The following is a 144179-nucleotide window of genomic DNA, read 5'->3' as shown; positions in this document are numbered from 1 at the left end:
GGCTACTAGACTATGTTAGTGCGAAGATTTGGCTACTAGACTATGTTAGTGCAAAGATTTGGCTACTAGACTATGCTAGTTTTAAGACAAAGATACTGAGTTTTTAAAGTGCAAGTGTACATTTTTTATTTCACAGTGGGTGACAATTTCAATAAAACTTTTTTCTAAAAGTCAAAACGCCAGGACTGGACAAAAACAGTATATAATAGTATATGTATAAGACAAAGTCTCCCGAGATTCACAAGGCACATGTGTAAATTAATGGTACATAATCACAGTATCTGGGAGCAGACTGACAGAACAAACCTACAGGTTATTATGACAAATTTAGTGCAGGTAACACATAAGCACATATGCATTAAAGGACAGTCAAAGGTACATTTTTAGCCAAAGTAAGTGAAAATTATTGGTCCAAGATGCAAAGGGTCCTGAAAGATCCACTACATGGAGTGGTTTAAGCTCCACAGGATTGTATTAGTTGCGTGCCTAATAGCAAGCCCCAAGGAGACCCGTGAGATAGAAGATACATGAGACAATCCAGGCGTTTGGGAAGGCCCCCATTACGCCCTACGTACGTTTCAATTCTTTAGTTTGTGTAGAGTCTTCATCAGGGGTCAAGGTGCCTTGACCCCTGATGAAGACTCTACACAAACTAAAGAATTGAAACGTACGTAGGGCGTAATGGGGGCCTTCCCAAACGCCTGGATTGTCTCATGTATCTTCTATCTCACGGGTCTCCTTGGGGCTTGCTATTAGGCACGCAACTAATACAATCCTGTGGAGCTTAAACCACTCCATGTAGTGGATCTTTCAGGACCCTTTGCATCTTGGACCAATAATTTTCACTTACTTTGGCTAAAAATGTACCTTTGACTGTCCTTTAATGCATATGTGCTTATGTGTTACCTGCACTAAATTTGTCATAATAACCTGTAGGTTTGTTCTGTCAGTCTGCTCCCAGATACTGTGATTATGTACCATTAATTTACACATGTGCCTTGTGAATCTCGGGAGACTTTGTCTTATACATATACTATTATATACTGTTTTTGTCCAGTCCTGGCGTTTTGACTTTTAGAAAAAAGTTTTATTGAAATTGTCACCCACTGTGAAATAAAAAATGTACACTTGCACTTTAAAAACTCAGTATCTTTGTCTTAAATCATTATGTTTATGAGTTTGTGCCACCCGAGGGATTTCTGTGGGTACAGAACCCAGGGGAATTGTTTGAGTATGGTTTTATGGAATCTTCTTCTAATATAGACTATGCTAGTGTGGAGATTTGGCTACTAGACTATGTTAGGGCTGAGATTTGGTTACTAGACTATGTTAGTGCGAAGATTTGGCTACTAGACTATGTTAGTGCGAAGATTTGGCTACTAGACTATGTTAGTGCAAAGATTTGGCTACTAGACTATGTTAGTGCAGAAATTTGACATATCTCCTATGGATGATGAGTCCAATATTCTTGGATGAAGACGTGAACACAGTTGGGCACATGGACGTCTTCTAGCATCTCTAGGTACCAGTTTATCACTGATAAGCTTGTTTCATTCAGCAACACACATGGTTCTGCATTCATAGCCCACCCTATATATTAAAGGGGTAGTCCACTTCCACAATCTTCCACATTGGAGATGAGCTAGACAGCGGACCTCACATCTGCATATATCTGTCAGGTATGACAGGTATTGTGCACCTCTCCTATGTCAGAAGACTGTTACAAGAGCAACATATTACAAATGACCATTTTCCATAATAACAGAAAATCTCAATTCAACTTTGCTTTATCCACCCATTGTCCTATTTTGGGATTTGTGTTTTAAAAGTAAATGTCCCAAATTAAATAAAGCTTTAGCTTCTGACTTTGTAGGTCCCTATTCATGACCCTCATCTATTGACCAGTGCTCCAAAAATCATCTTTTCCTTTGGAGGACCAGAATGTTGTAATACATCATTTGACCTGTGGGGTTGCTGCTGTGATAGAACACCAGTCTTAGGGCGGCTTTGCACACTACGACATCGCAGGTGCGATGTCAGTAGGGTCAAATTGAAAGTGACGCACATCCGGCATCGCATGCGACATCGTAGTGTGTAAAGCCTTGATGATACGATTAACGAGCGCAAAATCGTCGGAATCGTATCATCGGTGCAGCGTCGGCGTAATCCATAATTACGCTGACGCGACGGTCCAATGTTGTTCCTCGTTCCTGCGGCAGCACACATCGCTGTGTGTGAAGCCGCAGGAGCGAGGAACATCTCCTACCGGCGTCACCGCGGCTTCCGTAGGATATGCGGAAGGAAGGAGGTGGGCGGGATGTTTACATCCTGCTCATCTCCGCCCCTCCGCCGCTATTGGCCGCCTGCCGTGTGACGTCGCTATGACGCCGCACGACCCGCCCCCTTAGGAAGGAGGCGGGTCGCCGGCCAGAGCGACGGTCGCAGGGCGGGTGAGTGCGTGTGAAGCTGGCGTAGCGATAATTTTCGCTACGCCAGCTATCACACAATATCGTACCTGCGACAGGGGCGGGGACTATCGCGTGCGACATCGCAGCATCGGCTTGCGATGTTGCAACGTGCAAAGCCTGCCTTAAGCCACAAATTACACATTTTAACTGAGCATAATACAACCCCCCCCATAAAATGTCAGAAATGGCAAACTAAGGTGCCAATCTAGTCCTCCATGTGGTTTACAGCTGTTGTTGCTTTGGGCCCCACGCCCATTTAGGATAAATACTGACCCTGCTGCTGTTAGAATCATTTCAACTTTGGCCAGCTTGGTGGAAGGATCTGCTGAGGTTTTCTCCTGTGCCATTCACCTGATACTATTGAGTTTCTCTGTTACGGTGAAGTTTGGTGTTTTACGGTCAAGTTTGGTGTTTTGTATCCTTCTGTTTATTCCCTCCATCTGTCTTTTCTTTCCCTCCATGTTTATTAGTTTAGTGGCGAGTCTAGTGTACTCACCATCCTACTCACTAGCCAGGGTAAGTTTAGGGCCAACTGAGGGACCCAGGTATCCTGCTCACCGACAGGTTGAAAGACCCTGTATAGGGATACTAGGGAGCTCAGGAGTCAGCTTGAGGTGAGTGCAGGAGGTGCCCCTTCACTCCACTCCCTAGCGGCAGGGACCTCTGTTGTATCGTGTCCCCGGTGTTTCCCCCTTTTTTTGTGGTGTTGACCACCGTTGGTCTGATCACGTGTGTCACGCATTATATACGGACATGTTCTACTCTGTGCGTGACAGCACGTGACTGTCTATTTTAGCTCCATCTTCAGGTTGTCAGAAGAGCTGACACTCTGACATACATACATGTATCACCTTGTCCTATAAATACCGCAGCTGACAGAAGCTATAATTGTCGCCGCTGATATTTCCGTTTCCATGGAAATCGCTTAAAAACCCCGACAGATGTTCTCCGCATAACAAATTAAATTAAGCAAAATAACACAAACTGTTGTTTACTGGCGAACGTCTCCTCTTTGCGCTTACAGTTCATCTGCGTCCCAGCTTTCCCCCGTATAAATCACAGTCGCCCGCGACATATTGAGGTTTCCTGCGGATAAATGATGGGGGTCGTTTCCTCATTAAAACATCCTGCGTCCGAGCTGTGTTTGCATTGTGGTCATCGGTTGTTTATGCCGTCTGTTTATCACTGGGTTTACGCTTTGATGAATCTTTCATGATCTTCCCTGTAACATGGGTCGTGTCGTGTTCCTCACAGTGGAGTTTTAGGGTCTAAATGAATGGAGACCCTATCATTTTATTTTTTATTTTTACAATATATTTGGGATTTGAATGAATAAATCAAAACAGAGAAAAAAAAAGCAACGCCTACAATCCGACTTGCCTAAAGGCCACTTTACACGCTGCGATATCGGTACCGATATCGGTTGTGCGCCACGGGCAAATCACTGCCCGTGGCGCACAACATCGCCCAGACCCGTCACACTACTTACCTGCCTAGCGACGTCGCTGTGACCAGCAAACCGCCTCCTTTCTAAGGGAACGGTCCGTGCGGCGTCACAGCCCAATAGAATCGGAGGGGCGGAGATGAGCGGGACGTAACATCCCGCCCACCTCCTTCCTTCCGCATTGCGGGCGGGAGGCAGGTAAGGAGATGTTCCTCGTTCCTGCGGTGTCACACGTAGCGATGTGTGCTGCCGCAGGAGCGACGAACTACATCGTTACTGCAGCAGCAACGATAATCGAGAATAGTTGAGCATGTCACCGATGAGCGATTTTGAACGTTTTTGCGACGATTCAAAATCGCTCATAGGTGTCACACGCAACGACATCGCTACCGCGGCCGGATGTGCGTCACAAATTCCGTGACCCCAACGACATCGCATTAGCGATGTCGTAGCGTGTAAAGCGGCCTTTACTCTCTTGGTGCCCGATCCTTCTGGTGCCTTCAACCTTTTTGGTATCAATTCTAGATCACTTGATTTTTGCTTTAAGTGGGCTTTACACGCTGCGACCCGCCCCCATCGTTTGTGTGACACGGGAAAATCGCTGCCCGTCACGCACAAAATCGCGCACCCCCGTCACACATACTTAACCTGCATAGCGATGTCGCTGTGACCGGTGTACCGCCTCCTTTCTAAGGGGGCGGTCCGTTCGGTGTCACAGCGACGTCACTAAGCGGCCACCCAATCAAAGCTGAGGGGCGGAGATGAGCGGGACAAACATCCCGCCCACCTCCTTCCTTCCTCATTGCCGGCGGCCGCAGGTAAGGTGAGGTTCCTCGTTCCTGCGGTGTCACCATAGCGACGTGTGCTGCCGCAGGAACGAGGAACAACATCGCCCAAATATCAGCAACGATAATTGAGAATAGGGGGGGATGTCACCGATTAGCGATTTTGAACGTTTTTGTGACGATTCAAAATCGCTCATAGGAGTCACACACAACGAGATCGCTATGTACAGTCGGATGTGCGTCACAAAATCCGTGACCCCAACGAGATCGCTGTAGCGAAATCGTAGCATGTAACGCCACCTTTAGTGTCTGAGCGATGAGAAGAACCAGGAGGATTAGGGTGGTCCTCAGAGGTACAAACTGAGGACCACCGGGCTCCTAAATTTGCAGCACAAACCGATTTCACAATAAACTCTTTAATTTTTGGAGTTGTCCATATTTTTTTTACAAAAACACATTATCATACCCCATATTAGGGTATTACGAATTAACAAGGGGTTAATCTGCTCAGAATCCTCATGTCGTGACCAGAGTATAACTATTCCTTAGTACATCTCTTTCTTAGATGGACCTATCCTGTCCTGTATCACACAGGGAGTTGTCACGATTCCTCTGTGCAGAGCATCTTGCACACTAAGAGATGCTCTTCTGTGTTTTCCTTAGATACTGAGCTGACAGGTTGTTGACAGAACTGGCTTCCATGCTGGTTCTGGGAGGTGTGTGCTCAGGTGTTCCATCTTCCTGGTAATTGCTCTTCTTCTTTACTGAGCATACTCTCCCAGAACCTTGCCAGTCGTACTCTCTGGTTCTGCAGTTGTGCTCTTGGCCTGTGTTTCTGCACAAGTTCTGATCTTTGTTTCTTGACCCCGGACCGTTGTTGGACTCCTCTCTGCCCGCTCCCTGTTCTTGTCGTTACCTCCTGGCTTTTGACCTCGGACCGTTACCTGACCACGTCTCAGTTTTCTCCCTGAATCTATTATATGCCCTCCAGGAATTCTGACCCTCGGATTGTGACTTGACTACACTTCTGTGTACTCACTGTATCCATACGTGTCCTCCTGTTAGCAGATCCCATTTGCTTGACTACTCTTCCGTCTGTACTATCTGTAAGTAGTGACTTGCATTACTGGAGTCCATTGACATGAATACACAACGTGTAATACCTATTTTCTCCTGTGGGGGCACTCCAGGGAAATTGAACACTTACCGCCAAGTCTATCTATAGATCTCAACAGTGTAATAACTTTTTTAATCTAAGATCCTTTATAACAAGTAGGAATTTTTCAAAGTGGACTCCTGCCCTCTGTACAAAATATCTATTGTACCTTGAATAGAGGCAAAAGCGAGGTGTGAAGCACTGATACCAGAATGCTTAAAGGGGTTGTTCAGGAGTTAGACAGTATTGATGATATATTCTTAGGATATGTCACCCATCGGTAGGTGACCACCACCTGAAACCCCCACTTACCAGCTATTTCCCACTGTGGACAGATGTAAACAGAGTACAAAGCCAGAACAGCACAGTGTAGTGGCCGTTCTCGGGTACTGCATCTCAGCTCCCATTGAATTTAATGTGATCTGCAATATCCAAAAATGGCCAATACAGTCCCCAGTCGGTATTTTGTTCACTTCCGGAAGCTGCAACAACTGCAAATATAGCAAATGTTGTTGCGTTGGACGTAGCAATGGCATCTCCTCGCGGAACGCGCCCTACGATGGATAACTGCATACTGTTGCAACACCCCAAGTTGAGGCACACAAAGCTGGTCTTGCTCCCCAGATGTCTGAGTGACTAACATATCTGAACCTTTTCTTTTATAGTGCCAACAGCACCCCGAAACAGGTGGAAGTGCGTATGCATGAGAGCCAACTAACCTCAGACGAAGTGCACCCCCGATCACCATGCCTGAGAATGTGCGACAAGATCCGAGGAAACCTCCTGCTTTCCCTCACAGTATTTGGTAAGTCTATGATATTTTGGATGAAGTTTGCATGGGCATGCTTGCTCAGACCTAGGGTTCCACAAAGAAGAGCAGGGCTGGGTGTCCCATAGCGGCGGTGATCTTGGATCACACCATCACTTTAGACCCTATAACCATTAGTGAGCAGCAGAACCTCCAGACCAAGTCCAGACCAATATGGTAAATGTGGAGAAGATCCCCTCGAATGTTCCTGTGTCCCTCTGTTATAATATGGCTATGATATGGCTTTATCTATTGTCTGACCCTGTATGGTGGCACTCACTTAGGCTTTGTGCAGCACTGATGAAGTATATAATTAGTGCAATGTATGTTGGGGATGACATAGGTATCTAGACACTGTTAGTTGGGCATCATAAAGCATACGTTGGGAGTACCCCTGATGCACATCTCTGATCTGGCATAGGTTGCCCGTGGGCCACAATTTATAGCTACCATCAGAATTTGTAGGAATAATACTAGCAAATTCATTCATGTCCCAGTCCAAAAAGATGCAAGAAATTAAATAGTCTAGTTTAAAATTGGGCATTATCAGACATCAGTGGGGGATGGTCCCTATTTTATCAACAAAAATGGTGGTAGCTGTTACGGGTGAAACGGTAATGATCAATTCTGTCAGGACGGGCATGTGGATCCACTGGACCACAGATCACCTTGGAGAGGCGTGACTAAGTGCCCACGGTTATTCATCAGAGCCTCAGATGGTGAAGTTGGATTTGGCTGCCCGTAGGCACCAGGTATCACTTCAGGGCAGTTCCCATATCCGCGGAAGTGGACAATGACAGAAACTGGCCAATAGGAGTAGAGCGTCTACTGGGTCAGGATCAGGATAACCGTCAGGTAGGAAGCTGGTAAAAGTACAAATGGGACTGGATCAGGAACGGGTTCAGGTTTAGGCAGGAACATGGGACTCAGGAATACCGGCAGGTACTTGAATACTGGACCAGATACAGGAACACAGGCTGGTACCGGGATACAGGGACAGATATAGGAACTCAGTCTGGTATCGGAACACAGGGATGGATACAGGAACTCAGGCTGGTACTGGGACACAAGAATGGATACAGGAACACCGGCTGGCACCTACCAAGACTCAGAAACAGATACCGGAACACATACTGGTACCGGGACACAGAAAAGGATACAGCAACACAGGCTGGTACCGGGATACAGGGACAGATATAGGAACTCAGGCTACCAGCCTGTGTTCCTGTATACATTCTGGTGTCCCACTACCAGCCTGAGTTCCTGTATCCGTCCCTGTGTTCTGGTACCAGCCTGAGTTATTGTATCCATTCTTGTGTCCCAGTACCAGCCTGAGTTCCTGTATCCGACACTGTGTGCCAGTACCAGCCTGTGTTCCTGTATCCATTCTCGTGTCCCCGTACCAGCCTGTGTTCCTGTATCCATTCTTGTGTCCCAGTACCAGCCTGAGTTCCTGTATCCGACACTGTGTGCCAGTACCAGCCTGTGTTCCGGTATCCATTCTCGTGTCCCCGTACCAGCCTGTGTTCCTGTATCCATTCTTGTGTCCCAGTACCAGCCTGAGTTCCTGTATCCGTATACAGGAACTCAGGCTGGTACTGGGACACAAGAATGGATACAGGAACACAGGCTGGTACCGGGACACAGAAAAGGATACAGGAACACAGGCTGGTACCAGGACTCAGGAACGGATGCAGGAACGCTGGCTGGTACCGGTACACAGGAACGGATACAGGAACACAGCCTGGTACCGGGATACCAAGAATGGATACAGGAGCACAGGCTAGCACCAGGAGACTGGAACAGATACAGGAACACAGACTGGTACCGGGACACAGGATTAGATACAGGAACACTCGCTGGTACCAGGACACAGGAACGGATACAGGAACACTGGCTGGTATCGGGACACTGGAATAGATACAGGAACACAGACTGAAATCACGAATCAGGAACGGGATCAGGTGCTCAGGAAAGGACCGGGATACTCGAGCAGGTGCAGGCTCTTGGACAGGTTCGGGTTCAGGATTAGGTCAGGATCAGGCATACAAGAAAGCACCGAATCTGGAACAGGATCTAGGGACCAGACAACAAGCTTGTAACTATAGTGCACACAGGCTAGTGTAGAAAGGTTGCACAGGCACCTTCCAATAGGGGAAGGTGCCTTAAATACCTGGTACTCCCCAGCGATAGGCTTGGAACACATTAGGTGTCACCTGGTACTCTGCAGCAATAGGCTGGGAACACATAAGGGTCTTACCTGGTACTTCCCAGCACTAGGCTGAGAACACATCAGGCGTGCTGCCTCCTTTTAGAAGTGGGAAGTGCACTTGCGCGCAAGCTAAGCACGTAGCCAGGGAACCCACATGGTGAACATAGAGCTCGGGAGCCGGGAGTTGCTGCGGGAAAAGCTGAGCAGAGGAGCGGCGTGGTGGTGACTGTGTTGGCGTCGCTGCTGGTTAGTGCAGAGAGCGCCGGCATTACAGTAACCCACTGTACAGGAAAGTTGTTTTTACTGTGCTTTTCTTTACAGTAAAAACACGTGCCTACACATCCACCCTTACAGAGACTTGTTAGCCCTTCATCAATTGATTGATGGGCTTTGGCTCACTTTCTTGCATGTACGGGTAGCATTCTCATAATGGCATGTAAACAGAGGCTGATTGTATGAATGTATTGTGCAATTATTTGTGCACTGTATTGCAGTACTATAGTGTGGGCTACCAACGCCTGGTACAAGGCAAGTATTTAGCAACTCCTAACCCGTGGCCCATTAATACTCTGAGTCCCTTCAATCAGCCCAGTATTTGCCCTCTTATCCCTCATATATTGTATTTTAAGAAAATACTTTTGTAAATATATTCTTCCCTTCAGCCCTCTAGTCATTTCTGCTTTTTACTGAAAATTGATTTAAAATTTTAAAAATGAAAATTTATAAATTTGTTATAATATATCTTTATACTTTTTTTATTACATTTTTGTGTATTTATTAATGAATTGTAAATATTTTATTATCCTGCCCTTAACCCTAGCCCTAACCCTAAGGTTAACCCTAGCCCTAACCTTAACTTTAGTCCTAACCCTAGCCCTAACCTTAACTTTAGTCCTAACCCTAGCCCTAACCTTAACTTTAGTCCTAACCCTAGCCCTAACCTTAACTTTAGTCCTAACCCTAGCCCTAACCTTAACTTTAGTCCTAACCCTAGCCCTAATCTTAACTTTAGTCCTAACCCTAGCCCTAACCTTAATATTAGTCCTAACCTTAGCCCTAACCTTAACTTTAGTCCTAACCCTAACCTTAATATTAGTCCTAACCTTAGCCCTAACCTTAACTTTAGTCCTAACCCTAGCCCTAACCTTAACTTTAGTCCTAACCCTAGCCCTAACCTTAACTTTAGTCCTAACCCTAGCCCTAACCTTAACTTTAGTCCTAACCCTAGCCCTAACCTTAACTTTAGTCCTAACCCTAGCCCTAACCTTAACTTTAGTCCTAACCCTAGCCCTAACCTTAACTTTAGTCCTAACCCAAGCCTTATTCTTAACTTTAGTCCTAACCCTAGCCTTAATCTTAACTTTAGTCCTAACCCTAGCCCTAACCTTAATATTAGTCCTAACCTTAGCCCTAACCTTAACTTTAGTCCTAACCCTAGCCATAATCTTAACTTTAGTCCTAACCCTATCCCTAACCTTAACTTTAATCCTAACCTTAGCCCTAACCTTAACTTTAGTCCTAACCCTAGCCCTCACCTTAACTTTAGTCCTATCCCTAGCCTTAATCTTAACTTTAGTCCTATCCCTAGGCTTAATCTTAACTTTAGTCCTAACCCTAGCCCTAACCTTAACTTTAGTCCTAACCCTAGCCTTAATCTTAACTTTAGTCCTAACCCTAGCCCTAACCTTAATATTAGTCCTAACCTTAGCCCTAACCTTAACTTTAGTCCTAACCCTAGCCCTAACCTTAACTTTAGTCCTAACCCTAGCCATTACTGGGATCCTTCTCTCCCAAGAGATCTGTTTCTTCTCTCATAAAATTACAAGTGAGAGGAGAGGTAGAGAGCTCAATGAAGCACATAAATAGTGAACATGATTCAATACAGTCTTCATTAATTAGATTTGCCTCCGTCATCCTGGTTTCTGCATATGCAGAGCGCAGCAATCTAGATAAGTTTGTCATCGAATGCTGAGCTCTCCATAGGCAGCAAATGAGATAAAAAAGCTCACGTGAGAGCTTTTTCATCTACAGCAGGTCACCGTCTATGCAGAGCGGAGCAGCCAAGGCCAGCTTATCTTGACTGTTGCGCTCTGCATAGGAACTTCCAGCAGTGACCAATATGACAAACGAGCTCGCTGTCCATTGCAACATAAAGCTATTGCATTGGTGATTCCCCAGCTCTATTCCTTCTGGATCATCTGACAGTGGCGCAGGTGAGACCCAAAATGTGGGGGATCCATAGAATTTTGGACACAGGGTAATTACCCTATGCACTGTATTGCAGTATTATATTTTGGAGGGGGATGAATGCAAGAACCACCCTGGGCTTCATCTAGTACATTGCTCCCTAAAGTGAAATTTTAGCAAAAGAAGGAATCCAGAGATTGAGCAACATCCAGGACCCACGGGAGGCTCAATTTATCGCTGATGAAAAGTCATTTTAAATGCTTGACTAGAAATGTCCAATTAGCAAAATGAAGTCTGTGGCTAATTACCCGGCTGTCATTGCTGGCGGGAATGGCTGAGATCAGCAATCCTTTTCCTTATGCCATAGGTTTGCATGTTATTTGCAAAGATTTATAAAGAAAAATATAATTTAGAAGGGTTGGCCATGATTAGATACCTGTCAATGCGTTGTGTTTGGTATTGATGCTCAGCCCCATTTAAGTGAATGGAACTGAGCTACAATAGGAAAGTCATCTCTATAGAGAATGTGGTGGATGTGAATCCACAAACTGTGATGGCGGGGCCTCTGTTTTCAGTCCTAAATATGGGACAGATTGAAAGTTGGCATTGGTGCCAGCATGAGACTGTAGAACACAAAGAACTACGAAATTCTCTCCATTATTCTAGTTTTCCCTTTAAATTTTCTCACTCTCTTCTTCAGGTGTAATCATGGGCGCAGTGTGCGGGGGTCTCCTCCGGATGGCGTCGCCCATCCATCCTGACATTGTCATGGTCATAGCCTTTCCCGGAGACATTCTCATGAGGATGCTGAAGATGTTGATCCTACCTTTAATCATCTCCAGTTTAATCACCGGTAAGTGGATTGATCAGTCTGTTATATAGTGGGCTATGCGTCCAGCAGATTTTCTCAATCCTAGTATAATAGGGTCCGCTTTGTGTGTGACCTATGACCCTAACATCGGCACCCCACTTCACAATTGCACGGCGACTAGAATTGCGGTTACTGTTGGTCAATGAGAGTATCAGGATTGAGGCATTTAGCTTGACAGTTACACATCAAGATTGAGGCATTGAGCTTGGCAATTACACATCAGGATTGAGGCATTGAGCTTGGCAATTACACATCAGGATTGAGGCATTGAGCTTGCCGGTTACACATCAGGATTGAGGCATTGAGCTTGGCAGTTACACATCAGGATTGAGGCACTGAGCTTGGCAATTACACATCAGGATTGAGGCACTGAGCTTGCCGGTTACATATCAGGATTGAGGCATTGAGCTTGCTGGTTACACATCAGGATTGAGGCATTGAGCTTGGCAATTACACATCAGGATTGAGGCATTGAGCTTGCTGGTTACACATCAGGATTGAGGCACTGAGCTTGGCAGTTACACATCAGGATTGAGGCATTGAGCTTGGCAGTTACACATCAGGATTGAGGCACTGAGCTTGCCGGTTACACATCAGGATTGAGGCACTGAGCTTGGCAGTTACACATCAGGATTGAGGCACTGAGCTTGGCAGTTACACATCAGGATTGAGGCACTGAGCTTGCCGGTTACATATCAGGATTGAGGCACTGAGCTTGGCAGTTACACATCAGGATTGAGGCATTGAGCTTGCCGGTTACACATCAGGATTGAGGCACTGAGCTTGACAGTGACACATCAGGATTGAGGCACTGAGCTTGACAGTTACACATCAGGATTGACGCACTGAGCTTGCCGGTTACATATCAGGATTGAGGCACTGAGCTTGACAGTTACACATCAGGATTGAGGCACTGAGCTTGCCGGTTACACATCAGGATTGAGGCACTGAGCTTGCCGGTTACATATCAGGATTGAGGCACTGAGCTTGACAGTTACATATCAGGATTGAGGCACTGAGCTTGCCGGTTACATATCAGGATTGAGGCACTGAGCTTGCCGGTTACACATCAGGATTGAGGCATTGAGCTTGCCGGTTACATATCAGGATTGAGGCACTGAGCTTGACAGTTACATATCAGGATTGAGGCACTGAGCTTGCCGGTTACATATCAGGATTGAGGCACTGAGCTTGCCGGTTACATATCAGGATTGAGGCACTGAGCTTGGCAGTTACACATCAGGATTGAGGCATTGAGCTTGCCGGTTACATATCAGGATTGAGGCACTGAGCTTGCCGGTTACATATCAGGATTGAGGCACTGAGCTTGCCAGTTACATATCAGGATTGAGGCACTGAGCTTGACAGTTACACATCAGAATTGAGGCACTGAACTTGCCAGTTACACATTAGGATTGAGGCACTGAGCTTGCCGGTTACATATCAGGATTGAGGCACTGAGCTTGCCGGTTACATATCAGGATTGAGGCACTGAGCTTGCCGGTTACATATCAGGATTGAGGCATTTAGCTTGACAGTTACACATCAGGATTGAGGCATTGAGCTTGACAGTTACACATCAAGATTGAGGCATTGAGCTTGGCAATTACACATCAGGATTGAGGCATTGAGCTTGGCAATTACACATCAGGATTGAGGCATTGAGCTTGCCGGTTACACATCAGGATTGAGGCATTGAGCTTGGCAGTTACACATCAGGATTGAGGCACTGAGCTTGCCGGTTACATATCAGGATTGAGGCACTGAGCTTGGCAGTTACACATCAGGATTGAGGCATTGAGCTTGCCGGTTACATATCAGGATTGAGGCACTGAGCTTGCCGGTTACATATCAGGATTGAGGCACTGAGCTTGCCAGTTACATATCAGGATTGAGGCACTGAGCTTGACAGTTACACATCAGAATTGAGGCACTGAACTTGCCGGTTACACATTAGGATTGAGGCACTGAGCTTGCCGGTTACATATCAGGATTGAGGCACTGAGCTTGCCGGTTACATATGAGGATTGAGGCACTGAGCTTGCCGGTTACATATCAGGATTGAGGCATTTAGCTTGACAGTTACACATCAGGATTGAGGCATTGAGCTTGACAGTTACACATCAAGATTGAGGCATTGAGCTTGGCAATTACACATCAGGATTGAGGCATTGAGCTTGGCAATTACACATCAGGATTGAGGCATTGAGCTTGCCGGTTACACATCAGGATTGAGGCATTGATCTTGGCAGTTACACATCAGGATTGAGGCACTGAGCTTGCCGGTTACACATCAGGATTGAGGCACTGAGCTTGGCAGTTACACATCAGGATTGAGGCATTGAGCTTGCCGGTTACACATCAGGATTGAGGCACTGAGCTTGACAGTTACACATCAGGATTGACGCACTGAGCTTGCCGGTTACATATCAGGATTGAGGCACTGAGCTTGGCAGTTACACATCAGGATTGAGGCATTGAGCTTGCCGGTTACATATCAGGATTGAGGCACTGAGCTTGACAGTTACATATCAGGATTGAGGCACTGAGCTTGCCGGTTACATATCAGGATTGAGGCACTGAGCTTGCCGGTTACATATCAGGATTGAGGCACTGAGCTTGGCAGTTACACATCAGGATTGAGGCATTGAGCTTGCCGGTTACATATCAGGATTGAGGCACTGAGCTTGCCGGTTACATATCAGGATTGAGGCACTGAGCTTGCCAGTTACATATCAGGATTGAGGCACTGAGCTTGACAGTTACACATCAGAATTGAGGCACTGAACTTGCCAGTTACACATTAGGATTGAGGCACTGAGCTTGCCGGTTACATATCAGGATTGAGGCACTGAGCCGGCCGGTTACATATCAGGATTGAGGCACTGAGCTTGCCGGTTACATATCAGGATTGAGGCACTGAGCTTGCCGGTTACATATCAGGATTGAGGCACTGAGCTTGACAGTTACACATCAGGATTGAGGCATTGAGCTTGGCAATTACACATCAGGATTGAGGCACTGAGCTTGCCGATTACACATTAGGATTGAGGCACTGAACTTGCCAGTTACACATTAGGATTGAGGCACTGAGCTTGCCGGTTACACATCAGAATTGAGGCACTGAACTTGCCAGTTACACATTAGGATTGAGGCACTGAGCTTGACAGTTACACATCAGGATTGAGGCACTGAGCTTGACAGTTACACATCAGGATTGAGGCACTGAGCTTGACAGTTACACATCAGGATTGAGGCACTGAGCTTGCCATTTACATATCAGGATTGAGGTATTGAGCTTGCCGATTACACATCAGGATTGAGGCACTGAGCTTGACAGTTACACATCATCATTTAGGCACAGAACTTGGCAATAACATATTAGGATAGAGGCACAGTGCTTGTTACACTTTAGGATTGAGGCACTGAGCTTTGCAGTTACACATTAGAATTAAGGCGCATAGCTTTGCAGTTACTCATCTTGATAAGGAACTGAAGCCTAGTATAATAGGGTCCGTTTTGCATGTGACCTATGACCCTAAAATCTGTACCCTTCTTGACGATTGCACAATGACGTGTGGTTACAGTTGTTCAATGAGAGTAAAGTTTTGACAGCTACACGTAGTAATGTGATACTATGCTTGTCACTTATGTATCAGGATTGAGGCACCGTGCTTGGCTGTTACATATTAGGCTTGAGGCTAAGCGCTTGGAAGTTATGTATCATGATTTTGTCATGACTGTCTTTCTGCATTATAAGACTAGTAAGAGATTCAGGACTTCAAAGTCTTTTCCATAAATATTAAATGTGTTTTCCAAGCAGGCTAGTTACCAGCTCAGGTGTTTCCGGTTTTGGACCACTCCAGTCCCTTTATATACCCTGTGCTAACAGCAGTGGGTGCCGGTTATTCTCTTTGCCATTTGGATCCTGGGCGAGGAGGTAGAAGGAGCTGCTGAAACCTTCTGTAGACGTTGATGTGTTGGCTGCAGTTTTGGTGCTGGCTGCAGCAATCTGTTGTAGTGTTTTCCCCATCTGTCTTCCTTCCCTGGTGTGTTGTTTTAGTGCAGTGGTGGGGCTAGCGTCCCTTACCTGCCCACTCCTTAGCCAGGGACTATTGTAGGGTCATCTCAGGGCTTCAGGTTCCTGCTCAGCGACAGCTGAGGAACCTGTATAGGGACTGGCTAGGTAAGTGGAGGAGGTGTCCATCTTCCCTCTCACTAGTTCTAGGACCCTCCATTGTTAAAGTGTATTCCTTGTTTGTCGTGGTGTAACCCCTGTTACTGCGTGTTTTGGCTCATACTGAACCTTTTCCAGTCCGTGTTGTGACAAATTTAGACATAGAGCTTGGCAGTTACAGTACATATTAGTTTTGAGGCACTGAGCTTGCCGGTTGCGCATCAGGATTGAGGCACTGAGCTTGCCGGTTGCGCATCAGGATTGAGGCACTGAGCTTGCCGGTTGCGCATCAGGATTGAGGCACTGAGCTTGCCGGTTGCGCATCAGGATTGAGGCACTGAGCTTGCCGGTTGCGCATCAGGATTGAGGCACTGAGCTTGCCGGTTGCGCATCAGGATTGAGGCACTGAGCTTGCCGGTTGCGCATCAGGATTGAGGCACTGAGCTTGCCGGTTGCGCATCAGGATTGAGGCACTGAGCTTGCCGGTTGCGCATCAGGATTGAGGCACTGAACTTGCCGGTTGCGCATCAGGATTGAGGCACTGAGCTTGCCGGTTGCGCATCAGGATTGAGGCACTGAGCTTGCCGGTTGCGCATCAGGATTGAGGCACTGAACTTGCCGGTTGCGCACCAGGATTGAGGCACTGAGCTTGCCGGTTGCGCATCAGGATTGAGGCACTGAGCTTGCCGGTTGCGCATCAGGATTGAGGCACTGGGCTTGACAGTTACACATTATAATTAAGGTTCATAGCTTTGCAGTTACTCATACAGGTTAAGGCACATATTAAAGCAAAAAGTAACACATCAAATTTGAGTCACAAAGCAGTTAAATGTACGAGATGGCTTGGAGGTTACACATTAGGATTGAGTTACGGAGCTTAGCAGTTACTGGTGGCATCGGTGACGGCGCCTTGGCCTGGTTCACAATCAATACAGGAGGATGCCAGCAGTATCAGGTACAGTCTGTTGGCACAGTACACGGTGTAACTCACTTTCCACATTTTAGGCGGCCGATAGAATGAGAAGAAGACTTCTCCATTCTTCATCAGGCTGCACATACTGAGCTCTTCCAATTAAATCTATGGGCAGGAGAGCTATTATCCTTCCACATGGACCAGATGACCTCGGGGTTTATAGGAGAAAGTGTAAAGCCTGCTTTACACGGGACGACCGATCGTGCGATTTCACGATCGATCGTACCCGCCCACGTCGTTTGTGCGTCACGGGCAATTGATTGCCCGTGGCGCACAAAGTTGTAAACCCCCCGTCACACGCACTTACCTCCCAGAGCGACGTCGCTGAGGGCGGCGAACATCCACTTCCTGAAGTGGTAGGGACATTCGGCGTCACAGCGACGTCACACGGCGGCCGGCCAATAGAGGCGGAGGGGCGGAGATGAGCGGAATGTAAACATCACGCCCACTTACTTCCTTCCGCATAGCCGGCGGGTGCCGTGGGACGGAGGTAAGCTGCTGTACATCGTTCCCGGGGTGTCACACGGAGCGGCGTGTGCTATCCCGGGAACGATGAGCAACCGGCGCCATTTTAATTAAACGAGATTATGAAACCGAGCGACGAGTACACGACTCACGATTTGTGAGCGATACTGCGTCGCTCGGAGGTGTCACACAGCCCGACGTCTCAAGCGATGCCGGATGTGTGTCACAAAAACTGTGACCCCGACGATCTATCGCACGATAGATCGTCTCGTGTAAAGCAGCCTTTAGGAAAGGCCCACCATGTTTTAGGTCATTCGTCTTGATGGTACAAATGGTGGGATGTAATAATACTGATGAGAAGACCCCCCAATCCCATATTACATAAGCCCAAGATCATTATTGAGGATTTGGGCAGGTTTTTGTGTAGACTGTGCGATGTTCTCCACTATAACAAGTTGTCTAAGAGCGTTTTACGTAGACCGATACAAAGTGTATGACACCTCCCGGAGCGACGTCTCTGTGGGCGGCGAACATCCACTTCCTGAAGTGGGAGGGACGTTCGGCGTCACAGCGACGTCACACGGCGGTCGGCCAATAGAGGTGGAGGGGCGGAGATGAGCGGGATGTAAACATCCCGCCCACCTCCTTCCTTCCACATAGCCGGCGGGTGCCGCGGGACGGAGGTAAGCTGCTGTTCATCGTTCCCGGGGTGTCACACGGAGCGGCGTGTGCTACCCCGGGAACGATGAGCAACCGGCGCCATTTTAATTAACCGAGATTATGAAACCGAGCGACGAGTACACGACTCACGATTTGTGAACGATACTGCGTCGCTCGGAGGTGTCACACAGCCCGACGTCGCAAGCGATGCCGGATGTGCGTCACAAAAACCGTGACCCCGACGATGCATCGCGCGATAGATCATCTCGTGTAAAGCAGTCTTTAGGAAAGACCCACCATGTTTTAGGTCATTCGTCTTGATGGTACAAATGGTGGGATGTAGTAATACTGATGAGAAGACCCCCCCAATCCCATACTACATAAGCCCAAGATCATTACTGAGGACTTGGGCAGGTTTTTGCGTAGACGGTGTGATGTTCTCCGCAATAACAAGTTGTCTAAGAGCGTTTTACGTAGACTGATACAAAGTGTATGACACCGGAATGATTGTTTTGTCAGCTCAGAGGGAAGCAAAGCACCTCTCTCGGTCATTGCCGAGTTTGCCATGTGGCCCTTTGTATTCTTCGACTCCTTCTATCAAAATTCCCATCATATCGAGTCTTTTTGCAGCCGCACAGATGCACAGTGAATATTTTCTCAGTTTGTGGGTATGAGGCTCATTAGTGAAGCGGAGGAAACGGCGTCTTGTGTGTCTATTTCCGCACCACGCTCTCATCTAAAAGGATAGACAGATCCCTCGTCTGAGAGATGTGCAGCTCTCTCCAGCAATTAAACGCAGAACACGTCAACTGGATACAAACATCTGTAGCCCCTATTTTCCTTGCACACAATTAAATCCCTCGTGACAGCTGGAATTAAACCATATATTAATCTGGTAAATCAAAGAATGCAGGCTTGGGAGAGATACGGCCCCCGGACTGAAAAACCCTTTGTGTACCAGTGACGGGAGAATATTTTTGTAAAACATTGCCAGATATTTCCCAGAGGAGCATTAAAGCTTAAAGTCTCCTCACCGCTGGCATGCTGGATTGGTGTGTGAGTCTCCGCAAGGAGAATAGTTTTCCCCTTAGACCTTAAGAATCTGTGTTGTAATTTTTTTACAAAAATAAATATAAATATAAAACCGAACTCAAAAGTCTTTATTTTTTATTTTATTTCATAGGTTTGGCTGGATTGGATGCAAAGTCAAGCGGACGCCTCGGCACAAGGGCAATGGTCTACTACATGGCAACCACCATTATTGCCGCCGTCTTGGGAGTCATCCTCGTTTTGGCGATACATCCCGGAGACCCTAAACTAAAGAAACAACTTGGAAAAGGGCAAGAAAATGATGAAGTCTCCAGTTTAGATGCCTTTTTTGATCTTATCCGAAATCTGTTTCCTGAGAACCTGGTGCAAGCCTGTTTCCAGCAGGTAACCAAGAAACGCTTTACCAGTAAACCTGAGAAAAAGAGATCTGAGCTCCAAAAATCTCGCTCTTCCCCCAAACATGTCTAGTTAGGTCAAGAAGAGTTCTTGGCTTCCAGGAAGCCAAGTACTGTACCACCTCACCATTTCCTTTATGATGGCCTAAAAGCTCCAGTCATCCATAGTAGGTGTTAACTGAGATTTAAGGGGGTTACTTGGTTTATAAAAGGATTAATAGAGGTGTTCACCTATTCAACTCCCTCATCAGCCAGAACAGAACTTGATCACAAGAAGAACCACTTGCTCTGGAGGACTCAACATGTCCTTGCACGGCCTATTGATTTCAATGATAATTGTGCAATGCCTAGTTTCCCCTCTGGGTGTGCTGTAGAGAAATTGAACACTTTATGGACGGGAGCTGATGGACGGTAAGCTGTTTCCAATATTGAAGAAAGTGAGGGTGCTGTAACACTCACAGCCGGTGTAAAGGCAGCAAGCCGGATTAGTGGACCTACTGGACCACAGGAGGGTCCCGGGCTTACCCCTTAGAGGGAGGAGCTTAACTAAGCCCCCACCGTGAGGCAGACACCAGGTACCACTCTCAGGGCAGCGACCGGGACTGTGGCAGCTGACACCCTAGACAGGTGACAAACTCAGGAAAGCCACGTACAGGTAGGGTGACCTGCAGGTTGGACAGGTGGATACGGACAGGAATGGTGGGTTCGGCAGGCATTGACAGGTATGGGAAGGCAGGTAGTGGAGACAGACAAAGGGATAACCAGGCAGGAGCACAGGACCTGAGTACTGACTAGGTTGCAGACTGAAGACTGACTGACTAAGGGATGCTTCACACACAGCGAGCTCGCTGCTGAGATCGCTGCTGAGTCATGATTTTTGTGACGCAGCAGTGACCTCATTAGCGATCTCGATGCGTGTGACACTGAGCAGCAATCTGGCCCCTGCTGCGAGATCGCTGCTCGTTACACACAACCCTGGTTCGTTTTTTTATTGTTGCTCTCCCGCTGTGAAGCACAGATCGCTGTGTGTGACAGCGAGAGAGCGACGAAATGAAGCGAGCAGGGAGCAGGAACCGGCATCTGGCAGCTGTGGTAAGCTGTAACCAAGATAAACATCAGGTAACCAAGGTGGTTACCCGATATTTACCTTCGTTACCAGCCTCCGCCACTCTCACGCTGCCAGTACCGGCTCCTGCTCTCTGCAAATGTAGCTGCAGTACACATCGGGTAATTAACCCAATTGTGTACTGTAGCTAGGAGAGCAAGGAGCCAGGGCTAAGCAGTGTGCGCGGCTCCCTGCTCTCTGCACATGTAGCGACGTTATGATCGCTGCTGCGTCGCTGTGTTTGACAGCTAAGCAGCGATCATAACAGCGACATACAAGGTCGCTGTTACGTCACAGAAAATGGTGACGTAACAGCGACGTCGTTGTCATTGTCGCTGTCGCTATGTGTGAACCCAGCTTAACTAGAGGCATTGTGCAGGCACCTCCCCTAATGGGAGGGTGCCTTAAATACACAGTGCCTCTCAGCCATAGGCTGAGACATTTCCTGGAAATGGCACGACAGCCCTTTAAGAGGAGGGCCGGTGTGAGCGTGGGAACCCTGTGCGGCATGTACAGGGCCCAGGAGGGGAAGGAGGAAGCAGCACATGTGGATGGCCAGGTGAGTGTGGGGAAGAACGCGACCCGGCCGAGGCGGGGAGTAAGCTGGTATCTCTGCAGAGATGCCGGCACTACAGGCGCTTTATAACAATAAGAATGTGGACGTTAAGAGTAAAATCGTATCCAAATATATCCTGATCTAAATATACTGTTTTCATCCTCAGATTCAGACAGTTACCAAGAAGGTCGTTGTGGAAGTTCCCACCGAAGAACCTACCAACGTGACCGACTCTGTCTTTACACTCATGAATGACACAGTCGTAACAACCACAGAGGAAATAAGAAAAAAATTGGAGTTCAAAGACGGCATGAATGTCTTGGGTACGAAAGTCAAAATGTATTGATTAAACATAGGGCTGTAGCAGGAGAAATAAGTAAGAAATGAGGTGCAATCTTTTCTTTGAGGTTCGGTTTATTCATATGGTTGACTTTTTGCTTCTTTACTTAACTTTTCCTGCTTAGTGGATAATTTTGTAGAACGTCACTCGATAGCTTTCTGTTTTCCAATTATAAATATGTTAGTGTGAAGTCCTATCCTAGAGAATAAGTTACCTTAACATGGCCGTAGGCTGGAGAACACTCGGTAGTTGATGGATACCGGGTCATTTAGATGTTCAGCTATGAGGAACATCAGAAAGTATTGTCCAACAAAGTTTACCTTGGGTGCCCTGAATTAGCGAGTCCTCCAAAAAATGTCTCAACTGACGTAAGGGCTATACTGATGATGACTCTAAATAGTAGATAGACCAATTTTCTTGATGGTAGATCTGTAAGTTATAGATTCGATATCCATTGTAGTTCTAATTTTTTACTACAACACCAGTGGTTGACTACCAATGGCCAATGCTCATTTGATCATGGTTTTGACTACTACTAGTGATGGAGATGTACAATGCTCCTTTTGATCATGGTCTTTGGCTATGACTAGTGATAGAGATAGGCAATGCTCCTTTTGATCATGGTCTCTGGCTACGATTAGTGATGGAGATGGACATTGCTCGGTTTGATCATGGTCTTTAGCTACAACTAGTGATGGAGATGGACAGTGCTCCTTTTGATCATGGTCTCTGGCTACGACTACTGATGGAGATAGACAATGCTCTGTTTGATCATAGTCTTTAGCTACGACTAGTGATGGAGATGGACAGTGCTCTGTTTGATCATGGTCTCTTGCCACGACTAGTGATTGAGGTGGACAATGCTCCATTTGATCATGGTTTCTGGCTACGGCTAGAGATGGAGAATGACAATGCTCCATTTGATCATGGTCTCTGGCTACGATTAGTGATGGAGATGGACAGTGTTCTGTTTGATCATGGTCTCTGGCTACGACTAGTGATGAAGATGGACAATGCTCCATATGATCATGATCTCTAGCTATGACTAGTGATTGAGTTGGATAATGTTCTATTTGATCATGGTCTCTAGCTATGACTAGTGATGGAGATGGACAATGCTCCATTTGATCATGGTTTCTGGCTATGACTAGTGATGACGATGGACAATGCTCCATTTGATCATGGTCTCTGGCTACGACTAGTGATGGACAATGTTCCTTTCGATCATGGTCTCTGGCTACGACTAGTGATGGAGATGGACAATGCGCCTTTTGATCATGGTCTCTGTCTACGACTAGTGATGGAGATGGACAATGCTCCACTTGATTCTTGTTCACTAAGACTAGTGTTGGAGATGGACAATGCTTCTTCTGACTCTTAACTGTTCTATGTCAACGCCAACATGACCTTCCACCTCTTGTTTCCGCAGGTTTAATCGGCTTCTTCATTGCTTTTGGCATTGCTATGGGCAAAATGGGTGAACAGGCCAGATTGATGGTGGAATTCTTCAACATCCTGAATGAGATCGTGATGAAGCTTGTGACAATGATAATGTGGTATGTAAGAGTGGAGCACAATCTGTAGATATTTTTTCCAAAATTCCAAATTTAGTCTTTTCTTTTACCAGCCATGCCCCATCCCAAAACTGATGCATGACTGCTTGGAAATGTTTTTTGTACTTGTTCTCAATGCCTTATTTTTGTCTTGTCTCTTTTGTGGAGATCTTTTCAGCCATCTTGGTGGCCTCCCATTGACTTTTCAGTCACAGGAGTCAGTAGGCCGCTACCCAACTCACTTTTAATTTAGATATTTCCTTTCCTGGAACAGCAATTTATCCAATAATGTGTCAAGCAGACGTTATTTCACAATGTGTGTCAGACCCAGTTTCCACGCTAACAATGGCCATTCTATGCAAGCCGAATTTCCTGTTTACCGAAAAGGTCTTTTGTCAATTCTTTGTAAAAGCCACAGACCCAGTTTCTGAGAGACAATGAGGTCTCTGGGGAAATTCTGGACCTGTTACAGGTGGAAGACATCCATGATCTCAGAGGAAGAAGGCTGACACAGCTTTATTGATCTCTCCTTAAAGAAAATTTGGAGAACGTCTCGAAAGAACAATGAGTTCCCAGTCTAACAAATTAGCATTAGCTTTGTTCCTTCTGGAAGCACATCTGGTTCCTCATTGCTGACTGGTTTGATATTTACAATTTGGTGCCCAGTTATAGATGTTAATTGATTGGGCACAAAATTGAAGACGCAAGAAATTGGATCGCCTGCCAAATGACTATAGCGTGGAGAAAGCCACCCAGCAACGACAAGGACAAATCAGAAGATCACATTAGTGTTGTCCTTGAGATATGACCTACACCAATGTACATAAGAGTATGTCTATGTTCACACTGAGGTTTCAGTTGTTCAAAATCCATGAGTTTTCAAGCAAAATGCAGCATCGGGAAATGCTGCTTTATTGGGGAGGTTCCTTTAGCAAATGCATTTCCTTTTATTTTCCCAGGAATTTTTCGAAAACCTATTCAGAAAAGAAGGAAAAAAACCCCTAAACTCTCCATAAAAAATAAATTGGAAGCGTTTTCCAAGAGTTTTTTACATTGTTCGGTACATTGTGCTGTACATTGTGCTGTACATTGTGCTGTACATTGTGGGGTACATCGTGGAGTACATTGTGCTGTACATTGTGCTGTACATTGTGCTGTACATTGGCTGTACATTGAGCTGTACATTGTGCTGTACATTGTGCTGTACATTGTGCTGTACATTGGCTGTACATTGAGCTGTACATTGTGCTGTACATTGTTCTGTACATTGTGCTGTACATTGTGGGGTACATCGTGGAGTACATTGTGCTGTACATTGAGCTGTACATTGTGCTGTACATTGAGCTGTACATTGTGCTGTACATTGAGCTGTACATTGTGCTGTACATTGTGCTGTACATTGTGCTGTACATTGTGCTGTACATTGTGGGGTACATCGTGGGGTACATTGTGCTGTACATTGTGCTGTACATTGTGCTGTACATTGGCTGTACATTGAGCTGTACATTGTGCTGTACATTGTGCTGTACATTGGCTGTACATTGAGCTGTACATTGTGGGGTACATTGTGCTGTACATTGAGCTGTACATTGTGCTGTACATTGTGCTGTACATTGAGCTGTACATTGTGGGGTACATTGTGCTGTACATTGTGCTGTACATTGTGCGGTACATTGTGGGGTACATTGTGGGGTACATTGTGGGGTACATTGTGGGGTACATTTTGCTGTACATTGGCTGTACATTGTGCGGTACATTGTGGGGTACATTGAGCTGTACATTGAGCTGTACATTGTGGGGTACATTGTGGGATACATTGTGGTGTACATTGTGCTGTACATTGAGCTGTACATTGGCTGTACATTGTGGGGTACATTGTGCTGTACATTGTGCTGTACATTGGCTGTACATTGTGCTGTACATTGTGCTGTACATTGAGCTGTACATTGTGGGGTACATTGTGGGGTACATTGTGGGGTACATTATGGGGTACATTGTGCTGTACATTGGCTGTACATTGTGCGGTACATTGTGGGGTACATTGTGGGGTACATTGAGCTGTACATTGGCTGTACATTGTGGGGTGCATTGTGGGGTACATTGTGGGGTACATTGTGCTGTACATTGAGCTGTACATTGGCTGTACATTGTGCTGTACATTGTGCTGTACATTGAGCTGTACATTGGCTGTACATTGTGCTGTACATTGAGCTGTACATTGTGCTGTACATTGTGCTGTACATTGTGCGGTACATTGTGGGGTACATTGTGGGGTACATTGTGGGGTACATTGTGCTGTACATTGGCTGTACATTGTGCGGTACATTGTGGGGTACATTGTGGGGTACATTGAGCTGTACATTGAGCTGTACATTGGCTGTACATTGTGGGGTACATTGTGGGGTACATTGTGCTGTACATTGGCTGTACATTGAGCTGTACATTGGCTGTACATTGAGCTGTACATTGTACTGTACATTGGCTGTACATTGAGCTGTACATTGTGCTGTACATTGTGCTGTACATTGTGCTGTACATTGTGCTGTACATTGGCTGTACATTGTGCGGTACATTGAGCTGTACATTGTGCTGTACATTGTGCTGTACATTGAGCTGTACATTGTGGGGTACATTGTGCTGTACATTGTGCTGTACATTGAGCTGTACATTGTGCGGTACATTGAGCTGTACATTGTGCTGTACATTGTGCTGTACATTGAGCTGTACATTGTGGGGTACATTGTGCTGTACATTGTGCTGTACATTGTGCTGTACATTGTGCGGTACATTGTGGGGTACATTGTGGGGTACATTGTGGGGTACATTGTGCTGTACATTGTTTGGTACATTGTGGGGTACATTGAGCTGTACATTGAGCTGTACATTGGCTGTACATTGTGGGGTACATTGTGGGGTACATTGTGCTGTACATTGAGCTGTACATTGGCTGTATATTGGCTGTACATTGTGCGGTACATTGGCTGTACATTGGCTGTACATTGTGTTGTACATTGGCTGTACATTGTGCGGTACATTGGCTGTACATTGTGCTGTACATTGCGGGGGTGATGGCTGTGGACGCTCTCATATGTATTTATGCCCTTTGCTCTTCTCCAGGTATTCTCCCTTCGGTATCGCTTGTTTGATCTGTGGGAAAATCATCGCCATCAAAGACTTGGAGCTTGTTGCTAGGCAACTGGGAATGTACATGATCACCGTCATCGTAGGCCTCATCATCCACGGAGGCATTTTCTTGCCGTCTCTGTACTTTATAATCACCAGGAAGAGTCCATTCTCTTTTCTGGCCGGCATTTTCCAGGCCTGGATCACAGCTCTTGGTACGGCTTCCAGGTAAGGGTTGCCATGTATATATATATTTTTTTGTTTATTTAAGTGGCCGAATTATGACTCTGAAGAAGCTGTTGTATAAAGCTGTAATACTGTGCACAAAGTTGCCAGTGGGGCCCCACTGTGCTTCCATGTGTCTCTCATTTTATATATGGCATACGCCATCAATCGCCGCGTTATGGAGTTAATCTCATACAGTGACCATATGGCGGCACAGTATGGGGCTGATAGCACCAATGTACATGGGATGTCCAGTAAAAAGAATCCCCTCTCATAAACAGAGGTAGCCGTCATGACATCCCTTATTGCTAATCGGCTCCATAGACTCATTACTTCATACTCTGTACTTTGCTGTGGGATGAAGGACTACAATATGATGATAATAGCAAGTTTTGTACAACCCGTATATTCTGCAGCTATTGCACTGTTCATCCAGATCCACCTTGTTCATGAATATACTTAAACCCATACCAGAAAGTAAGCAAGGGGTTAAATCTTCCATTTGGGGTTAGTTTTAATAAAAATGGGGAAACCTAAAAACTATAAATTCCGTTTTCTCATACATTCAGCCTACATAATACCGTAGTACAACAATAATACTACTGTATTTGGCTCATGTAATACGCCGTATAGTGGGAAGATAAAACTATCATATTTGTTCCACATAATGCCTAGGTAAAACTGCCATCCACATCCCAAATAATACTGACATATAGTTCCTAGGTAATACTGCCATCTACATCCCACATAATACTGAAATATAGTGCTTAGGTAATACTGCCATCTACATCCCACATGATACTGACATATAGTGCCTATGTAATACTGCCATCTACATCCCAAATAATGCTGATATATAGTGCCTAGGTAATACTGCCATCTACATCCCACATAATACTGACATATAGTGCCTAGGTAATACTGCCACCTACATCCCACATAATACTGACATATAATGCCTATGTACTGTAATACTACCATTTACAGCCCACATAATACCTACAGTACAGACCAAAAGTTTGGACACACCTTCTCATTCAAAGAGTTTTCTTTATTTTCATGACTCTGAAAATTGTAGATTCACATTAAAGGCATCAAAACTATGAATTAACACATGTGGAATGAAATACTTAACAAAAAAGTGTGAAACAACTGAAAATATGTCTTATATTCTAGGTTCTTCAAAGTAGCCGCCTTTTGCTTTGATGACTGCTTTGCACACTCTTGGCATTCTCTTGATGATCTTCAAGAGGTAGTCACCGGAAATGGTTTTCCAACAGTCTTGAAGGAGTTCCCAGAGATGCTTAGCACTTGTTGGCCCTTTTGCCTTCACTCTGCGGTCCAGCTCACCCCAAACCATCTTGATTGGGTTCAGGTCTGGTGACTGTGGAGGCCAGGTCATCTGGCGTAGCACCCCATCACTCTCCTTCTTAGTCATATAGCCCTTACACAGCCTGGAGGTGTGTTTGGGGTCATTGTCCTGATGAAAAATAAATGATGGTCCAACTAAACGCAAACCGGATGGAATAGCATGCCGCTGCAAGATGCTGTGGTAGCCATGCTGGTTCTGTATGCCTTCAATTTTGAATAAATCCCCAACAGTGTCACCAGCAAAGCCCCCCCACACCATCACACCTCCTCCTCCATGCTTCACGGTGGTAACCAGGCATGTAGAGTCCATCCGTTCACCTTTTCTACAAAGACACGGTGGTTGGATCCAAAGATCTCAAATTTGGACTCATCAGACCAAAGCACAGATTTCCACTGGTCTAATGTCCATTCCTTGTGTTCTTTAGCCCAAACAAGCCTCTTCTGCTTGTTGCCTGTCCTTAGCAGTGGTTTCCTAGCAGCTATTTTACCATGAAGGCTGCTGCACAAAGTCTCCTCTTAACAGTTGTTCTAGAGATAAGAAGGTGTGTCCAAACTTTTGGTCTGTTCTGTACATATAGTGCCTATGTAATAATGCCATCTACATCCCACATAATACTGATATATAGTGCCTAGGTAATACTGCCATCTATATCCCACATAATACTGACATATAATGCCTATGTACTGTAATACTGCCATTTACAGCCCACATAATACTGCCATATAGTGCCTAGGTAATACTGCCATTTACAGCCCACATAATACTGCCATATAGTGCCTAGGTAATACTGCCATCTACATACCACATAATACTGACATATAATGCCTATGTACTGTAATACTGCCATTTACAGCCCACATAATACTGTCATATAGTGCCTAGGTAATACTGCCATTTACAGCCCACATAATACTGCCATATAGTGCCTAGGTAATACTGCCATCTATAGCCCACATAATACTGACATATAATGCCTATGTACTGCAATACTGCCATTTACAGCCCACATAATACTGCCATATAGTGCCTAGGTAATACTGCCATTTACAGCCCACATAATACTGCCATATAGTGCCTAGGTAATACTGCCATCTATATCCCACATAATACTGACATATAATGCCTATGTACTGTAATACTGCCATTTACAGCCCACATAATACTGCCATATAGTGCCTAGGTAATACTGCCATTTACAGCCCACATAATACTGCCATATAGTGCCTAGGTAATACTGCCCTCTACATCCTACATAATACTGACATATAGTGCATAGGTAATACTGCCATATGCAGCCCACATTACACTGCTATACTGTGCCTAAATATGCAATATCTAAATACTCCATTAAAAAGCCCATATAATACAATATAATTTCTAAACAATACCACTTTGCGCCCCCATATGGGGATGTATAGGGATAAACATCCGGCTTTCCATGGACCCTGCTGCCATTCGTGGTCTTGGCCTACGGAAAGCTGGATGTCAATCGTTATATGTTGTAACGGATGTGAATATTGGTTGACGAGCAGCGTCAGATATTATCAGGTCTACACCCATCATAATGAACAGCAGCGCATTATACTGCCCGATCTCGCCCTCCACACCCTGTTTGCACCAGATCACTACTGAGCGCTGGCTTGGCAATTGTGAGCACAGTAATGCGAGCTCCTGCCTGATACTTTGCAGCTGTCTGCACTGAAGACACGCTCCGCCAGTAGCTCCAAACCAGCAGGCAGATATTTTCCTTGGCAAAAACACAACAGAAATCTATTTCCCTTCCTGGTCATTGTCTATTACAGGAGCTGGAACCTTTTCCAGGCTTTTAGTAAATTCAATTTTCTGGTTGATTTTGACTGCACTTTTCTTTACGTTGTATTTTAAGTCTGAAATGTTCCTTTTCGGGCTGAAAAATCATCTAAATAATGAGTAACTGGTTTGCTAAATTAGTGGATTAAATAGGGAAAGATGTCAAAACGGCAATGGTAAAAGTAGAATTTTTAGCAAAATAGTGACCAGATAAATAGTACATATAGAGCCTTTATAGTGTGACACACTACCAGATAAATAGTGCATATAGAGCCTAGATAGGGCGGTGTCGTACCAGATAAATAGTGCATATAGAGCCTAGATAGGGCGGTGTCGTACCAGATAAATAGTGCATATGGAGCCTAGATAGGGCGGTGTCGTACCAGATAAATAGTGCATATAGAGCCTAGATAGGATGGTGTCGTACCAGATAAATAGTGCATATAGAGCCTAGATAGGGTGGTGTCGTGCCAGATAAATAGTGGATATAGAGCCTAGATAGGGTGGTGTCGTACCAGATAAATAGTGCATATAGAGCCTAGATAGGGTGGTGTCGTACCAGATAAATAGTGCATATAGAGCCTAGATAGGGCGGTGTCGTACCAGATAAATAGTGCATATAGAGCCTAGATAGGGCGGTGTCGTACCAGATAAATAGTGCATATAGAGCCTAGATAGGGCGGTGTCGTACCAGATAAATAGTGCATATAGAGCCTAGATAGGCTGGTGTCATACCAGATAAATAGTGCATATAGAGCCTAGATAGGGTGGTGTCGTGCCAGATAAATAGTGCATATAGAGCCTAGATAGGGCGGTGTCATACCAGATAAATAGTGCATATAGAGCCTAGATAGGCTGGTGTCATACCAGATAAATAGTGCATATAGAGCCTAGATAGGATGGTGTCGTACCAGATAAATAGTGCATATAGAGCCTAGATAGGGTGGTGTCGTGCCAGATAAATAGTGCATATAGAGCCTAGATAGGGTGGTGTCGTACCACATAAATAGTGCATATAGAGCCTAGATAGGCTGGTGTCGTGCCAGATAAATAGTGCATATAGAGCCTAGATAGGGTGGTGTCGTACCAAATAAATAGTGGATATAGAGCCTAGATAGGGTGGTGTCATACCAGATAAATAGTGCATATAGAGCCTAGATAGGGTGGTGTCGTACCAGATAAATAGTGCATATAGAGCCTAGATAGGGTGGTGTCGTACCAGATAAATAGTGCATATAGAGCCTAGATAGGGCGGTGTTGTACCAGATAAATAGTGCATATAGAGCCTAGATAGGGTGGTGTCGTACCAGATAAATAGTGCATATAGAGCCTAGATAGGGTGGTGTCATACCAGATAAATAGTGCATATAGAGCCTAGATAGGCTGGTGTCATACCAGATGAATAGTGCATATAGAGCCTAGATAGGGTGGTGTCGTACCAGATAAATAGTGCATATAGAGCCTAGATAGGGCGGTATCGTACCAGATAAATAGTGCATATAGAGCCTAGATAGGGCGGTGTCATACCAGATAAATAGTGCATATAGAGCCTAGATAGGGCGGTGTCATACCAGATAAATAGTGCATATAGATCCTAGATAGGGTGGTGTCGTACCAGATAAATAGTGCATATAGAGCCTAGATAGGGTGGTGTCGTACCAAATAAATAGTGCATATAGAGCCTAGATAGGGTGGTGTGGTACCAGATAAATAGTGCATATAGAGCCTAGATAGGGTGGTGTCGTACCAAATAAATAGTGCATATAGAGCCTAGATAGGGGGGTGTCGTACCAAATAAATAGTGCATATAGAGCCTAGATAGGGCGGTGTCATACCAGATAAATAGTGCATATAGAGCCTAGATAGGGTGGTGTTGTACCAGATAAATAGTGGATATAGAGCCTAGATAGGGTGGTGTTGTACCAAATAAATAGTGCATATAGAGCCTAGATAGGGCGGTGTCGTACCAGATAAATAGTGCATACAGCGCCTAGATAGGGTGGTGTCGTACCAGATAAATAGTGCATATAGAGCCTAGATAGGGCGGTGTCGTACCAGATAAATAGTGCATATAGAGCTTAGATAGGGTGGTGTCGTACCAGATAAATAGTGCATATAGAGCCTAGATAGGGTGGTGTCGTACCAGATAAATAGTGCATATAGAGCCTAGATAGGGTGGTGTCGTACCAGATAAATAGTGCATATAGAGCCTAGATAGGGTGGTGTCGTACCAGATAAATAGTGCATATAGAGCCTAGATATAGCAGAGCAATACCATACCAATAGGGCATATAGAGCCTAGATAGGGCAATGTCGTACCAGATAAATAGTGCATACAGCGCCTAGATACTTTTTTGATGTGTCTTTTGTGATTTGGTGATCCCTCATTATTGGCACTTCTTTCTCTCTCCTTTTCAAATTTTAGATGAGGCAGCACAATATCAGATAAATAGTGCATATAGAGCCTAGCTAGGGCAATACAGTACCAGAAAAATAGTGAATTCAGAGCCTAGATAGTGCAGTGCAGTACCAGATAAATAGTACATGCAGAGCCTAGATAGAGCAGTGCAGCACCAGATAAATAGTACATGCAGAGCCTAGATAGAGCAGTGCAATGCCAAATAAATAGTGCCTACAGAGCTGAGATAAGGCAATGCAGTACCAGATAAATAGTGCATACAGAGCCAAAATAGGGTGGCAAAGTACCAGGTAAATAGTACATACAGAGCCTACATAGGGTGGCACAGTAGCAGATAAATAGTGCATACAAAATACCTTCATATACTATTCATAAAAAGTGTTATACAGTGCTCATATAAACAGTGTCTAGAGTGCCATTTGGTAACTTGTTAATCCTATTTGCAATCTAGTGCCATACGCTTCCCACTTAAAGGGGTTGTTCGGGATTTTGATATCGATGATCAATCCTGAGGATAGATAACATTGTTTTGTGGGGGTGCTTGCTGTTACACCCAATCAGCTCATACCAGCTCCAGCTGCATATAGCGCCCCTATGGTTTACAAACAAATCTGCAATAATGTGTAATGAAGCAGAACAAAATGGAAGCGATCTGATAGTTGCGGACATCAAGGCCACTTCTCCGCGGTGATAGTTTTCATACATCATGACACCAGCCTCTATCTACTTTCTCATGGTTGCTTGAAAATATTCAGCCTCATGTGCTTTGAGAATCTCCGGAGAGAGGCCGTTCCCGGAGGCATCATATACATAGTACACTGCGGGTTTATTTATATATATACAAGGTCACTCTTGCTCAAAGCAACCTCAAAATGTTTCACGGCGACACTAAAATGTGCATTGTTTATTTGTGGAAGCCATGATCCTTCCTATCGGGGGCATACCTAATATGACATTTTGGCAGCTGTGGGGTCCTTGGAAAAGTGTAGCCAAGCCCTTGCTTGGTCTCATCTTACCTTATATTGGATGGAGAGAGATCGTCGATGTATCCTATAAAAAAAAAAACAAAAGCAAAAATAACATAAAAAGCAATAAAAAAGGAAGCACCAAAAACAAAGAAGAAATAGACAATGCAAGGTGAGCGTACTATGGTGAAAAACCTCAATACCAGCAAAGCTAAAGACATGGAGATGGAGAGGTTAATAAAGAGATGGACGAGACAAGGAGAAGGGATAACGTAAAGGGTAGGAAGGATAGAGGTTTCCCCTTCAAGGACCTCAATAATGCAGTGACTTAATACAGTTACATGAATACCGCACAATATATTGAATACCGCAATTGATATTAGTTGCCTCTAGGCTTATACATATAATATAGGATGCAAATAATTACTGTCCTGCTATCAAATATTAGTTGATATTATAGCGTTCTAATGTGCTGCCCCGTATAACATTTGTATTGTCTACATATATTGATAATCCCTGTTGTCCCTAACAATGCAACCGTTGGGTGTTGTAGTGCCGGAACATTGCCCGTCACCTTCCGCTGTCTGGAGGAAAACCTGGGAATTGATAAAAGAGTAACACGCTTTGTACTCCCTGTTGGAGCCACAATTAACATGGACGGAACTGCTCTGTATGAGGCCGTGGCGGCTATATTTATTGCCCAGATGAACGGCGTGATACTGGATGGAGGACAGATTGTAACAGTGAGGTAAGTTGTCTGGGGCCAAACTTAAAGGTTGTGAGAAAATATTTCACAAAAATAATCCACAGATCTAAGGATCTTTATCAGAAGCAGCAGCACAGCCAGCTATGTGAAGGGAGTTACACAGGCTCTACAGCAGCACAGCCAGCTATGTGAAGGGAGTTACACAGGCTCTACAGCAGCACAGCCAGCTATGTGAAGGGAGTTACACAGGCTCTACAGCAGCATAGCCAGCTATGTGAAGGGAGTTACACAGGCTCTACAGCAGCATAGCCAGCTATGTGAAGGGAGTTACACAGGCTCTACAGAAGCACAGCCAGCTATGTGAAGGGAGTTACACAGGCTCTACAGAAGCACAGCCAGCTATGTGAAGAGAGTTACACAGGCTCTACAGCAGCACAGCCAGCTATGTGAAGCGAGTTACACAGGCTCTACAGCAGCACAGCCAGCTATGTGAAGGGAGTTACACAGGCTCTACAGAAGCACAGCCAGCTATGTGAAGAGAGTTACACAGGCTCTACAGCAGCACAGCCAGCTATGTGAAGCGAGTTACACAGGCTCTACAGCAGCACAGCCAGCTATGTGAAGGGAGTTACACAGGTTCTATAGCAGCACAGCCAGCTATGTGAAGGGAGCTACACAAGATCTACAGCAGCACAGCCAGCTATGTGAAGGGAGTTACACAGGCTCTACAGAAGCACAGCCAGCTAAGTGAAGGGAGTTACACAAGATCTACAGCAGCACAGCCAGCTATGTGAAGGGAGTTACACAGGCTCTACAGAAGCACAGCCAGCTATGTGAAGGGAGTTACACAAGATCTACAGCAGCACAGCCAGCTATGTGAAGGGAGTTACACAGGCTCTACAGCAGTACAATGGTAGGAAGATTTTAAGGGGCATTGTCTTGAAAGTTGGTAACTGTTTGCATTTTTAAGGCTCCTAAACATTAAAATAAGCACTAATGTAGCCATAGTCTTTAGGTAGATACTGTATTGAATATTTTTGCCTACTCTTAACATTAAGAACATCTTTAGATATTGAGCGCCTTAAGATCTTTGACTTAGGATTCACCACTTTATGGGTACCGGAATATAAGTACTTCTATGCAGATCATGTACTGTCCTCTTCCCCATTCCAGTCACTAGGAAGGTCGAGAGTTTTGTGCATTCATCTTTCATTTTTTGCTTTTGTTTCCCAGTTTGACGGCCACATTGGCCAGCGTTGGAGCAGCCAGTATTCCCAGTGCTGGCCTGGTTACCATGCTTCTGATCTTGACGGCTGTGGGGCTGCCCACCCAAGATATCAGCCTGCTCGTCGCGGTGGACTGGTTGCTGTAAGTATTGGACAGAGAAACCTCCTTGAAGCGACCACTCAAGATTGTATCGCAAATGGCCTTCTCGATAGAGAAGGGACCCTATGTACATAGGATATATAGAAATTAGAAGTCTGTTGGTGGTAGCCGAAGTCATAGATGTCACGTCACCACCATAGTCTGCTCCTGCGACGTCTGTTTGTTCACCAGGCGCTGTCATATTCCCGCAATGGGCAGTGCTGGTGATAGGGGAGGAGTCGATGCCAGTGGCTTTGGTGGGCGCAGACTCCCGTCATCCACTAAGCTGGGTTTCCCTGAGACCTGCAGTACCACTGGCTGACTGTGGTGGCTTGTGCCTTCCAGCTGAAGTTACCACCTTTAAACCACAGCCAATGAGAAGGCACCACACCCTTCTTATTCCTCCTCTTGTCTGCTGGTCGCCACCAGACATAGTCTTATAGTAATCTGCTGGTCTCTGGTTCACACCCTGCTCTTGAACTTTTCATCCCTGTGTTTTTGACCTCTGCCTGTTCACTAACGACTCTCCTGCCTGCCATGTTTTGTACTTTGCTCCCATCTCCGGTTTGACCTTTGCCTGGTTTCCTGACTTCGCTCTTGCTTGTCGTTTTTGTCTCTTTTTGTATCTCCTGGTTTTGACCCTGCCTGATGACTATTCTTCTCTGGACTACAGCCTTCCATAGGCAGCGATCTCTTGGACTCTGTAGTAATTTAAGATCCCTGTATGGGGGTTAAAGGGTTTTGGGGTTCTCAGGATTCTGCTGAGGGGGTGGCTAGCCTCTAGTCTGTCCATAACAGTAATCCTGATTCTGTGGTTCCGGGCAGACGTCACATTATAAGATGCCAGTCAACCCATGCTCTCCACTGTTCATTAATTTGGTATAGTGGGTCAATGTTGGCCTCCTAGGTTGGCGTGGATGAGGTTGGGGGTATTTCCAGCTCATAAGTTATTACTTATCCACAAGGTAGAAGATGAGTCGCTGATTGCTGGGAATCCCACGATCCTAGAACACGGGTGGGGGGGGCTTTGAAATGTGCCATAAGAACGAAGCCACGACGGTACATTGTCTGTGAGATTGATAGAGATAGTACGGCGCTTAGATATCTCCCGGTAGTCCCATAGACGAGTCATGGAGCATGGGTTGCATGATTGCTGCTACATTTCGACGGAGCCTTTCAGAACTCCCATTGGGGATAATTAGGAGTACCAGTGGTTACCCCCAACAATTAAAAGTTATCACTTACCATGTGGATAGGTGATAACTAGCCATGTTGGGAATATAGCTAGTTTCCCATATATGACAATTCCGATATATCTAAACTGAGATCTTCGCACCCAAACTCATCAACCTCATGAGGCTGTTGATTCTGGATCACAAGACCCACAGTCGGCTCAGTCCGTACTCTTGATGGATGTGTGCACCTTTACAATATCCAACCATCCACTTCTTTCCCCATACCTGCCCTCGATTGGTTATTATGGGCAACAAGGCTACTTTTTCTATTGGTCCAATTTGATACATAAGACCTGTACTGATGATTCTTCTGTTTCCCCAATATAAGGGACCGTATGAGAACCTCCGTCAATGTGGTGGGCGATTCCTTCGGTGCCGGCATAGTCTATCATCTATCCAAGGCTGAGCTGGAGAGCCTGGATAAACAGCACGCCCAGCAGGAGCTTGAAATGACCAAGACTCAGTCCATCTATGACGACATGAAAAACCACCGGGAGAATAACTCTAACCAATGCATTTACGCAGCGCACAATTCCGTTGTAGTCGACGACTGCAAGGTACCGTTCACCTTTATGGATATCGAGACCTGTATATAGACTGCATGCTACGAGGGTTGCATTTGCATGCCCGGTGTTACCGGTCTATGTTTTATTCCTGTTGTAATTACAACAGGCCAAGTCACCCCCAATATAGTGGCCCAACCTCCATTGGTTACATTGTAACCCAGTATGAAGTTACTAAACCTGAATGTTCCCTTGTTGCTCCAGTGTATCATGGAAAAGAAGGAAGGACACAATGGGAAATATTGGTATATTGCTGAGCAGTACGCCAATACAGACCTTTCATCCAGCTGTGATCATCTGCAATCAGTGGGGAAACCTGGCAGTAAGTGTTCAGTTTCCCAACAGTGCCCCCGCAGGTGAAATTAGGAATTACATAATTTCTACTGAAATCTTCCTGCAGGGCAGGACAGGTCCTCCAGACTGTGTAACGCAGGGCAGGACAGGTCCTCCAGACTGCATAACGCAGGGCAGGACAGGTCCTCCAGACTGCATAACGCATTGCCGGATAGGTCCTCCAGACTGCATAACGCAGGGCCGGATAGGTCCCCCAGACTGCATAACGCAGGGCCGGATAGGTCCTCCAGACTGCGTAACGCAGGGCAGAACAGATCCTCCAGACTGCGTAACGCAGGGCAGGCCAGGTCCTCCAGACTGCATAACGCAGGGCCGGATAGGTCCTCCAGACTGCGTAACGCAGGGCAGGCCAAATCCTCCAGACTGCATAATGCCGGGCCGGATAGGTCCTCCAGACTGCGTAATGCAGGGCAGAACAGATCCTCCAGACTGCGTAACGCAGGGCAGGACAGGACCTCCAGACTGAGTAATGCAGGGCAGGACAGGTCCTCCAGACTGTGTAACACAGGACAGGACAGGTCCTCCACACTGCATAGCGCAGGGCAGGACAGGCCCTCCAGGCTGTGTTACGCAGGGCAGGACAGGCCCTTCAGGCTCTCTCTAAGAGACAACCCCACTCAAAATTCCCAAATAGAGTAGATTTAAGCATTTTTTCATTCAGCTGGACCATCCCTTTAAAAAGTAACCATGTAGCACTGTTATCAAAATCCCAACATGTTATAATTATCAGTCTTAAAGTATTTATTTTAATATAAAACATATATTTAATTTACAGCATATAATCTTTTTTTTATGTTTTTTTAAATTTTTTTTTTACTTAAATATTTAAATAAATAACAATTATTTTGTTAATTAATTGTTTTAGCTAGAATAAAACCTACACAATAATTAAAGGTGAATTAATATTTATTGAAGTGATTATTTTTATTTATTTTTAATTATAATTATTTATTTAATTAAATTATTTTATTAATAGCAATAAAACATGCGATTATTAAAGGCACAATATTTTTATTTTTTTTATACTTAAATAACTATAATTATTATTGGGTATATACTATATAATATTTTTATTAATATTCATAAATATTAATACATATAATAATAACTATTAATATTGATATTTTATAATATATTTGTGGTTGACTTTACGGTAGAATAACTCCAAAATACTGCAGAAAAAAACATTCCAGACGTGCAGTAAGACCCCTTAGACTTCTATGGTCTCTCTGTAAAATTTGCAGCCCTGAGGCTTCTTCCATGATACACAGTAGCATGTTAGTTATCTGGAAATGTGTCCATTTTGCTGAGAGTAGTAGGTATTTTTATTATGTTGTGCCTTTTTTGCTGGTCAGGGGGTTTGTCACCTGTTGAAAAACAGTAATGCCAACTTTTTTGACGGCAAAGGGGTTAATGAGATGCCAACACGATTTTGTATATACATCTATACATATAATATAGACTGGAGTTATAGTGGGATAATTCCACGGTACGTTGATGATCTATTTCCTCCGATCCCCACACGGCTCACCGCTACGATGTCTGGTGACTCTGTATTATATTTGGGGTGGAATGGCGATATTTGCATGATCATTTTTTTGTATATTTTTGTATATTAATCATCTTTTCATTGTTACTTTGTATCTTTTTTTTGTAATGCATGCTTATGTCCTTTCCTCTTATGGACGGGAGGGACGTTTTTATGACTTTGTTGTTGTTGTTGAAATGTCGGTGCATTTTGTCATGTTTCCATATTCCAACGCTCCCGTGTATCCAGTCTTTCCACCGAGTCGAATACCAGTCCTGTCTGTAGGTGTTGTGTTCACTGCGGGGACCTTAGCGTGTAAGGTAAGGCACAGACAAGCTCTTAAGGCCAGATGTAGAGTATCATAAGCGACTTATTGTAGTGATGTCTACAAGAAAACACTGACTATTCTAGAGGGGGGGAAAAGTCCTTGCCACAAATACAAGACTTTAAAGGGGTAGTCCAGTTTGGACAATCCCTTTAATCCCTTTTAGTTAAGAGAGACCTCCCCCCACCTCTTGACTATTTGATACTGTAGATTGAAATTTTGCAATGATCATCTGTGATCTGTGATGATCCAAGCAGAAGATGTGTGATTTCCTTACAGTGCCTCCGCAGGACAAAAGAGGTATTGCACAGTTCTAATTTAACCCTAGAACGCATACCTGGGGCCTCGCAGGCCTGCTAGGTCATTTGTTTTCTATGGTAGATTGAATTGCTTGCGCGTTCTAGGGTTAAATCAATTGGTGCCCGTGTTCTGCGTAGGCGGCTGAGTCCTACAGAGTATTATAAAGCCGGTCCCAGAAACTGGGATCCCACCATAGCTCAGAATGGGGTATATATACTGTATATATATACTGTGTGTGTATATATATATACAGGGTGGTCCAAAAGTAGGTGGACAGAAAATAATAACATGGTGTACAGTGAAACTGGCTCGGTTGCCCATAGCAACCAATCAGATTCCACCTTTCATTTTTCAAAGAGTCTGTGAAGAATTAAAAGTGGAATCTGATTGGTTGCTATGGGTAACTGAGTCACTTTCACTTTACACCATGTTTGATAAATCTGCCCCTTCATAACCCTATTACTCATACTGTCCACCTACTTTTGGACCACCCTGTGTACATATATATATACAGGGTGATCCAAAAGTAGGTGGACAGTATGTGTAATAGGGTTATCAAACATGGTATAAAGTGAAACTGGCTCAGTTGCCCTTAGCAACCAATCAGATTCCACTTTTCATTCTTCACAGACTCTTTGGAAAATGAAAGGAGGAATCTGATTGGTTGCTAAGGGCAACTGAGCCAGTTTCACTTTATACCATGTTTGATACCCTATCACACATACTGTCCACCTACTTTTGGACTGCATTGTCCAGAGATGGACCTCTGACCCAAACCCAGCACATTTCAGGCCAAAGAGCTCGGTACAGCAGATCCGCAGCTGTTGACATAACTAGAAGCTCATGGGCCCAAATTAAAAAATTCCAATGGGACCCCCAATTATTGCAAGTCTTTAATAGCATTTGCCCTTTTTAGGCTGTGTGCACACAGTGCATTTTTATGGTATTTTTGAGTGCAGATTTGTCACAAAACTGCAAGCAGCTCCTTACTGCAGCAAAGTCAATGAGAACCTGAAGTCTCATGCACGCATTGAGTATTTTCTCCTTGCAGATTTGGTGCAGAATATAATCTACAGAAGGGGTCGGGAACTTTTTTGGCTGAGAGCCATGAATGCCACATATTTTAAAATGTAATTCCATGAGAGCCATACTCAGCAGGGGGAGCGGCGGTGGTAGAGCGGCTCAGAAGGTCCCAGGAGGCAGGGTAGGTGATGCTGCGTGCACGGAGGAGGGGGTGTCGCAGCTCAAGAGGGTCAGCGATACTGCTGCGGGCTTGTGGGGTGTCACGGCGGCGGGCGCCATTGATTTGCTGACAGGCTGCTTTGAATCTCCCACACTTGACGAGATCGACTTCAAGAAAATGGCTGTGGCGCGTGCGCAGATTGACACGATGAACTTCAAGAAAATGGCCGCGGTCTGTGCGCAGATCGACATGATGGCCTTCAAGAAAATTGCCGCAGTATGTGCGCAGATTGACGTGATGGCCTTCAAGAAAATGGCCGCAGTATGTGCGCAGATTGACACAATGGACTTCAAGAAAATAGCTGTGGAGTCCTATCTGTGCATGCGCCACTTCCGCGGCCATTTTTTTTAAGTCGATCTCGTCAACTGCAGGAGATTCAAAGCAGCCCACAGTCCACCAGCTACTGCGGGCTCACTGCCGTGACACCCCACGAGCCCGTAGAATTGCCAAAACCCTACACCACCACTGCCGTCCCGGTAAACCATTTGCAGTGTATAAGACGCACCCCCATTTTTGGCCCAGTTTGGAAAAAAAGTGCGTCTTGCAAACTTTTTTTATTAAGATTTGCCTGCGAGCCAGTTGCAGCCATCAAAAGAGCCACATCTGGGTTGCGAGCCATAGGTTCCCGACCCCTGATCTACAGCGTGTCAATTCTTTCAACATTTTTGTCTGCGTTTTTTCATCATAGAAAGCAATGAAAAACGCATGCAAAAACGTTACAAAAGTGCAGCAAAAATGCATAAAAAACACTCCAACAGATGCAGAAATGGTGCCGAAAGTTCTGCAACTAAATACTAAACTTGTGCACATAGCCTTATATAGGCCATTGAGACTTTTGGGGCCCCTTAGGCTCCAGGTCCCGGGTGCGTTTGCAACCTCTGTCCATATCTTGGTTCCAGTTTGTTCTTGGATCGTGAATGTTGGAAATGTGAAACCGGAGATTACACCCCACTAATCTATAAATTATCATGGGGATAGGTGAACAGACCTTTATACCACGCTGTAGACTATAAACGTAGGATAGGTGCGATCATCACATCCCCCAAATTACTAATTGACATCGATAATAAAGTTGCTTCAGTTTTTAGATTTAATAGGACAATAGATATTGCGGAATTTTCTACTGAGAATTGGAAAAGAAAAATATCTTCCAATGCTAAAATGTCTATTTCACATCTTCTCACCCAAGTGTCAGCCAGGCGTGAACTGCTCCTTTTATTAGAACCTACTTCACGCCTCTAAATCTACCGCTGGCTTTTAAAGCTACAACTTCATGGCAGCAATAGCGCTATTAATACCACAAAGAGAAACATTTACTGTATAATACTGAGACACTTTATCTAGTGCAAATGTATTTAGTGCATTTTACTATATTTTCTGTACTGATCCTGTATTATGCTCCAGAGCTGCACTCACTATTCTGCTGGTGCAATCACTGTGTACATACATTATACTACTTACCCTGTACTGATCCTGAGTTACATTCTGTATTATACTCCAGAGCTGCACTCACGATTCTGCTGGTGCATTCACTGTGTACATACATCACATTACTGATCCTGAGTTACATCCTGTATTATACTCCAGAGCTGCATTCACTATTCTGCTGGTGCATTCACTGTATACGTATATTACATTACTGATCCTGTACTGATCCTGAGTTACATCCTGTATTATACTCCAGAGCTGCACTCACTATTCTGCTGGTGCATTCACTGTGTACATACATCACATTACTGATCCTGAGTTACATCCTGTATTATGCTCCAGAGCTGCTCTCACTATTCTGTTGGTGCAATCACTGTGTACATACATTACATTACTGATCCTGAGTTACATCCTGTATTATACTCCAGAGCTGCACTCACTATTCTGCTGGTGCATTCACTGTATACATACATCACATTACTGATCCTGAGTTACCTCCTGTATTATGCTCCAGAGCTGCAATCACTACTCTGCTGGTGCAGTCACTGTGTACATACATTACATTACTGATCCTGAGTTACCTCCTGTATTATACTCCAGAGCTGCACTCACTATTCTGCTGGTGCAGTCACTGTGTACATATATTACATTACTGATCCTGAGTTACATCCTGTATTATACATTAAAGTAATGTGTATACATTGTGACTCCACCCGCAGAATCGAATAGTGATTGCAGCTCTGGAGTATAATACAGAATGTAACTAAGAATCAGTACATGATCAGTAATGTAATGTATGTACACAGTGACTGCACCAGCAGTATAGTGAGCGCAGCTCTGGAGTATAATACAGGAGGTAACTCAGGATCAGTAATGTATGTAAACAGTGACTGCACTAGCAGAATAGTGATTGCAGCTCTGGAGTATAATGGAGGTAACTCAGGATCAGTACAGGATCAGTAATGTAATGTATGTACACAGTGACTGCACCAGCAGAATAGTGAGTGCAGATCTTGAGTATAATACAGGAGGTAACTCAGGATCAGTAATGTATGTACACAGTGACTGCACCAGCAGAATAGTGAGTGCAGCTCTGGAGTATAATACAGGATGTAACTCACAATCAGTAATGTAATATATGTACACAGTGACTGCACCAGTAGAATAGTGAGTGCAGCTCTGGAGTATAATACAGGAGGTAACTCAGGATCAGTAATGTAATGTATGTACACAGTGACTGCACCAGCAGAATAGTGAGTGCAGCTCTGGAGTATAATACAGGAGGTAACTCAGGATCAGTACAGGATCAGTAACATATTTACAAAATGATTCAACTTTATATGTAGAATATTTCTATGTATAAAAGGTTATATAATATTTACAGGTGAACTTCACCTTTAAATGATAGAATTAATGTTAATTTTGTACAATTTTGTAAATAATAAATGTACAGAAGTTGTAGGGTAAAGCGACCTTCACTTCTTATAATCAATATATACAGTATTAGTTTAGGTAACAGATCCCTTTCCCTCCGCTCGTCACTTATGGCTGAATGATCCGGTCTTTTTTTAATGAAAGGGAGACCCGTTCTTGCTACTTAGTTACTTGTACCCCCCTATAGCCTGTCATGTGATTCCGGCCTTACCCCTCCAGCCGAAAAACTATTCTTGTTACATGTAACTGTAAATATTTGTAAATGATTGATCTGACACCATAAAAGCAATGATTGGAAAATGTGATCTGTAACACGGTTGCACTTTTTCTATAGTGACGCTAATCCTGACGCTGTTTTTCATGCATTAAAGGAACTTTGCTAGATTCTGCCGCCTGTGTCTTCCTGACTCCTGTCGCCTGCCATGTGCATGTGTGACGCTGACACCCTGTCCTGCATGTGGCTAATAAATGTGCTTGCTTGCTTGCTGCATGGTAAATATTCTTCTCACTTTCGCTGCACTAACAACACGGCCTCTTGTCCAGACCCCGTACAAGTACCAAACACATTACCAGCCCTGAGATCAACATGTCACCTAGGTGTAGACGTGACACCCAGGCCCCAGCATCTACGGGGACTCAAAAGACCCTCGGTACCATCAGGAGACCCCAGTTTTATAAATGTCATATATACAGGTTGGACCTTGTTAGACTTTTTGGTGGCCCAAGATTGCTTCTGGGCAAGAAATGGAAGGATGTTTTTCTTTTTTTTTTGCTTTCATGGGTCCATCCAACAATATTTATGGATATGTATTAAACTCAAGAACTCAGCTCTGGGGCCACCAGTACTGGTTTTGTCTTCTCCACCAATCATAGTTTAGACATCAACCATTTCTAGATCCAACCCAAAACGGTCTACTCATTAGGCCACTTTACACGCTACGACATCGCTAAAGCGATGTCGTTGGGGTCACGGAATTTGTGACGCACATCCGGCCGCGTTAGCGATGTCGTGACACCTATGAGCGATTTTGAATCGTCGCAAAAACATGCAAAATTCCCAATTATCATTGCTGCTGCAGGTACGATGTTGTTCGTCATTCCTGCGGCAGCACACATCGCCATGTGGGACACCGCAGGAACGAGGAACCTCACCTTACCTGCGGCCGCCGGCAATGAGGAAGGAAGGAGGTGGGCGGGATGTTACGTCCAGTTCATCTCCGCCCCTCCGCTTCTATTGGGCGGCCGCTTAGTGACGTCGCTGTGACGCCAAACGAACCGCCCCCTTAGAAAGGAGGCGGTTCGCCAGTCACAGCGACGTCGCTAGGCAGGTAAGTAGTGTGACGGGTCCGCGCGATTTTGTGCGCCACGGGCAGCGATTTGCCCGTGACGCACAAATGATGGGGGCGGGTACGCATGCTAGCGATCTCGATAGCGAGATCGCAGCGTGTAAAGCAGCCTTTAGCCTCATGCCACGTCCACTCATTCAGTATTTGGTCAGTATTTGGAAGCCAAAACCAGGAGGGGGCGAAAATGCAGAAGTGGTGCCCATTTTTCAATAACGTGGCCTAATCAGATTGCAGAAAAATATTGCCCCCACTGTGACCAGTTTTACCGACAGGGAGCTACTGGCCAACAAATATGCACCATTCCAGGCTTGGTCACTGAAATGATATTGTGCTGTTGGACATCCATGGCTGTCATGAGACCAATTTCATTTTAAAGTGGTGAAAATAATATTAAATTAGCAAGGGTTGACACCTCGAAACAACTAACTTTCATGCTATAGGTAACTGGATAGGTTGAGGTGGAAGCTTCTGAAACACCAGAGGTTAATCCATTTGATATCTTGGAAAAACGTAAGGACTTTCGAAAGCTTGGACCTCATTCCTATTGTGTTACCTACACACCTTCTACTTTTATTGGTGGCTTAGACTTCATACTTAAGGTATGAATGTAATGGTGTAAAAAGTCCTTAAGTGGTGAAAACATGTTTACATTGTGAAAGGTAGAGGCCTCCAAACAATTAACCTTCATGCAATAGATGTCTTCTCTCAACTAATTGGATAGGCTGTGCTGGAAGCAATTGAAACACCATAGGTTAGTCCATCAAGCCATTGTGAAGCAACATAAGAACTTTCGAAAGATTGGACCTCATACCTAAGGTATCTCTTTACCTACACACCTTCCACATATATTTTTGTCTTCGGCTTCATACCTAAGGTAACTCTTTAGTTTACCTACACACCTTCCACATATACTTTTGGCTTGGAACTCATACCTAAGGTATCTCTTTACCTACACACCTTCCACATATATTTTTTGCTTGAACATCATACCCAAGGTATTGTGTTACCTACACACCTTACATGTTCATTGGTGACATTGATCTCAAACCCAAAGTTCTTCTTTAGGTACAGACCTTCTACATTCATTGATGGCTTGTATCTCATACCTAAGATATCCCTTTACTTACAAACCTTCCAAAAGGTTGGGCTTCCATACCTAAGGTCACCTACCACTTTTTTGCTGGTTTGAACCTAATACCGAAGTCATCACCTTACTTCCACACCTTCTCATTGAATTGGTTGCTTTACTTAGACACCTACTTTCAATGGTGATTGACATGTTCCAATACTCTTCTGTTACTGCATTACTAATACTAGATGTCCTAACACTATCTCCATCCACCTTTGACACAACCACACTTGAGAATCACTCATTGGGTATACTGGGGGGGTTGGTATTGTTTTTTCTTTGGAGCTAGATCATAACCGTGATCATTTTCAGGTGACGCTGGCAAACAACGGCAAAACGGCAGACTTCAATGCTGTAGTTGAAGAACCTCTGGATGCGTAAAGGGTGAGAGAACCACACCGCCTCGGCCTGTCTTCATGAAGAGTATGATACAGTATGATCTGATGAATCTCATTACATTCATAGCTACCCAGCACAACCCTTACAGTCATAGCACAGAAAACCTTTTTTGGGCGTCCGAATATGCAAAATGGGCAAAACCAGACCAATGACTTGACTTGGTCTTTGGGTGTTGAGAACGTTTGAATGAGCTCACACCTCATTGTAAGGACTCAGGAATCAAACGTGCAGAATTTGGGAGGGTTCTGTCTACAGGACAGTGTTCACTACATTCCGTTCAATGGCTGGTCTCCTATCCGTTCCATGTCAAGATCTACTTTCAATATAAATACATGGTATTATGTAGCGGTGGCCAACTGGTTTACTCAACGAGCACCACCGGAGTCTTGCATTTTACTACTATCTGGTCCTATATATGTCATAAATCTTATATCTCTCACAGTCTTCCTGCTATAGTCCTGACGCAATGTCCTTATCAGCATTGAAGAGATATCCCGGTCTTCATTCTTTTAGCAAGCATCGACCATCTAGCCAAGAGTCTATATAATAATATATTTTATATTAATATATTTCTAGGTTTTCAGGAAAATAATTAATGGCATAGCACAGCTGTTATTGTTCTTGATAAAGTTTTCTTAAAATGTGAAATTTTATTTGAATTTCAGAAACATGTGACTTGTATTACTTCAGTGTATCTTGTTTTTTATGGTGTTTGTTTGCTTTTTGTGACTTTTTTTTTATTATACTTCTATAATTAACCCAAACATTTTATTAACTTTCTCTTGTTTTTTTTTTTTTAATTTTCCTTGCTGAACAGCTTCCTTTTGACTAAATACCTTTTAGGACATGTTAACTTGATGGTTATTATAGCACATACTGATCCAATATTTCAAGAGTTTTAAGAGTTTTTTATAATTCCTGAACTAAAAGAGATCAAAATAATTAAATTTAATATACTGTAAATTTCTGATTATTTTATTTTACTTTTAACCACTAACCATTTTTTTTTATTATCTGCATACTTCCAGGCAGAGTAACGCAATAAGTATTAAGGGATGAAAAAATATCACATTATTTATTTTTAATTTATAACTTAATTTAAAATTTAAGAAAATAAGAGCTGAATTGATTGATCGCTTTGGACCACAAATGTCTATTTCTTAAGATTTAGAAAAGTTTTCTCTCCCCCCTCACCTCACCACCCCCACCCCCAAAATTAAAGCTGAATAATTAAATGTTACATTATTATTATTATTATTATTATTATTATTATTATATAGTAAATTAAATTATTAGATATTTTATTTTTCCCTTTTCTTACAATGTTTTTTTTGTTTTTTTTTAAATTACCTTATCAATATTTTAATTATTTTTTACTTAAAACTTTAGCGTTTAGGAAAATAAGAGCTGCATTTTTTTGGTCCCTTCAGACAGCAAATATTTTTTTCTAAAGAATCAGAAAAGTTAGAAAGTTACTGAATACAACCTCCCTCCCTCCCCCTCTACTCCTCCACCCCCCCAAAAAATAAAAGATTAAATAACTAAATATTTTCTTTATCCCTATTAGCATTTTTTTTATAATTTTTTTGTATCAAATTATTATTATTTTTTTTTTACTTAATACTTTAAAATTTAATAAAATAAATGCTGAATTGATTGGATGCTTCAGACCATAAATATTTTTTTTTTTCTGAAGAATCAAAAAAGTTAGAAAGTAAATGAATACAACCTCCCCACCCCCAAAATAAAAAAAAATAAACATTTTCTTTATCCCTCTTATTAAAAAAATACTTTATTGATTTATGTAATTTTTTTAATGTAATAATTTAAAATTTAATAAAATATGAGCTGAATTGATTGGTTTCTTTGGACCTAAAAATGTTTATTTCTTAAGAATTAGAAAAGTTAGAAAGTTACCAAATCCAACCTCCCTCTCTCTTTTTCATCTACCCATTTCCCAAAATAAAAGCACAAATAATTAGATATTTTCTTTATTCTTTTCTTCTTATTTGATTTTTTTTTTTATTAAAAAATATTTTATCTATTTATTAAAAAAAATTTTACTTTAAAATGTAAGAAAATAAAAGCTGAATTCACTGGTTGTTTAGACTGTAAAATTCATTTTCTGAAGAATCAGAAAAGTTAGAAAGTCACTGATTCCAACCTCCTCCTCATCTTTCCTCACCTTCCGCCACAAAAAAAACTTAACTAATTTCTTTATCCTTGATATTGGAATTTTTTTTTTTTATTAAACAAATATTTTTAATACTTTTTTTTTTTTAACTTACTAATGTAAAAATTAAAAAATAAGATCTGAATTGATTGATCGCTTTGAACCTAAAAATTCTTAAGAATTTGAAAAGTTATAAAATTACTGAATATAACCTCCCTCCCTCTCCCCTCCACTCATCCACCCCTCCCCCCCCAAAAAAAATAAAAGATTCAATAATTAAATATTTTCTTTATCCCTCTTTTTTATATTTTTTTCAAATTACTTTTTTTTTACTTAATACTTTAAAATTTAAGAAAACAAATGCTGAATTGATTGGTTGCTTCAGACCGTAATTTGTTTTTTTTTCTGAAAAATCAGAAAAGTTAGAAAATTACCGAATCCAACCTATCTCATCTCCCCCTGCCACAAAAAAATCTTAAATAGTTATTTTTTTATAATAATAATAATAATTATTATTATTATTAAATTATATAATATTTTTATTTCAACTTAATAATTTAGAATTTAATAACAGCTAAATTGATTGGTCGATTTGGATCTAAAATTGTTTATTTCTTAAGAATTTGAAAAGTTAGAAAATTGCTGAATCCAGCCTCCCTCTCTCTCCCACACCCCCAAAAAAAATTAAATAATGAAATATTTTCTTTATCCCTCTTATTAAAATTTTTATTTTATAAAAAAAATTACTTTATTTTACACCTGTTACTATATGAAAAATTGATAAGCACATATATATTTTTATGGAGTCTTCGAATGCAGAATTTATGCACAATTCCTCCGGTATTTGCACCCACTTAGCACATACATGTCTTTGCTATCGCTCGGTGTCGGCAGGGTAGCATAGATTAGGCCGGCATTACTCTGGAGACGGTTGACATGACACTTTGCATCTGCACCTGATTCCCAATGGTAGCACAAGCAGCGGTAATGCTGTATATAGCAATGGCAGCTGGTGCTACGCTTTGCTGTGTACAAAAATAACCGTCAACGAGCGCGTCCTCCTGTACTTAATTATAGGCTCCAACTGTCATCACGCGGGAGATAATTAGGGTTTAGGTGAATATATGGCCGATATAGTTTATATAGCAAAAGATAAGATATTTTATACTTTGTTTTTTTCAATTTATAACCTCAGCTGATTTTAGAATTTTGCCGAAGGCCAATGGGGGGGGGTCATTTTTTCATCCCCCCTTCTGAAAAATGGGTCTTCTTCATCCTGGACCATAGGAAAGCACAAATCAAGAAAGCACAATTACACTAGAGCGCACAGTGATCATGTTACACGTGATCTGTTCCATCTAGTTCTTGCATTTGGAAAGCTTCTGAATCCAGTGGATCCGCCTTTCGATCATCCATATTGAGAAAGTCGGAGCAGAACAGGGCAAGGAGGGATAATTACACCCCCCCCCCCGTGTTTCCTTTATTGCTCTGTATAACTGTCACATTCCATTCTGGAATACCGTTTAGGAACCAGAATGGAGTGTTCTATAAGCTCCGCCCCCTATAGAGGACCGCTTCAGTGTAACGCACAATGGAAAGGCCACCCAAAAAAAGATCGATTTCAAATTTTGTTGATTTTTTTAAAGATTAGGATTAATAATCGCTATCAACTTTTATCGTCGACATATTCGAGAGCCAGCCTATCATCAGTCGTACCTCACCCCACAATCAGTCCATTGGTCGATCCTTTCACCAGGAAATATATCATAAAATGCAATTTTCATCCTAAAACGTTATGAACTAGGATGATGATTCATATACTGCCAAGAACGTCAAATGGTTTACAATTCTCTTGACTTTGCCTTTTAAAATTATGGACCAAATATTAGGGTATCGGGACCAGTGTAGAAATCACCCCCACTTTATAGGGTAGAAGCAGAAAGATAATGCATTCCAAAAATGTACATTCCACCTGGGATTAACAGGATTTAGACATTTTTATATCATTTTTTTAAATTATTATTTTCTTAGATTTTTGGCCCAGTTCTACCTTCATCATAACGAAATTGTATTTGATCAAAAATTCTGTCTTACTGGATTTCCTCCTAATTTACATGAGGACGAACTGAGCCTTATAGATCCAATTCATCCACAATCCACATTTATCGTCTTGATGGGTGACAGGACACTTTTTGGTTGTTTGTTTTTTCCTCTAAGTCTTTTGTTGCATGGTTGGGAATGACTGGACCACATATATATATTAGACACCACTACCTCAAACCTATTGAAACTTATCCCATTCTAGTAAAATGCCCCCAAAACCTTACACTGTAGTATTAAAAAGGAAATATTTCACCTTTTTCGACATTAACAAATTTTGTCGTGATGTGTAGATCAATTTGCTACCATAGGATCTTCAATTTTAAAAAAAAGGGAAAAAAGGAAATAATGATAAAATACTAAAAATAATAAAAAAAATAGGGATAAAAGTTGGATTTTTGAAAGACTTTCTGCTCTTGCCAAGGGTCTGAAATTGAGGAAATCACTCGGTAAAAAAAATAACAACAAAAAAAGGAATAACAATAAAATACTAAAAATTAGCAAACAAAAAATATAGGAAATGACCACGTAAAAAAAATAAAAAAGCCCAAAAAACTAACAATAAAGGAAATAATGTTAAAATACTAAAAATAAGCAAAAAAAAATAGGGATAGAGGATGAAACTTGGACTTTGGAAAGACTTTCTGCTCTTGCCAAGGGTCTGAAATGTAACTCCGTAAAAAAACAAAAAACTAACAATAAAGGAAATAACGATAAAATGCTAAAAATAAGCAAAAAAAATAGGAATGAAAGTTGGACTTTGGAAAGACTCTTGCCAAGGGTCTGAAATGTAACTCCGTAAAAAAAAAAAAAACAAAACCTAACAATAAAGGAAATAACGATAAAATACTAAAAATAAGCAAAAAAATAGGGATGAATGTTGGACTTTGGAAAGACTTTCTGCTCTTGCCAAGGGTCTGAAATATAGGAAATAACTCTGTGAGGCTGTGTGCACACGTTGCGTTTTTTACCGCGGAAACGCTGCGTTTTGAACCGCAGCGTTTCAGTGGCAAATTGCATGCGTTCAGCTTTCCCAGCAAAGTGTATTGGAAAGCTGAAAAATCAGTGCACACGCTGCGTTTCTTTCCGCAGCGTTTTGGATGCCAAAAATCGGTGCGGAAAGAAAAGCAGCATGTCACTTCTTTTGTGCGTTGTGGCTGCGTTCTCTCCCCCATTGAAATCAATGATGTGGGGTCAGAACGCAGCTACAGCGCATGGACCTACTTTTTTGTTGCGGTCCGCGGCCTTTGTCGGCACGCCAGAACGCAGGCATTTACCTGGAAGTGAGGTCAAGAGGTTTCCTGTTGACCTCACTTCCTGGCAAAGCCCCCGGTGTCGCCAAAGTGCCCGCCCCGACCCCCGACCCCCCTCCCGAAAATCCAACATGGCCGCGCGCACAGTAGCGCATCGGCCGCCCTGCTCCTATGATTTCTGTCGCATGTGCAATAACACATGCGACAGAAAAATGCCCCCCAGGCCCTGCCCGTTCACCCCAATTCCCCCCGGTGTCATACATACCTGTCCGGTCGCAGCGCTGATCCCCCGCGGCCTCCTCCTCCTTCACAGTGCACGCTGGCCGGTCACATGTGCACGCTGGCCGGTCACATGTGCAGAGCAGCTGACAGCCAGCACAGTGTTCAGTGTGAGCTGTGCTGGCTGCTCGGCAGTCTGCAGCTGTGACCCGGGGAGAGTGGGTGCAGATTTTTGCACCCACTCTCCTCAAATGGAGGGTCTGCCCTCCTAGAAAATGGGGGATACGTTCCCTGAACGTGTCCCCCATATTCTAGAAGGTCCAGAGCCGACGTGGGACATCCAAATGGATTTCTGCGGACCCATTTTTTTTATTAAATTGGAGAACAAGGGAATGATTTGGGGAGTGTTTTTTCTAATAAAAATTTTTTTGTTGTCTTTTTTTGCTTTTGTTTACTGTCAATTAGTTATGTCGGGTGTCTGATAGACGCCGTGACATCACTAATTGCTGGGCTTGATGCCAGGTGACATTACACATCTGGTATCAACCCCATTTATTACCCCGTTAGCCAACGCACCAGGGCGCGGGATGAGTTGGGGCGAAGCGCCAGGATTGGCGCATCTAATGGATGCGCCACTTCTGGGGCGGCTGTGGCCTGCTATTTTTAGGCTGGGAAGAGTCCAATAACCATGGCTCTTCCCACCCTGAGAATACCAGACCCCAGCTGTCAGCTTCACCTTGGCTGGTGATCTAATTTGGGGGGACCCCATGTTATTTTTTTATTATTATTTTTATTTATAAATAAAAAAAAAAAAACCTGGGGAGCCCTCCAAATTGATCACCAGACAAGATGAAGCTGCCAGCTGTGGTTTGCAGGCTACAGCTGTCTGCTTTACCCTGACTGGCTATCAAAAATAGGGGGGACCTCACGCCATTTTTTTTTTTTGTTTTTGTGCTAAAAACTAGGCTAGGCACCCTTTAGTGCCACATGAAAGGTACTAAAGGTGCCAGCTTAGAATATGCAGGGGGGGGTGGGACGTTGTATATATATTTGACCTCCATTGACGCTTTTTAGGCTGTGTGCCCACAATCGGGGTTTGCAGCGTTTTGGGCGCAGATTGTTTTCCCTGCGTCCATGACGCTGCGTTGTGCAGTAGAAGCACAGTGGAAGGATTTTTAGAAATCTCATGCCCACTGTGCTTCTTTTCTCCGCAGCATAAACCGACCGGTGGCGCAGCTTCCCGAGCCTCAGCATGTCAATTTATGCTGCGGAGACGAGAGTGTTCTCTGCAGGTAGCATAGAGCTCCACAGCAGCCTGAACCCAAATCGTGGGCATGGCCAGCTGCGTTCTCCCGTGGACAACACTCACATCTCTGCAGGAGGCTGACACTGTGTACTGGACGCCGTGTCGCTGGATCATGGCCACATAGCCTTAGGCCTCTTTCACACGTCAGTGATTCTGGTACGTTTGTGCTTTTTTTTAAACGTACCAGAATCACTGACATACGCAGACCCATTATAATGAATGGGTCTGCTCACACATCAGTGATTTTTCACTGCACGTATCTCCGTGCGGCGTACCCGCGTGTGCGTGATAGCCGCACGGAGACATGTCCATTTTTTTCTGGCATCACTGATGTTCCACGGACCACGCAGTGGTGTGGTCCGTGAAACACGTGCCAGAAAAAAAGTGCTTGTAAAATAAAAATCATTTTTACTCACCCGGCGTCCAGCGATGTCCTCTGCAGCCCGTTCTCCCTGCTGCTTCTGAGCCGGCTCATTATTGTCGCGCATATTCATGATGTGCGACACAGCCGACCCGGAAGCAGCTGCTGCGGGGGTCAGCGCCGGCCGGATGCTGCACCGCGTGAGCGATCAGCACCATGGAGAGCGGGTGCGGGGACAGGTGAGTTAATCTCTAAGTGCAATCACGGGCCACGGAGAACGGAGCCCGGATTGCACTTAGACAACCCATGTGTGCCGTGATTCACGGCACACGGAGGGACATGTGCATGTTTTACACGCCAGTGAAAAACGTCACTGTTTTTCACTGACGTGTGAAACGGGCCTAAAAGTGAGAATATTGTTGCTACAGCAACATTTTGGGTGAAGTAGCTGTGGATTCAAAATGCTTAATATACTCCTGAATAAAATCCTTGAGGGGTGCAGATTCCAAAATGGGGTCACTTGTGGGGGTTTTCTGACGTATAGGTACCCAAGGGGCTCTGCTAATGTGACATGGTGCGCAAAGTTTATTTCAACTTTTCCAAAATTCAAATGGTGCTCCTTCCATTCCAAGCCCTCCCATTTATCCAAACAGAATGTGGAGAAGGAAATGACATCACAGGGTTTTTTTTCCAAAGGTCTGTGTTCAACCAACTTTATTAACACTGACAAGTCTTAAAAAACGCACCTAAAAAAACGCATGAAAAACGCATGAAAAACGCATGAAAAACGCATGCGTTTTCGATGCCTTTTTCTCAAAAAAACATTGTTTACAATTCTCCCCTCTGCCAGAGGGTGCGTTTTTTTCCGCGCTGAAAAAAAAGCAACGTGTGAACATACCCTAAAAAGAAATTTAAAAAAAAAACAACAAAAACTAACAATAAAGGAAATAATGATAAAATACTAAAAATAAGCAGAAAAAAAATAGGGATAAAAGATGAAAATTGGACTTTGGAAAGGCTTTCTGCTTTTGCCAAGGGTCTGAAATGGAGGAAATAACTCCGTTTTTGTTTTTGTTTTTTATTTCTTTTTAATAACAATAAAGGAAATAATGATAAAATACTAAAAATAAGCAAAAAAAAAAATAGGGATAAAAGATGAAAGTTGGACTTTGGAAAGGCTTTCTGCTCTTGCAAAGAGTCTGAAATATAGGAAATAACTCCATAAAAAAAAATTTAAAAAAAGCAACAAAAAAACTAACAATAAAGAAAATAATGTTAAAATACTAAAAATTAAGCAAAAAAAAATAGGGATAAAAGATGAAAATTGGACTTTGGAAAGGCTTTCTGCTTTTGCCAAGGGTCTGAAATGGAGGAACTAACTCAGTTTTTGGGGTTTTTTTTATTTCTTTTTACTAACAATAAAGGAAATTATTATAAAATACTTAAAAATAAGCAAAAACAATTAGGATAAAACATGAAAGTTGGACTTCGGAAAGGCTTTCTGTTCTTGCAAAGAGTCTGAAATATAGGAAATAACTCCATAAAAAAGAAATAAAAAAAAGCAACCAAAAACTAACAAGAAAATAATGATAAAATACTAATAATTTGGCAAATAAAAAATAGGGATAAAAGATGAAAGTTGGACTTTGGAAATACTTTCTGTTCGGGCTGATGGTCTAAAAGGGAGGAAATAATTCAGTATGGATTGTTTTGTCCAAAAAAGACGCCTTCTATGTTGGTGGCAGAGTCCCTACGGGCACAAGTTGTGGGCCACTACCTGGAACTGTCCTCGTAGAATAAGAAAGGTTGGAGCTTAATATTTTGACTGTGGGCAAATACCCACCGTGGTCCCTAAGACCTTGTCCATGGCCCCTGTCTGGCTCAATGTTGGAACACCAGGTCAAGAACTGGACTCCAAAAATAGGTCTCCGAATCTGAACCTTGGTGGTTCTCCAGGAAATTTTTACTTTTGTCCAAGAGGTTCCACAACTTTTTGACTCAGACTTGCTGTGGTTGAAGAATTCCCCGAGCATTTTTATAGATTGATGTAAAATAGAGTTGTTCTCATCGGCTTCTTCCATTGAGCATTCCTAGTCGTAGACCCGCTTGGTAGTCTCATCCGCCTGTTTTCGTGCAGACGAGTAGGTGAAGTGCCTCTTGCACTTTCAGTAGATATCCGTAAATATGGTAGTGAAAAATAAAATTTCAGCAAAGTGTTAGCGTGTTCTCACAACACAGTCGAAACGTTTCAGTTTGTGTAGTCTCTTCAACGCATTCCCAAAAAAAAAGCAGAATGTTTTTGGTTATTTTTCCCCTCGTACCCCACATATATTACGATATAATGTGTATATAGTCTATACATATATACAGCCAGCGTGTTGTAAATATTTCTGAATGTGTCTCACGGTTCTGTAAGCAGCAACGCTTGTGACGTTCCATAACTGAGGAGTGACTACTCCGGATTGTGATGTACTAATGGCCGTAAAATGGAAACATTTATTTTTTATTATTTTTTTTTTGTCTTTTTCCTTCTTTTCTCTCCTGATCAGTGGCTTAGTGATTTTAGATGTGTGATGTAGCAAAAGAGGTTAGGAGCTAAAGTAGAACTTTTTATTAGGTAACTCGGCATGTTACTGCATTAGAGACTGATACAGTTGGTAGAAAATTTAGGACAATCGTTGGTAGTTTACAAAGTTGATATGGTAATTGTTGTTAACATTTTTCCTCCAAGGAGAGCGTCCTCTTTCACTGGCCAGAAATGGGTGCAGTATTTTTAGAAGGTAGATTATATTCTTATACATTAGTTTTGATATCTTTACAAAGGTAGCTTGGGAAATTTAGGCCCCCGTTCGGTCTTAAAATACAACTATCCATAGCAATCTTGGAGTAACAGCCTGTAATTCCCCTTCTTTGACTGCAGGTTTTCTATAAATCTTTAGAAACCTCATCAGCCACCCAAAAAAAATATTTAGTGTTAAGCAGGAAAGAGTAGACAAGGAGATGGGGGAGGAGGGAGATGCATCTGCAGCTTTCACTGTGTTTTTGTGAACCTGCACTCTGTGGTTCACATCAGCTCGATCTTTCTCGAGACGGTGCTCACATCTCCCAACATTCTTATTAGTGGATCATGTTGAGCCCCCGATTCCCTCAAAACTTTTGAGATTTATCCATTTTGGGGAACATTGGCATAAGTGTGCCACATCTGTCTTGCCTATCCTGCAGCACAGGAAAGGCATGGGAGGTATGGACTTCAGGGCCATTTACACGCTGCGACATCGTTAACGATTTATCGTCGGGGTCACGGTGTTTGTGACGCACATCCGGCGTCGTTAGCGACATCGCAGCGTGTGACACGTGCGAGCGACCTTCAACGATCGCAAAAGAAAGCAAAAATCGTTGGTTTTGGAGAGGTCATTCATTTACCAAAAATTGTTGTCTGGTCAGTAGCGAGGTTGTTTGTCATTCCTGCAGCATCACACATCGCTGTGTGTGACACCACAGGAACGACAAACATCATCTTACCTGCATCCACCGGAAAGGAGGAAGGAAGGAGGTGGGCGGCATGTTCCGGCCTCTCCTCTTCTATTGGGCGGCCGTTTAGTGACGCCGCTGTGACGCCGAACGAACCTCCCCCTTAGAAAGGAGGCGGTTTGCCGGTCACAGTGACGTCGCTAGGCAGGTAAGTAGTGTGATGGGTGTAAGTGATGTTGTGCGCCATGGGAAGCGATTTGCCCGTAACGCACAACCGACGGGGGTGGGTATGCTCACTAGCGATCTCGCTAGCGAGATCGCAGCGTGTAAAGTACCCTTTAGACTTACCATCTTCTCCATGCCATTGGAGTGTCCATCTTGGAAAGGGGTAACAAAACGCCGATATGAGCAGAGAAATCAGCAGGAGTCAGTGGAAGGCACCACATGTGAAAAATATACAGTCCCTTTTCAGTCCCAGGGTGTAGGACACGCCATATGTTTGCCTTAGGTTCAATGGATCATCTAGGAGTCACCACAGTTGAACGTTGTTAAAGATCTAGCTGCACATGCGCAGATTCTCTGCCGTATGTCATTCTAGAAAAAATACTGTAGAATTTTTAACCAAAACATAGGAAATTTTATATTTTCTTGTCCCCCTAATTTAGAACAAAGTCCACGTAAGGAAGCCAACCCCATTAAGGAAGAACACCAGCCAAAACGAGGCAGATAGTAGTTATTTCCATTGCACGGCAGGAAATCTGTGCCAAGTTTCGCCTCTGCTAGAAAGTAATTTTGAAAATAAAAAATAAAACTACAATATAAAGATAAGATAATCCAAGATAATCAGTCATTCCCATTCTAGAGTTTCACCCAGTTGCATTACTGGTCTGCTACAGGCCATCATCAGAATAACATTTCATTGAGATAAGAAGCAATCTCTAACTGGCAGCCAACAAACTTGACTCAGGTCGAATTTACGCCCAATGAAAGCGATGGCCACTTGGTTTCCTAAAGTAGGGGGATTAGATAAATATGGCTGTTCTTTCCTGGAAGAGCGCCATTTTTGTTCACTTTTGGTATTGCAGTGCTGTCGAAAGAAGGTGAGTGCTGGAAGGGGTGAGACATGGTTTATATTGGAAACCTTTTTCTTCAGAACCCCATTAGGACCTTCAACACTTGGGAACCTAAGAGGTCTTCTCCATCCACCATTCCTGCCCATATCAGTTCTTCCCATCAGATACAGTGTAGCTTTCAGCTCCTCACCGGTTACTCTCTATATCGGGAGTATATAAACTGCTTAACCTCTGAGACTCCAACACCTATGGAAAACTAAAGTCAACCAATGGCCTTTCAGCAATTACATTGATCGTTGAGTTGACCATACATGCATGCGACTCTCTCTATTGAAGTCTACCAACTTTCTGCCTAAAACAGCGCCACTTTTGATCACAGGTTATGTTTGGTATTGCAGCTCAACCCTATGAAAGTGAGTGGGACTGAAGTGCAATATCAGACACAACCTGTGAACAAACAGCAGCGCTCTTTGTAAAAAAATTATCAGTTTTAACCCATTTATTGTAATTGTAATAATATCATATAATAATATTAATATATATAGTCAATTCCCTGCAAATGAAAGGGATTTATAACTGAAATGTACTTGTGTAAATTGATTGACAATGTTGGTCCTGTGTTTTATTTTTTAGCTAAAATTGCGTAAATTGTTACTTGGATGGCTAATACGTGGGCGAGTCCCCGCGTTACTCACGTAGGACCTCTCCTTTGTGACTTTGTGCTGTTAATGTGTAAAACTTCTGCCTTTTGAGATTTCTAGAAAGTTGCTCTGATGCTCTAAAACCGTGTCACATCTTTTTTTTCTTCTGTAACTTATGTATAAAACTGGAAATTCTTTATACATGACGATATGAATATAATATAATTCGCTAAGTGTCGTACCTCTGATGTACATATTAATAAATGTTGGTATATAAAGCCTCATGGAATTGGGTGTCTTTCATTTCGAAGGAAGTCGAGTGCTTTGAAGAGGGAGACAGGGAATATATTGGAAACATTCTTCTTCAGAGCCCCATTGGGACCTTCAACACTTGGGAAACTAAGGGGTCTTCTCCACCCGCCAGTCCTACACATATCAGTTCTGTCAATCAGATGCCGTGTAGCCTTCAGCTCATCACCGGTTACTCTATACATAGGGAGTATATAAACTGGTTACATCTGAGACGCCAACACCTATGGAAAACTAAAGTCAACCGATGGCCTCTCAGCAATTACATTGATCCAAGACGTATTGTAGACTTGTCCATACATGAAATGCTCTCCATCAAAGTCTACTGACTAAGCAATCTCTATAACAATATCTGACCATACATGAGAGTCGGATGGGTTTTGGGTCCTTGTGGTTGTTTTAAGGTTTCTATCTTTTTTTTAGATGTCTCCACTCAGGGTCTGACTCTTTGCATGAGTTCCTCTTACAAGTTTAGCAACCTCCACTGCCTTCTATCTTGGAGTATTACCTGGCAGTCTATCGGTCAACCACGTTTGTGACAACTCAGTAGGGTACATAAGGCAACCACTTTACTGGTACAAACTCAATAGTATGCACACAGCTATGGAACATCCCATCCGGCTCCACCACACTGTCAGCTCCATCTTCTGTAGAAGAAGTAAACATAATATGTGACAATGAAAGAGAGTCTGGTGGTGTTTGGGTTCTTCTGGTTGGATTAAGGCTTCCGCCATTGTTTTTTATGTGCCTTCACTAGGGGTCTCACAACATCATTGCATGAGTTCCTCTTACAAGTTTAGCAACCTCCACTGCCTCTTATCTTGGAGTATTACGTGGCAGTTTATTGGTCAACCACTTTCATGACAACTCAATTGGATACATAAGACAACCACTTCATTGGGACAAATGCAAAGGTAAGCATATGGCTATGGAACATCCCATCGAGCTTCACCACTCTGTTAGCTCCATCTTCTGTAGAAGAAGTAAACATAACATGTGACAATTCAAGAGAGTCTGGTGGGGTTTAGGTCCTTCTGGTTGGATTAAGACGTCTGCCATTGTTTTTTAGATACCTCCACTAGGGATTTAATATTGAATGAGTTCATCTTAAACGTTTAGCCACCTCCACTGCCTCCCACAGGTTCAGCAACCATCTTGGAGAATAACATGGCAGTCTATGGGTCAACCAGTTTTATGACAAGTCAGTTGTGTATATTAAACAAGCACTTCACTGGTACAAACTCAATGGTATGCACACAACTATGGAAAATCCCATCCGGCTCCACCACACTGTCAGCTCATTCTTCTGTAGAAGAAGTAAACATAACTTCAATAGTTCTCTCCGGAGCTGGCACACTGCCATGCTCTAGATGCCATGTACCAAGGTTCAGTTAAGCCTTACACACTCATAACATCCTGAAGCAATGCCACTATTATACCAATAGAATCCATGGAAAGTCATGCCCATTATTGAAGAGTTAAGCCGATGGACTGCCAGTAGCTCTTGTGATTTTTTCCACAGCACTCAATATTCTGTGCTCTTCCAAAACCTCATCCTCAGTCTCCAGCTGGCACTTGGCCTGGGAAGCTGAGGTCTATAAATGTGTTTGCAATGAAAGGAAGAACCGATGTTGGTGGCAAGTTATGATCTACAGCAGAAGTCTTCAACGTGTGGTTCTCCAACTATTGCACAACTACAACACTAAGAATGTATGCTAAAAGTTGTAGTCATGCAACAAATGGAGACTCGTAAGTTGAAGATTCCATGCTTTGAAGGATACAGACTTGAATTTTGATATCATAGAGAATCTCCAAACCGGGGGCGCATCTTGGAGGGTAGTGGTGGCACCAAAACTGAAGTGTCAGAGGGTTCCCAAATGTTCTTCTGCCATATAAGATATGTATATATACTGGCACAAGGTAAGTTGGGCTGTGCTATAAAATTTCTATGGAGACACAGTGACGCCGACCAATGTGAAGGTCCATTTTCAGCTTCATCCCTGGTCATAAATCCAAAGGCCAAATGGCTCATCTGCTCCAGGTACATCCAGATTTAGGGTTCTTCTAATACACTAAATGTAATTAAATTATAGGATTTGCAATCTGATGCACTACAATAAAAGTAAGAGGCCCTAATAGCGTAATTAACAACATGTCATCAAATTTGCATGAGTCCAAGAATATTACAGATGAAGCCAAGACCTTAATTCACACATAATATAGTTGATAAAACAAATGTTTCGTTGATGGAATCTTCAGTTTTTAAAGAGAAAGTGATGCTATCTTCCAAAGCCAATGCCAACATTTCAATCCAAAATTATGCAAGTTTTGTAATTCTCACTTCAGCTAGAGGAATTCGCCTCCAAAAAACAGCCATTTATTTTATTTCTTATGGATTTCACCCTCTTCACTGAGGATACTTAGTTGACATCCACATACAGTTAGGTCCAGAAATATTTGGACAGTGACACAAGTTTTGTTATTTTAGCTGTTTACAAAAACATGTTCAGAAATACAATTATATATATAATATGGGCTGAAAGTGCACACTCCCAGCTGCAATATGAGAGTTTTCACATCCAAATCGGAGAAAGGGTTTAGGAATCATAGCTCTGTAATGCATAGCCTCCTCTTTTTCAAGGGACCAAAAGTAATTGGACAAGGGACTCTAAGGGCTGCAATTAACTCTGAAGGCGTCTCCCTCGTTAACCTGTAATCAATGAAGTAGTTAAAAGGTCTGGGGTTGATTACAGGTGTGTGGTTTTGCATTTGGAAGCTGTTGCTGTGACCAGACAACATGCGGTCTAAGGAACTCTCAATTGAGGTGAAGGAGAACATCCTGAGGCTGAAAAAAAGAAAAAATCCATCAGAGAGATAGCAGACATGCTTGGAGTAGCAAAATCAACAGTCGGGTACATTCTGAGAAAAAAAGAATTGACTGGTGAGCTTGGGAACTCAAAAAGGCCTGGGCGTCCACGGATGACAACAGTGGTGGATGATCGCCGCATACTTTCTTTGGTGAAGAAGAACCCATTCACAACATCAACTGAAGTCCAGAACACTCTCAGTGAAGTAGGTGTATCTGTCTCTAAGTCAACAGTAAAGAGAAGACCCCATGAAAGTAAATACAAAGGGTTCACATCTAGATGCAAACCATTCATCAATTCCAAAAATAGACAGGCCAGAGTTAAATTTGCTGAAAAACACCTCATGAAGCCAGCTCAGTTCTGGAAAAGTATTCTATGGACAGATGAGACCAAGATCAACCTGTACCAGAATGATGGGAAGAAAAAAGTTTGGAGAAGAAAGGGAACGGCACATGATCCAAGGCACACCACATCCTCTGTAAAACATGGTGGAGGCAACGTGATGGCATGGGCATGCATGGCTTTCAATGGCACTGGGTCACTTGTGTTTATTGATGACATAACAGCAGACAAGAGTAGCCGGATGAATTCTGAAGTGTACCGGGATATACTTTCAGCCCAGATTCAGCCAAATGCCGCAAAGTTGATCGGACGGCGCTTCATAGTACAGATGGACAATGACCCCAAGCATACAGCCAAAGCTACCCAGGAGTTCATCATGAGTGCAAAAAAGTGGAACATTCTGCAATGGCCAAGTCAATCACCAGATCTTAACCCAATTGAGCATGCATTTCACTTGCTCAAATCCAGACTTAAGACGGAAAGACCCACAAACAAGCAAGACCTGAAGGCTGCGACTGTAAAGGCCTGGCAAAGCATTAAGAAGGAGGAAACCCAGCGTTTGGTGATGTCCATGGGTTCCAGACTTAAGGCAGTGATTGCCTCCAAAGGATTCGCAACAAAATATTGAAAATAAAAAAATTTTTTTGGGTTTGGTTTATTTGTCCAATTACTTTTGACCTCCTAAAATGTGGAGTGTTTGTAAAGAAATGTGTACAATTCCTACAATTTCTATCAGATATTTTTGTTCAAACCTTCAAATTAAACGTTACAATCTGCACTTGAATTCTGTTGTAGAGGTTTCATTTCAAATCCAATGTGGTGGCATGCAGAGCCCCACTCGCGAAAATTGTGTCACTGTCCAAATATTTCTGGACCTAACTGTAGCATCCTCCTGTACTGAAGGAACTAATTTGAAATCATAATTACATCTACCAAGAAAACTGATTTCATATCACAATTTACACAAACCTTTGGCTCTTCGAGGTCCAGTTCAGACTATTGCCAGGTATGTACTGTCTTCCATTTTCATATCTATACATTTTACCTGATTGGCCCTTAAGTTTTCAGTTACTTTATATGATAATTTAAAAATCTAATTTTTTCAAGATAGTTCTACCACTTAATTTAAGTTGCAGAAATTGAGTGGGTTGTTTCAGGGTGAGTAGAATGGAGTGGAGGTTATGCTGCTTTTTTAAAAAGTTGGAAACTCTGACTAAGCATTTCAGTGAAAAAAATAAATAAAAAATTATCAACAAAGCCAATCCAAAAATTCAAAGCTGAGTGATCCGAGCTGGTGTTAGAAGCTGATTTAGGCTATGTGCACACTGACCTTTTTGAGGAGGGTTGTGGAAATATTCTGTTCTAAAAATGCTTAAAAATTGTCAATAAAACTCTTAAAAGATCGTTCATAATAATTTATTTTGCAAAACCACCTTACTGTCGATATGTTTCGTCTTTTCAGTGTGTTTTTACACTTTAAGTGTTGGGAAAAAAAAGGGCTGATCACATGCTTGAAGCTGATCCTGATGGATTCTGCTTCAAGAAAAAAACTATTCTTCGGAAAAAAACTCTTCCAAAAACCTTCAAAAACGCTTAGAGCGCAACAATCAGCAGGATTTTCCTATGTATCCTAAAGCCAGTGCTATACTGGCACTATCATGCTGATTCTATATATACCTTTAGTTGTCAGCTAGAATGTATAGATTTTGAAACACAAGTAAGTAAAGTTTGTATAAATGAGCAGCTTTTTGAATGGCAGCAGCTGATAGCTGGGGTGGGTATTTATAGTGATTCCCGCCCCCTACCTGTCTATCCTCCCCCTATCTGTTATTTATGCTAATTCTATTAAGTGTCTAGAAGGACCTGTACTGATGTCATACACATGTGACCAGAAGGGGTGGGGTCTCAGCCAACAGACAAATAATGTTGCTTCCTGGTATCAGCTATGTTGGCTGAGGCCTCACCCCTCCTGGTCACATGGGTATGACATCAGCACAGGTCCTTCTAGTCACTTAGTAAAACGATTCTATAATAGAATTGTCACGCTCTGCTTGTGAGGGACACTGAAGCAAGTTGGAGAGGCAGCTCCACAGTGCAGTTAGAAAAAACTCACAAGAGAGCAGGGAAAAAGAGCACACGAAAGAATGGTCAAATAGCCAAAGTCTAATACCATGATGTCTCGTCAGTACCGGGGAGAAAGCAAACCGTTAACAGGAGGAAGCAAAGGGTCGGAGGCCAGGAAGTAACGTCAGAGGCAGAAGGGCAAAACAAAGCCAAAGTCAGGGTCAATAGCTGGAAGATCAACGTATATACAGAGGAGGTAGAGACACGGGACGGGACCAGGGTTCAGTCAGAGAGGAGACACAGGAGGGAACTGGGGTCAGGAGGTTGGGAAGGACAAGCGGTACATTGAGAACACAGGTCAGGAAGAGGTAGCTGGGAGACGGGACGAAACAGAGTCAGACTCACGGGGACTGGTTGCGCATGCTGCAAAGCAGGGGCTATTACTGGCGACGTCCCGGAGGTAGCAACACCAAGAGCGAGGGAGGATGGAACAAGCCCCTCCCATGAGACCTAAAACCCCGGGGAGAGGATGCATGCACCGACTCAGTGGCGGCAGAGCCATGTATGAACCATTACAAGAGTTAGCATAAATAACAGATAGCGGACGAAAAACAGGCAAGGAGGCGCGAATCACTATCAAAACACACCCCAGCTATCAGCTGATCGGCAGCTGCTGTCAATCAAAAAGCTGCTCAATTTATAAACTTTACTTGCTTGTGTTTCAAAATCTATACATCATAGCTGACACTTAAAGACATGTATAGAATCAGCCTCTTAGTGCCACTATAGCACTGGCTTTAGGTTATATAGGAAAATCCTGCTGATTGGTGCGCTTTAAGAAAATGTAAAAACTTCTTCAAAAACTTCTCAAAGAAGGAGAGCGATCTGATGAGGTTTCCTCTTGAAAAAAAATCATCCTTTTTAAACACCTCAAAAACACTCAGCACTCAGCCTGACACACGGCAGAAGGAACTTTTACTTCTAGGTGTTTGTACATGAACCACACAGAAAACCTCACTGCATCCTGTGCAATTACCAGAATGACAACACAAACAGCGGCTCCCCACAATACCGAGAACTGCACATGTGGGCTGTGACAGAAGTCCCCCGGCCTGACCAATATTGAACTTTTTCCCTTCTGAATATTTTATCAGTTAACAAGAAAAAATGACAAATGTCACCTTTTGCACCTCTGACATGTGTCGGCATAGTTGCGATTCAGTAAATTGCTAAAACGGTAGCAGGGACTTCCCTTTACTATTAAAGAAGTCAGATAAGAACTGTTTTGTTTTTTTTTCCAAGGAAAACTCCACTTTTAGCATTTTTTTCTCTTCCAGGAGCATTGGTTTTGTTTTGTTTTGTCCCTGGATACATTGACATCAAGATCCAGATGTTTGCACAATAGCTTCTGCTGAACTGATGGTTTCCGATCTCTTAGGGCATCAAAACAAAAAAATACCAAAACAATCTGATTCTACGGAAGATTCCTGATGTCCGAGCTTTATCTGATGTATAGAAGAGATAGATGGTGGAGTTAAGCCAAAAAATTCTCAGATGTGTAGACAAGTGTCCCCGTCGGCAATCCGAGAATCAGATTCCTGAGAACTTCCTGCTACCTGCTAGCATTGCTGGAGCCTCTTCTCATTAGTAGGACTGGTGCGATGACAGTGTTGTGATGTAATACAAGCATGATTTCGCCCTGGGCTCTCTAATCCAAAGAGACATGGCAGTAGGTGGGGGGAGTTTTGCAGGTCGGAGTCTGGCGGGCATGGACTACCAACATAGCTGCTGTACCAGGGACCAGTGCAATTTTTTGCTCAACTCCAATAGCTAGAAAGTAACAATTAGAGCTTGGGATCGTCACTTGTCGGAAATTTTTTTTGCTCTAAACTAAACCTAAAGTGTCATGGCGGCATCAGACACTGCTCATACTACAAACGCTGAGACTCCACACTATAGTTTTTATGGTGCTTCTGAGTTACACAGACAGGTTCGGGCATCGACCAGCTGTGTGCTCATTAGTGATCGGGCTAGCAGGAGTTAATTTCTACTAGTCTGCTGGTTACCTTTTGGATCACATGTTGCTGGAGACCTATCAAAAGTACTCCCCGCTTTTTTAAGATGGAGGAACCTGTCTTCCTATGCCGACTATAGTTTTCTGCTAAACCCGTCCGTATGCTGTTTTGTTCCAGTAACTGGTGATTTTCTGCGTGTTGCTTGGTGTGGAGTGGAATTCCTCATGTCGTTTGGTTATTTCCTCCCTGCTTTAGTTTCCCTCCTTATCACTTGTTGTCTGATTACTCTGTGTGAGCGTGCTGTGTGATCGAAGTTTTGATTTCTCCTGTTTGTCTATCAGTGTTGCTGCCCCCCTGGGGTAGAGAGAGGGGTGTAGTAGATCAAGGCTGGTCAGGAGTAGGAGTAGGAAGGTGGCCCAGACATCATCACCATCAAATGTATCTCTGGGATCATGGACAGCTAGGGCCCCCCTAGCCTAAGGGCCAGTTTAGGAGCCCCGGTCGCCTGTTATCACCTGCCACCCTGTGACACCACTATGATGTTTATGGAAATTGTAGAAGGGGTAATCTCATACTTGCCAACCTTCCAAAGTAAGTCAGAAGAAGTATTTATTGCCGTCAGTTTGACAGTGAAGCTATAGCCCTTTATTGAAGCCATGACCCCTGCTCTACAACCCCTTTCCATCCTTCCTGGATAAAGACACCTCACATGATTGCTTATTTTTTAGAGGATTCTCCCAGTTTCTTGGAAATTTGCTGGAATCTGTAAGGTCTACTCTTACTCAGGGAGAGTTGGGTTATCTTCATGACCAAGACTTTAAACAATGATGCAGAAAATACGCTTGACCAAAGGATGGTAACATGGCATCAAAGGTGACAACCACTTTTGAGCACTTCCTAATGTCTGTAGACCTCGAACCTTCAATGTCCTCCTTGACCAAATCTAAACCACTTTTGGCTTATAAAATGGATTGTCAAAACCCCCAAACCATTTTAGGGTGGTTTTCACGCATAGCAGTTTGAGGGGAAAAAAAGTGTGGTTTTTTTACGATTTTTTTTTTAGCCAAAGCTAGTAGTCGATCCATTGAGAAGAAGTAGAGTCCTTATGGTCTATTTCTCATTGTTTTTGAGTCCACCCTTAAAGTGATCCTCTGTGAAGCGGCCACAAATTAATCTATTTGTCATCATGGCAGAGCCCCTACTTGCCGAGAGCACACCCACCAGGTAGACCTGACAAACAAAATCTGAGACCTAAACTCACAGTTTCCAGGAGCCACAAGACCTGATCATTAAAGATGATGCAAAGACCAAACGAAAAGAGGTTTCACTAATATGTTTTATGGCTTTTATTAGAAGTCATAGAGTACAGTATGTAGTAATGTTCCTCCCGGGGGGGTGTGATCCTTCATGTCTTGATAATTACTCATTAGTTTCTGTAAATGAGTAATTTCTAAGAAATAATGGGCAAGTTCTGTCCTCTCCTTGTCTCTCATGTGAAATCAGAGACACATAGGAGGAAAATTCGACTTCTGTTGGCCGCCATATCTCCAGCTCCGGACTTGGACTGTCACGTGTCTCCAGATTGAAAAATTCTAAAGGGTATGAATACTTTCTCATACCAAAGCATCGATATTAAAACAATGTACAGTTTTGTGTAGACAGCTTCTATGCAGGATTATGTGTCTCTATGGTAACAGACTACGAACACACATTGTGTAGACTAATCATGTAGACTAATCGTCTAGCCAAATGTTACTTCCTTCCATCCAACCTATTTCTACTGTTTATTGGTTACAAGGGAGAAAGGATTCGGAGAAACATGAGACTTCAGATTCAACTATACAATAACCAGACTTATAGGTCTGCATAAGAGCTGTATACACAAAACGGGAGGATTTTTTTGTGTCTAAACATAAAGGTCGCAATTTGATTTTTTTTGCCTCCTCCCCTTCTCTGGTAAACCCAAGCTTATTATTAAGTTTAAATTGGAAACACTGCTCCAGAGACCAAATTCTTCATCCTTGCGAAGGTCAGAATGCAGGGTAATAAAGCGCACACATGCGTTACCCCCTGCTCGTCAGGTATGAGGCATTAGGCTCCTCGCTGATTCTGCACACAGAGATACGGCCATATTGAGACAGCTGCAAACCATATGGGTAATGCGAAACATGTGCGCCTGATCCCAGATACATACCACAGCGAGGAGACGTCTGCTCGGCTGAAAGGATGGAAAAGATTTTGGGTGATGGATTGGATGCTGACATGAAAACCATGAATTCTGGAACCAGTGATCTGGGTTGTAAATGGCTGCAGCCATGGAGCGTTGGGTCTATCAGAGACGTTCCGTGTCTACGCTGATGGTACAACAGCCGATGTCTCGTAGTAGTAATGTCTTGGTTTTTTGGCCTGTGTGTGTGCATATTTAGGGGGAGACAGGGTGGGCAAGACCTGACTTTTGGTTACTGACACCTTTGAAGAAGAGTGCAAATGATTGGTAGCCTGTCACGTTAGGTACGGGAAAGTACCAAGCTCACGGTGAAAGGGAAGGGAAACCCTGTCTCTAGGGAAGGGGAAGATGGTGACCCCTGACCAAACCTACCGCTGGTCCCTGCAGTCCCTCCCCACCTTAGATAGGTTTCGCACCTATGTTCCGAGCAGGATACCTGACCCTAGGTATCTTTAGTGCTGGTCCCTTGGGTCTCTCATCACCCTAGATAGGTTCCGCACCTATGCGCCGAGCCAGATACCTGACCCTAGGTATCCCTACTCCTGGTCCTTCCTGGAGGGATATCTGGCTGGTTGCTGTGTTGAGACTCCTAGCGGAGGCTCCACGGACTTTTTTGATTTGCATATTTCCCAGGCGGCAGTGTACCTAGGATTTCACTGTCTTGAGCGCCCTCGTTGGCTGCCGGCAGTGTTTTCTCTGGCTGGTCTCCACAAGATCAGTGATTGTTTTGTCTTGTTGGTCTACTAGGCATTGCTCCCACCTGGCCAGAATCCTACTCCACACTGATGAGGGGCAATACCCCGAAACAGCTGTCTGTGGATGGATACCTGGCCTTGGTATTTCCCTTGTCATATCTTTAAACTTGTCAAAAAGTTGGATATTGACTAAAGGGGCCACTTAATATGGTGGTTGTGGTGGTCTCCTAGAGGGAGCCACCCCTTGGCTGGGTCCTTCCCGGAAGGATATCTGGCTGGTTTCTGTGTTGAGACTCCTAGCGGAGGCTCCACGGACTTTTTTGATTTACTGCTGGTCCCTGGGGTCCCTCACCACTCTAGATAGGTTCCGCACCTATTTGCCGAGCAGGATACCTGACGCTAGATATCCCTAGTGCTGGGCCCTAAATAGGGAACGGGTGGGATGAGCTCTTCGTCAACCCCACCAAACAGCTATAGAAGACACAAGGAGGACACCCAGGGCAAAAAGCATGAACTACTTATCAATAGATGACACAGGTAGAAGTTCAGCAACATTTTCAGCAACTATACCACAGAGGAGTACAAGCCACCTGCTTGCAAACAAGGCTTGAATGAACTGAGAATATCACCAGCACCAGTCCAAAGGAAGGAAGGGGTATTTAAATACCAAGATAATGCTGATAATCAACAGCTGGGTGGAAGGCGAGCTCCTGCTGGGTCCAAAAGGGAGAGAGATGAATCCAGCAGGAAAACTACCTATACCAATGAATACTGACAGCAGGAACAATGGAAAGTCAAGGAGCATTCTGCGCAGCCAGACATGACCTTCTGTGGCCAGACACCACATGACTATCTGTCACCCGTGATATAGCCAATCTGTCTACTATCATATAAATCTTTTGGGAATAAAGCTAAGTAATTACCCTGGGCCCAGCCGGGCCCCCCTCTTCACCGTGCCCCATACACCAGTCATGGTTGTCATGCCCTGATGGTGGTCCTGCTTCTCCAAGCCCATGTTCTCTTAAAGAAGACTATCATACATTGCTGGTGAAGACCGTAAAGTGGTTCTCGAATCTTTTCCTCTACAGAAATAAAGTGGAGAATCCCTATGAGAGATGTTTATGAAGTTTGTATTGTCCTAAGCTTTGGCCACTAAATCTTTAGGTCAATCATGAAAGAAGGAAAAGGTCCACCAATGACTTCCAAGATGTTCTTGACCAAGTTTCCCAAGTAGATCCCACCATTGACTTCACTTCCTGTAGGTTACTTTACATAGACAAAACCTGGACCCAATAACCTGTCTACATCTAAAACATAGTATCACTGACGTGGACACTGGCCCATGGGTTCTATCCTTATGGTGGAATGAGAACGTGACCTTACATGTAGGTCACAATATAGGCTGGACTAAGCAGGGACAATAGGAAAAATCGGGAAAACCTGCAGATGATTATCAGATAACTTGTGTTTCTTGGAAACATGAGGGTTTAGTCTAAAGACTTTAATGCTAATCACTTCTACAACAACTTGGCATGACCAGACATGTCCCGCACATCAAAGAAAAACACATTACATCTAATTAGGATCATGAGCCAACATGGAAATTGTTTTAGTTCTGCAGATTACATGGAGTCCAACATGAGACTTTTCTTATGTCTAAGTATCGTATCCTCTGACTTAGAGACAACACAAAACGTTTTGACCCTTCCTTTTAGGACAGGATCACTGATGGCCCCATGATGTGTAGACCAACCGGAAACCAGAAGAAGACAACTCCTATTCCAACCTTTCTTTCGGCATGGCTCAAAATTATTCTTGGGATAACTTTTCAATCAGAGCCTGATGAAGGACACAGTTTGAGGCCAAAACGTTTTGTCTTCTTCATGCAAATAAAATATTTATTCTGCAATCGAGACGTTAATCTGAGATTTATCGTATTTTTCGTTTTATAAGATGCACCGGATTATAAGAGACACTCCAAATTTGAAGGAGGAAAATAGGAAAAAATAATTTATTGTTAAAATGAGGGTCCGTCTTATAATCCTAGTGCCTCTTATATTAGCTCTCCAGGGGGAAGCAGTGGTGGTGGAGCGGCTCATGAAGGTCACAGGAGGCAGGGTAGGTGATGAAGCGGGCTCGGAGGAGGGGGTGCTGTGGCCCAGGAGGGTTGGTGATGCTGCAGCCTTGGAGGAGGGGGTCTCGTGGCTCCGGATGATCAGCAATGCTGTGGGCTCGGAGGAGAGGGTGTTGTGGCTCAGGAGGGTCGGGGATGCTGCAGGCTTGGAGGAGGGAGTGTCGAAGCTTAGGAGGGTCGTGGATGTTGCGGACTTGGAGGAGGAGCTGTAGCGGCTCAGAAGGGTGGGGATGCTGCGAACTTGGAGGAGGGGGTGTGGCGACTCAAGAAGGTCAGTGTGCGGAGGGTCAGCAATACTGTGGGCTCGTGGAATGTCACAATGGTGGGTGCTATTGCCATTGATCTGCCGGCAGACTCAGAGGAGGGGTGTCGCGGCTCAAGAGGGTCAGTGTGCAGCAGCGGAGGGTCAGCGATACTGCAGGCTCGTGGGGTGTCGCGGCGTCGAGCACCATTAATCTGCTGGCGGACTGCAGGCTCCATTGAATTGCTAGTCGTTGACACAATGGACTTAAAAAAAATGGCCACAGGGGTCGCGCGTGCGCAGATTGGCCTCTGCAGCCATTTTCTTGAAGTCCATTGCGTCAACCACCAGGATTCAAAACAGCCCGCAGACCAATAGCACCCGCCGCTGCATCACTCCATGAGTGTTGCACAGATTGGCCTCTGCAGCCATTTTCTTGAAGTCCATTGCGTCAACCACCAGGATTCAAAACAGCCCGCAGACCAATAGCGCCCACTGCTGCAACACTCCATGAGCAGTATGATCGACAATCCGCTGCCACACACTGACCCTCTTGAGCTGTGACACCCCTTCTTCCAAGCTCGCTGGCAAATAAATGGCGCCCGCCACCATGACACCCCATGAGCCCGCAGTATCGCCAACCCTCCGCTGTCACACATTGACCCTCCTGAGCAGCTCCACTACAGTGACTCCCCCTCCGAGCCCTTCATATCGCCGACCCTGCGCCACCACTGTTGTCCCGGTAAGCCATATGCGGTTTGTAAGACGCACCCCTATTTTTCCCCCAGTTTTGGGGGAAAAATATGTGTCTTACAAACCAGAAAATACGGTACTTGAAGTAACACCAAATAGAACGGTCCTCGTCTTCTGCCTCTTACTCTTGAAGTATTATACCAGACCCTGGCAAAACAAAACATCAAGAAGATTGAGTGGCCGCAGTCTCCAAAAGATCCGCTGATCAGGTGGGTGCATTGCTGCTAGTTTACCATCCAGGATTTTGGTGATCCCACCGATAAAGCGCTCTCTCTTTTTTCTTCCAGGCATCTAAGCTAAAAGTTGTAACATTCGTCATAAAGTCCAATGTCCAGAAATAGAGTCCTGTACGCTATCATTATGGTTTCCTAGAAACGTTCTCGAATATTCTTGGAAACCTCAGTCTGGAAGGTTCTTGTCCTTATTTGGACCCTTCTGTCTTCATCTATTGCAGAATATTTTTTTTCTTTTTCTACACCTATTATTAACGTATTGCAGCATTGCTTATTTTTCTCTATACTTAGCAGTCATATATTACAAGTAGGATAAAAATGGCATTTGCCAGACGGATGGATGTGTGACCATACATGATAATTGTCCATTGGCCATTGCTGTTTCCTATTACAGAATGTAGGTGAAGAGCAGCTCTGAAGAACAAACTGCTGCTCTATCAAGTTTATTAGTGGAGAAAGAAAATAGGATTGTCTATAACCATCATTCAGGTGGAGATTTTTCTTACGAGAAAAGGTGTTTTATGGAATTTAATTGCCCAATATAGAACTTTTTGGAATGCCAAGTATCAAATTATTTAAGTTCTGGTCAAAAGTTTACTCCTCGAGACAACCAAGATACAAGCCGGCACAATGTCCCTTCCTGGTGACCTCATTTATCAAAGTCTCCACTCCATATTTCCATGTTCTGACCCAGAACGTTAGACCTCGTGTGTTCTCATCACCCAGTGGTAACGGGAGGAGCCGGGACAATCTATCCCTCAGGTTCCAAGCTCGTTAAGCTTTGATCTTGAGCTCTTTGTTCTTTCTTACGAGGCTTGTCCAATTGATGCCTTTTAGTTACAAGACGATTCCGCTATTCTTTGAAGTTTCGGATACAATGGGCACACTGTGTCTGATATTTTTTTTGGACCTTGGTGATAGAATTGGCGCCATCTGACCGTTATGATATTTTTCTTGGTGGAGTCTCGGAGACCTCGGAACGGATGACCTGTTGTTAAGCGGCACGGGTGGACAATATTGGGTGCAAAGAGGTGGATGAGCTGGAGCAATAAGACTGTAAAGGGGGCTTTACACGCTACGATATCGTTAATGTTTTATCGTCGGGGTCACGTTGTTAGTGACACACATCCGGCGTCATTAACGATATCGCAGCGTGTGACACTAACCAGCGACCTTAAGCGACCTCAAAAATGGTGAAAATCGTTCACCATGGAGAAGTCGTCCCAAAACCAAAAATCGGTAATGGTTGATTATCCATGTTGTTCATCGCTCCTGCGGCAGCGCACATCGCTGTGTGTGACACCGCAGGAGCGAGGAACGTCTCCTTACCTGCCTCCACCGGCAATGAGGAAGGAAGGAGGTGGGCGGGATGTTCCAGCTGCTTATCTCCGCCCCTCCTCTGCTATTGGACGGCTGCCGTGTGACGTCACTGTGACGCCGCATGAACCGCCCCCTTAGGAAGGAGGCGGGTCACCGGCCAAAGCGACGTCGCAAAGCAGGTATGTCCGTGTGACGGGTGTAAGCAAGGTTGTGCGGCACGGGCAGCGATTTGCCCATGTCGCACAACCGACGGGGGCGGGTACGATCGCTTGCGATCTCGCTAGCAAAATCGCAGCGTGTAAAGTACCCTTATGAGTATCCTGAAGAGCTGTGCACACGCTGCAGATTTTTTCCTTGCAGATTTTGGTGCAGAAAAGAATCTGCACCAAACAATTGATGTAAATTGTTTCTACTTTTTTTTTGTCCAGCGTTTTTCCTATCAGAATGCAAAAAAAGAAAAACACACAAAAAAAGCATAAAAAACTTGCAAATACGCAGCAAAAAAATATGCAGTTTTTCTGTAGCATTTTTCCTGGCAAAAAATGCACTTTTGTGGTGCACAAAATCTGCATCCAAATCTGCAACGTGGGAACATATCCTTATTTAGAGACTCAATGAAGGGTGATTGAAAAAGTATAGCCAAGATAATAGTATGTTAAAGAAGACTGATAGATGTAGCAGAGGACAATGATGTAGCAGAGTTGAGCAGGTCAGTAAACTAACTATACAGATGTAGCAGATCCCAACGATGTATCAGAGGTGAACTGGAATTGAGTCTCTCTGCAGATGTAACAGAACCCAGCAGAGTAGCAGTGCTTTCTATGTCAAGAAACTCACTGTTGATATAACAGAGCCCAGCAATGTAGCAGAATTAAATTTGTTATGAAGGTCACTTTTGCTGTAGTCGAGCCCAGCAACATAGCAATATTGAGTATGTCAGAAGTCTATTGATTTAGCTTCGCCCAGCAACATAGCAGAATCCAGCAATGTAGCAATATTGATTATTGAGTATGTTAGAAGACTCACTATTGATTTAACTTAGCCCAGTAACATAGCAGAGCCCAGCAATGTAACAGAGCCCAGTAACATAGCAGAGCCCAGCAATGTAACAGAGCACAGTAACATAGTAGAGCCCAGCAATGTAGCAGAGCCCAGCAACATAGCAGAGCCCAGCAATTTAGCAGAGCCCAGCAACATAGCAGAGCCCAGCAATGTAGCAGAGCCCTATAACATAGCAGAGCCCAGCAATGTAGCAGAGCCCAGCAATGTTGCAAACCTAAGTACAGAATGTCAGGAGACTCACTATGGCTAAGTTTAGTAGAATGAATGATAGAATAGAGAATACTTAGTAATGGCTTGCATGCCGGCTACCTGAATACTCAGATGGCTTGCCACCACCTGAGCCAACCTGTAAGGTTTGAGTGTGTGAACGGCCATGCAGACGTCCCCATAGGGCCTTGCATCTATCACATGCCATGGTATTGCTCAGGAAATCAGGAAGAACTATCACAGCCATTATAAAAGCCAAGGCAGGGAATGCAGCAGCCATTTTGGGGTGAATCTAGATAGTGAGAGAACGTCACAGCTCACAACTTAGAGGTAGGGAGAGAAAGCCATAAAACACTGAATAAACATAGCAGTAATAAACAGGTACCATCCATAGTTATCCATAGCTGTATTTGATGACATTACTTCTGTAAACCTAGTGGGGTCTCCCACTCAATGGCATTTATATAGTTGTCTTATAGGCCCTTTACCATTGACTTAGTAACTTTAAACCTACCCAAAAAATGTTTGCCCTTTATATTTTTATATCCCTTCCAGGCATATAGGAAAGAATTTAGAGGCTTTTAATAGTGCCGACTAGTCGAGGCAAAACTGTGAGCTACTGAGCCCCAATGTGAAACATTTAACAGGGCCTTCACCTACATGGATGAAGTTGTCTTTCACATATCATGGTGGATGAGCTAACATCCTGAGAAGATTTACCTGGGTGTCTCCCGAAATTCTACAAATGCCAGGAATTATTACAACATGGCACAACATGCCATAGCGTGCCAGAAAGGACAGGAATGCCAAGGATGTAATGATAAACAGTTTCCTAGCCAAGAAAAGATACTTAGTAACAAGATGACTTTGCAGAAGATCTTCTTCATTAGGATCAAAGTTTAGTTTTGGAAATTTGGTCCACACCAATATTTCATGAAAGGTCCATGACCCATGAATGGACCTTTTCCAAAATGCCAATTATAAGAAGTAGTGTCATGGTTCTGATTTCCTGTGTTCGGTTCTCTTGCAGAGCTGATGCTCTGTGGTTGTATTGTGCTCCGGTGGACGGGTTGTTTTGAGTCCTGCATTGGTGCTGGGAGGGACCTATTCACAGGCACCTCGTTCCTGGTGATTGCTCTGCTTCATTAGGGAGCAACCTACCCCGGAACGCAGCCATTCGTAGTTCCTGTTCTGCAGTTAGTGTTTCTGGCTCCCATAAGTGAACTTTTCTGATCTTGTCCCACGACCCCGTTCCCTAGTAACCTTTCTTCACCCATGTCCCTGACTATCACGATACCCTCTGACTCCTGACCTCCGGCTCGTAGCCTGACCTCGGCTCTGTTTTCTCCCTGTGTTCCATACGTAATTTCCTGGCTCCTGACCTCCGGCTCATACTCTGACCTTGGCTCCGTTTTCTCCTTGTGTTCCATATGTGACTTCCTGGCTTATGACCTCTGGCTCATACCCTGACCTCGGCTCCATTTTCTCCCTGTGTTCCATACGTGACTTCCTGGCTTATGACCTCCAGCTCGTACCCTGACCTCGACTCCGCTTTCTCCCTGTGTTTCATATGTGACCTCCTGGTTCCTGACATCTGGTTGGTTCCCCGACCACGTCTCTGCCAGCTCCCAGTTTCCTGTTGTGTCCTCCTGCTTTCTGACCCCGGCTAGTTTGACTACTCATCTACTGGTGTTATCTAGTGACATCTAGTGATAGACCATCAAAAGGAGCAGGTGTTGCAACCACATGACAAATAATGGTGGTTGAGGTTTCCTCCATGGAGGCAGGAATTGTCATCTTCTTCGACCAGAAACTTTGGCGACGGTAGAGATAAAAACAAAATGGACCTTCTGTCTCAAAGATGGACCTTCTTGATGTAGAAGAAAGAGGCACAATGTGAATCACCAGTGCCCCAGTACGAAATCTATAACAGGGGCCACCACGCAGCTAACATGGGTTTTTAGAATACCGATATCTTGTAGTTTTGGTAACATGAAGAAGTTAAAGTCTTGACTGGAAACACCCAAGACAGACAATTTTTTGAGAAGGGTTTAGAGAAACCCTGTCTCTGTCACCCAACGATAGCTCAAAATGTGCAGGGATTATATCCCAAAATTGAAAAAGTCCTGGCAAATGAGAACTATTGGCTGTTATGGTCTCCTACTGTGGCATCTGATCCTTTGGTGTCACCAGGGTCAGAGCGTGACTGCAATCTCTGCACAATAAGCTGAGAAAAGTGTATAAATCCTTTAAAGAGCTTTCCAATGATAGACCCCAATGACATGTCAACCAGACACCATAATGGTTACTTAGTTGGAAAATCAATAATGAGGACCACTACTGAGACGGGGCAAGTCCCGGTGTTGGCCACCACTCTGCTTAAAGAGAACTGATCATTTGCTATAAATTTAGAATTTAAATTATCTGATGTAAACGCCGCTGTTCTCCTGAATCCGGAGTTGTTTTTCTTTTGGTCCTACGCCTCTCCGTTCCTGAGATATGGCCCTCTTTACCGTGTATCCAACTGGGTGTGGTTCGCAACTCTTCCCGTTGGGGCGTCTTTTTGTAGACCACACCCACTTAGCAAAAAAGACTAAATGCTCATACAGGGAATAGAGAGCTATATCTCAGGAACGGAGAAGTGCAGAATCAAAAGAAAAACATCGACGGCTTAAGGAGAACAGCGGCTTTTACCCCATGCAAAAAAAAATGTACATATTTATGGCAATTGACAGATCCCCATTAAATCCAAGGGAATAGAGGGCTATATCTCAGGAATGGAGAGGCACAGAAACAAAAGAAAAACATCGCCGGATTCAGGAGAACATCGGCATTTACTCCATGCAAAAAATTACATATTTATGGAAAGTGGCCAATCCCCTTTAAATCTACGGGAATAGAGGGACATATCTCAGGAATGGAGAGGCACAGGAAGAAAAGAAAACCAATGCCGGATTCAGGAGAACAACGGAATTTACCCCATGCAAAAGAAATTACATATTAATGGCAAGTGACAGATCCCCTTTAAAGCCATGGGAATAAAGGGCCATATCTCAGGAATGGAAAGGTGCAGGAACAAAAGAAAAACAACGCTGGATTCAGGACAACATTGGCTTCTACCCCATGCAAAAAAATTACATATTTATGTCAAGTGGCAGATCCCATTTAAATTCATGGAAATAGAGAGCCATATCTCAGGAAGAGAGAGGCACAGGAACAAAAGAAAAACAATGCTGGATTCAGGAGAACAGTTACATTTACACTAGGCAAAAAAAATAAATATTTATGACAAGTGACAGATCCCCTTTAAATCCATTGGAATAGAGGGCTATATCTGAGGAATAGAGAGGCACAGGAACAACAAAAAAAAACAACGCCGGATTCAGGAGAACATTGGCCTCTACACCATGCAAAAAAAACCCATATTTATGGGAAGTGACATGTCCTCTTTAAATCCATGGAAATAGAGGGCCATATCTCAGGAACGGAGAGATGGAGGAATAAAAGAAAAACAACACTGGATTCAGGAGAACAATGGCAAAAAAAAAATAAAAAAAAATACATATTTATGGCAAGTGGCAGATCCCCTTTAAATCCATGGGAATAGAGGGCCATATATAAGGAATGGAGAGGCATAGAAACAAAGGAAAAACAACGCCGTATTCAGGAGAACATTAGCTTTTACAACATGCAAAAAAAATTACATATTTATGGGAAGTTGCAGATCCCCTTTAAATCCATGGGAATAGAGGGCCATATCTAAGGAATGGAGAGGCATAGGAACAAAGGAAAAACAATGCCGTATTCAGGAGAACATTAGCTTTTACAACATGCAAAAAAAATTACATATTTATGGGAAGTGACATATCCCCTTTAAATCCATGTAAGGAATGGAACCTAAGCATTATCTAGAGGACTCACTCAACGTATCTTCCACAACACATTCATTGGAGAGATGGTCAGGAATAAGTATTAGCTCTACTGAATAGTATCATGATCTGTTGTCTCCAGTGACCCTAAAGGGTTGTAGGTCCCAGGAATATAAGAAGCAGCAGGTAGAGGTGCACTCCAATTTTCATCATCTACACAGTTTATAATAACACTTTGAAAATGGAATATAGTTCAGTCTAAACGTGTAAAAAATATTGCTTTATTATCAATGCTTTCACCTGAAATTGCAGAAACTAAGCTACCCAGTGACATGATAGAAAACCAGCCGCAACTGGTTTATATATGGCATATACCCATCAATCTTCAAGGCCCTACGGAGATGTGCAAATCTGAGGGATAATAATAATACCTTTTGGCGCCAATGGAATTTGTTGAAAGGGTTAAATAGCTAAAAGATAAATTACCATGCAGCATTAACATTAATTATGTGCAGCGACTCTTATCCTCATTTACAGACATTACAGGTTGTCAAACTTTTCCATTGACTTTCATTGTTACATTGTAGACAGAATATACAGAAATATATTATGTGTTTTAGTGTTTAGTGTATTATGTACAACAGAGTAATAAATAAGATAAAAGGGCTGAACCCAAAAGTGGACAACCCCTTTATGGTCAAAAGTTGAACCCATGACCAAGAACACAGACCGGTACTTAGTACGTGAAGGATAGGTTAAGATTAAAGTGAAAAATATCAACTATTTTTTGGATTTATGATGAGAACGGAAAGCATTTAAGGAATAGAAAAAGCCTTGTGCTGTGTATATATGTGTATACTGCGCAGGAGGGCGAGCTCTTGTATCGTGGCTCACTACATTCACACAACCTAGATGACCAAACCTTTGCCCAACGTAATGCAACTTTTGACCATCTTCCAATGACTGCAACACGTTCTCGAGCCCCGATTTTATGACAATCAAGTCTACTTGTGAAAGCAACAAACCCTCGTGACAAACTACTGTATCAGTGAAGAACATCCCCATGTCACGATCCTCTGGGCTACACTTGCCATCTATAATCTTCTTCTTTTTAGCCACAATTTGTATTATACGGTCAAAAAACCCAAAAATGTAAAGTTTGATCAATGGCATTGAAAAAGTTTCATAGGCTTGTATTTTCTGAAGATCTTCATCGGCCAATGTCGGAAAGTTTATTCTGTAGGATTGAGAACATTTATATATACATACATAATGTAACACATAATTGGAAACTCAAGACAACAGTGTCTTTGAAGTAGGAAAGGCTACTCTATTGGATAAACTATTGGAAAGACCCAAAGACCATTCCAGAGGATAAACCATTAGCGTGAACCTTTGACCATTCCGGAAGATGGATCATTGGAGTGAACCACAGACTGTTGGAGTGAAGCTCAGATCACTTCAGAGGATGGACCATTAGAATGACCCTTAGACCACACCAGAAGGTGGACCATTGGCATGATCTTCAGTCCAATACAGTTTATGGACCATTGATGTGACCCTCAGAATACTCCAAAGTATGGACCACTAGTGTGATCTTCTGATCAGTTCAGTCACTGGATCACTGGTAAAACCCTCATTAAATGGGACTTTGGCATGATCCTCAGACCACTCTAGTGGATGAACCATCTACATAATTATCAGCCTACTCCACTATGCGAACCATTTGATGTCACTCTCAGACCACTCCAGTGATTGAGGCAAGGACTATCAGATCCCTCCACTGGATGAACCATTGGGGTGACCTTCAGACCACTCCAGTGATTGAGACAAGCACAATCAGACTACTCCAGTGGATGAACCATTGGTGTAACCATCAGACCACTCCAGTGATTGAAGCAAGCACTGTCAGATCCCTCCACTGGATGAGCCATTGATGTGACCTTCAGTTCACTCCACTGTATGAACCATTGGTGTGACCATCAGACCACTACAGTGATTAAGGCAAAAACAATCAGACTACTCCAGTGGATGAACCATTGGTGTGACCCTCAAACTACTCCAGTGATTGAACCAATGATCCTCAGACCACTTCACTGGATGAATCATTGGTGTGACCCTCAGACCTCTTCTTCACGGGATGAACCATTGGTGTTAACTACAGTTTTAGAGGATAAACCATTGGTGTAACCTTCAGACCACTCCAATGGATGAACCATTGGTGTATCCTTCAGACTACGCCATTGTAGGAATCATTGGTTTGGCCCATATACCAATGCAGTGATTGACCTAATGATCCTCAGACCACTTCACTGGATGAATCATTGGTGTGACCCTCAGACCTCTTCTTCACGGGATGAACCATTGGTGTTAACTACAGTTTTAGAGGATAAACCATTGGTGTAACCTTCAGACCACTCCAATGGATGAACCATTGGTGTATCCTTCAGACTACGCCATTGTATGAATCATTGGTTTGGCACATATACCAATGCAGTGATTGACCTAATGATCCTCAGACCACTTCACTGGATGAATCATTGGTGTGACCTTCAGATCATTCTAGAAGATGAACCATTGGTGTAACCCTCAGACCACACCAGTGATTGAGCCAATGACCCTCAGACCACTTCACTGGATGACCCATTGATGTGAACTTCAGTCATCCGTTACATTCATAAATTTTGCTTGGGGAAGATCCGCTGCATATACAAATCTTTTTTCTATAAATATGGGATTCTCTGTCCTATTTACATTGTACCTTAGATCTAAATATGTTGTGGAGCTAATCACGACTCTTGAAGCCTATAAACTATCTAACCTAAATCCACTGAGCGATGCGAATCAGTTTCACTGTGTTTGCTGCTATTTCTGAACCAAGCGTTTAGTTGCACATTTTTGCCTCGTAATTTTTTTGCACATCTCAGGCCTTCATTTACCCGCCCTTGACTCCAATAATTGCTGCAATTTAAGAATCCCATCAATACGAGCCATGAGCAGTGGAAAGGGTCTGTCTTCGTATAACACTGGGGAGCCAACTATTTTTTGGCATGATTTGCAAATTGGCAAAGTAGCAACACAGGGTCCTATCAGTGGCTCTTAATATTTTATAAGTTCAGTCCCACTTCTTTTCATTTTGCAATAGAAATCCCCCGTAGGATTCATTCTGGGGGATGATGAGTTGACTAGACCCCAATTTTCATGTCCACGTCTTTTGTGTTTCTTATCTCGTCTTGCGTCAAAGCATCACTTTCTCCGAGGTCATTGGTTTGGTCTCGAGACACCAGCTGCACCATCTCCTGGGACTTCAGTGTGTCCCCATTCTGTTCCATGATAACGCCATCTTCTAAAGTAGTTTTGTTACCATTAATCACCAACTTCTTCTTTTGGCCACACCTGCGGAGAAGATGGATTTGGTCATTATGAACATGATGGGAAAAGACGATATTTATGAGCCATCAGGCATAATTTATGAACTATGGACATTTATAGCTCATGAAGCATGAATTCCCCTAGGCCCTTAAGTTATGCTTATGGTGTCTTGGCCCTTGAGGCAAGATGTGAATATACGTCTCTACCTTCATACTTGCATTAACCCTTGTTGGCTGCCAGATGAGTGGCAGTGGTTTATTCATGCATGGAAAGGCAACATGGCCGATCCCTCTGTTGCTCGACAGCAGATATATGGGAAGAGTCAGGAGGTGGATGGCACCAACATTGGTAAGTATTGTTCTGTTTAGTCTAATGTGCAAAGGCACCTTATCACCATATCCTAGTCTGGTGGAGACAGTACCATGCTAACCATGACCTGTATCTGGGGTCAACAATGGGCTCAATAATGAGACAACCATGCCCTGTATTTGGGGATAACCTTGTTCTGTATTGGTGAACTAAGCATGGCCTCTATTGGGGGCTACTCATAACCTGTATTGGGGGATACCTATAGCCTGTTTCGAGAGCTAACTATGGCTCATATTGGGGACAACCATGCCCTGTATTGGTAGAAATCCATTGGATATATTGGGGCTAACCATGCCCTGTATCTGCAATTAACCATGACCTGTATTGGGGCAAATCTGTATACCGTAGGTGTTTTAACCATGGCTTGTATTGGGGAATAATCAAGGCCTGTTTCGGGAGATAACCATAGCCTGTATTGGGGCTAGCAATGGCCTATATTGAAGATACCCATTCTCTGTATTAGAGGCAAACCATGTCCTGTATCTGGGAATAACCATGTCCTGTATCTGGGAATAACCATGCCCTGTATCTGGGAATAACCATGTCCTGTATCTGGGAATAACCATGTCCTGTATTTGGGGCAAAACCATGGGCTGTATTGGCAAACTAACCATGGCTTAAATTGGGGCTAACCATAGCCTGTATTGGGGCTAACCATGGCCTGTATTGGGCTAACCATTGGCTATATTGGGGGCAAACCATGCTCTGTATCTAGAATTAACCATGCCCTGTATTCAGGGCAACCATGAGCTGTATTGGTGAACTAAACATGGCCTGCATTGGGGCGAACCATGGCCTGTATTGAGGATACACATGGACTGTAATGGGAGAAAACCATGGGCTGTATCAGGAGCTAACCATGCCCTGTGTTGAGGTCTAACCATGCTGTTTATCAGGGCTAACCATGGCCTGTGATACGAGCTAATTCGGGCTGTATTGGTGACTAGCAAAGGCATGTATTTGGAGCTAACCATGGGCTGTATAGGTGTTCTAATCATGGCTTGTACTGGGTAGTAACCATGGCCTGTATTTGGGAATAATGATGGCCTGTATTGGGGTAATCCATGTCCTGTGTTGGGGGATAACCATGGCCTGTATCGAGGCTATCCATGTCCTGTATTGGGGATAATCATGGCCTGTATTGGCAAATAAATATGGCCGGTATTTGGGGGATAACCATAGCCTGTATCGGTGTCTTTCCATGGGCTGTATAGGTGTTCTAATCATGGCTTGTACTGGGTAGTAACCGTGGCCTGTATTTGGGAATAATGATGGCCTGTATTGGGGCTATCCATGTCCTGTGTTTGGGGATATCTATGACCTGTATCGGGGGCTTTCCATGGCCTGTATTGGGGGATATCAATAACCTGTATCAGTGTCTTTCCATGGCCTGTATTGGAGGATATCAATAACCTGTATCAGTGTCTTTCCATGGCCTGTATTGGGGAATATCCATGGCTTGTATTGGGGATATCTATGACATGTATCAGTGTCTTTCCATGGCCTGTATTGGGGTATATCCTTGGCCTGTATTGGGGAATATCCATGGGCTGTATCAGGGCTATCCATGGCCTGTATTGGGGGCTGTATCAGGACTTTCCATGGCCTGTATTGGGGTCTTTCCATGGGCTCTATATTTGTTCCATCCTGCAATATGGCGGTGATATGACGTCAGGCCTCCATTACCCTGGAGGCCGGGGTGGGTTCCTGCAGAGCGATGTTCTCCCCACATGAGTGGAATAGTAATAATTCTGGCTGTAAGAAGTGGGATTATGAGGACATGTAATATGAAGTGTCATTTCTCTTACACTCGAAAAATGTTGAAAAATACCAATTATAACATTCCATGGAGAGTAATGTGGCCGCCGGAGAATCAGTGCGGTTTCCAATGTAATTTCTGCGATTCTTTTCTCAGGGACTTGTCTCATGTAACATGAAATGAAAGACATGTGTCCTGCCTAATAGAAAACACCGGGCCGACATACCGGAGATACCAGCAGTCCTCGCTTTCACAAAGTAGACTCGCATGCCGACCCCAAGGACGGGGCCGTGGAGCGATCTGCAGTGCCTGCCTAAGAGAAGACCCCGAATATCGAGGGCCACATAAACCTACAAAATACCCGTCTACTGCTATAATGAGAATATTTTATTTCATTTTTAATTATTCTGTTCTGCAGTGATCTCATTCTCTGTGCTGGAGGCTTATTTTCTTTTTCTCCTCTCTAATTGGTGCCTGATGAACATCTGACACATGAGACTGGGCTGACTGGTTACAATATGCCCCATCTATTTCTGGATAAGGGACGTGCATACTTATACCAGCATCTCTCACCATAGGGGTCTCATCGCCTGTTCACAAAAACACTGCTCAAAAAGTTTGTGAAGAAAAAAAAATTCTCTTGCAGCCACATCAGTGAAAAAAAATGCTACGATTTGTAGCGCCGGCATCCCTACAGGGGTCCCGTTCTCCCCTCCTGCCGTGTGGCCCTCTATGTGCTCTCCTGCCTTCCTCCCCTCCCATCTTAAAGGGTCGCCATAATATTTCAAGGAAATGCCTCCCAGCCTATGGCTAAGAGGCAGTGTGTATTTAAGGCACCCTCCCATTAGGGGAGGTGCCTGTACAACACCTTGAGTTAGCAGTGTTCTGGTTGTCTAGCTAGTTGTCAGGTCCAGTTACCTATACCTGAGTCTGCCCTCCAATACCTACCTGTCATTGCCATGCCCACCATACTTGTCTGTCCCTGCCGTGCCCACTATACCTGTCCATAGCCGCCTACCTCAGTCATCCCGCCTGTTCCTGAGTCAGTCACCTATACTGGGGGTCAGCTGCCACAGTCCCAGTCCCTGCCCTGGGAGTGGTACCTGGTATCCGCCTCATGGTGGGCGCTTATTTAAGCTTCTCCTACTAAAAAGTCCAGTGGGTCCTTTAATCCCACTTCCTGCCCCTACATCGGGCACGAGGGTTACATATTACCTAATAGTGCTTCGTCTTAGGCTTTGTTCACACTGAGGGATTTTTTTAGGTCTTTGAAACCAGAACAGAAACCCCTTCAAAAAATATTCTTGTGTGTAAGAGGGGTGTCTTTAGATTAGTTTTGCACCAATTCAATCATTTTTGGAAGTTTTATTTTTATCTGAGGGTTTGGGGTTTGGGATTCCTTCAGGATCTACTTCCATCAAGCGACATGCACTTTTTGTTTCCCATTAGGTATTAAGTGAGGAAAGAAAAAAAGCTAAAAAAAAACAAAAACCCAACCTCCTTATGTGAACAGAAAAGTGGATTTCCCAAAGAAATGAACTGGAAGAGTTTTTCAAAAAGTTTTCCGGAAAGGATCCACTCCGAAAACGCCAAAACCTCAGTGTGCACACGCGGTTACTGATGATTGCTGACCTCAGACAATCCAGGAGCCGATCTGTCGGACGGCTGCTCATGTAAACTGGGAAAGGGATCGGCTTTTCTCGTTCTCTGCAGACTCTTAAACTTTTTGCAGTTCTGCTGTTTCTAATCAGGAGCGTGAAACTCGTTCCAGATTCCGAGGGGCCGGAGACGTTTTTGGCAAATGATTTGTGTCCACAGAAGCAGAAAATTCGGGAACTGCAGGAAACTCTGATGGATGCTTCCTACAGAACCTGATGTTTCCCTGGTGTCCATGGTGGAGGCTTTACTATATATTTTTGCATCATCACTTGCAACTGCCTAGTCGTGAAGGGGTTGCATGACATTCTTTTCCACCTAAGGCAGCGCCACTCTTATCCACTGGCTGTGTTTGGTATTGCAGCTCAGTTTTATTGCTATAATATAGGACGAGAGTGGTGTTGTTGACGAAGGAAAGCAGCCATATTTCGGTAATGTTTAGGCTGTTACTTACAATTTGCGGGCGTTGAGGGCGATGCAGACGGAGAAGATGAGACCCAGACAAACCAAGGAGACGCAGACGATCAACCACTCTGTGAATTGCAAAAATATTATGTTTATAGTTTTTGATCTGATTTTCCTATGTTAGAAGAACAAGGATATGAAAACCAATGAATATTTGCCGATTTGACATCGGGGCAGTACGCGGCAAAGTTGTTAAATCTCCTGGGTGCCATCAGATCCCCAAAACCTGGTTTTCCCGGAAGGTGCCCAACGCTGGGATGCATCATCATCAGACGGGAGCCAATCACTGAGCTCAGCGACTTGGCTAAATGAATGACACGAGCCGCTGACCTCACCTGACCTTGGGGCTATGGGTACGCAGATACTTCTGGGATTGAATGTTTAGTAGGGTCTGACTACTGGCAGCAGGTCCTGGTTATGGCTGCACCGTGGCGCCCCCTATGGTTTCGGCCTCTTATGGTGGGCTACTTACTGGACACTAAACTATTACTTGGCTCTCATCGAAATCAATGCACCTTCCTAATTTTGTAGTTTTTTGGTCCTGAGAGCCACCCAGGACACCACAATGGGAGGGCTTGAAACTTGTCCAATGGACGCCTAATATTGCAATGTTGCCCCATTGACTTAGGAGTCTCCCAATTTCAGTTGTTGATCACTTAATGAGGGGTACGACCTCTTTAACTCCTACTGATTCTGAACTTTCTCTGCTCTGCGTCCCCAGCACAGGGTATAGTCGCAGTCCGATCTCTGCACAACCAGTGGCACCAGTGTGCAGGAACCAGGCGCTGCGACCCAGTCATTCTCATGATCTGTGAGGGTCTTGGATGTCGTATTGGTTGGCACACCGATTACACAGAAACATCTAAGATAAACTGCAACTTGGCGCTTCTCACCTGGCACCGCTGCTCGTCTTCGATGCTTGTTCCTAGCAGAGCCTGAATTTTCTTCCGCTGATCCTGATGGAGCCTCCGTAGTGTCAGGATCTGCATTGCTCACGTCCCGGTCACGTTCCAGCAAACGTATGTCATCTGTGGATGAAACACACAAGACATGATCATGGGTAACCGAGCATGCGACCAGTGCCCATACATGTGCCCGCTACTGTAAGATAGAGCACCAACAGTAATAGGTCAGTTATAATGGACCTTCATGGGTTTGGGTCTATACTAGAGTCCGTATAGCTGAGAACCTGTGTATAAAGGAAAAAGATGTGATGGTATACCGTGGACAGAAGCCGAATAAATGAGACAAAGGGTGGAAAATTGAGGCAGTGGACACCAATATGGCTGCCAGATAGGAAGGATCCCATGTACTCTAAAGCATTTATAGTACAAGTCGTCATGGCCTTCAGGTGCCAACTGGCTATAGGGATTTGGTAGATCTGAATTACATCCATTAATGAAACCCTAAAGGGGCGTCCCAGTGTCTGGCACAGACATATTTTACCTTAAAGGGGTTGTCCATTACTTTAACATTGATGACCTGTCCTTAATAGAGTCAGGACCACTGACTTGCCCCTTGTCTATCACAGATGGCACAGATGGCTCGGACTAGCTCCCCTGAGAAAAAAGGACCCCCTAGTCCTTCAGCTACCATGGTGTCTTCACAAGTGGCACAAGGGGATCCATGGGCACCTCAGGTTTCAGTCCTCATGCATAACCCGGTAAACCCATGGCTCTGATTTAGTCCAGGCTCTAACACATGGGGCCTAAACGTCCACCAAAAAACAACCCTAACTGAAAATCATAGGGGCAACTGGGGCATGTGCCACGTGCCTCATAATTGTATTTTTGGCATTAAAGAGTATGTACCAAGTTGAAAAGTTATCCCAGGTATCTGTGGCAGACTCGTGGAGAGTGAATGCAGTAAAGATGGGCATTGTCACCCTCTACTCCATTCAATGGGGACACCAGAAGAACTAGATAAGGGAACCTTTGTGACTTGGTACAACTTCTTTAATTCTCAGGTCATTAGAAACCGAAACAAAATATAACACCACGTAGTTGTGGAAAGCGCAAGAAAACAAGCTCGATCCAGTGGCTGGAAAACAAAGCGGAGCTGGATTTGATGTCTAGTGTACAAAGCCAAAGAGCATTGACAAAGCTTCACCTCGTGTGCTGGCCACAAGTGATGGACAAGCAAACCACTATAGTGGCAAGTGTGCAAAGCAGATTCGAGCCTTGGTGCAAGTACTTACTAAACTCTTACTCTATGGCCAAGTTCTCCACCACATGATGACCAACTAAGACAAAGATCAATTTGGCAATTTTTTTTGAAGGCAACATGAAGGCCCCCCTTCTTTCCCATGGATGGCCCATTTCGACTGAAGTTCATAGTTGGGCTCCACAATGTAGATGAGGCATTTTATACTTTTTATTTTCCAAAAATGACCAATAATAAATGTATGAATACTCACCTTTAATGTTTACCCAACTTGCCTAAAGAATAAAGGAAGATACTGAGATTTTCCCACCACCAGGATGACAGAGGGTCACCACCACCAGATAATAATCAACAGATCTACAAACTACTGCCACCACAAATCACGTCAATCATGCAAAGTGTCAGACCTTTGCACTGCTTTTGATTCACACACCATATTAAAACCATGGCCCGTGAACGGGCATCTTCCTACCATTGAAAGATCCCGTCTCTTGGTGAATAGTTGAATCTGTAGCTTCTCCATTGTCTTCAGAGTGGTTGAGAACGTCATGAAAGGTCTGGACTTCGATGAAGCCTTCTTGCTCATTAGTGTTATCAATATCGTCTCTGTGTCCTAAGCTAGGACTTACAGTGTTTCCTTCTTCTTCTTCTTGTAGGTCGATGTGATCGCCTGAATGTTCTGGGTGCTCAGTAGACATCATTGGGTCGAGAGTACTGTCCTCAACAGGACCTCCTTGCTCAGATAATGATGGACTTATGTCATGCCCAGGGTGAGTAGGACTCACTTTACTGGACGAAGAATCAATGACTTGTCCTAACGTGCAGGAAGAGAGCAAGGAGATACTTACTAAGACGTAGCGTTCCCTATGGAAATTTAGGGTCTTCTTATCCTTAATGGGCAATGGTCATCTACACATATTGGACAAAGCCATCGTAGAGGCTCAACAGTAACTAATACTTCACATATAGTACAGACAGACCACCATATAACATAGAAGGTGATTTTTGGTGACTAAATGAGCTACACATGAATAATACATGGAGCTATATATGATCAATATCCTTCTCTTCGGGACTTTGACTTCAACCGGCAGCCAGAGAGTTGTGAAAGTACACGTAGTAATCTGACTACTCAATTATGTGACTTATAGGACACCTACTACTCTATATTTGCTTTATAGATATTATCGGATTCCTAAAAAAAGATTGGGTTTGGACCTTGGAATTTTTTTTTCTGATGATGACCGTCATGTTACCTGCCTTGATATAGAGTCAAATGATTATTCCTAACATTGAAAATAATCACCTATCCACTGCAAAAAGGAATGGAGCGGTGGCAGCCATGCGCCATCTTTTCGTTAAGATGGAGATCTTCAGAGTCTCGTTCTTGGGATCAGAGGAGGTTAAATCATTAGGACCACCACTGATACTGAGAACAGGGCTCAGAAATGCTTTATAAGAATTAAGAGGTAAAGGAATGGAGAGGTGGCATACATGTGCGGTCATCGCTTCATTCGGATGGAAATCATCAGTCTCGTTCTCGAGATCAGTGGAGGTTGAACCATGGGGACCTCAACTGATCCTGAAAACAGGGCTCAGAAATGCTCCATTGGAATTCGGAGATGAATGAGTGGAGCAGTGACATGCGTGCGCAGTCATTGCTTCATTTGAATGGAGAATTTCAGAGTCTCGTTCTTGGGATCAGTGGAGGTTGAACCATCGGGACCTCCACTGATCCTGAGAACAGGGCTCAGAAATGCTCCATCGGAATTAAGAGATGAATGAATGGACCGGTGGCACGCATGCATGGTGGTCGCTTCATTCGGATGGAGATCTCCAGAGTCTCGTTCTGAGGATCAGGGGAGGTTGAACCATGAGGACCACCACTGATCCTAAAAACTGGGCTCAGAAATGCTCCATTGAAATTTAGAGATGAATGAATAGAGCTTTGGCACGCATGCTCGGTCATCCCTTCATTCGGATGGAGATCTCCAAAGTTTCGTTCTCGGGATCAGTGGAGGTTGATCCATTGGGATCACCAGTGATCCAGAGAAAAGGGCTCAGAAATGCTCCAACAGAATTAGGAGATGAATGAATTCAGAGGTGGCATGCATGCGCGGTCAATTCAGAGCCCTTTTCTCTTCATCGGTGTTGGTCCCAAGAGGTTCAACCTCCACTGATCCCATGAACGAGGCTCTGAAATTCTGTCCAAATGAAGTGATCGAAGCACATGCGTGCCACCATGTCATCCACTCTTGCAGTGGATAAATGATTACTTTCAACTTAAGGATTAATTGTTTAACAACTATGTAATGCAAGAGAGTGGCACATCTGCCAGAGTATTTTAGAGCCCTGTTCTCCAGATCAGTGGCTATCCCTGTTGGTCAACCCCTCGATAGAACGGGGCTCTAAAGTGAATGGTCATAATGGACCAGTGACCGCGCATGCTCTTCATTACTCCATTCTTTCCCTATGGGACTACTGGACAGAGCTTTGTACAGGTCCATAGACAATGAACAAAGCTGCATTCTTACAGAGCATTTCAGACCCCCTGTTCTCCGGATCAGTGGAGGATGTTGGGACCACCACTGATCCTGAGAACTTGGCTCTGAAATAATCCGGCAGAATGAAGTGATTGCCGTGCGTGTGCACCAATGCTCTTCTCATACTTTATGGGACTGTTGTGAATAGGTGATAACTTTCCATCTTCTTCAGCTTACCTTGGTGATCCTGTGCCCCAATGTACAAAATTGTGGCCCCCACGTAATGTACAGAGGTGGACTGGGCAGGGAAGGAAAGTGCCAGGAGGTATACTGGATAATTCTACGAAGTGGAGAAGGGGGGTGTAAAAAGGACCCGTCCATTGCAATCTAGGAACTGTAGTTTGGGGATGGCTGCAAATTACTGACACCCCCCAAATCAAAAAAGTATCATTGAGGAATGTGGTGTCTAAAATACTGCAAAATTGATCTAATGGGAATACACAGCCTTGGCATGAGAAACAAGCATTTAAAGGGATTTTTAAAACTTCCAGAACCCTTTGAAAATTTGGATACCTGAAGCCACCACTAGGGGGAGCTTCCTGCATACAGACTTACTATTGAGGTCAATGTGTAATATGTATGCAGTCAACTCCTAAGCTCCCCCTAGTGGTGACTACAGGGAGGCACAGTTTACTTATTAACTCTATCCAGGCAGGTAATCTGCAGCTCTCACTAGGACTTTCTTATCTCTCTCATCGATAAGATTAAGACTTACCTTCCTCAGTGGGGTCATAGGACGGCACGCTCTTATTTTGATAATCATACTGGTCACAGTTCTTCTCACTTGTTTCTACAGAAAGGTGAAAGCAGCAAATAAGTATCATCAGAGGATTTATGCCTAAATATGCAATATTAAGTGAATGAACCCTGCCCCGCGCACGGAAAGTGCGGAAATTCAATTAAACGTCCATCTGGTCTCTATGAAGCGCAGACATCCTCCAAGAAATCCCCTAAAAGTATCTATATAAACAACCCCCATCCTCCGTAGGCACAATGAAGTGACTGCTCCGTTCATCTTCTTGGGTTGTGACAGTGGAAACATCTTATTCTGATAGAAATAATTGTCCGCAGCTTTCCAAACAATGAAAAATTAGATAAATCTGAAGAAAAGGCCAGAGGGCGCTGTTCAGGTCTTAAAGGGGATGTTCCATAAACAACATATACATGACCTGTTCATAGCATTAGTTATAAAAGTGTAATCAATGGGGTCTGACTGCTGGGACCCCCACCAGTCATGGCAAAAATTCATCCCAAAGTCCCATTTGTGAATGGAGCAGTACTGGGCATGTGCGACCACTGCTCCATTCACTGTCTATACTAGTAGTGGTCACACATGCTCAGTACATTCACACAGGGGACTTTGGGACTAGTGCAGTACTGAACATGTGCAACCACTGTCCTTTCGCTGTCTATACTAGTAGTGGTCGCACATGCTCAGTACATTCACATAGGGGACTTTGAGACTGGAGCAGTACTGAGCATGTGTGACCAATGATCCATTTACTGTCTATACTAGTAGTGGTCACACATGCTCAGTACATTCACACAGGGGACTTTGGGACTAGTGCAGTACTGAACATGTGCAACCACTGTCCTTTCGCTGTCTATACTAGTAGTGGTCGCACATGCTCAGTACATTCACACAGGGGACTTTGGGACTAGTGCAGTACTGAACATGTGCGACCACTGTCCTTTCGCTGTCTATACTAGTAGTGGTCGCACATGCTCAGTACATTCACACAGGGGACTTTGGGACTAGTGCAGTACTGAACATGTGCGACCACTGTCCTTTCGCTGTCTATACTAGTAGTGGTCGCACATGCTCAGTACATTCACACAGGGCACTTTGGGACTGGTGCGGTACTGAGCATGTGCGACCACTGCTCCATTCACTGTCTATACTAGTAGTGGTTGCACATGCTCAGTACATTCACACAGGGGACTTTGGGACTGGTGCAGTACTGAGCATGTGCGACCACTGCTCCATTCACTGTCTTTACTAGTAGTTGTCACATATGCTCAGTACATTCACACAGGGGACTTTGGGATTGGAGCAGTACTGAGCATGTGCGACCACTGTCCATTCACTGTCTATATTAGTAGTAGTTGCACATGCTCAGTACATTCACACAGGAGACTTTGGGACTGGAGCAGTACTGAGCATGTGCGACCACTGCTCCATTCATTGTCTATACTAGTAGTGGTCGCACATGCTCAGTACATTCACATAGGGGACTTTGAGACTGGAGCAGTACTGAGCATGTGTGACCAATGATCCATTTACTGTCTATACTAGTAGTCTTACATGCTCACTACATTCACACAGGGGACTTTGGGACCCTCTTTTCTCCATCAGTTGGGGTCTGATCGCACAGAATTTTTGAATACGGGACAATCCCTCTAAATGGAATATCTATTGTTAAACACATTCTTGTATAGTTTAATTAAAATAGACAAAAAGTTATGTGTAGTTGGATTTAACTAGATACCTCCGTATTTTTGGAGTCAGAGCACCAAATCCTGTGTTGAGTTGAAATGTGAATATTCTGCCTTTCTGCCACTAGGGGAGCTCTTACTGCATGTTCCTTATACAATAAGTCTGTATGCTGTCAGCTCCTAAGCGCCACCTAGAGGCGGCAGCAGGGAGAGTCTTATGCAAAGTCTAAAAAAGACTATGGAGCTCGGAATAAGAAAACGGAGCAGAGACCACAAGAAGATGTAACTAGAAAGTGACCAGTGCAATCACTGATGGTTTTACCCATGACTGGTATAAGAGTCGCAACTTATACAGGATATTCCAGGGTCTCCATTATTCAGCTTAAATATTTTGGCAATGACCAGAGGAGTAAAGACTGATCCAATCAAGAAATACGACGGAACGGATCCAGTCACTGACCTGAAGCGTTGAAGCAGTAGACGTCATACCGGGAAGTTACATTAGTATGAAGCACAAAGACACCGATGTAGCCGGCTGCACAAATGTGATTACTGGTGGTGCGAGGGATCACAACCGTGGCGTTCTCTACCCAGCCATACCTGCGGAGAAAGCAAAGAGTAATGTCTGGACACAGTGACCTCAGCAGAATAGTGAGTGCAGCTCCGGAGTATAATACAGGAGGTAACTCAGGATCAGTAATGTAATGTATGTACACAGTGACTGCACCAGCAGAATAGTGAGTGCAGCTCTGGAGTATAATAAAGGAGGGAACTCAGGATCAGTAATGTAATGTATGTACACAGTGACTGCACCAGCAGAATAGTGAGTGCAGCTCTGGAGTATAATACAGGAGGTAACTCAGGATCAGTAATGTAATGTATGTACACAGTGACTGCACCAGCAGAATAGTGAGTGCAGCTCTGGAGTATAATACAGGAAGCAACTCAGGATCAGTAATGTAATGTATGTACACAGTGACTGCACCAGCAGAATAGTGAGTGCAGCTCTGGAGTATAATACAGGAGGGAACTCAGGATCAGTAAGGTAATGTATGTACACAGTGAATGCACCAGCAGAATAGTGAGTGCAGCTCTGGAGTATAATACAGGAGGTAACTCAGGATCAGTAATGTAATGTATGTACACAGTGACTGCACCAGCAGAATATTGAGTGCAGCTCTGAAGTATAATACAGGGGGTAACTCAGGATTAGTAATGTAATGTATGTACACAGTGACTGCACCAGCAGAATAGCGAGTGCAGCTCTGGAGTATAATACAGGATGTAACTCAAGATCAGTAATGTATGTACACGGTGATTACACCAGCAGAATGGAGAGTGCAGCTCTGGAGTATAATACAGGAGGTAACTTAGGATCAGTAATGTAATGTATGTACACAGTGACTGCACCAGCAGAATAGTGAGTACAGCTCTGAAGTATAATATAGGAGGTAATTCAGGATCAGTAATGTAATGTATGTACACAGTGACTGCAGCAGCAGAAAAGTGAGTGCAGCTCTGAAGTATAATACAGGAGGTAACTCAGGATCAGTAATGTAATGTAATGTATGTATACAATAATTGTACCAGCAGAATAGTGAGTGTAGCTCTGGAGTACAATACAGAATGTAACTCAGGATCAGTACAGGATCAGTAGTATAATGTATCTCCACAGTGACTGCACCAGCAGAATAGTGAGTGCAGCTCTGGAGTATAATACAGGAGGTAACTCACGATCAGTAATGTAATGTATGTACACAGTGACTGCACCAGCAGAATAGTGAGTATAGCTCTGAAGTATAATATAGGAGGTAATTCAGGATCAGTAATGTAATGTATGTACACAGTGACTGCAGCAGCAAAAAAGTGAGTGCAGCTCTGAAGTACAATATAGAATGTAACTCAGGATCAGTAATGTAGAGACTGCACCAGCAGAATAGTGAGTGCAGCTCTGAAGTACAATACAAAATGTAACTCACGATCAGTAATGTAATGTATGTACACAATGACTGCACCAGCAGAATATTGAGTGCAGCTCTGGAGTATAATACAAGATGTAACTCTGGATCAGTAATGTAATGTATGTACACAGTGACTGCACCAGCAGAATAGTGAGTACAGCTCTGAAGTATAATATAGGAGGTAATTCAGGATCAGTAATGTAATGTATGTACACAGTGACTGCAGCAGCAGAAAAGTGAGTGCAGCTCTGAAGTATAATACAGGAGGTAACTCAGGATCAGTAATGTAATGTAATGTATGTATACAATAATTGTACCAGCAGAATAGTGAGTGTAGCTCTGGAGTACAATACAGAATGTAACTCAGGATCAGTACAGGATCAGTAGTATAATGTATCTCCACAGTGACTGCACCAGCAGAATAGTGAGTGCAGCTCTGGAGTATAATACAGGAGGTAACTCACGATCAGTAATGTAATGTATGTACACAGTGACTGCACCAGCAGAATAGTGAGTACAGCTCTGAAGTATAATATAGGAGGTAATTCAGGATCAGTAATGTAATGTATGTACACAGTGACTGCAGCAGCAAAAAAGTGAGTGCAGCTCTGAAGTACAATATAGAATGTAACTCAGGATCAGTAATGTAGAGACTGCACCAGCAGAATAGTGAGTGCAGCTCTGAAGTACAATACAAAATGTAACTCACGATCAGTAATGTAATGTATGTACACAATGACTGCACCAGCAGAATATTGAGTGCAGCTCTGGAGTATAATACAAGATGTAACTCTGGATCAGTAATGTAATGTATGTACACAGTGACTGCACCAGCAGAATATTGAGTGCAGCTCTGAAGTATAATATAGAATGTAACTCAGAATCAGTAATGTAATGTATGTACACAGAGACTGCACCAGCAGAATAGTGAGTGCAGCTCTGAAGTATAATACAGGAGGTAACTCACGATCAGTAATGTAATGTATGTACACAGTGACTGCACCAGCAGAATAGTGAGTGCAGCTCTGGAGTATAATACAAGATGTATCTCTGGATCAGTAATGTAATGTATGTACACAGTGACTGCACCAGCAGAATAGTGAGTGCAGCTCTGAAGTATAATATAGGAGGTAACTCAGGATCAGTAATGTAATGTAATGTAATGTAATGTATGTATACAATAATTGTACCAGCAGAATAGTGAGTGCAGCTCTGGAGTACAATATAGAATGTAACTCAGGATCAGTAATGTAATGTATGTACACAGTGACTGCACCAGCAGAATATTGAGTGCAGCTCTGAAGTATAATATAGAATGTAACTCAGAATCAGTAATGTAATGTATGTACACAGTGACTGCACCAGCAGAATAGTGAGTGCAGCTCTGGAGTATAATACAGGAGGTAACTCAGGATCAGTGATAAGTAATGTAATGTATATACACAGTGACTGCACCAGCAGAATAGTGAGTGCAGCTCTGGAGTATAATACAGGAAGTAACTGGCTCTGTGTAGGATAAATATTTACTTTTTGCCATAACATTATAAAATGTAACAATCTGTGATATTTGGCTCCATCATGATGATCTGAGTGCTCGCAGTGTCGGGGTGAGTGGGGTTCACTGATTACGTATGGTTACTCCATGTAGAGCACAGTCCGGGAGTTGTAGACCGGTGATTGCACTGGATGATATATGAGACTGTACATTTTCGAGTTCCTCGGTCCCTCCACCTTGCACGGTCTGTTCGGTTCTGCCGGTGAGTCTGACCGTACCTGCAGGTCTCAAAGCCAATCTGGTGCGCGATGTCCACCTGCTCCTTGGTTGCAGTGATGGCGTCGAGTTCAGAGCAGGTCTTTTTGGCGTCTGCATAGACCTGACTGTACCTGCCGTCCTTCTCCACATGGAAAACACCCCGGAAGCGGCAGCTGATAACTGCAATCACACAAGAGAAAGGTGAAGTGAGTCACCGGAATCCAAACAATGAAATCAGACTCCTTACTGATATTTAGCATGTTATTCTTCAGGCCGGGTCTACTAAAGAAATGCAAAGTGCAGACCCCGGCAGACCCCGGCAAACCCCAGCTGACCCCGGCAATCCCTGGAAGACCCCGGCAAACCCAGGCAAACCCAGTCAGACCCTGGCAATCCCTGGCAGACCCTGACGGACCCCAGCAGACTCCAGCAAACCTCGGCAATCCCCGGCAGACACCGCCAGACTACTGAAAACCCCAGCAGACCCCGGCAGACCTCGGCAGACCTCAGCAGACCCCGGCAAACCCCAGAAAAAGGAGCCAGCACGATCTGAAATTTGCATGCATCATATAAAAAGTGCAAATTCACAGATTTATTCCAACTGTACTATAATAAAAAAAAATGAGATTTTTAGCAAATCATTGATCAATTCTTTGAGCCACCCCTGCCACGTCACGGCAAATCTCAATAGGGGGGTCCTACACTATATTATGTATTTCATGTGCCACGCGGCCTCCTAGATAAAGTTAAAAGCAGAACCATAATGGAGCCCTATTGAGATTTGCCGTGACGTGGCAGGGGTGGCTCAAAGAATTGATTAATTATTTGCTAAAAATATCATTTTGTATTATAGTACAGTTGGAATAAATCTGTGAATTTACACTTTTTATATGATGCATGCCATTTTCAGATCGTGCTGGCTCCCCTCTCTCTCTGGTTGTAGTTATGCTACATTGGTCTGGTGGCTGGTCACCACCATGCTATGCACGCCTGATCTTGGTTTGCAATGTATTCCTCCTGTTGGTAGCTGTACACATTCAGTTGCCTCACCCTTTCCACAGGCATTGCTAATTAAGCACCATATTTGGATCTGGTCCGCCTTTATCAATGGTTGCAGTCTGGCACTGGGAGGGTCAGTTCTGATATAGTCCTGGTATGTGTAGAGCTTGCTCCACATGCTGGGACCTGGGCTGGCCTCTATCCACAATTGCCTCATTTGCAACATAGAAGCGGCTATATACAGGTTACAGGTATGTGTGCTCCATTATGGTTCTGCTTTTAACTTTATCTAGGAGGCCGCAGGGCACAAAAAAATACATAATATAGAGTAGGACCTCCCTATTGAGATATGCCGTGATGTTGGCAGGGGTGGCTCAAATAATTGATTAATTATGAGCCGAAAATCTCATTTTGCATTATAGTACTGTTGGAATAAATCTGTGAATTTGCACTTTTTATATGATGCATGCTATTTTCAGATCTTGCTGGCTCCCCTCTCTCTCCGTCAAAGCCCAGCAGACCTCGGCAGACCCCAGCAGACCCCGACAGACCCAGAAGACCTCGTCAATCCTGGTAGAGCCCAGCATACTCCAGCAGACCTCGTCAATCCCGGTAGAGCCCAGCATACTCCAGCAGACCTCGTCAATCCCGGTAGAGCCCAGCATATCCCAGCAGACCTCGTCAATCCCGGTAGAGCCCAGCATACTCCAGCAGACCTCGTCAATCCCGGTAGAGCCCAGCATACTCCAGCAGACCTCGTCAATCCCGGTAGAGCCCAGCATACTCCAACAGACCTCGTCAATCACGGTAAAGCCCAGCATACTCCAGCAGACCTCGTCAATCCCGGTAGCGCCCAGCATACTCCAGCAGACCTCGTCAATCCCGGTAAAGCCCAGCATACTCCAGCAGACCTCGTCAATCCCAGTAGAGCCCAGCATACCCCAGCAGACCTCTTCAATCCCGGTAGAGTCCAGCATACTCCAGCAGACCTCGTCAATCCCAGTAGAGCCCAGCATACTCCAGCAGACCTCGTCAATCCCGGTAGAGCCCAGCATACCCCAGCAGACCTCGTCAATCCCGGTAGAGCCCAGCATACCCCAGCAGACCTCGTCAATCCCAGTAGAGCCCAGCATACCCCAGCAGACCTCGTCAATCCCGGTAGAGCCCAGCATACCCCAGCAGACCTCGTCAATCCCGGTAGAGCCCAGCATACTCCAGCAGACCTCGTCAATCCCGGTAGAGCCCAGCATACTCCAGCAGACCTCGTCAATCCCGGTAGAGCCCAGCATACTCCAACAGACCTCGTCAATCCCGGTAGGGCCCAGCATACCCCAGCAGACCTCGTCAATCCCAGTAGAGCCCAGCATACCCCAGCAGACCTCATCAACCCCGGTATAGCCCAGCATACCCCAGCAGACCTCGTCAATCCCGGTAGAGCCCAGCATACCCCAGCAGACCTCGTCAATCCCGGTAGAGCCCAGCATACTCCAGCAGACCTCATCAATCCCGGTAGAGCCCAGCATACTCCAGCAGACCTCGTCAATCCCGGTAGAGCCCAGCATACCCCAGCAGACCTCGTCAATCCCGGTAGAGCCCAGCATACTCCAGCAGACCTCGTCAATCCCGGTAGAGCCCAGCATACTCCAGCAGACCCCAGTAGACCTTGGCAAACTCCGGCAGACCACAGCAGATCCCGGCAGACTTTGCTACTTTTTTGCAAATTTTTATAAATATTTTGCTCCATATTTCCCTAATACAAAATGTTCTGGCAGAGAATCCACACACGCGCTTATACTTTTTCTCGGCTGAGAAGCAATAATGGGGATTGTAACTTTGCAACAAGCGGTAAGTTACAAGTTGGAAGAAACGCTGCACAAATGCTTTCACTTTTCAGCTTGTGCTGGATATTCCAGGTGGTGGGGGGCAATACTGAAAAGAAATGTACCACCTCTATCATGAAGCTGGTGGCAGAAGACAATGATGATGGAGCAGCTTCATCTCCCTCCTCCCTCTCCTTGCACAAGTCACAAGGTCATTTTGTGACTGGTGTGGCCTATTGAGCCCATTTTTGCTTTGCTCTTCCCTCTACCCCTATAATTACAAAAAGTATGTAGGTATTAAACTTAAGCTTAAAGGGGTTGCCACCTATTTGGACTTTGTTTTTCTTAAGTGCATATATTTGGAGCTAAAAATTACTCTTGCAATCCAGTTTCACTGAACATTTTGCATGCCTTGACGCTTACAAGTTCTTTATTTCATTGCACATTCAACTTTGATGTGGTCTGTGGTCCTAAATCAGCCGAGGGGAGTTCAGACAAAGACAGATAAGAGTCACAAACTTTCTCAATGAACCATCGGAATGAGCTCACTGACAGATGCTCAGTTAGGTCATTTTGCAACCGGTTGCAACACAGAGCATATAGAAGGAAAACAGTGCAAGATTAGTAATCAAACTCAATTGAAAAAGGGATTTTTATCCAAAAATACAAGCATTTAGTGTATGTTAAGAATCGTCCTCCAAGTTGGACAAAAAAATAAAAATGGGCAAAAAAAAAGTCATTGTGTAATGATTTGGAAAAAGTGAATGGAAGGAGCATTGTGTGAGATGAACATGTATTTTGGCTTTGGTTTTTGGGATGTTTCCCTTTCGTATGTAAACCGCATGCTCCGCCGCCATAAAACTCCACCGTACGGTCACAGCAGCTGCTCGTTGCCGGATCGTGTTCCAGATGAGTCACGGTATGGAGGCGTCACCTTCTGCAAACAATGGATTTTGCTCCAAGGAGTTATTAGCTCGGGCTGACGCGGCCACGGTTTTACCATATTAACTGGTTCCTAGTGGCTGCAAGAACTAGCGTGAAATCTGAGTCTGGAGGGCTTGGTGACACCATGCCAATGGGATATCCTCACTTCAGAGGAGAGTTTTGTTGTCCAAGGTCCATGAACTCGACGCCTCCTCTTCCCGGGACTGTATCCATACTGCTACTATCAAACTAATGCTTACTTGTCAACATTCAGGCTTGTAAATTATTCCTCAAAGCCATGCACTCTTTTTTGGCCAGTGCTTCTACAGCCCTTCCATGACCACTGACTCAAAAACTCCATCGAATCACACACAAAAAGGAGCGGAAGTGCTACTTTCCAGAACGGTTCAGGAGGCTTTGACGCACTCCTCGGAGATTTGCCAGCTTTTCCGAGCCTCCAGGACATTTTTAAAGAATTAGTAAGTGTGAACTAATTTAGGATACAAGAGTTATTGATCATGAGCTGATTGGGATGTTAGGAGTTAACTCCTCTCTATCTCCTGTAGTGTAACCCTCAACCAGGCTCTGGTGACTGAACTTCTTGGAAACCAGCTGTATACTTATGTAAAATAAAAGCTCTCATTGCAGAACCGGCTGTACACTATGTAAGATAAAATCTCTCATTGCAGAACCAGCTGTACAGTATGTTAGATAAAAGCTCTCATTCTAGAACCAACTGTACACTATGTAAGATAAATGCTCTCATTGCAGAACTAGCTGTACACTATGTACGATAAAATGCTCTCAATGCAGAACTGGCTGTACACTATGTAAGATAAAAGCTCTCATTGCAGAACCAGCTGTACACTATGTAAGATAAAAGCTTTCATTGCAGAACCAGCTGTACACTATGTAAAATAAAAGCTCTCATTGCAAAACTAACTGTACACTTTGTCAGATAAAGCTCTCATTGCAGAACCAGCTGTACACTATGTAAGATACACGCTCTCATTGCAGAACCAGCTGTACACTATGTCAGATAAAAGCTCTCATTGCAGAACCAACTGTACACTATGTCAGATAAAGCTCTCATTGCAGAACCAGCTGTACACTATGTAAGATAAAAGATCTCATTGCAGAACCAGCTGTACACTATGTAAGATAAAAGCTCTCATTGCAGAACCAGCTGTACACTATGTAAGATAAAAGATCTCATTGCAGAACTAGCTGTACACTATGTAAGATAAAAGCTCTCATTGCAGAACCAGCTGTACACTATGTAAGATAAAAGCTCTCATTGCAGGAGAATGAAAGCAGATAGAAAAACCAAGTCTATTGATAACTTGCTGACTTTCACGCTGTCTAACTAACCAATTAAATAACATGAGAACACCCCTTTAATGTGCTTCATCCACCTAAAATTGGGAAAGAGGTAGATCGACAATAAAAGCCGTAAGTCAGGTAGCTGGGATAGACCTTAACATGGCCATGGAAAGCATTGAACTTGAAGGAGCCAACGACTAAGAGGAAGATGTGTAAGCTGAAAGGGTCACAGTAGAAGAGGAGGAAACCAGGTTTTGGTAAATGGACGATTGGTTTCTTCTTTACATATCCAGATGCAAGTGATACTAAGTCACATGAAATGTAAGACCTTAGTCTAGAGATATGCAATTAATTTCTAAGACTCTGGTCCAGCGGTCAGGTCAGTAGTCCGTGGCTGCCAGATGGGAGCCTTGCAAATTTCCTCCATTCTGCCGATATCCGCCGGCTCGTATTCTGATTGGCCGGCCCAGTGCCACGTTATATGTGCACCATGTTGCAACAATCAGCCTACAAATTGTCTCCCCGAGCCATCACTGACCATTGGCAGAAGTATTACAAAAATTATGAGTTTGTCATAAAACTATTTTCCATCTTCATCTTTAGCCGAATTAGTGGGAACAATGCAAATTGTATCAGAAGGAGATTACGCATTAAACTTTAACGACGCAGCTACGAATGATTAACCATAGATATCTATCATAAGCTGTAAAGTCACAGATGGCGCAAGGAGCATGGGAGTGAGCTATAACCAACAAGATGGCCGCTCACTCCAGCTGTGGCTACTGGATTGGCTAGTATGCTATATCTACATATGTTTGCCCATCATGGGGACATCTACCAATGTAAACACCTCCACTCACAACTGATTTGGACATCAATGGTTCTAGTAACAGCTCTGGTTACTGATAACATTCCCTTTTTATTTAAAAAAGCCCTAAATGTTTTTTGTTCTTTTGTTTTTACCCGGTGTAAACGCCGCTGTTCTCCTGAATCCGGCGATGTTTTTCTTTTCTTCTTGCTTCTCACCGTTCCTGAGATATGGCCTCTTCTTCCCTATACATAAATCTAGTAATAATAGTCAACTGGGCGTGGTCCAGAAGAAGTTGCCCACTTGGCAAAAAAAGGCTTGATTTATATACAGGGAAGAGGAGGCCATATCTCAGGAACGGAGAGGCGCAGAAACAAAAGAAAAACATCGCCGGATTCAGGAGAACAGCGGCATTTAGACCGGGTAAAATAAAACTACATATTTGTGACAGGTCCTCCTTAAAGGGATTTCCTTAACAAGCCTCTCTTTTAAGCATATTGGGGTCAGCTACTTTTCCTGCCGTTTATGGCTAAAGTTTTCAGCTCCCCACCCTCTATTTTTGGAAGGTAACAATTTACCCTATAGAGAAACAGCTGGCAATGCTCCCTGGGAAATAAAATATGCAAATGAGCTGTTACCCTGGAGAAGGAAGGTTGCCTCTAATGCCACCTACAGGTAACAACCGGTAGTAAGTCACCATTCAACCCTTCCACATGACTGGTTGTGAACCAAAGCTTCCGCAGTTAGGACGCAGCATTGTCCCTTCTGTCCCCATAAACCCTCTCCTCACAAAGCGCCCCCTGTTCTGTTTATTTAAATGGACTCCACGTTGTCAAACAATTAATAAATCCAGATCCCATAAAACAGCAGAAACTCCAAACCGAGACAGTGTAACAAGTACCGCATTGTATTACGCAGGGAAAGATGCAGCGGGGATACGGAAACATTTCTAAGATAAATATTGCAATCGAGAGCCGGGGGCGTCAAGCATTGTACACCCGGGATACTCTAAATTATATTTCCCACTATACATTATACTAGCTGTAACAACCGGCGCTGCCTGGGATAGAAACTAAGTCTCTCTCTCTCCCACTCTCCCTCGCTCCTTCTCTCCCACTTTCTCCCTCACTCCCTTTCTTCCACTCTCCCTCTCTCTTTCTTTCCCACTCGCCCTCTCCCCCTCTCTCCCACTCTCTCTCTCTCACTCTCCCTCTCTCTCTCCCTCTCTCTTTCTTTCCCACTCGCCCTCTCTCCCTCTCTCCCTTTCTCTCACTCTCCCTCTCTCCATCACTCCCTCTCTTACCCTCTCCCTCCCTCTCACACTCTCCCTCTCTCCCAGTCTCTCTTTCTTCCACTCTCCCTCTCTTTCTCCCTCTCTCCCTCTCTCCCTCTCTCCTTCTCTCCCACTCTCCATCTCTTCCACTCGCCCTCTCCCCCACTCTCCCTTGCTCCCTGTCTCCCACCCTCCCTCGTTCCATCTCTCCCACTCTCCCTTTCCCTCTCCCTCTTTCCCTCTCTTCCACTCTCCCTCTCACCTTCTTTCCAACTCTCCCTTTCTCCCTCTCTCCCTCGTTCCCTCTCTCCCTTTCTCCCTCTCTCCCTCGTTCCCTCTCTTCCTCGTTCCCTCTCTCCCTTTCTCCCTCTCTCCCTCGTTCCCTCTCTCCCTTTCTCCCTCTCTCCCTCGTTCCCTCTCTCCCTTTCTCCCTCTCTCCCTCGTTCCCTCTCTCCCTTTCTCCCTCTCTCCCTCGTTCCCTCTCTCCCTCGTTCCCTCTCTCCCTTTCTCCCTCTCTCCCTCGTTCCCTCTCTCCCTTTCTCCCTCTCTCCCTCGTTCCCTCTCTCCCTTTCTCCCTCTCTCCCTCGTTCCCTCTCTCCCTCGTTCCCTCTCTCCCTCGTTCCCTCTCTCCCTCGTTCCCTCTCTCCCACTCGCCTTCTCTCCCTCGCTCTTTCTCCATCACCCCTCTCTCCCACTCTCCTTATCTTTCTCTCTCTGTCTCTCCCACTCTCCTTTTCAACACCAAAATCATATTACCTCATACTTAAGCTTTATATATAAGAATGTCCTTTGTTGCCTATAGCAACCAATCACAGCTCCTATTAATGACTTGTAGCAGAATAGAAGCAGAGCTGTGATTGGTTGCTATAGGCCACCTGATAAATATCCAGGCTAACTGTCAAAACTGCCAATATATCACCTCACACATCCAAACAGTAAGTAAGCAATTTTGGCAAATAACTGTAAAGCGCGGGGTTAACCTAGTCTATGACATTCCCTGAGTTACATGGCGTGTCTGTGCAAAAATTTGTGATTGTTGAGCTGACAGTTGGTGCTTTTAAAATTCTATGGACCTAAAGGAAAAAAATAGATATTCTTCTGCAATATATCATAAAATAACAGTTACAATTCTCCATAGAACTTTATAAGCACCAACTGTCATCTCCTATCTCAGTAATGGGAAAGTCTGTATTCACTGAAGACAGATTTGAATTATGAATTCGGAATTTTCAGAAAGAAGCGGATTCCTCTGATAAGATATATTACAACGTTCCTTACTTTGTAGGATCGGGCTGGGCTTTACTTTCCCAGAGCAGACGCCCCTGAGACATCTGAAGACGGATGAGCCACTCGCTTCCCTCTGATCTTTCATTCTTCTGTATATAATATGCAGCCACTGACTAAGAGCTGGCCATTTATTCCCTTTAATGACAGCGTCCATATCAGATTATTGTACCTCTGACATGAAAGCGGCAGCCCTATAAACCAGCGTCGTCCCAGAGCAGAGGATCCGGTTGATCCCCCATTGTGGTGCCATCTACAATCCGATTTTATAGCATCACAAATTAATCGTCACATGAATAATGTCTGTAAAGTCCCAAACCAGTAATGAGACTGAAGGGAGGGGATGAGATTCCAAACTGGGGGCTATTTTTTTTTTTGAGAAATAGCGCCACCCCTGGTTATGGGCCGTGACTGGTAATGACAGGCTATGAGTTTACTGCGGGCTGTAAATATTGCTGAATGTCTCTTTTCAGAGTTCTGGTTGGATCTCTGACATTTATAATGTATCATCTATATTTTCTGACTCTAGTACTTTTGCCTACGCTGTGGGGGGCTGAGAATCTGCGCAGGATTCCCCTATAGAGGAGCACAGACCAGAGCGCAGGATTAATGCCGAGATCTGAGCTTTCCCAGATGTCGCACTTCTCTATGTCCAAACAATGGTTCAGAACAAAGACTTTTGCTTTCTCTGTTGCTCCTTATGTTCCAACCAGATACAGTCGGAAAATCCGTCCACTCGTGTCCCAGAAAACCATCATTCAAGACAATTGATCCCGGACACCCGAGGCCCCTACAAGTATTGGTGGCTCATGTGACGCCTCGTGGCCACAGGCCGTGGTTTAACTGTCTTGGTTTAATTAAAATGCGATATCAGTACATTCCGTCCCACTTCCTTCCATTCTAGTTTCTTTCCCTCACTAACTTCCTAATTTCTTTCCTTCTTTTCCCCCTTTGAACTCTCCTTTATTCTTCCTTCTCTCCCTTCCTTCCTTTCTTTCTTTCCCTCTCTGCAGTATTTCTTTCTTCCTTCCTTTCTCCTTTTACTTATTTATATTTTTATTCCTTTATACTTTCCACCTTCCCTTCCCTCCTTTCTTTCACTTCCTTACTTCTGCTTTCTTTTCTTACTGTTCTCTTCCTCCCTCACTCTTTTTCTTTCTTTTTTCTTTCTTTTTCTTTCTCCCCTCCTTCCCCCTTTCATTCTTCATTAATACCTCTCTTCCTTTATACTTTCCATCTTCCCTTCCTTCCTTGCTTTTTACTTCCTTACTTTCCCCTCCTCTCTTTACTTCCTTTTCTCTTCTTCCCTCACTCCTTTCTTCGTTTCTTTCTGTCTTCCTTTCTTTCTTTACTCATTTATACTTTTCTTCCTTTAAGCTTTTCCCCTTTCCTTTGTTCCTTGCTTTTTACTTCCTTACATCCCCACTGCTTTCTATCTTTCCTTTTCTCTTCTTCCCTGACTCCCTTCTTTCTTTCTCTCTTTTCTTTCTCTGTCTTTTTTCTTTCTCCCTTCCTTCCTCTCTTCTTTCCCCCTTCCTTTCTCTCCTCCTTCCTCCTTTCATTCTTCATTAATACCTCTCTTCCTTTATACTTTCCACCTTCCCTTCCTTCCTTGCTTTTTACTTCCTTACTTCCCCCTCCTCTCTTTACTTCCTTTTCTCTTCTTCCCTCACTCCCTTCTTTCTTTCTCTTTCTTCGTTTCTTTCTTTCTTCCTTCCTCTCTTTACTCATTTATACTTTTCTTCCTTTAAGCTTTTCACCTTCCCTTCATTCCTTGCTTTTTACTTCCTTACATCCCCACTGCTTTCTATCCTTCCTTTTCTCTTCTTCCCTTACTCCCTTTATTCTTTCTTTCTCTTTTTTTTGCTCCTTCTTTCTCCTTCTTCCTCCTCGGTCCCATCTTTCTCCCCTCCCGCTTCTTCCCTCCTTCTTTCTCCCTTCCTGCTTACTTTCCTTCTTTTCATTTGTACCTTCTTTTCTTGCCCACTTTTATGAGGGCCTGAGAGTAGCCTCCTGGAGCACAGTTAATCATGGGTGGTCACACTGCTGTTTTTGGGTGGTCTTACTTCGGCTTACTCCCCTTCACTAACATTATTATTGGCCCTAGCGGAGTGCACGGACAGGTGTTGCCCAAAAGGGAAAACCCCTATAACATCTGTAAAGGGCTATGGAAATAACGGCGCTATATAAGTGACAAAAATAAAATAAATAAAAATAAATAAACAATATAATTAACAATGGTTTTGCAGCCTGAATCCCCCTTTTGCAGTGTGGATCCCATTTTTGCAGCCTGGATCCCCCTTTTGCAGTGTGGATCCCACTTTTGCAGCCTGGATCCCCCTTTTGCAGCCTGAATCCCCCTTTTGCAGCCTGAATCTTCCTTTTGCAGCCTGGATCCACCTTTTGCAACCTGAATCCCTCTTTTGCAGTCCCGGATCCCTCTTTGGAAGCCTGGATCCCCCTTTTGCAGCCTGGATCCCCTTTTGCAGCTTGGATCCCACTTTTGCAGCCTGAATCCCTCTTTTGCAACCTGAATCCCCCTTTTGCAGCCTGAATCTTCCTTTTGCAGCCTGGATCCACCTTTTGCAACCTGAATCCCTCTTTTGCAGTCCCGGATCCCTCTTTGGAAGCCTGGATCCCCCTTTTGCAGCCTGAATCCCTCTTTTGCAACCTGAATCCCTCTTTTGCAGCCTGAGTCCCTCTTTTGCAACCTGAATCCCTCTTTTGCAGCCTGGATCCCACTTTTGCAGCCTAGATCCCCCTTTTGCAGCTTGGATCCCCCATTTGCAGCCTGAATCCCCATTTGCAGCCCCGGATCCCTCTCTTGCAGCCTGAATCCCCCTTTTTCCTTGAAACCCCCTTTTGCATTCTGAATCCCCCTTTTGCAACATGAATCCCCCTTTAGCAGCATGAATCCCCCTTTTCACCCTGAATACCCTTTTGTAACCTGGATCCTCCTTTTGCAACATGAATCCCTCTTTTGCAGCCAGGATCCCACTTTTGCAGCCTGAATCCCCCTTTTGCAGCCTGGATCCCTCTTTTGCAGCCTGGATCCCCCTTTTGCAGCCTGGATCCCTCTTTTGCAGCCTGGATCCCCCTTTTGCAGCCTGGATCCACCTTTTGTAGCCTGGATCCTCCTTTTGAAGCCTGGATCCAACTTTTGCAGCCTGGATCCCACTTTTGCAGCCTGGATCCCACTTTTGCAGCCTAGATCCCTCTTTTGCAGTGTGGATCCCCCTTTTGCAGCCTGGGTCCCCCTTTTTGCTCATACATGGGTGCTGTGACTGGACAGGGTGTTTTGGCAATAATGACAAACGTCTGACGTCACTCCGATCTCTCAGCCTCACACATTAATACATTAATCTCATAATCAGTTGCGTTGGGAGTTTCTTTTGCTTTGATGACTTTTTTGAGCCAAGACAGTAAAAGAATTCCCCTTATTGATGTTAAGTCGCATTAATGATGAATTTGCGCCTTTACCCGGAGTCGCAACCACTTCTGCCAACCCTAAGGCGCCTCATTATAAAGTGGTCTTGGCCTTTAAAGCTCACCAATCACCAGGATTTTCCTATATAACCTAAAGCCAGTGCTATACTGGCACTATCAGGCTGATTCTCTACATACAGTGCTATACTGGCACTATCAGGCTGATTCTATACATACAGTGCTATACTGGCACTATCAGGCTGATTCTATACATACAGTGCTATACTGGCACTATCAGGCTGATTCTATACATACAGTGCTATACTGGCACTATCAGGCTGAGTCTATACATACAGTGCTATACTGGCACTATCAGGCTGATTCTCTACATACAGTGCTATACTGGCACTATCAGGCTGATTCTATACATACAGTGCTATACTGGCACTATCAGGCTGAGTCTATACATACAGTGCTATACTGGCACTATCAGGCTGATTCTCTACATACAGTGCTATACTGGCACTATCAGGCTGATTCTATACATACAGTGCTATACTGGCACTATCAGGCTGATTCTATACATACAGTGCTATACTGGCACTATCAGGCTGATTCTATACATACAGGGCTATACTGGCACTATCAGGCTGATTCTATACATACAGTGCTATACTGGCACTATCAGGCTGATTCTATACATACAGTGCTATACTGGCACTATCAGGCTGAGTCTATACATACAGTGCTATACTGGCACTATCAGGCTGAGTCTATACATACAGTGCTATACTGGCACTATCAGACTGATTCTATACATACAGTGCTATACTGGCACTATCAGGCTGATTCTATACATACAGTGCTATACTGGCACTATCTGGCTGAGTCTATACATACAATGCTATACTGGCACTATCAGGCTGATTCTATACATACTGTACGATTACCGTAGTTGTCAGCTCGTATGTATAGGTTTTGAAACACAAGCAAGTAAAGATTATAAAATGAGCAGCTTTTTGAGTGACAGCAGCTGAGGATAAGCTGAAAGCTGGGGTGGGTATTCATAGTGATTCCCACCTCCCTCCTACCTGTCCACCCTCCCCCTGTTATTTATGCTAATTCAAATATAGAATAATTTTATGAAGTGACTAGAAGGACCTGTGCTGATGTCATACCCATGTGACCAGAAGGGGCGGGGCCTTAGCCAACAGCTGATACCAGGAAACAACATTATTTTTCTGTTGGCTGAGGCCCCGCCCCTTCTGGTCACATGGGTATGACATCAGCGCAGGTCCTTCTAGCCACTTAGTAAAACGATTCTATAATAGAATTAGCATAAATAACAGGGGGGTGGGATAACTATGAATACCCAACCCAGCTATCAGCTGCTGTCATTCAAGAAGCTGCTCATTTTACAAACTTTACTTGCTTGTGTTTCAGAAACTATACATCCGAGCTGACAACTAAAGGTATGTATAGAATCAGCCTGATAGTGCCAGTATAGCATTGTATGTATAGAATCAGCCTGATAGTGCCAGTATAGCACTGTATGTATAGAATCAGCCTGATAGTGCCAGTATAGCACTGTATGTATAAAATCAGCCTGATAGTGCCAGTATAGCACTGTATGTATAGACTCAGCCTGATAGTGCCAGTATAGTGCTGTATGTATAGAATCAGCCTGATAGTGCCAGTATAGCACTGTATGTATAGAATCAGCCTGATAGCGCCAGTATAGCACTGTATGTATAGAATCAGCCTGATAGCGCCAGTATAGCACTGTATGTATAGAATCAGCCTGATAGTGCCATTATAGCACTGTATGTATAGAATCAGCCTGATAGTGCCAGTATAGCACTGTATGTATAGAATCAGCCTGATAGTGCCAGTATAGCACTGCATGTATAGAATCAGCCTGATAGTGCCAGTATAGCACTGTATGTATAGAATCAGCCTGATAGTGCCAGTATAGCACTGTATGTATAGAATCAGCCTGATAGTGCCATTATAGCACTGTATGTATAGAATCAGCCTGATAGTGCCAGTATAGCACTGTATGTATAGAATCAGCCTGATAGTGCCAGTATAGCACTGCATGTATAGAATCAGCCTGATAGTGCCAGTATAGCACTGTATGTATAGAATCAGCCTGATAGTGCCAGTATAGCACTGTATGTATAGAATCAGCCTGATAGTGTCAGTATAGCACTGTATGTATAGAATCAGCCTGATAGTGCCAGTATAGCACTGTATGTATAGAATCAGCCTGATAGTGCCAGTATAGCACTGTATATATAGAATCAGCCTGATAGCGCCAGTATAGCACTGTATGTATAGACTCAGCCTGATAGCGCCAGTATAGCACTGTATGTATAGAATCAGCCTGATAGCGCCAGTATAGCACTGTATGTATAGAATCAGCCTGATAGTGCCAGTATAGCACTGTATATATAGAATCAGCCTGATAGCGCCAGTATAGCACTGTATATATAGACTCAGCCTGATAGTGCCAGTATAGCACTGTATGTATAGAATCAGCCTGATAGTGCCAGTATAGCACTGTATGTATAGAATCAGCCTGATAGTGCCAGTATAGCACTGTATGTATAGAATCAGCCTGATAGTGCCAGTATAGCACTGTATGTATAGAATCAGCCTGATAGTGCCAGTATAGCACTGTATGTATAGAATCAGCCTGATAGTGTCAGGATAGCACTGTATGTATAGAATCAGCCTGATAGTGCCAGTATAGCACTGTATGTATAGAATCAGCCTGATAGTGCCAGTATAGCACTGTATGTATAGAATCAGCCTGATAGTGCCAGTATAGCACTGTATGTATAGAATCAGCCTGATAGTGCCAGTATAGCACTGTATGTATAGAATCAGCCTGATAGTGCTAGTATAGCACTGTATGTATAGAATCAGCCTGATAGTGCCAGTATAGAGCTGTATGTATAGAATCAGCCTGATAGTGCCAGTATAGCACTGTATGTATAGAATCAGACTGATAGTGCCAGTATAGCACTGTATGTATAGAATCAGCCTGATAGTGCCAGTATAGCACTGTATGTATAGAATCAGCCTGATAGTGCCAGTATAGCACTGTATGTATAGAATCAGCCTGATAGTGCCAGTATAGCACTGTATTTATAGAATCAGCCTGATAGTGCCAGTATAGCACTGTATGTATAGAATCAGCCTGATAGTGCCAGTATAGCACTGTATGTATAGAATCAGCAGGATAGTGCCAGTATAGCACTGTATGTATAGAATCAGCCTGATAGTGCCAGTATAGCACTGTATGTATAGAATCAGCCTGATAGTGCCAGTATAGCACTGTATGTATAGAATCAGACTGATAGTGCCAGTATAGCACTGTATGTATAGAATCAGCCTGATAGTGCCAGTATAGCACTGTATGTATAGAATCAGCCTGATAGTGCCAGTATAGCACTGTATGTATAGAATCAGCCTGATAGTGCCAGTATAGCACTGTATTTATAGAATCAGCCTGATAGTGCCAGTATAGCACTGTATGTATAGAATCAGCCTGATAGTGCCAGTATAGCACTGTATGTATAGAATCAGCCTGATAGTGCCAGTATAGCACTGTATGTATAGAATCAGCCTGATAGTGTCAGGATAGCACTGTATGTATAGAATCAGCCTGATAGTGCCAGTATAGCACTGTATGTATAGAATCAGCCTGATAGTGCCAGTATAGCACTGTATGTATAGAATCAGCCTGATAGTGCCAGTATAGCACTGTATGTATAGAATCAGCCTGATAGTGCCAGTATAGCACTGTATGTATAGAATCAGCCTGATAGTGCTAGTATAGCACTGTATGTATAGAATCAGCCTGATAGTGCCAGTATAGAGCTGTATGTATAGAATCAGCCTGATAGTGCCAGTATAGCACTGTATGTATAGAATCAGACTGATAGTGCCAGTATAGCACTGTATGTATAGAATCAGCCTGATAGTGCCAGTATAGCACTGTATGTATAGAATCAGCCTGATAGTGCCAGTATAGCACTGTATGTATAGAATCAGCCTGATAGTGCCAGTATAGCACTGTATTTATAGAATCAGCCTGATAGTGCCAGTATAGCACTGTATGTATAGAATCAGCCTGATAGTGCCAGTATAGCACTGTATGTATAGAATCAGCAGGATAGTGCCAGTATAGCACTGTATGTATAGAATCAGCCTGATAGTGCCAGTATAGCACTGTATGTATAGAATCAGCCTGATAGTGCCAGTATAGCACTGTATGTATAGAATCAGCCTGATAGTGCCAGTATAGCACTGCATGTATAGAATCAGCCTGATAGTGCCAGTATAGCACTGTATATATAGAATCAGCCTGATAGCGCCAGTATAGCACTGTATGTATAGACTCAGCCTGATAGCGCCAGTATAGCACTGTATGTATAGAATCAGCCTGATAGCGCCAGTATAGCACTGTATGTATAGAATCAGCCTGATAGTGCCAGTATAGCACTGTATATATAGAATCAGCCTGATAGCGCCAGTATAGCACTGTATATATAGACTCAGCCTGATAGTGCCAGTATAGCACTGTATGTATAGAATCAGCCTGATAGTGCCAGTATAGCACTGTATGTATAGAATCAGCCTGATAGTGCCAGTTTAGCACTGTATGTATAGAATCAGCCTGATAGTGCCAGTATAGCACTGTATGTATAGAATCAGCCTGATAGTGCCAGTATAGCACTGTATGTATAGAATCAGCCTGATAGTGCCAGTATAGCACTGTATGTATAGAATCAGCCTGATAGTGCTAGTATAGCACTGTATGTATAGAATCACCCTGATAGTGCCAGTATAGAGCTGTATGTATAGAATCAGCCTGATAGTGCCAGTATAGCACTGTATGTATAGAATCAGACTGATAGTGCCAGTATAGCACTGTATGTATAGAATCAGCCTGATAGTGCCAGTATAGCACTGTATGTATAGAATCAGCCTGATAGTGCCAGTATAGCACTGTATGTATAGAATCAGCCTGATAGTGCCAGTATAGCACTGTATTTATAGAATCAGCCTGATAGTGCCAGTATAGCACTGTATGTATAGAATCAGCCTGATAGTGCCAGTATAGCACTGTATGTATAGAATCAGCAGGATAGTGCCAGTATAGCACTGTATGTATAGAATCAGCCTGATAGTGCCAGTATAGCACTGTATGTATAGAATCAGCCTGATAGTGCCAGTATAGCACTGTATGTATAGAATCAGCCTGATAGTGCCAGTATAGCACTGTATGTATAGAATCAGCCTGATAGTGCCAGTATAGCACTGTATGTATAGAATCAGCAGGATAGTGCCAGTATAGCACTGGCTTTAGGTTATATAGGAAAATCCTGGTGATTGGTGCACTTTAAGTGAACTATTGCATGGGGTAAGGGCCAAGGGATATAAGATTATGGAAGCACATCAGAATGCCCCGAGGTCACTACAATGCTGTGCACCCAATGAGCCATGTGTGGAGACATCTCAGGGTGCAGAGGACTCGGGTCATTCATTAATTCTACTGCCCCTTTATTGGCTGATTTAGTGGGTTCAAAACCAATTAGGAACCAGTTTGATATTTGGAATCTTGTCTTAAAAAAAATTCCGATGACGCCCATTTATTATTTCTATTTCTTCTACTATTTTCACTCGGAAAAAAACGAAAGGAAAAAAATATATAAATATAAATTTTAAAAAGTTGTCTTTTGTGCTGGTGCCCGGGCTCGTGCCTAGATGGTAAATACGGTCATTAGAGACCAGGGATTGGCCGATGCACTTTGCTCTTCCAGTGTCTCCGGATTATGGCTGATTTGGGGGAATCTGCTGGTTCCGGCTCCTTCTTGGCTTCGTTCTCCTCCGCTATTTGCCTGTGATTGTTCATCTTTCTGGTGAACACATCTGCTAGGAGACTGTTGCTCTGCTGTGTATCCCAAGACGGAGCGCGCTGTCAGGCCATCAATTGTGGGTTACTTTAGCCTTTGTAAATTAAATGTTATTTTTATCCCAGCGAGTCTCCGGAGAACACGGAAAACTCTCGGAATCTTTCGAGGAGTCCGGCCAGAAGACTTAACTCTGTCCTGGCCAGGACCCTTTTTGGTATCTTTTTATACGGCATTTACATTAGTGGATCTTCAGACGGGTTTGGGTTTACAATGAAAAGTCTAATAAAGTAAATTTTAGAGGACATCAATTTCTGCATCATCGATGTATCCACCATCGCCTTTGTGCACATTCCTAAGATACAAATTTAATATATTTTCTTGCAGAAACTTAACTAGAGTCCCTCAAGTTGGAGAATCTTATACTTTTCATTCCCTTATTAGAAACTATTCACTTCTATTCTCCGCCGCTCCACACCCTACTTACTACTTCTCCATACTCTGCTCCCAATAGAGGCGCAAGACACCTTCTGGAATTGCTGGTTCAGTTCCGGGTATGTTGTGGCAAGGCATAGGAGATTTGGTGATTCTTTAGGAAGTTTGGGGGGAGGGGGTCTTCCCATATTTTTGGAGATTCTGGGAGACTTGGCAACAGAAATGGTATTTGTGCAAGAAGAATATACTATGAACTTATCAGACGTGAGCTGATGTTTCACCAATCTGGTGGTAAGAACACACTCTTTTGGGCATGAGATAAACCCCCATTCTATGCTCCCAAAATGTGGAATTAAAGGGAATTCTCTTTTAGGTGCCAAAGAAGGTGCCTGTGATGCAAGTCACTGTGAGCAGTATGAATACAAGGGTAGTCAGATAAGCCGGGATCATAAGCCATAAGGTAACGTATAAGGTTCAGTGAGTTTGCAGAAATGTGGTCAGGAAGAGGTTCGAGGTCAGAAGCCAGGAGTTAATGTATAAGATTCAGGGAGCAGGAAGAGACGTGATCAGGAAGAAGTCCGAGGTCAGAAGCCAGAAGGTAATTTAAAAGGTTCAGTGAGGAGGCAGAGACGTGAATAAGAAGAGGTCCGAGGTCAGAAGCCATAAGGTAATGTATAAGGTTCAGGGAGCAGACTGAGGCGTGGTCAGGAAGAGGTCCGAGGTGAGAAGTCAGAAGGTAATGTATAAGGTTCAGGGAGCAGGCAGAGACGTGGTCAGGAAGAGATCCAAGGTCAGAAGCCAAGATCAGAACACTTACACCAGACAGGAGCCAAGAGCACACTGAACAAACAGGAAGTACGACTGGCAAAGTTCAGACAGAGCAATCCCAGTAAAGAAACAGAGCAATCACCAGGAACGAGGCGCATCTGTGAAGGCACCTCCCAAAACCAGCGTGGACCCTAGTGCTGAAAGCCAATCTGTCAGCAAGTGCACAAGACACATAGCAGAGCATTTTCAAATGCAAAATGCTCTGCACAGCGGAGCCGTGACAAAGGAATTCTAAATGCAAAATGGTCCGCACAGCGGAACCGTGACAGTCCCCCTTTAAGATAATGGAGCTTCATTAAGTGGACATCACTTCTTTCACCCCTAATGCTATTTTGGCGGTGGTCAAGGTGTACATACAGGCCCACAATCCAAAGCTGCCCTGTTCATTGGGTGTGTATGTATGGATGAGTATATAGTTGGGGGAAAAAAAATCCCAAAGACAAAAAAAAGCCTGAATTTTCGATGCCAACTGTAATAATAGATCTGTCACCGTGATGACTGCGTCCTAAGAAGACGCCAGTAATAATATCATTAGAAACGGAGGACTGTACCGCGGACGCCCTAAATAATAATACACCAGAGTCACGAGACGTAAAGATAATGGTTAATTATTTTTTTCACCGCTTGATGGATTCCTGTTAACCCTTTATATCTGTCACGCCGCCCATCATCAGGGTAGGAATGTTCTGTAAAATTCCACTAATGGATGCCCTAGAGGACAATCCCATCCATGCAGAAAAACAGGTGTGTAGCCGTTCTCTGGCACCGACACAGGGATTTTATTTTCACCGTACCTGGCTTGCAAAATACGGCAGCGCGACACCCATGTATGAGAATGAAGCTACTCTTGGCAAGAATGAAAGCGACTTTCTTCTGCCTAGAACATGAATGCGTCAAGTAGCGAACAGCCCCGGGGCGTCCATTATCTAACGCTTTAGTGGTGAGACAGAGTATTAGTCTGTTGTGGCGGCCATGAGGCATCTACTGAAAACACAAGAGTGTGAACTGTAGATGTGGATTTATTTGATTTTTGTTGCAATATATTTCTGGCCACTAGATGTCAGGATATCGGGAACACACTGCTAAGAACAGTGCACTTTACAGCCTGCTGCAAAAATGTATGTAGATCGTACTAAAGTAGGATATCATGCAAGGAAGGATGGACGCTCGTATCGGGCATCGCTCTGACTGTGAAAGTGATTGTAAAGAATCACGGGTGAATGTTTGTGAACAGTTTGGTAAATACACTGTATCATTCTGCTGTGTAAAACGAAAATTATATATATATTATATATAAAAATATAAACATTTTTTATATATAATATATATAAAATTTTATATATGTATATATATATATATATATATATATATATATATATATATATATATATATACACGCAATAATTAGATATGTATATACATTTTATATATACAGTGGGGAAAAAAAGTATTTATTCAGCCCCCAATTGTGCACGTTCTCCCCCTTATATAGATGAGATTTGCCTGTAATTGACATCATAGGGGACCACAACTATGAGAGACAAAATGAGAAAACAAATCCAGAAAATCACCGCATCTGATTTGGAAGATTTTTTTTTGCAAATTATGGTGGAAAATAAGTATTTGGTCAATAACAAAAGTTGATCTCAATATTTTGTTCTATATCCTGCGTTGGAAATGACAGAGGTGAAACATTTTTTCTGTAAGTTTTCACACGGTCGGCACACACTGTTGGTGGTATGTTGGCCCATTCCTCCATGCAGGTGTCCTCCAGAGCAGGGATGTTTTGGGCCTGTTGGTGGGGGGCAACACGGACTTTCAACTCCCTCCAAAGGTTTTCTATGGGGTTGAGGTCTGGAGATTTGCTAGCCACTCCAGGACCTTCATATGCTTCTTACAAAGCCACTCCTTTGTTGCTCTGGTGGTGTGCTTGGGATCATTATCATGCTGAAAGACCCAGCCACGTTTCATCTTCAATGCCCTTGCTGATGGAAGGAGGTTTGCACTCAAAATCTCACAATACATGGCCTCATTCATTCTTTCATGTACACAGATCAGTTGTCCTGGTCTCTTTGCAGAGAAACAGCTCCAAAGCATGATGTTGCCTCCCCCCATGCTTCACAGTAGGTATGGTGTTGTTTGGATGCAACTCAGCATTCTGTCTCCTCCAAACACGACGAGTTGTGTTTCTACCAAACAGTTCTACTTTGGTTTCATCAGACCATATGACATTCCCAATACTCTTCTGGATAATCCAAATGCGAACTTCAGACGGTTCCGGACATGTGGTGGCTTAAGCAGGGGAACACGTCTGGCACGGCAGGATCTGAGTTTCTGGCAGCATAGTGTTACTGATGGTAATCTTTGTTACGGTGGTCCCAGCTCTATGCAGGTCATTCACTAGGTCCCCCCGTGTGGTTCTGGGATTTTAGCTCACCTTTCTTGTGATAATTTTGACCCCACAGGGTGAGATCTTGCGTGGAACCCCAGATCGAGGGAGATCATCAGTGGTCTTGTATATCTTCCATTTTCTTATTATTGCTCTCACAGTTGATTTCATCACACCAAGCTGCTTGCCTATTGCAGATTCAGTCTTCCCAGCCTGGTGCAGGCTTACAATTTTGTTTGTGGTGTCCTTCAACAGCTCTTTGGTCTTCACCATAGTGGAGTTTGGAGTGTGACTGAGGTTGTGAACAGGTGTCTTTTATACTGATAAGTTCAAACAGGTGCCATTACTACAGGTAATGAGTGGAGGACAGAGGAGCCTCTTATAGAAGACATTACAGGTCTGTGAGAGCCAGAAGTCTTACATGTTTTTAGGTGACTAAATACTTATTTTCCACCATAATTTGCAAAAAAAAATCTTGCCAAATTAGATGCGGTGATTTTCTGGATTTGTTTTCTCATTTTGTCTCTCATAGTTGTGGTCACCTATGATGTCAATTACAGGCAAATCTCATCTTTATAATGGGAGAACTTGCACAATTGGTGGCTGACTAAATACTTTTTTCCCCCACTGTACATACATACACTCAGCTTTATATATTAGATTATTATTATTTTTTTTAATTATTATTATTATTATTATTTTTTTACTTAATGGAGAATTCTACACTAAGCCAAAAATAATCTCAGGATTTATGGACTCAACATTTCATTTGGGAATTTAGTCAGCCATGGTGTATAACAATGGCAATTAAAGGATTAGAAAAGACAAAAAGAATACACCGGGGTTACCATCATCACTGTAATTAAAGGCCAATGACCTCCTTAAAACTAATCCGGATTCGACAGTATAACAGCAGAGGTCTTTCTGTCCTTTTCTACTGTCTGAAGAAAAAGTTTAAAGATGCCCCACACCTCCCCTAATTTCAGAGACCTTATATTTTACAAACTGCTGCCCCCTACAGTCAGTGAAAGGAGCTGCCGGAGACCTCCCAGCCCCTCCAGTACATTGATATACAATATTTGTCTTATTTGTACTCTTTGTGTGGCTACATTCTTGGCCTATGAATAAAGTATCTCTGCCCCAGTTTCCATAATTCTGATTCTTTCCACATTCCCTGGTCACCATCCCCATCAATGTCAATGTCCTAATTAATTACCCTATTGAAGATTATCATATAGACATTGATTTTGATACTAAGTTTGAACCCCTCAGATCGGTCTAAACTTCCAAGTCCAATAACGAGTGGTATTACAGCAGTGGAGCTGAAGGTTTGCTATTTCAGGAGCACCTGTTACCAAATTTATCTAATTTTTACCACCCGGTGTAAATGCCGCCGTTCTCCTGAATCCGGCGATGTTTTTCTTTTGTTTCTGCGCCTTTCTGTTCCTGAGATATGGCCTCTTCTTTTCAGCGTATAAATCTAGTCTTGTTAACCAACTGGGCGTGGTCTGCAAGAATACGCCCCTGAGGAAAGATGAGGACTCCGCCCACCTAGCTAAAGAGACTGGATTTACATATAAGGAAGATGTGGCCATATCTCAGGAACGGAGAGGAGCAGGAAAAAAAGAAAAACATCGCCGGATTCAGGAGAACAGCAGCATTTACACCAGGTAAAAAAAAAATGCATAGTAATGACAAGTGACAGGTCCCCTTGAAGTTCATTTAAGGATAAATTCAATTAGATATAAACGTTTTCACAGTTTTAACCTGAATAAAGTGATTTTATTCGGCCTCCTGTTTAGTTTTAAGAAAGCAGAAGCGACATGTAAAGTGGTCAAGGAGAAATGACAAAGTAAAGTGAAGCAAGGGCTTAAGAGAAAACACAAAACCCCACGTACAAAGGAACATAAAAGAAGCTCCGTGGTGAAAGCTCCGATAGAGGAAGTGTTAAATTTGACTTAACCCATAAACCGATACATAAAATCTGTTCCCTGAAACAGCATGCTTCTTCCTGTGCCAAAATTATCTCTTTTAATCACGCGCCACTGGTCGGAAATTAACCCTATCCGGCTTCACATACTTGTCTATAGTCTCCGCTCCAGTCCAGATTGGCTGCTGTGTATCCACTAGCCCACCACTAGCCCACCACTAGCCCACCAGGGCCATATAACTAATAAGGCACAAGTAAGCGGGGAGGGGTAGAGACCAGCTTTAATTTATTGCAGTAGCCACAGTCTCCATGTTATTAGCACAAAGAGAAAACGGACACATTCGTGTGGGTTATAACACTGCCCGAGAGATAGACTGTGCCCTAACCAGCCCAACATGCAATATGCTATACAGAGACTAAATAATAGCGCCCCTATACTAGTGCCCTAACCTGAGGGTCTACAAAATAGTGCCCCCATACCAGTATCCTATCCAGAGACTAAATAATAGCGCCCCTATACTAATACCCTAACCGGAGGGTCTACAAAATAGTGCCCCCATACCAGTATCCTATCCAGAGACTAAATAATAGCGCCCCTATACTAATACCCTAACCGGAGGGTCTACAAAATAGTGCCCCCATACCAGTATCCTATCCAGAGACTAAATAATAGAGCCCTTATACTAGTGTCCTAACCTGAGGGTCTACAAAATAGTGCCGCCATACCAGTATCCTATCCAGAGACTAAATAATAGCGCCCCTATACTAATACCCTAACCGGAGGGTCTACAAAATAGTGCCCCCATACCAGTATCCTATCCAGAGACTAAATAATAGCGCCCTTATACTAGTGTCCTAACCTGAGGGTCTACAAAATAGTGCCGCCATACCAGTATCCTATCTAGAGACTAAATAATAGTGCCCCTATACTAGTGCCCTAACCTGAGGGTCTACAAAATAGTGCCCCCATACCAGTATCCTATCCAGAGACTAAATAATAGCGCCCCTATACTAGTGCCCTAACCTGAGGGTCTACAAAATAGTGCCCCCATACCAGTATCCTATCCAGAGACTAAATAATAGCGCCCTCATACTAGTGTCTTAGCCTAAGGGTCTACAAAATAGTGCCGTCATACCAGTATCCTATCTAGAGACTAAATAAGTGTGTCGTCATACACATAAATCCAGCGCACAAGTGACCCAATACAAAAGTGCCCCCTTATGCAAAATCTGGCAAACCATAACCCATATACATGAGTGCCCCAACCAAAAAGTGCCGCCGTATGCAAAATCTGGCAAATCGTACCCCATACACATAAGTAGCCCCAACCAGAAAGTGTCCTTATGTGCAAAATCTGGTCATCCGTACCCCATATACACAAGTGCCCCAACCAAAAAGTGCCCCAACATGCAAAATCTGGCAAACTGTACCCCTTATACAGGAGTGCCCCAACCAAAAAGTGCCGCCATGTACAAACTATGGTAAACCGTTCCCATATACACCAGGGTCCAAACCAAAAAGTGACACCATTTGCAAAATCTGGTAATCCGTATTCCGTATACACAAGTGCTCCAATCAAAAAGTACCGCCATGTGCAAAATCTGGTAAAACGTACCCCATATACAGGAGCGCCCCAACTAAAAAGTGCCGCCATATGCAAAATCCTGCAAACCGTACCCCATATACGAGTGCCCCAACCAAAAAGTGCTCCATGTGCAAAATCTGTCAAACCGTATCCTATATACAGTAGGGCCCCAACCAAAAAGTGCCACTATATGCATAATCTGCCAATACGTCCCCCATATACAAAAGTGCACCGACCAAATAATACTTCCATATGGAAAATCTGTGAAACCGTACCCCATATACATGAGTGTCTTAACTAAAATCTGGCAAATGGCACCCCATATACAGGAGTGCTCCCACCAAAAAGTGCCCCTGTATGCAAAATCTGGTAAACCCTACCCCATATACAGAGCCCCAGCCAAAGAGTTCCTCTGCACATATAGTGCCGCCATACGCTGCCCCAGTGGTGGCTGAGCAGTAGTGATGGGATGTGCACCCTCCCAAATGCTATCAGGCCGGTATAATGAACTCTCTAGATAGTTGGCCCCCGCTGTGGATCGCGCCTGGTGCCATGAATGACAGAGGTCAGTGGTAAGGAATCCACTGGCGTCCGCGGCAGATCACTCAGCAAGGTCATTACTGTCTTTTTTCTGTCCCTCTGCATCCAGATGATTTTTATTTCTCGCCTCCTCCGGGAGGACGGGGGGCGGAGGTCGCCCATTCTGCGCTGCCACTGCCCTGGTGATGAGGGAATGATCCTGTTTTGATATCGGTGGATGTGCGTGTCGCTGGAAAAGCCAATGAAGAAAATAGAACACAAAGGGAAAAATCCACCTACTGAGGACGTGGGACGCGTCACATCGTGTTATCCGCGCTCCGAAATGTCACTTTCATGTGCTGGGTGTGGGCTGTCAGATACCAGACACGGCACGCGAAAATCTGTCAAGATCCGACGTGGAGGACACAGCCCTAATGGCGGCGGCGGTGGCTATCACAATCCAACATGGAGGACACAGCCCTAATGGCAGCGGCGGTGGCTATCACAATCCAACATGGAGGACACAGCCCTAATGGCAGCGGCAGTGGCTATCACAATCCAACATGGAGGACACAGCCCTAATGGCAGCGGCGGTGGCTATCACAATCCAACATGGAGGACACAGCCCTAATGGCAGCGGCGGTGGCTATCACAATCCAACATGGAGGACACAGCCCTAATGGCAGCGGCGGTGGCTATCACAATCCAACATGGAGGACACAGCCCTAATGGCAGCGGCGGTGGCTATCAAGATCCAACATGGAGGACACAGCCCTAATGGCGGCGGCGGTGGCTATCACAATCCAACATGGAGGACACAGCCCTAATGGCAACGGCAGTGGCTATCAAGATCCAACATGGAGGACACAGCCCTAATGGCAACGGCAGTGGCTATCAAGATCCAACATGGAGGACACAGCCCTAATGGCGGCGGCGGTGACTATCAAGATCCAATATGGAGGACACAGGCCTAATGGTGGCGGCAGTGACTATCAGGATCCAATATGGAGGACACAGACCTAATGGCGGCGGCGGTGACTATCAGGATCCAACATGGAGGACACAGGCCTAATGGCAGGAGCGGTGGCTATCAGGATCCAACATGGAGGACACAGGCCTAATGGCAGCAGCGGTGGCTATCAAGATCCAACATGGAGGACACAGCCCTAATGGCAGTGGCGGTGGCTATCAAGATCCAACATGGAGGACACAGCCCTAATGGCAGCGGCGGTGGCTATCGAGATCCAACATGGAGGACACAGCCCTAATGGCAGCGGCGGTGGCTATCAAGATCCAACATGGAGGACACAGCCCTAATGGCAGCGGCGGTGGCACATGGTGGCTATTGAGATACAACATGGAAGACACAGCCGTAATGGCAGCGGCGGTGACTATCAAGATCCAACATGGAGGATACAGGCCTAATGGCGGTGGCAGTGACTATCAAGATCCAACATGGAGGACACAGCCCTAATGGCAGCGGCGGTGGCACACGGTGGCTATTGAGATACAACATGGAAGACACAGCCGTAATGGCAGTGGCGGTGGTGGCACATGGTGGCTATCGAGAGCCAGCATGGAAGACACAGCCCTAATGGCCGCGGCTGTGGCACTAGGTGGCTATCAAGACTCGACGTGGAGGACACAGCCCTAATGGTGGTGCTGGCACACAGTGGCTATCGAGATCCGATGTGGAGGACATAGCCCTAATGGCAGCAGAGGTGGCACACAGTGACTATCGAGATCCGATGTGTAGGACACAGCCCTAATGACAGTGGCAGCGGCACATGGTGGTTATCGTGACCTGACGTGGAAGACGCAGTCCTAATGGTAGCAGCGGTGGCACACAGAGACTATCGAGATCCGACGTGGAGGACACAGCCCTAATGGTGGCGGCGGTGGCACATGGTGGCTGCTGATACCCAACATGGAGGACACAGCCCTAATGGCAGTGGCGGTGGCTATCAAGATCCAACATGGAGGACACAGCCCTAATGGCAGTGGCGGTGGCTATCAAGATCCAACATGGAGGACACAACCCTAATGGCAGCAGCACACGGTGGTTACCGAGGCCAGGCGTGGAGGACACAGCCCTAATGGTGGTGGCGGTGGCACACGGTGACTATTGAGATACAACATGGAAGACAAAGCCTGTAATCGCAGTGGCGGTGGCACATGGTGGCTATCGAGACTCGACATGGAAGACACAACCCTAATGGTGGCAACGGTGGCTATTGGGATACGACGTGGAGGACATAGCCCTAATGGTAGCGGCGGTGGCACATGGTGGCTACTGATACCCAACGTGGAGGACACAGCCCTAATGGCGGCGGCGGTGGCACATGGTGGCTATCGAGATTCCAAATGGAGGACACAGCCCTAACGGCAGCGGCAGTGGCACATCTTGGCTATCGAGCGAAGCTCCGAGCCAGCCGGGGTAAAAAGGAATGCCACATTCACAACATTTAAGGCAATGGGGGCTTCATGTTCATTATCCGGGGTCCCAAAGAGGTCAGAAATCCTCCATAAAGTAATAACATTTCCTAAAAATCAGCTCCGGCCTCCACAGGAAGCAGCTGAAGACGTCTCAGAAATCCCACAGCACTCCCGCAGGTGACAGGAGGTATTGCACTGTTACCATTGACTCCATGTACAGCACAGATGAGCGGAGCCATGGGGGGGTACGGCTGATAAATAGGGTCTTTATTTGGAGACTCGCTTCTGTGCAGGGCCTCGGACAATCCCTTTAAATATCACGGTTATATCTATGGAGGTTTTTCCTCAGCCCAGACCTTTTAGGTCACAGATGGTGCCCCAGTTCTCTCCGGAGCTAGAAAATACTGTTAATATTATGTAAGGGGCGACGTGTAATCCCGTAATCTATTTCTGCCTGTATACGTCCATATCGTCATGTGCATTATTGCAGATTAATATTGGGATGTGGCGGCGTCTCGCTGCTCGCTTCTTGGAGGATTGATCATTACGATTACGAGTCACAATAAATATCTCCGCAATCACTGAACCTCGATCCGCTCGTTACTTACACTGTGCCGCCATCTCTGCATGTGGTAAACCCCAGAAACAGACCGCACTTACTGACATGTAATGGCGCAAGCTGTAAGTAATGGGGCAGGAAAGGGTCTACATAATAAAAACTGTTACAAATAGAATCAGCAATGCAGCAACAAAGCGAATGACTAAAACTGCTATTCAGTGCACAAATACAACTACAATAGATCGTATAAATAATACTGCTATACAGTGCACAAATACAACTACAATAGAGTGTATAGATAATACTGCTATATAGTGTACAATTACAACTACCTAGTGCCATACAGTGCACAAATATAACTATCATAGAGCACATAATAATACACAAATATAGTGCACAAATACAACTACCACACAGTGTATAAATATTACTGTCATATAGTGCTCAAGCACAACTACCATAGAGTGTATAAATAATACTGCCATATAGTGCATAAATACAACTACCATAGAGTGCATACATAATACTGCCATAGAGTGCACGAATACAACTACCGTAGTGCATATAAATGATACTGCCATATAGTGCAGAAATACAACTACCATACAGTGTATCAATAATAGTGCCATACAGTGCACAAATATAACTATCATAGAGCACATAAATAATACACAAATATAGTGCACAAATACAACTACCATAGAGCGTATAAATAATACTGCCATTCAATGCACAAATATAACTAACATACAGTGTATAAATAATACTGCCATACAGTGCACAAATACAACTATCATAGAGCGCATAAATAATACACGAATATAGTGCACAAACACAACTACCATAGGGTACATAAATAAAATTGCCATATAGTGCATACAGTGTATACATAATACTGCAATATAGTGCACAAATACAACTACCATAGAGCGTATAAATAATACTGTCATGCAGTGCACAAATACAACTACTATAGCGTGTATAAATAATATTGCCATATAGTGCACAAATATAACTACCATAGAACGTATAAATAATACTGCTATACAGTGCACAATACAACTACTATAGAGGCTATAAATAATACTGCTATATAGTGCACAAATATAACTATTACAGATTGTATAAATAATACTTCCATACAATGCATAAATACAACTACCATAGTGTATATACATAATACTGCCATATAGTGCACAAACACAATTACTATAGAGTGTATAAATAATACTGCCTTATAGTGTCCAAATAACAGTTCAATGCAGAGCTTAAGATCATATCACATATGATGCCGCCATACACTTCCCAAATAGCTGTACCATAAAATGGTCAAATAATACCGCTATTATGTGCTCATTTACTGTTATATGTGCCATTGAGTGGATATTATTATATTACCTAAATACAACCATCATACAATGCCCAAATTATTGTGCCATCCTCTTATGCAGTATATGTCATGGGCCATAATACCGTCATGATACAATTCCTAAGCTGCAGTGCCATATTCTATAAAGCCTCCGTACTCTGGATAAATAGTACCGTCATATGGTGCCCAAATAGTGATGCCACTAAAGCACAGTATGGCGCCTCCGCAGGACAGGATGAGGTACAGCGCGTAGGAAAGACAAGGTGATGAGGGCGAGTCCAGGGTGCACTGGTCCCAGTAGGAGCTGCCCGGACGACATTGACCTTTTCACTACCCATCTGGTGTAGAACTACAACTCCCAGCATGCCCTGACAGCCAGACAGTTAGAGAACGCACTCAGCTCTGCTACATCAGCGCCATTATTAATACATATCTCCATCACCTCCTTCACGTCCCGGCCATGTGCTTCATCTCTGAGGAGCTGACTAGGGGGCGAGTAATTGATTCCTGAAATTTACCTCTACCCATTACAATAGGAGTCTGTTCCTTCCAGGCCCCTGGGCCCCCACTAACCCCCCACTAACCCCCCACTAACCCCCCACTAACCCCCCACTAACCCTGTGCATCCAGCGCTGAGACCGTAAGACGCCATATTCTGCTCTGTACAATGCAATGTAGCTGAACTGCAGTACCAGACACCGCCACGGACAGAGGAGGCGCTATTTCTAGGAAAAAGCTGCCTTGTGTGTCTGATGTTACGACCACACGACTCGGGCCGACCGCCATCGGCACCGCTCACCTTCAGTGCAGAAGAGGGCGACCCCAGAAAACCCTAGGACTGACCCTGGACCCAATATATCTCACAGCTGAGAATTTGCTACAATGTATCCAACAAGACACACCTCACACTGATACATTGTAACAAACTGTCAGGACAGCAGATCGTGATACGTTCTGTTCTTAGAGGATTTTATCAACAGGATGCAATTGTAGCAAACCCTCAGCTGTGTGACGTACGCTGGATGAAAACGCAAGCGCCTTCTCTCCTGCAGCAGAGAGCTTATGAAAATGCTAAAGTTGTAAAAGTGTTCACTGCGATCCTTCCTCTGAGGCGCCCTTGCCCTCATCCCTTGCCTTTGCCCCTCGCGACTTTCCTCTCGCTCCTCAACCTTGCCCATCGTCCCTTGCCACTTGTTAATGCCTCTTGTACCTTGCCCCTCACCACTGCCTCTTGCCTCACGCCCTTACCCTTCATCCCTCAATCCTAATACCTCGCTCTCATCCTATGCCCCTAATCCTCACACCTGGTGCCTTGCCCTCCTCCCTCACCCTCACCCCTCACCCCTAGTACCTGGTCCTCCTCCCTCATCCCTAGTACCTCAGCCCTAGCGCCTCATCCCTCCCCCCTAGTACCTCACCCTCAGCCCTAGCGCCTCATCCCTAGCCCCTAGTACCTTGCCCTCATCCCTAACCCCTCATCCCTAGCCCCTAGTACCTTGCACTTGTCCCTAGTACTTTGCCATGGCCCCCACCCCTCATCCCTTATCCCACGTCCTTGCCCTTCATCCCTTGCTGCATGCCCCTCACCCTCGCCCCTCATCTCTCACCCTTGCCCCTTGTCTTTCGCCCTTGCCCCTCAGCGCTTGTTCCACACCCTCATTCCTTGCCCTAGCCCCTCACTCCTCGTCCCTCACCCTTCATCCCTTGCTCCATGCCCCTCATCCCTTGCCTCTTGTCCCTTGACTTTGCCCCTCACTCCTCGTCCCTCACCCTTCATCCCTTGCTCCATGCCCCTCATCCCTTGCCTCTTGTCCCTTGACTTTGCCCCTCACTCCTCGTCCCTCACCCTTCATCCCTTGCTCCACGCCCCTCATCCCTCACCCTTGCCCTCTTCTCTCGCCTTTACCCTTGTCTTTTGCCCTTGCCCCTCAGCCCTTGTTCCACACCACTCATCCCTCACCCTTCATACCTTGCTCCACGTCCCTCATCCCTTGCCCCTCACCCTCGCCCCTCATCTCTTGCCCTTGCCCCTCAGCCCTTGTTCCACACCACTCATCCCTTGCCCCTCACTCCTCGTCCCTCACCCTCGCCCTTCATCCTTTGCTCCACGCCTCTCATCCCTCACCCTTTCCCTCTTCTCTCGCCCTTACCCTTGTCTTTTGCCCTTACCCCTCAGCCCTTGTTCGACACCACTCATCCCTTGCCCCTCACTCCTCGTCCCTCACCCTTGCCCTTCATCCCTTGCATCACACCCCTCATCCTTCACCCTCGCCCCTCCTCATTCTGCTGCTGGTCCAATATTTCATGAATGGCACCAGGAAGCAGAGATGTGGAGGAGATGACAGATCGGCCCCAAATGGTCGCCCCTAATGTCCCCCCCAGGTCCTTTGTTATTTGATATTGGTTTCATTTCATTCCTCACATTCCTCCCAGCGCAGCTCTAGAGGGGCAGCAGCGATCATTTTTTGGGGTCTTGCTCTCCTGGGCATCGGGGGCCATCTGCTGTTTTTCTATTCTTGTTCTGCTCAATTTTTTTGGCCTTTGAGTCATAGACAAAGTTCCTTTTCTGAAGTTTTCTGATCCGTCAGTAAATGTACATCTCATAGCTTGTCAGTAAATATATATACAGCACATCGCTCGTCAGTAAATGTACAGCACATCGCTCGTCAGTAAATGTACAGCACATCGCTCGTCAGTAAATGTACAGCACATCGCTCGTCAGTAAATGTACATACAGCACATCGCTCGTCAGTAAATATACAGTACATCGCTCGTCAGTAAATGTACAGCACATTGCTCGTCAGTAAATGTACAGCACATTGCTCGTCAGTAAATGTACAGCACATTGCTCGTCAGTAAATGTACAGCACATTGCTCGTCAGTAAATGTACAGCACATTGCTCGTCAGTAAATGTACAGCACATTGCTCGTCAGTAAATGTACAGCACATTGCTCGTCAGTAAATGTACAGCACATTGCTCGTCAGTAAATGTACAGCACATTGCTCGTCAGTAAATGTACAGCACATCGCTCGTCAGTAAATGTACATACAGCACATCGCTCGTCAGTAAATATACAGTACATCGCTCGTCAGTAAATGTACAGCACATCGCTCGTCAGTAAATGTACAACACATCGCTCGTCAGTAAATGTACAGCACATCGCTCGTCAGTAAATATACATACAGCACATCGCTCGTCAGTAAATGTACATACAGCACATCGCTCGTCAGTAAATATACAGTACATCGCTCGTCAGTAAATGTACAGCACATCGCTCGTCAGTAAATGTACAACACATCGCTCGTCAGTAAATGTACAGCACATCGCTCGTCAGTAAATATACATACAGCACATCGCTCGTCAGTAAATGTACAGTACATCGCTCGTCAGTAAATGTACAGTACATCGCTCGTCAGTAAATGTACAGCACATCGCTCGTCAGTAAATGTACAGCACATCGCTCGTCAGTAAATGTACAGCACATCGCTCGTCAGTAAATGTACAGCACATCGCTCGTCAGTAAATGTACAGCACATCGCTCGTCAAGAAAAGCGTCAGTAAAGATCTGGACCCAGAAAGTGACACATGGGAGCACCACAAAACCCGCAGTCGAATGTGCATGTGGACCCCGAGGTTCCGTCTAATACCTGGGAGCGCGGCATTCAGAGAGATGTCGGTGGCCCCCACAAAAACAGGGCTCTCCTATTTCCAAAATTTTCCCAAGTATGGTGATGAGGTTGAGGATCTCAGTGTAAAATGCCCCTCGCCACCATGTGCCATCTAATAACGTGGCAGAGAGGGGCCGAGGTTCAGCTGCACCCCGGTATGTTCCTATTAATGGGGTGCACTATATGGCACCTGCTCAGAAAGTTATAGGATATTTATGCCATAAACTACAACATTCGCTCCCAGGATAATCCCCTTTATGATAGTACAGTACGTTTATGGGGGTCCCATGCGTGGCGTTGTGGTGCATGCTGGGCGTTGTGGTGCATGCTGGGCGTTGTGGTGCATGCTGGGCGTTGTGGTGCATGCTGGGCGTTGTGGTGCATGCTGGGGGTTGTGGTGCATGCTGGGGGTTGTAGTTTTACAAAGGCTGGACAGCTACAGGCATAGCTCCCAACTGTTCTGGATCCAGAAGGAAAGTCACAAATTTGGGCAGTGTCCTGAGACGTCAGGGATGTGTCCAGACTTCAGACTGATATAATGGTGGTGCAGGGAGCCATCATAACTCTGCTCCACCATTCTGTCTATGTAGAGACCTTCAGGTCAGAGACAGTCTTGGGTCCCATGATTTGGCAGCAGAGACGGAGGAGCAAGAATGCTGGTAACTGGAGTGCTTGTGGGGGGGCAGCATACTGTGTAAGGCATGATACTGTGGGGGCATCATACTATGAGGAGTACTCTGGCGGCATTATACTGTGAGTGGACATCACACGATGGGGGCATCATACTTTGGAGAAAAATGTGAGGGGGCATTATACTGAGGAGGGCATTCTGGGGGGCAGCATACTGTGGGGGGCACTCTGGAGGATAGCATACTGTTTGGACACTGTGGGGGGAACTCTGGGAAGGGCATAATATTCTGGAGGGCATCATGCTGTGGGGAGCACTGTGTGGGGACATCATACTGTGGGGGGTAGCATACTGTGGGGCTCACTGTGAAGAGGTAGCATACTTTGGCAGGCACTCTGGGGGGCATCAAACTGAGGTGCACTGTGAGGGGGCATCATACTGTGGGGGCACTCTGGAAGGCAGTATACTGTGGGGGCGCTGTAGGGGGACATAGTACTGTGGGGGGCACTCTGGGGGCTGGATACAGTGCAGGGGCATCATACTATAGGGAGCAGTATGGGGGGCATCATACCGTGGGGGCGCTATGAAGGAGCAGCATACTGTGGGGGGCAGCATACTGTGGGAGCGCTATGAAGGAGCAGCATACTGTGGGGGGCAGCATACTGTGGGAGCGCTATGAAGGAGCAGCATACTGTGGGGGGCAGCATACTGTGGGGGCGCTATGAAGGAGCAGCATACTGTGGGGGGCAGCATACTGTGGGAGCGCTATGAAGGAGCAGCATACTGTGGGGGGCAGCATACTGTGGGAGCGCTATGAAGGAGCAGCATACTGTGGGGGGCAGCATACTGTGGGGGCGCTATGAAGGAGCAGCATACTGTGGGGGGCAGCATACTGTGGGGGCGCTATGAAGGAGCAGCATACTGTGGGGGGCAGCATACTGTGGGGGCGCTATGAAGGAGCAGCATACTGTGGGGGGCAGCATACTGTGGGGGCACTATGAAGGAGCAGCATACTGTGGGGGGCAGCATACTGTGGGGGCGCTATGAAGGAGCAGCATACTGTGGGGGGGCAGCATACTGTGGGGGGCAGCATACTGTGGGGGCGCTATGAAGGAGCAGCATACTGTGGGGGGCAGCATACTGTGGGGGCGCTATGAAGGAGCAGCATACTGTGGGGGGCAGCATACTGTGGGAGCGCTATGAAGGAGCAGCATACTGTGGGGGGCAGCATACTGTGGGGGCGCTATGAAGGAGCAGCATACTGTGGGGGGCAGCATACTGTGGGGGGCAGCATACTGTGGGGGCGCTATGAAGGAGCAGCATACTGTGGGGGGCAGCATACTGTGGGGGCGCTATGAAGGAGCAGCATACTGTGGGGGGCAGCATACTGTGGGAGCGCTATGAAGGAGCAGCATACTGTGGGGGGCAGCATACTGTGGGGGCGCTATGAAGGAGCAGCATACTGTGGGGGGCAGCATATCCTGGGGGGCACTATGGGGACCATGAAAGAAGTACCGTACTGTGTGGGAACACTAACAGGCTTCATTAGGAGAATTTTTCTGTCTGGACACAAATAAAGCTCAGCACGAGGTTTGGGGCTGCCCCTCTTTCCTGAGTTGAGGGGGGCGCTGGAGCTTGGAGACCACAGCCCTGTATCTGCACTGAGGGGGCTGGTATTTGGCCCCTTTATGGGGGGGCTGGTATTTGGCCCCTGTATGGGGGGGGGCTGGTATTTGGCCCCTGTATGGGGGGGGGGCTGGTATGTGGCCCCTGTATGGGGGGCTGGTATGTGGCCCCTGTATGGGGGGGCTGGTATTTGGCCCCTGTATGGGGGGGGGGGCTGGTATTTGGCCCCTGTATGGGGGGGCTGGTATTTGGCCCCTGTATGGGGGGGGGGGCTGGTATTTGGCCCCTGTATGGGGGGGGGGGGGGCTGGTATGTGGCCCCTGTATGGGGGGGGGCTGGTATGTGGCCCTGTATGGGGGGCTGGTATGTGGCCCCTGTATGGGGGGCTGGTATGTGGCCCTGTATGGGGGGCTGGTATGTGGCCCCTGTATGGGGGGCTGGTATGTGGCCCCTGTATGGGGGGCTGGTATGTGGCCCCTGTATGGGGGGCTGGTATTTGGCCCCTGTATGGGGGGCTGGTATTTGGCCCCTGTATGGGGGGGGGCTGGTATGTGGCCCTGTATGGGGGGCTGGTATGTGGCCCCTGTATGGGGGGCTGGTATGTGGCCCTGTATAGAGCATCTGCTTTACTGTCCCTGCAGATGTCCCCCGGTGTTGTCTATGTGGTGCTCGGAGCACGTGTCTGCGGTGCGATGCTCTGCATGATGCGATGCTCTGCAGCTGTGGATCCACCCACACAATGGCCACAAGTCACAGGCAGCGTCACTGCCCTCTCCAGCTGCAGACTACAACCCCCAGCATTATATATCCCGTGCAATGCTGGGTGCAGAATGCCTGTAATGCTGTTATAATCTGGAGCTGCATATTTCCATACAATCTGCTGCACTGGATGTCGTAGGACTACAAGTCACAGCAAATCTAAGCTAGGAAAAGTGTGTGGTAGAACTACCAGCACCAGCATGCCCAGCCCTCCTCTAAGACAGAAGACTTCAAGCTGTGGCTCCCCAACTGTTGCACAACTACAACTCCCAGCATGCCCTGGCAGCTTCTCCTCCCGGCTCTTGCACAACTACAACTCCCAGCAGACCTTAACAAGCCATGGATTTTCTTGGCTGCACCCTGTGAAACGTTAGAACCACAAGTCCCAGCATGTAAAGACACCTCTGCTATAGTGCTCTCCATACTGTGGCTGCCAGGAAAAACAGACTAAAGCGCAAGAGCTGGAGAGCATCAGTATGGCGGCTGCTGGGAGTTGTAGTTGTGCAACAGCTGGAGAGAAACAAGCTGGCATTGCATGCTGGGAGTTGTAGTGGTTACAAGTCAAAGAGCAATAATGCTACCGAATGCTGAGAGTTATGGGTCTGCAGTACTGGAGATCAGAGATCACTGTCTTGGAGGGTTTCTTGCTGCTGGGACTTGTGGTTCTGCCCAAAGGTCATGAAACAGTAAATCATGAATCCAAAAGAGACTGCGCTGGATGAAGCCTAAAAAATCCCAATAAGGCAATGAATGGTGTTACTGGAATTACTGGTATAATGGAACAACCTGAGGAAGGAAGGAAAGAAAGAAAGAAAGAGAGAAAGGATGGATGGATGGAAGAAAGAAAGAGAAAAGAAAGGATAGCAAGAAAGAAGGACAGAATGAAAAGAAAGAAAAAAAATAGATAGGAAAGAAAAAGAAAGAGAGGGATATAAAGATAGAGAAGGATAGCAAGAAAGAACGAAACAAGAAAGGAAGAAAGAAAGAGAGAAAGGATGGATGGAAGAAAGAAAAAGAAAGAAAGAGAAAAGAAAGGATAGAAAGAAAGAAAGAAAGAAAGAAAGAAATTAGATAGAAAGGAAAGAAAGAGAAAGAAAGAAAAAGAAAGAGAGGGATATAAAGATAGAGGATAGCAAGAAAGAAAGAAAAAAGAAAGAAAGAAGCTTCTGTCCTGCATATTCTTTGACCCAGAAGGCATCTATATACAAGCCCCCCACCCTTAGCTCTTCTCCGGGGGCTGCTGGATGCTCTGTGTTCTTGCAGATGTAGCAGAGCTGAGCTTGTCACTTGTATAACTGCTCAGGCTTCATATCATGATAAAGTGCTCTGTTGAATTGCAGTCCTATGTAAAGCTACAAGAAAAATGTTGGGAATAATTGAGCTAAATGACAAACTCAGCGCGACTACATCAAACCAGCTCTGCCCTTTACATGCAACAAACTCAGCTCCACTACAGATAGCAAACCCAACTCTGCTACATCTAATATACCAAGCTATACAGCACTGCAGCGAGCAGACTCGCCTCTAAAGGTGTGTGTGTGTGTGTATATATATATATATATATATACACATATATATACAAACAACCAGCTCCACTTCCCTGCATCTTATAGATGTAGCAGAGTTGAATTTGCTATAGTGCTGTATAACTTTATTAGATGTAGCTGAGTTTCTTGAGTTTCTAATAAACTCTGCTCTGCTTCTTCCAGAGGACAAGGTCTGACATCTCTTAAGCCCAACTCAACCTCATGTAACCAGCCCACCTATGGCAGATTCAATCAACTCAGCTCTGCTACATCTAACAAAGTGAAATCTCATATATCAAACTCTTCTCTACTACATCTATCAAGCCCAACTCAAGTGATCCAGATAGAAAAAAAATCCCTAACTTCAGCACCACTACATCTGAACCCAGGTCTAACATTCTTACAAACCAGCTCTGCTACATCTTAGGAAGCCTACAATGTCTAGTAATCTGCTGGATATAATCTGGCACATCCGGCTTTGCTACATCCAAAAACCCCAACTCTACTAAAAATGTACTGTAGCCGACAAACTCAGCTCTGCTACATCACACAAGTCCAGCTCTACTACATCGCACAAGTCCAGCTCTGCTACATTTTAGGAAACCTACAATGTCTAGTAATCTGCTGGATCTAATCTGGCACATCTGGCATTGCTAAACCCAAAAACCGCAACTCTACTAAAAATCAACTGTAGCCGACAAACTCACCTCAGCTACATCGCACAAGTCCAGCTCTGCTACATCGCACAAGTCCGGCTCTGCTACATCGCACAAGTCCGGCTCTGCTACATCACACAAGTCCAGCCTGCTACATCACACAAGTCCAGCTCTGCTACATCGCACAAGTCCAGCTCTGCTACATCGCACAAGTCCAGCTCTGCTACATCGCACAAGTCCAGCTCTGCTACATCGCACAAGTCCAGCCTGCTACATCACACAAGTCCAGTCTGCTACATCGCACAAGTCCAGCTCTGCTACATCGCACAAGTCCAGCTCTGCTACATCGCACAAGTCCAGCTGTGCTACATCGCACAAGTCCAGCTCTGCTACATCGCACAAGTCCAGCTCTGCTACATCGCACAAGTCCAGCTCTGCTACATCGCACAAGTCCAGCTCTGCTACATCGCACAAGTCCAGCTCTGCTACATCGCACAAGTCCAGCTCTTCTACATCACACAAGTCCAGCTCTTCTACATCGCACAAGTCCAGCTCTGCTACATCGCACAAGTCCAGCTCTGCTACATTTGGCTTTTTTGCGCACGCTGCAGATGGGTGCAATCATTATCGGACTCTTACCTATCTGAGCCTGGGATATCCCGATCCAGGAGAATATTCCGAAACAGAAAATCCACAGCGCTTTGGTCATTTTTTTTTCTTTTTTTTGGATTCTCCCCCCTAAAAAAAAAAAACTTTAAAATGAGTTTTCACCAGAAGCCCCCAAACCCCGGCCACCGCGCAGCACAGGAGCTCGTAACTTTGAAGGGCTTATTATTCTGATTCAAAGGAACTGAAGTGCGTTGTGTCATAACTGGGAGGGAACGTCACACCCATCAGAAGAAAAAAAGCCAAAACCCAAGACTGCGAGTCCCAGACCGAGCAGCACAGGGATCTGCAGTAATCTGACACAGGAAGTCTATGGGCCTCCAAACCCTCCACCCCGCGAGGGGTTAATAGCCGGCATTCCTCCTTTAGTGCCCAGCAGAAAGTAGGACCAGATGGCAGCGGACCCGATCTCACATCTCCAGAACTTCTTTGTAGAACTATTTTCTTTGCACAATCTAATAAAATTGTCCTCTTTGGTATCTGGATGCCTAAATCCATACTCTGCCCTCCCTACAGGGGGCGACATGATGGCAAATAGATCGGCAACCAGTGGCCTAAAGCTTGTGGACCCCAACCCAAAATCTCCACCAGGTACCATGATTCTTATAGTTCTTCAATAGTATTGGTTTTCTCATGTGGGCCAAAAGGACCCTTTGGATCCCGCACCCCTATCCCGCACCATCTCGGCAAGGGTTGGCTCCATTTATTTTGCAACCTCATCATCTCAACAAGGGTGGGGGCCATTTATTTTGCAACTTTACTATCTCTGCAAGGGTGGGTCCATTTATTTTGCAACCTCACCATCTCTGCAAGGGTGGGCGCCATTTATTTTGCAACCTCACCATCTCTGCAAGGGTGGGCGCCATTTATTCTGCAACCTCACCATCTCAGCAAGGGTGGGCGCCATTTATTTTGCAACCTCACCATCTCAACAAGGGTGGGGGCCACTTATTTTGCAACTTCACTATCTCTGCAAGGGTGGGGGCCATGTAGTTTGCAACCTCACCATCTCTGCAAGGCTGGGCGCCATTTATTTTGCAACCTCATCAACTCGGAAAGGGTGGGCGCCATTTATTTTGCAACCTCACCATCACGGCAAGGGTTTGCACCATTTATTTTGCAACCTCACCATCTAAGGAAGGGTGGGCGCCATTTATTTTGCAACCTCACCATCACGGCAAGGGTGGGCATCATTTATTTTGCAACCTCACCATCTCGGCAAGGGTGGGCGCCATTTATTTTGCAACCTCACCATCTTGGCAAGGGTGGGCGCCATTTATTTTGCAACCTCACCATCTCAGTAAGGGTGGGCACCATTTATTTTGCAACCTGAACATCTCAGTAAGGGTGGGCGCCATTTATTTTGTAACCTCACCATCTTGGCAAGGGTGGGCGCCATTTATTTTGAAACCTCACCATCTCCAAAAGGGTGGGCGCCATTTATTTTGCAACTTCACCTTCTTGGCAAGGGTGGGCACTTTTTATTTTGCAACCTCGCCATCTTTGCAAGGGTGGGCATCATTTATTTTGCAACCTCACCATCTCAACAAGGGTGGGCATCATTTATTTTCCAACCCCATAAAGTAAGAGGCCCCATGACAATAGGCATAATGGGGCACATCTTGTTTGTTTGCCTCTACGCCCCATTTCCACGCCTCCTCGGCCACTTTTACACCCCTTTTTTGCTGGTTACACATTTCGAGTCCTGGGTCTAGGAGCAATGCAGGACCCTTCCTCCGAGGACCAGCAGGACCTCTTGATAAATATGTCCCATGGAACGTATGAGATAGTTGGGGGGGGTTTCAAGTTACCCCACTGGTGTCAGAATTGGGGATCTCGATTGTAGAGGCGCCCATGTTCCCACCAGGTTGGGTAGCGCCAAACTGACTGTAGACTCTAAAGCATATCCGGCCATGAATCTGTGGATCTCTGAGAGGTCATACCTAATATATATTTTCAGGGGTGCACCAGTCTCCAATCTGTGTCTCCATGGCTCCTTCTGCCCATGACATCAAGACCCTATCAAGACCCCCATTGCTTCTGCGATGATTACACTGCAAACAGAAACCAGTCCCAAACCTAACCGGGCAATTGTAGTTTAAGTCCATGTGGGTTAGAGCCAATTTTCCAGCTATAAAACTCAATTGGTGATTCTACAGAACTGTACTTCTAGCAGCATAGGCACCTATGGATCTAATAAGCTGAGACAAGAAATAATATAGTACATCAATGCATGATAAAGTAACCAGGGATTATTCTCCGGCCCAATGGGGTAGGAAAGCAGGGAAAGTCCAAGTCCACGTGTGTTAAAATCTATAACAATCAACGATTGATGGTCCTGCAGAACTGTACTTCCAGCAGCATAGGCACCTATGGATCTAATAAGCTGAGACAAGAATCAAGAACATATAGTATGTATGATAATAACAAAGCAACCTGTGAATGTTCTTTAGCCGCATGAGTAGGGAAAGTCCAAGTCCAGTCTATATCGCTCAACAATTAGTGGATGTAGTGACCTGAACTTCCAGCAGCATAGGCACCTATGGATCTAATAATTTGAGACAAGAATCAAGAACATGCAGTATGGCATGATAACAAAGCAAGCAAGGATTAGTCTCAGGCCTCAATGAGGGGGCAAAGAAGGGAAAGTCCAAGTCCATATGTGTTAAGAGTCTATAAGACTCAACAATCGGAGGATCTACTGACCTGAGCTTCCAGCAGCATAGGTACATATGGATCTAATTAGCTGAGCCAAGAAACAATAGTACATCAAGAATATGTAGAATGCTTGCTAACTAAGCAACCAGGTATTAGTCTCAGGCCCAATGGGGAGAGAAAGTCCAAGTCCATATGTGTTAAAATCTATAACTTTCAACAATCGTCGGATCTACTGACCTGAGCTTCCAGCAGCATAGGCACCTTTGAATCTAATTACCTGAGACAAAAAACAAGAACATACAGTATGCATAATAACAAAGCAACCAGGGATTAGACTCGAGTCCAATGAGAAGGGAAAGCGAGGAAAGTCCAAGTACATTAGAGTCTATAGTTGTCAACAATTGGTGGTTCTACACAGCTGAACTTCCAGCAGCATAGGCACCAATGGATAGAATAAGCTGATGCAAGATTCAAGAACATGCAGTATACGTGATAAAGTAACCAGAGAATAGTCTCAGGCCCAATGAGGAGGGAAAGTACAAGTCCATGTATGTTAGAGACTATAACATTCAACAATTGATTGTTCTACAGAACTGAACTTCCAGCAGCATAGGCACCAATGGATTAAATAAGCTGATACAAGAATCAAGAACATGCAGTATATGTGATAAAGTAACCAGGGAATAGTCTCAGGCTCAATGAGGAGGGAAAGTACAAGTCCCATGTATGTTGGAGACAATAACAAGTAGTAATTAGTGGTTTACAGAACTGAACTTCCAGCAGCATAGGCACCAATGGATAGAATAAGCTGATGCAAGATTCAAGAACATGCAGTATACGGAATAAAGTAATCAGGGATTAGTCTCAGGCCCAATGAGGAGGGAAAGTAGAAGGCCACTTATATTAGAGACTATAACATTCAACAATTGATTGTTCTACAGAACTGAACTTCCAGCAGCATAGGCACCTATAAATCTAATTAGCTGAGACAAGAATCAATAACATGCAGTATGCGTGATAAAGCAACCAGATATATACAACAACCAACCAACAACCAAAATATATATATAACATCTCAGATAAATTATAACTGATTTACACAAATACTTCATATCGGATGACATCTCGGGGGGGGGGGGGGGCACGTTTCCATAAGTCGAGTGTTACATATGTTTATGTTGGTTTGTGTGCAGTTATACTTCTGATCAGACCACACAGCGTTCATTGCATCTGTACAGCACTTGTCATCTGTTATCAGCTGGAAAAAATCTTCCGTCTTCCGTCTGGTGCGAGTTAGAAGCAACGTGCAGCCGTCACTACATTGTATCTGTGGTCAAAAGCGATAAAATCTGATACATAGTTACAGAATCCCCCCAAGACGGATTCAAGAGTTCACATTTCTCACCATTTTCAAGATCTCTGCTTGTTGTCAATAAGTGCAATCAGCCTTGTTTCCATTTATATGCCTGACCACGTCATGTTCACAGCTGCAGAGCTCGTTACAGTGTATCAGAGCTCTCGACATATAGATTGTGATCAGGAAAGACGTGATCAGAGAATGGATATTCACATCCGGAAAGTAGAGATCTTAAAAATGGTGAGAGATTAAATAAAATGAATATAAGAAAGGAAAACATTTTTTATATATTAAAGTGAGTGATAATTTTTTTAGCACCATTTAAATTCTAGGAGGATAATTGTATGGAGATTAATAAATATTGAGACAGAGCTTTATTTTTGTGAAGGAAATCCGTATCCCCTATGGCTATGTTTGATAAAATGTAAAATTCTAATTACCTATATCCATCACTAGGGGGAGCTCAGCAGCTTACGGCATACAGTTCAATGTCTGCAGTGAGCTCCCCCTAGTGGCTTTTTTATATAATCTGATTTCTAGGCACTGGATCTGGAGCTCAGGAGAGAAGGTGTTATTAAAAAAATGGAAGGACTGGGGGGGAAATGTAATCGTGACAGATAGTCCAGCTCCTCATTAGGAGCCCTGATCTTTCACAATTGTGAATAGGTGATGCAGGTTTATGGCACAAAAAGGGCAGTAACGTGCATGCTCGTCACAGGCACTATGCAAACTAAAGGCCACAACATAAACCTACATAGGAGAGCATAGCTACATGGAATAATTCATCTGGGAAATTAGAATTTTCAATGGAGATTCCCTTTAAGTGCTCAAATAACACTGCCATATAGTAACCAAATAACAACATAGTGACAAAATATTAAATAATACGGGTAAACAGTAACCAAATAATAACCACCATACAGTGCTCAAATAATGCTAATACATAGATCTCAAATAATACCACAATAATGGACAAATAATCAGGGCTGTGGAGTCGGTAAGCCAAACCTTCGACTCCGACTCCGACTCCTCAAATTCTCTTGCACCGACTCCGACTCCGGCTCCGACTCCGGCTCCGACTCCGACTCCGGCTCCGACATATATTGCTTATAGTTAGGTGAAAAATTTATTGTAGTACATGAATATGTGTATGTGAACATCAGACATTTAATAATTTTTATGATACAATAATCAAGATATTTGGATAGAACATAAAATATATTTATTGGATACAACTTTAGAACACAAAAAACTGTAATAAATTGTAAATATGTAATACACTATGTAATATACAGTAGATTACATATATATCTTGTGTGTGTGTATATACACTGTATATATATATATATATTATATATATTACATATTTACAATTTATTAGTTTTTTTGTGTTCTAAAGTTGTATTCCAATAAATATTTTATGTTCTATCCAAATATCTTGATTATTGTATCATAAAAACAATTAAATGTCTGATGTTCACATTGTACTACAATAAATTTTTCACTTAAATATAAGCATTATACTAAATGTTGTTATTTAGTAAAATATTCAGCACATTCTGCATTGCACTCCTGTCCACAATTTATTATATATTTTAGGAGTCGGAGTCGGTGCATTTTATACCGACTCCGACTCCGACTCCACCAAAATGAGCTCCGACTCCGACTCCGACTCCACGACTCCGACTCCGACTCCACAGCCCTGCAAATAATACCAATATATAGCACTCAAATAATACCACCATATAGTGACAAAATAATACCAATATATAGCACTCAAATAATATAAAAATACTGGCCAAATAATACCACCATAGAGTGACCAAATAATTCCAATATATAGCACTCAAATAATACCACAATATTGGCTAAATAATACCACCATATAGTGACCAGATAATACCAATATAAAGCACTCAAATAATACCACAATAGTGGCCAAATAATACCACCATATAGTGACCAAATAATACCAATATAAAGCACTCAAATAATACAACAATAAGGCCAAATAATACAACAATAGTGGTCAAATAATACCACCATATAGTGACCAAATAATACCAATATAAAACACTCAGATAATACCACAATAATGAACAAATAATACCACCATATAGTGACCAAATAATACCAATATAAAGCACTCAAATAATACCACAATATTGGCTAAATAATACCACCATATAGTGACCAAATAATACCAATATAAAGCATTAAAATAATACAACAATAGTGACCAAATAATACCACCATATAGTGACCAAATAATACCAATATAAAGAACTCAAACAATACAACAATAGTGGCCAAACAATACCACCATATAGTGACCAAATATCACCAAAGACTACTCAAACAACACCAACATAGAGCTTTGAAATATAACTGAAATACAGTGACCAAATAATACTAACATTACGGTGCTCATATAAGACCACCATACAGTGACCAAATACTAACATACAGTGCACAGATAATACTGCCTTACATTAACTAAATATGAACAGAATTAGCAAATAATACCGACATACAGTGCTCAAATATTACTAGCAAATAGTGATCAAATAATATCAACCTGCGTTGTTTAAATAAAACAAACATATAGTGATTAAATTAGTGCTGGTAAATAGCGCCATACAGTGCCTAAATGTTGCAGTGATCAAACAATTCGACCAGGCAGTGCTCCAATAAATCTGCCATACAGTGCTCATACAATACCAATGAAAGAGGGATGAAATAATAGGAGGTAGAATATAAAATATAATGGCATCATACAGTGCTTAAATAATGACAATATACAGTGTCTAAATGATATTGAAAGAGAACACACATATAATACCACCAAATATTACCAACATATAGTACTCAAATAATAGCACAATACATAAAATATGCTAATAAGCCAGATAGCAG

General features: G+C 44.2%; 2 protein-coding genes across 3 annotated transcripts in view; one reads left to right on the top strand and one right to left on the bottom strand.

The window, feature by feature from the left end:
- Positions 1-59354, top strand: part of SLC1A2 (solute carrier family 1 member 2) — a 134279-nt gene extending 74925 nt beyond the window's left edge. The window contains exons 2-12 of one of the 2 annotated variants that reach the window (XM_075326324.1): positions 6519-6658; positions 11761-11913; positions 19390-19640; positions 21479-21635; positions 23082-23208; positions 26323-26556; positions 33672-33866; positions 35058-35192; positions 36753-36981; positions 39119-39189; positions 46387-46475. In XM_075326324.1, the coding sequence (XP_075182439.1) occupies positions 6519-6658; positions 11761-11913; positions 19390-19640; positions 21479-21635; positions 23082-23208; positions 26323-26556; positions 33672-33866; positions 35058-35192; positions 36753-36981; positions 39119-39154 (1657 nt within the window). In that variant the 3' untranslated portion in view covers positions 39155-39189; positions 46387-46475. Of the gene's footprint in view, positions 1-6518; positions 6659-11760; positions 11914-19389; positions 19641-21478; positions 21636-23081; positions 23209-26322; positions 26557-33671; positions 33867-35057; positions 35193-36752; positions 36982-39118; positions 39190-46386 lie in introns of both variants that reach the window. The other variant, XM_075326323.1, reaches the window with a different exon arrangement.
- Positions 59355-79667: 20313 nt separating this feature from the next.
- Positions 79668-137427, bottom strand: CD44 (CD44 molecule (IN blood group)). Its single transcript, XM_075326325.1, has 8 exons — positions 137222-137427; positions 97906-98065; positions 94632-94771; positions 92451-92525; positions 89665-90006; positions 87923-88057; positions 87019-87097; positions 79668-82804 (listed from the first exon to the last, which is right to left on the bottom strand). Exons 1-8 carry the CDS (start codon positions 137289-137291, stop codon positions 82594-82596), a joined length of 1212 nt encoding a protein of 403 aa, XP_075182440.1. The 5' UTR covers positions 137292-137427; the 3' UTR covers positions 79668-82593.
- Positions 137428-144179: the final 6752 nt, after the last annotated feature.

The sequence above is a fragment of the Anomaloglossus baeobatrachus genome, chromosome 10, assembly GCF_048569485.1.
Source record: "Anomaloglossus baeobatrachus isolate aAnoBae1 chromosome 10, aAnoBae1.hap1, whole genome shotgun sequence".
NCBI classification, from domain to species: domain Eukaryota; kingdom Metazoa; phylum Chordata; class Amphibia; order Anura; family Aromobatidae; genus Anomaloglossus; species Anomaloglossus baeobatrachus.
The sequence above is the reverse complement of the archived record's forward strand: the minus strand, read 5'-3'. Positions and strand labels throughout refer to the sequence as shown.

Excerpts from the sequence above, each read along its gene's own strand:
- CD44 (XM_075326325.1), bottom strand. The coding sequence starts at position 137,291 with ATGACCAAAGCGCTGTGGATTTTCTGTTTCGGAATATTCTCCTGGATC. Across the intron at positions 94,772-97,905 it reads ATTGGCTTTGAGACCTGCAG|GTATGGCTGGGTAGAGAACG; the intron begins GTACGGTCAGAC and ends CTTTCTCCGCAG. Across the intron at positions 87,098-87,922 it reads AAGACGAGCAGCGGTGCCAG|AGTGGTTGATCGTCTGCGTC; the intron begins GTGAGAAGCGCC and ends TGCAATTCACAG.